We start from the raw sequence: 140,675 nt of genomic DNA on the forward strand, positions 1-140,675 counted from the left end.
ACAGTATTGGTATCAGTGGAAGAGTGGGACAAAAACCAAGCTGCAATGGGTTAAACAGTGACTAGAAGATGAAGAAATGGAGGCAGTGGCTGCAGACTTCCCATTAGAGAAACTGCAATAATAAGGGAAGAAGAAAGATGGTATCTAGCCTAGCAAGGGTCTTTTAAATTATCATTTATTACTGGTGTTCAGGGGAGGAGCTAGACATAAAAGCCACAAGACTAAGTAAGATTTCTTGGGAATTAATGTAGATAAAGATGTCTAAGGCCTGAGCCTTGGGGCACCCCAGTGTTTAGAGGTCAAAGAAATGGACACACAAAAAGCACAAATCATTTAGTAAAATATACATAAATATGACTGCGTTACTTCTGTATGGGAAAAGACAACAAAGGCTGCTAAAAGACAAGGGAAAACATGATTCTAACTCAAATAACCAAAAAAGGATTAGTAACTAGAGTTTATTAGCAACTCCTAAGAATCAGTAAGAAAAAGATGACCCAACCATTAAGAAGGACAGTGATATCAAGTGCAATTTATTGACTAGGAAATCCAAATAGCCAATAATAAATATATACATGTGTACATGTTTATGTATGTATGCATGTGTGTACATATGTATATACACATACATATTTTTTTAACCTCACTAGTAATCCCAGAAAGGTTTATCGAGGTAACAAGGTTAACATTTTACATTCATTTACAAAAGGAGAAAAATGTAATAGTTCATCAAAACTAAGTTTTGGCAAGGATGTGGAACAAATGGAACTCATAAGCTATTTGTGGATATGTAAAACAATATAATTTGGAGAGCAGTTAGGCAATATCTCACAAAGTGGAAGAAATAATGTATCTCATAACCCTGCAATTCCATTTCTGGGTACAAAGATAGTCATTGCAGCATTCTGTATTACAATTCAACTACATCTAAATGTCTAATGTCTACCAACACAACAATGGATGAATAGTGGTATTCATAAAATACAAAAAAAGCAGCTGAAAGTTAACAACCTATCCAGCCATGATTGATACCAGACTAGTCCTCCTACCATAAACCACCATAAAAATGGACAAAATTTATGAGGAAACTATCTTTGGACATTGGACAACTGGAAGCACAAGACTGACCCCTGAGAGGAAAATCGTAAGGTGAGTACCCCCAAATCATCTAGCTCCTCTACTTGGGGACAATTTCCCCAACTAGCGCACAGAGCTAGAGTCTAAGCAGAGTAGGGAGAGCCCACTGGGCTCAGGAGGTAGAGGCCAGACTCTGAGACAACCAAAATAGCTGGAAACCATTGGGAAGAGCAAGAAAAAGAAGGGTGCCATGCAGACGGAGTTCTAGAAGTCTGTGTGTGAGTACCCCACAAATCTGTGGCTGAAGGCTGGTGTGATGTTTAAAAATGTATACTAAAGATGTTTAAGACGTATACTATAAACTTTAAAGTAATCACTAAAATAACAAAGAAGTATAGCTAATAAGTCAACAAAGAAGACAATGGAATAACATAAAGTACTGGAGTACAAAAGAATGCAGAACAAGAGGGGAACAGAACAAATACAAAACAAATAGCAAGATGATAAAAGCAAACTTAAAATGTCAATCACAGTAAAAGTTAATGGTCTAAACACTGAAATTAAAAGGCAAGGACACAGTAAAAAGTATTTCAAAAGAATTTGACAAAATTCAATACACACTCATTATTAAATAAAAAAAATTATCAGTAAGCTAGGAAAAGAAAGGAACTTCCTTAGCCTAATAAAGGACATGTTAGAAAGCCTACAGCTAACATCACACTTAATGAGGACAAGGTAATGTGTTCACTCTAACCAGTTTTATTCAACAGTACCAGGGCAATGAAGTCAAGAAAAAGAATGAAATGACATATAGCTTGGAAAGGAAGAAGTAAAAATGTTCTCTATTTGCAGGCAACATGATTATGCTCACAGAAAATCCTAAACAATCTACAAAAAAACTGCTAGAACTAATGAGTGAGTTTAGCAAAATTACAGGAAACAAAACAGAGTCAGCATACAAAAATCAATTGTATTTCTATATGCTAGCAACAAACATCTGAAATTTTATATTTAAAATGCAATACTAATTATAATAGCACGAAACATGAAATGGAGATAAACTTAACAAAATATGTGCAAGACTTCACTAAAACATTAACTACATCTGAAAATAATTTTTACAGACATTAAAGAATATCTAAATAAGTGGAGAGATACATGTTCATGGATTATAATATTCAATATTGTTAAGATGGCCATTATCCTCATATTGAACTATGGATTCAGTGCAATCCCAGTGAAAATCCCAGTAGGGATTTTTTAAACTAAAAACTGACAAGCTAATTTAAAATTTATATGGATATGCAAAGAACTCAGAATAGCCAAGTCAATTTTGACAAAAGAAATAATAACACCAAAATTGGAAGGCTTACATTACCTGACTTTAAGATTACAGCAAAAGTTGTAATCAAGACAGTATGTTGGCATAAACACAGACATATAGCTCAATGGAACAGGAGAATCTAGAAAAAGACTAACATATATGTGGTCAATGGATGTTCTATATTGGCACCACTGTTATCAGTGGGGAAGATGCTGGAACACTAGATGTATTTATTTATTACTGCATAACAAATTACCCCAAACCTTAATGGCTTAAATCAACAAAGACTTCTCTTACTGAGTCGGATCTGGGAGTGTCCTGGGTGGGTGGTTCTAGCTCAGGATCTTTCATAAGGTGGCAGTCAAGACATCAGTGAGGGCTGTAGTAATATGTAGAATCTGCTTGCAAGACAGCTCACTCGCCTGGTTATTTGGAAGAGGCCCCTTGGCAGCTGTTGGCAGAAGGCCTCAGTTCCTCACTATATGGCCCTGTCCACAGGGCTGTTTGAGTGTCCTCACCACAGGGCAGCTGGCTTCCCACAGAGCAAGTAATCCAAGGGAGAGCAAGTAAGCGGGGAGCCACCGTGCCTTTTAGACCTTAATCCTGTGTCCACACCATCATTTCTACTACATTCTACTCATTAAAAATCGTTTCATTGGAAGCAAGACACACTCATTAGATTTTTATATTGTCTGTGGCTGCTTTTCCACCACAAGAGCAGAGCTGAGAGGTTGTGACAGAGGTCATATGGCCTCTACACTTGAAATATTTACTACCTGGCCCTGATCTGTATCAGCTACAGTGCTTGGCTTAATGTCTTATGCTCTCAAGAAATGTAGCTTGTACTCATGAACAGTACATGTTGGCTAGCTTGTCCAAGAACTATTAGTTGAGCTTCTACTAAATGCCATGTAATATCGTAAGTGCTGATTACATATAGTCAAGACAGAGCTGGTTCCCACATTAATTTTCTTTGTCCCAGAGGTCCAGGTTGCCTTGGGGTGTAACACAAATAGCAGGACTTTATTGTGCTACTTCCCACTAGAGGGCAGCCTGAAGCTTGTATTTAATGGTGCAGCAATAGTGTTAACTCCAAAATCTAACACTATCAGAGGAACTGTCAAACAGACAAAAATACCAAACTACCTAAGATTTGTATTTATTCTCTCAAGATTGTTGTTAACAAAATTTAAAAATGGGTCAGGCTTATCTTTGGAACTCCTAGCCTCCTATTCCTTCACACTTTCCACACTCTTCCATGCAGAGGTGGAGTGAACCATCACAGGCACCACTTGTAAGTTAAAAATGTGGCTGAAACAATCAAGTACATCTCTCACCAACAGATTAGTCAGGGTGGGGAGAAAGAGGAGGTTCCTGGGGAGGAGTGGATCAACCTGGTAAGCATAGAACTGCAGGCCAGAAGTAACTCAAAGCAGAAACACGTGTGTGCCTGTTTACACACAGACACCAACCTGGGTGTCCACCACACTAAAAGAAGAAACACATACCTTCTGTTCATTAATTCGCTATTTACTGCACACCCACTACCTACTACATACCACACAGGACACAGCTGTGAGGATTACTGACACCGTAATAGCCCTTAAGGAATGTACAGTTTAAAAGGGAAGTCAGATATTAAACAAATAGAAATGCACTGAAAGTACCAAAATAGTACCAAAAACTGTTTCAGTTACTAGTTACTAACAGCATAAGAAACTAATAAAGAATGTGGTGGCATAGAACAATCATTGTATTATCTTCAAGGATTCTGTGATTCTGGTGGACTTATTTCTGCTCCACAATGTCTGAGAACTCAGCTAGGAAGACCCAAAGGCTAGGGTTGATTGATTACTGTGCAGGTATTAACACATTACATCAGACAAAATTATAAATATCTGTATGCAAATGCAAGAGAAAAAATGGGAGAGTTAAGCAGGGACTAGATCATGAAGGACCTTGAAAACGAGGTTAGAGTCAGCCTCCTGCGCTCCCCTAAAAGTATAATTTCAATCCAACTGCAGACATATGACAGAGATTATGTGGATACTAAATAAACTACCTGCCACCCTGATATAAGCTTCTGAAATTTTGCTCATCCTGCTTCTGCATGAAATGCCTTTACTCACTTGGAGAAAAGCTACTTATCTTCTAAGATTCAGCCTAAGTGTTACCACCTCTGTGAACCCTTCATTCAACCCCAAACATTTAGCCACTCCCACCTTGGTGTCCTCGCTATCTTGTACAGACTATTTTCATTGCATTTATTTACTTAATTGTGCTCATTCATAAATATATTACTCCCCACTCTAGTCTTTGGGCTCTTTGAAGAAAAGGGTTGTGTTTATTTGTTCATATTTTGATACTGAACACGGTGAACACTCAATAAATGTTTGCACGAGTAAATTTTTTTGGAAGGGAGATAATTAGGTTTTTACTTATTTATTTAATGGAAGTACTGGGGATTGAACCCAGGACCTTGTGTATGCTAAGTAAGCTCTCTACCACTGAGCTATATCCTCCTCACTGCATGAGTGAATTTTATCTTCAAACTGAAGCTAACAAGAATCTGACTTCTCTGCTTTGGTAGGAGACCATAGACAGTTTGGATTTTTTATAGAAGCTGAGGCTATGCCAAAATTGAAGGGTATAACAACCACTACTATGATGTAAGGACTGCTTATGCTGTGCCAGCTACTGCTCTAAGTGCTTGACGTGTATTAGTCTATTTATTTCTCCCAACAGTCCTACTGCGAGTTCAGCAAATGTTGAAAAGGCTAAGGCTGGCCAACTGCAGAAGAGGGCCCAAATGGACAGATGAAATAGGGAAGAAGATGTGGAGAGGTCTCATGAGCTGGAGTACAAAGGCAGAGGGGCTGGAGAGTAGAGTTCTGTAGGAAGATGGTTTGGGGTTAGCTTTTTACTGGCTGCTGCAGTATGAGACCATGAGATATAAGAAACACACAAAATGGGTAGGATTTTTCATCACACAGGAACAAATGTATTGTTGCTAAAATGAAAAATTACACTCTAAAACTTAACAAGGAAACAATTTAAAATGCCTTGTGTTGTTTCCAGTTCCACAGAAGATGGAGTAAGCACATTCCATCATCTTTTTGTTAATTATAACCAACACTCCTGTTCAAAATACATGATACAATTATCAAAAAAAACCCTCTTGGAAGGTGGAGAAAAGAAGGCAAACTGGGGGTAGGGGGTATATAGCTCAGTAGTAGAGTGTATGCTTGGCATGCACAAGGTCCTGGGTTCCAGTATATCCATCAAAAAAAAAAAAAAAAAAAAAAGCAAATGGGTTGGGGACTCAAGATACCACTCAGTGGTGAGTTCCCTGGGTGGTGTATTTGTTTGTTTTGCCTCCTATATATTTTGGCTTGGGTGTTAGAGCAGTCTACAACTATAAAACGCCAAATGAACCCCTCCCAAAACAAAACCAAAAACCCCATAAAAACCAAGCCCCAAGAAAAGCCCATTCTCTCTAGCTAATGACCAGGAAGAAGGCAGCTCTGCAGGATGGCATCCTTTTGACTACAGTCACCCTACTCTAGGCAAACACCACAAAAGAACCCATACCTTTCCCCCTCCCCACTTTGTGCCACAGACGGTGGCACAAAGCCCTGTTGACCATCTCTTCCTTGTACCAACAAAGCAGAAGTGACCTTTCTCCTCTCCCACCGGGTACTGGAGACTGTGGGGAGGATCCCTGTTGACTATCCACAACCTGCACTAATAGACAGTGGGGAACTAGAAAAAGGGATTCTTTAAATATGTATAAGAAGTACTGGTCACGGCTTTCCAAGTGGCGCAGATATGTAACTAGCCAGTATCAACATAGCAAAAGCTTTGAGAACTGAACTACAATGTGGAATACTCTGAGATTTAAAACTGGCCTCTGGGTAGCACACAGGTGGGGCAGATCAGAACAGCTCTGCAAAGGCTGTGAAAATGAAATTGATCTTCAAACAAGAGCCCACAAAACTGGATCAGAATATGCATTCTGAATATAAACATATTGATACTGACTTCTTGCCGAAGTAGATTTACATAAAAAGAAGAGCCTCTTAACATAATACTCAAAATGTCCATGATAAAGTAAAAAATTTCTCCTCATACTAAGAACCGGGAAGAACAACTCAAATAGAAAAGATAATCAACAGACGCCAACTGCAAGGTGACAAAGATACTGGAATTACTGAACAAGGATTTTAGAGCAGCTGTCATAAAAATGTACAAAGAAATAACTATAAGTACTCTTGAAACATACTGAAAAATAGAACTTATCAAAGAAAAATATATAGAGACCCAAATGGAAATTTCAGAACTAAAAATTACAATAAGTAAAAAATTCACTGGATGGGCTCAACAGCAAAATGGAGATTTAATAGAGGAGAGATCAGTAAACCTAAAGATACATCAGTAGAAATGATCCAATCTGAACAAAAGAGACAAAGAAAAAAAATGAACAAGTACCAATGGGACAACAACAAAATATCTAACGCTCATGTTCCTGGAGTCTCAGAAGGAAAGAGTGCAGTACACAAAAAATATTTGCAGAAATAATGGCTGAAAACTTCCAAATTTGGCAAAAGACATAAACCTGCCAATTCAAAAATCTGAGCAAACCCTAAAATAATAAACTCAAATAAATCAACACCCAGATACATCATAATCAAATGTCTGAAAATTAAAAATAAAGAAAAAATCTTCAAAGCAGCTGGAGAGAAAAAAAGATTATCTACAGAGAAAGGACAATTCAATAAACTACATATTTCTCATCAGAAACTATGGAGGAGAGAAAGAAGTGGCAAAACATTTTTAAAGTGCTGAAAGAAAAGAATGACACCCCATAATTCTATATCCAGTGAAAATACATTTGAAGAGTGAAGGTGAAATAAAAATTTAAGAGAGGAAGGAAATGAAAGGATTTGCCAGTATCAGACCGGTTCTAAAAGAAGTGATAAAGGAAAAGTTCTTCAAATGAAAAGAAAATAACAGAAGCTTGAAACATCAGGAATGAAGAAAAAGCAATTTTTGGGTAAGTATTTGTGTGAATACAATTACTTGAATTTTTAAAGTTATGTTTGATGGATGAAAGCAAAATTAAAACATTGTTTCACGTGGTTCTCGATGTATGTAGAGGTAAAATTTAAGACAACAATGTCATAAAGTTAAGAAAAGAGACCAAAAGGTGGTCAAGTTTCTACATTCCACATGAACTGGTAAAAGGTTAACACTAGCAATCTATCATTAAGTATGTATAATATAATCTCAACAGCAACCACTGAAAACCTATACAAAGGGAGCTATATTTAAAAATCTTTAGCTATATTAAAACAATATACTAAAAAATGTTCAAGTATCCCATAAGGAAGCAAAAGAAGGGAAAAGGAGGTATAAAAAAAGTGGAACAAATAGAAAGTAAAATGGCAGACTTGAATCCTAACCAATCAAAAATTATATTAAAGGTAAATCATTTAAACAGATCAATTAGGAAAGCAGAGATTATCAATATATTTAAAAAAAAATGTATGACTCAGAGTGATGTCACACAAAATGGCAGAGTAGGAACTAGGGGTTTGTCCCTTCACCAAACCAACCATTGAACTACAAAGAGTGATTGGTATAAACTATTTTGGAACTTGGAACGTGACAAAACTTCTACCAACCAGAGAAGTCTTCGTAACAATGAAGGGAAAGGCTGCTGATCTTTCACAAGTGAGCAGCATGTGCAAACCTGTCAACATCCCTCATTCTTCAGACATGCTGCAACTGTACGGATAGTTCCTGAAGAAGCTGGCTGGTGCCAGAGTAGTGGAAACATTGTTCTCCACAAGTTTGAGGATACACAATTCGATCAGTCTGATGGATCCCTGAGTACTAGCATAGATGCTTGCCTTGAATTTGACTTTGTTGGCAGTTTTGGCTTTCCCCAAGGGCATCTATCAGATTAAAAGAGACAGAATCCCCCACCTCCCTATTTAGAGTCAAACATTTAAGGAAATCTATGTCAGGTCACTGACTGCAGAGAAAATGGAACAGAAACTTCAGTGACCACAAGAGAACAAGGAATACACATTTTGCAAAAATAGTTTGTAAAATTAATAGACAGCTCCAGACCTCAACAAGCAAAAACTAGCAATCACTGAAGACTCAGATAATCGCATTTTGACAGTTACCACGTTATAATGCTTAGGGTGTATAGTTCTCAACAAAAAAATTTTAAAACAAAGAAATAGAAGAGTATGGGCCATTCACAAGAAAAAAATAATTTGACAGAAATCATCCCTGAGGAAGCCCAGACATTGGACTCCAAACAAAAACTTTAAATCGACCATCTTAAATATGCTCAGTGAGCTCAGGAAACCACAAACAAAGAACTAAAGGAAATCAGGGAAACAATGGATGAACAAAAAAAGAGAGTATCAGTAAAAGGAATTATAGAAAGGAAGCAACCAGAAATTCTGGGCTGTAAAGTACATTAACTGAAATGAAAATTCACTAGAGGGGTTCAACAGCAGATTTGAGATGTAAAAGAAAAGATCGCGAACCTGAAGACCGGTCCTTTGAAATTATCTGGCCTGAGGAGCAGAAAGAAAAGTAAACGAAGATACCAGAGCCTCAGGGACCTGTGAGAGAGCAGTAAGAATGCAAAGAACAGAATGATGGAGACAGCTGTATAGGACCTGGCACCTCATACAATGATGAAGCTAACGGGGTGGTTGAGAGTCAAACCTGACAGTTTCACGCCTTAGTGACTGTGATAAATTTAGTTAGCAAACACACGGGGGGTGGGAGATTGGGAGAGAAAGCGAACATTATGACTTCAGATTTAAAGAGTGTGAGGTATGGAAAAAGGCACATAAAGCTGCCCTACAAACAGATAAAATGCAGCTCTACCGCTTAGAAGTCCTCTTACTTGAGAGTGTTTAAAGAACCATCTAAATAAACTATCCTGGTAATTGAGATGGTGTAGTAGACCAACATCTGTTAAAATAGGGCTAAGAACAGAAGAACCCTGAACAGAGACATGTCGCTGAATTAAGGAGCGTAAACCAAGGAACGAGCAGAAACCAGGTAAAGAGCAGCAGGCAGTGAAGGCTGAACGTCATCGAGGGACCCACGAAGGCGGCAGCACAGGAACCAGTGACAAAGACAGAGAATGAAATGCTAGGGCGGTCGCTAAGCAACACGGGCTGCGCACCTACTAGGAGCTGAACCGCCCTGTAATTATGACGTGTTTGACCAACCCAGACACACCGCTCTGCGTCCATCATCTCAGCGGAGCCGAAAGCCGCTGGTGACCAGCCCCGAGGGAAACATGGGAGACGCCTGGGGCCTCGGCCGAGGGCGTGGAAGGGGCTTACCCGACTGTGCACTTCGAGGCGGTGGCCGGGCCACGGCCGCCACAACCACCCAGCCCAGGCGGCTGCGGCCCGCCGCGAGGCCCCGACATGTGCCAGTCCAGGCCAAGGACCCATCCGGGGCCTCCCTGGCCTGCCCGCTCGGAGCTGGCAGAAACCGCGTGGTCCCGACGTGCACCGCGCGCGTCTCACGTCACTGCAGGCGACTCCCGCGAGAGAGGCAGGAAGAAGCCGGTTGCCAGGCAACGGGGCCAGACCGCTCCCTGCCCACCCTGGTGGAGGCGGGAAGAGCCTGCGGCGGGGCTCTCCGCCTCTGTCATTACCTCGAAGACCCGGGGAATCCAATTCAATGACTCTTTTCTACAGGAGGGAGCATCTACTCAGTCCCAATAACCCACGACCCCTAAGATAGTGAGTCCTCCAAGGCTGTGGCTCTTTGAAAGCCCTCACACACACCCCCCCCCCAACTCTGCCTCTTGCAGGTGCGGGGTTTTTCTGGGATTCCGCAGGGGCAGAGCACCCGCACAGAGCTGGAGATTCCCCCACGGTTGGTTGGTTGGACTTTTTTTGTTGTTGTTGTTCTTTGTGAGTTACTCGGATCGTTGTGAAGACTGCCTGGAAAACGGCTCACTTAGAACAGGCACTACTTAAAACACTGGCTAAGAGGTTTTCCCCCATCACAATCATTCTGCTATAAGGTCTGGCCCAAACTGAACAGCTAACACCTGTTCTGCTAGTCTGTGCGTTAAAGAAAAGTCCTTTCGGGGCTTTCAAGCTCTGAAATTCCTCTCTCCAACCACGAACTCTTGATTCTGTCACCTCTGTTTTGCCTTCATTCTACTGATAATAGTTTACATTCTTCCAGTTCTACTTCAGGTACACTTTTCATCCTTAATCCAGCCTGTAGGGCCCTTCTGCTCTAACCAGCAGCTCCCTGGGCTTCTCTTCTGTCCACAAGTAGCTTGGATGTTATGACCAATCATTTCAACTCTCACCTCAATGATTTTTCACTTTGCCCTTTTTGCCTGTCTCCATTCCTCGCTAAAACAGGCTGTGTGTTTTCTCCAGTCTGGCTGCAGAGATTCCAAGCATTGCTGGTGAAAAGCAAAGAACCGTGCTCTCACTCCTCCACGAATGCGTGCTTTCTACAGCTTTGTGCTCCTTCCTGTTGTAGACTGGAAGGTCTTTTATCCATAGATGTGACCTTGTGACCTTGCAGTCATATTAACTACAGTTCCCCTAAACTTCCTATAATCTGCCACAAACTTTCTCCTCAGTCCCACTCTACTTTTAGTAAAGGACCTCACCTACACCTACTTTGCATTTTTATATACATCTTTTTAAAGAAAAATGTGAAATTTATGAAAGTATTAAAAATAACATGTATAAAAAAAATAACATGTATAAAATAACCCACCACCCAGAATAAACAAGTATGATCATTTGGTCATATTATCTCTTTCAAACCTTTTTTCTCCCAAGTATTTTTGAATGAAAAAAAAATGCAGAGGAGGAAAAAAATATCTTTTTCCTCTACCCTTCTGAGTTCTCAGCTGGGGCCCCTGTAACAGCAACAAAAATAATAATAACAGATTAACAAGAGAAAAGCATACAAATTTATTTAAGTTTTATGTGACACGGGGGACTTCATAAGGAAATGAAGCCCCAAAGAAACAGTTATCCCTGAGTATTTTTGTGCTAGTTTTCTTGAAAAGTGGAGAGTCATGGAAAAATGCTGTAGGACAAAAAAGGGTGTGAGCAGAGTGTAGGGAACTGGGGAAATAGCAAGAAAGACCTGTTTGTTCAGATTCCTCTCAGTGTCCCTCCATCTTGGAGATAAAGATGTGTGTTTCCTCCGTGTGTAGGGAGGGTACTTCTCATGTGAGGCTTTTATGACCTGTTTCAGGGGAAGGTCAGAAAGGCCTTCTTGTACGTGTTGCTTCTCAAATTCCTCCAGCTTAAAATGTGCAGTATGCCAGAGTACCCTATTATGGGGTAGCGTGTTCTGATTTTGTCATCCTCCAAGAAGTTTCACAGTCTAGAAACTGTGTGGTAAATTGTCCCATAACTCACTGTGCCGGTCTCTCAGGCCTGGGAAGAGATCAGTCCTATGAAACACTTGTTTAACATCATTTCATGAGGCAGTGTTGCACGTGGGCTCCCACCAAAGTTAGGCTTCCATATGGTGTAAGCAAGCAGCCATTGAATAAGAAGCATTTCTATGGGAACAAACCAAAAAAGGGTGAATGGTTAGAACAAACTATAAATTCAGTCTTTGAGTCCACAGGGCAGTCAATTGAGATTTCTAGATGTTAGACCTGCAGCGTTACAGATGAAGTGAGGACAGGCAGTGGTCCTCTGACAGATTCTCCTGGTTTTCAGTTTGAAGGTCTCTGATGATGTCATCAGATGTTCTGGTGAACTTTGTTGTGGTGACCTCTTTGCAGTTTATAGCAAGTTGTATAGATTCAGTTTGAAGCACTTTGGGAAAAGGGCAGTTTTCCTTTTTTGTGATATTTGAAGAATTCGGGATCCAGTCCAGTTTACAGGTAGGTAACAAAACCTTAAAGACACTGATCAGGACTAGGATTTGATACCCACAGGGAAGTGCCACTGTTTTCCATTGATACATTATCCTTCTCCCTAGCCATCCCTATTTCTATCAAAGATAATCAACATAAGACTAATTTGCTTGCAAAATAAGTCCAGTCTCATTAATCTTGGCCTGACTATTTACACACACGCAGCAATAATAGTGACTGACCATATAGGTTCTCTTCATACAGAATTTCAGATTCAACTTTGATTCAACAAATCATCCTTTCTCCTGCTTTCCCTAGAAGCAACTATCATAAATTTTCTGTTATTGGGCACATCTAAATACATAGGTATCCATAAATAAGCAATGTTTTGAGTGTTTGGCTATTCCATAATTTCCTCACTAGTTTATAACACCATCTGTCAAACAGTATTGCATGGAGACGGAAAGCAGATGGGTGGTTGCCCGGGCCTGGGGAGAGGGGTGAATAGGGAATGACTGCTTACTAGGTACCAGGTTTTCTTTTGGGGTGATGAACATGTTTGGGAATGAGATAGACATGCTGGTTGTCTAACAATGTAAATGAAATAAATGAACTAAATGGTTAATTTTGTGCTCTGTGAATGTCACCTCAGTTTTTAAAAAAGCAATGGGAAGCCATTGAAAGGTTTTACAGGAAAGGAAGGAGGGTGACAAGGTCAGATGTTACTTTGGGGATGACGATTACCCCAGTGGCAGAATGAGAATGGCACGGCGGGCCGGAACTTGGGTGGTGGAAGATTTAGGAGGCTATGGAGGGTACCTGGATGAGGGGTGACAGCATGTGTCACATCACACCCTGTTTAAGCTCCCAGCATAAAGCCCCAACTCCTTCAAATGACATTGTACAGTTTGGCTCTTAATTTGGTCATTCTCAGCCGCCAAGGGCTTGTGTTCTTCCATGAGCCAAACGCTCTTTCACCGCTGTTAGCTTTGCCTGGAGTATTCTTCTGCTCCCTCTTCTTCTGCCAACATTTCCTGATTCTTCAGGTTTCAGCCGAACTGTCATTTCCTCACGGAAGCTCCCCCTGACCTCCTTGAATGCATTAGTTCCCTTGCAGTGTCCTCCTTTACGCAAAACCTTCGGGTCACACGTCGCGCTTGTTCAGTGTCAGGAAGGTGGCTGTGTCCCTGGCACTGTAGCCCTTGTGCCATCAACACGGTCCACATTGAATCAGAATTTGTGGGAGGAATCCGCACCTCAAGGAAGTTGCTTCAGCACCCTCTTATTTCTGCCATACTTACATTTCTCCCTCCTCTGACTTCTCTGTAGCCTTGAAGCATGCTTACCTCTTTCTTTTTAAAAACTTCTCCTGGATGCCATTATTTCCTAAAGTTACTGCCTTCTTTCTCTCTTTCCTTTGGACACTGCTAGATTTCTTGGAATGGTGTTTCAACTCTTTCACATGTACACTTCAGTTTCCAATGTATGTGTCCGTCTTCCTCCCATGTTTGGAAGAGCCTTAAAGAGGGCACCACCTCTTGTTTATTTTTCTCTCTCCTGCAGTCTCCTGTGTATAATAGGAACTCAGCAACGTTTGCTGAGTTGATATGATTCTAAAGGATGTACCTGTTATGATATTCATCCTTTTAAACAATATAGGAATTGAATTGTTTCATTTTCAAAATTGATGTTGAATGTTGGCCCTAAAGGAAAAAAAAATGTGTTCAATTAGAGGAGACATGGAGATTTCAGAGGAAATTTTGAAGGACATTCCAGGATGCTTCCAAGGACATCGGCATTTAACTTAGAAACGTACGCTTTCCCTAGAAACAGTGCTGCTGTGCTCTCAGCTTTGGTTCAGAGAGGGAACTCAGAGCACATGAATGAGGAGAAGGGTTGGGGAGTCTGTGTGCCCCCTGAGACGGCCTGATGCAGAAGCACTGAATTGTGAGAGGTGACAAAGTGAGAAGAGGAACTTATGAGGGAGTGTGGAAGGTCTCGTGGGGTGACAAGAAAGTGCTGTCCTGCAGAAAGTGTTTCCATTTGGCCAATTGGACTAGTGAACCCAGGACGTGAGGATGGGAAGTGGCGTGTCCTACCTAAGACCCATCAATGGCTTTGCTACTCTCTGTGGAATGAAAGGAAAACTTCTTAGCCTGGGAGTCAACATTTTCTTTAGCTTGGCCACAGCCTCCCTTTCCGTCTTTCTCTCCCGTTTCTCTGCTCACATAGTTTATGCTTTAACCCAACCAGAGTACTTTCCATAACCTGCTGTGTCATATTTATCTCGTGTAGCATTTGCCCCCACCTGGTTTACCCTCTTCCCTAATTTCCACCTGTTGAAATCAGACCCATCCTTCAGGGATCAGTTACAGTTTAAGTGCAGCCTTTCCTGACCTTTCTACTTGGGAATGATCTCAACAGCTTAGCACTCACCGGTAACACGCAGCCCTTGACACCGGCTCCTGGTGCGCTGGCTTCCCTTGGTTTTCAAATGCCGCAGCCACCTGATGTTCCTTCTGCCTCTCAACCTACTCTTTCTGAGGTCCTTGGCAAATTTAGCCTCCTGTGCTTGGCTGTTTTAAAGGCTGAAGTGCCTCAAGGTTCCATTCTGTATTATGCTTGAGTTCTTTTCTTGTTGGTTTTTGTCTCTCTTGTGTGCTTTTGATCTGTGGTTATCCTGTTTTTCACATGTTAATCCATTAGTATCTACTTGCTTTAGACTGGTAATCATATAGTCTGAAACACATTCTAAAAAGAAAGAAAAAAAATAAAATCTACATTTTCTTACTACCCTCCCCCCCACTTTATGATTTTGATGTCCTCTTTGACAGTGTTTATTCTTCTCCTGTTCATTGTAGTTACATTTCCAGTTGTGATTTTTCTTTTCTGTGGATTCTTGCTTCTTTTCTATTTAGGGAAGAACTTCCAATGTTTCTTTTAGGGTAGGTTTAGTATTGCTGTATTCTTTTAGTTTTTGCTTGCCTGAAAAATTCCTTATCTCTTCTATTTTAAATGATAATCTTGCTGGGTAGTTTATTCTAGCTTGCAGTTTTTCTCTTTCGGGACTTTGAATGTATCTTGCCCCTCCCTTCTGGCCTGCCACGTTTCTGTAGAAAAATTAGCAAAGTTTCATTCTGGACCCTCTTCTTTTCTCATGCTTTTTCCTTTGCCATCTCAGTTCTGGTTTCAGTTACTATCAAACTCCCATCACCTCTGACTTCTCTGAGCTCCAGCCCCCCCCCCCCCCCCCCCCCGACATCACCACCTGGATACTCAGAGGCAACTCGACTTAGAACACGATCTCCGTGCTGAGCCTGTTGCCTCTCTTGAGGGGGCGGTGCTACCAGTTCCACAAGCCAGCAACCTGGAAGCTCCTCTCCGGGACCCCTCCTTCTAAGCCAAGGCTGGGAGATTTCTGCCTTTTACATGCCTCTCTGGCCTGCTATTTCTCCCCATCTCTACTACCACTACTCTTGTCTCATCTTCCACCATCCATTGTCTGGGCTGCTACAGCCACTTCCTCACTGGATTTCCCCGTCAACTCTTGCCCTACTCTGTTCTCCACACTGCATGCAACTAGAATGGTCTTTTCAAAATGTAAATCTGATCTTGTCAACCCTTTGCCTAAAGCCCACCAACCACTTTCCACTGTCTGCATGATCTGCTCCTGCCTCTTTGTCCAGACTCATCTTGTACCACCCTGTCTGGGCGCCAGCTACACTGGTCTTTCAGTCTCTTTAGTGCCCATCACAGGTCCTTTGCACATGCAGCTCCTTCTATTGGGAGTGAGCAGTCCCTCCTTTGTTGCTTAGGTAACGCCTCCCCTCAGTCTGTATTTTAGTTCGGCTATCATTTTGTCAAGGAAGCTTTTCCGTAACCCCTCCTTACACACTCTCAGAGGGTTCTGTCCCGTTCCTTTATTGCTTTTACTCCATTTGTAGTTACACACCTGTTATTGCGATTATTTGATTATCCTGTTTGTCTCCCTCAACAGCCTGTAAGCTACAGAAGGGCGGGCCCACATCTATGTTTGCTCTCCGCTGTGTTCCCAGTGCTTAGTAGACACTTGATAACAAATAATGAATATGTGAATGCCACTTTTGAGGACAGGGAATGGGAAGCCTTCATCTTTGAAAATGTCAGTGCCTGTGCAATGAATGGATGCATAAAATGTGTGTATAACTCAGAACGTGGTGTAAAAAGAGTTCATTCATTCACTCCAAAATGTTGAAACATATGTGGAGGTAATGTATTAGAGGCTGAGGACAGCCATGGTGAGCAAGACTAAATGACGACAGTGTAGCATATAGTATGCTTCAGCTATACGCCTTTGGCTTCCATGTCGTCTAGGCTACCCTCCCACTTGCCCATTTCAGCCCTTTGTTCCTTTTTACTTTGGCAGGGCCACGCGTAGGGCCCAAATACATTTGGTTCTTCTTTGTATAAACTCTAACTCTCCCTCCCACCTTTTTTGATTTTTTTCTTTCCCCTTAATGGAGGCACTGGAATGAGCCCAGGACCTCGTGCACACCAAGCATGTGCTCTACCACTGAGCTATACACCTTTTCCTTTTTGATTGCATGTTAGCCATAAAACATTCTGGTGACCGGACCTCATCTCTTACACCATAAAAAAAAAATACTCTGCTGGTCAGAGTGACCAGCTACCAGGCTGCCCTCTTGAACTGGGGCCTGGCTACAGAACCCCGGGAAGACAACCATCTGGTTAAGTTCATGTACAGGGTGGGAGGAGAAGGCACTTCAAAGCATGGGACTCCTGTTTGTTCCAGGTAGTCCTCTGCTTGGCTTTCTGGACCCCTCAGCTTCACACTCAAGTTTCAGGAATGATCTGAAAGAGAGCTGTGACCAAAACCCATCCATTCTATCAGTGGTGCTTCAAATGGAGAAGGCTCACCTTTGCCTATTGCTTCTGGGAGCAGAAAAACCTGGCTGTAGGCAAGTGTTCCCCACTTTCTGTATTCATCCAGAACCCTCCTTCCCTCAGGGCACACTGGGCATTCTCTCCACTATTTGCCTTCTCTTTTCCTAATTCTTTGACCTCCTTAGTTACAGATTCTAGTGATTACCTGCTTCATTCTCTCCATACTCGATGAGTCATTCGGGCAATTCTGCTTACCAACTGTAGGTCTTCCCCATCTCCCTCCCTCCCTCATAGGTCCCCTTGGCTTAACACACCGGCAGCATTAGGTTACAGACGATCCTGCCAGGGAGAGTCGCCATGCAGCCAGCCCCATTCTGTCAGTTCCATCTGCAAATCCTCTGGTAGCTGGGACAGGCTTGCTCTGAATCCCCTGTGATTGGCAGCTTCTGGCCCTGAGTGGAATTCATCCCATGCCATTTTAAGGTGGCAGATTATTTTTAAACCTTTAGGGTGGAGAAGGGAGTAGCCCTTGCTCAGGAACCCAGATTTTATGCAGACACCTGGCCTTTCAGATTACAGAACTATATTGAACACTCAGACACTGCTTGACCATTCTCAAGGACAAGAGAGTATACAGAAGATAGAAAACACCTAAGGAGTGCGAACTAATATTTTTCTCTAAAGTAGCAGAGGGAATGTGGTAGCTGAATGCTTCAGAGAATGTCCCATTTTAAAGACACATTCCCAGAGGTGCAGAGCTTAAGTGGACTCAGTGAACCCCAGGATACAAATTTGGCTTTTCACTGGAACCCCAAGCCTCAAAGCCACTTTGGTTGGTCAGTTATCACCACTACTCTCTGTTGCCAGGTTGAAATATTTATTGAAAAATTGAAAACACAGATGCAACATATTATACAAAGAAAAGTCTTAATACCATAATAAAAGTACTGTTGGAAGAAAGCAAAGCCAGTGGCTACCTGCCCTGGGAAGGTAGGCACTCAGTGAAAAATGAAATTCATTTAGAGGAACTATTCTAATGGAAAATTGTAGTGGGGGAGGTTAAAAACGGAAGAAAAACAAACCCAACCCCATCCCTGCAAACCTCGATGTGAAAGAGTTTGTTAGAAGTTTGAGACAATTGCTTTATCACCCAGATTTATCTGAACCCCCTCGGTTTGTCCCTGTGAGTAGTAATCAGCTTAATTTCGGGCCTTCAAACCTGAGGTAGTTGAGGGTCACCTGAAAGACATGTCTGGAAATCACCTACTCTCAGAATCGGACCCAACGTTTGACCAATTGTTTCACGTTGCTTTGGCTCCTGGGGTGACAGGCTGAGTCACCACTGTGGGTGGCTGATCCTGGATTGGGTCCGGACCTGGGAGACTGAGCAGCAGACAGCTGGCCTGCTTTGCTGTGGTGACGGCTGGCAGGCCCGTGGTGGTGGTTTTCTATGCGACAGGCATTGCGGTCTCTGGAGGACCGAGGATGGTGGAGAGAGCAAAGCCGGTCTGGTTGGAAGGCCAGTGCCAGGACTGAAGGCTTTTATTGGCAGGAAGGATTTCCAGAGACTTCGAAAGGTGGGAGAAGATAGCACGAACTTCACCACTTATTAACGACCAGGGTAAGTGGAGCCCGGAGACCCCTCCAGACTAGTTTCTGACCAAGAAGCAAGCACTCCCCAGGGGCAAACTCACAGCCACCTCCTCAGTGAGGCTGAAGCAAAGCAACTGGACTGAACAACATGTGTGCGTGACCCCCTGGTACCTTGTGTAAACCCTGCGGTCTGACTTGGCAGCTCAGACACTTCCAAGAAAGGATGCTCTGGACAGAGCCTGGTTTTTCCAGCCACTGGGTTAGGGACTGAAATTCAAGTGGGATCCTAGGGGTCCTGCTTTGGGCAGCAGAATCAGCCAGCAACCTCAGTTAGAGTCTCATTTAAACACCTTGTTGAGAAATAAGTAACCCCACAAAGGTAGGTCTTTCCTTCCATTTTTTCCTTATTATGGTCACTCATATCCTCACTTTAGAGATATTAGAGCACCGTTATCACACAATTAAAGTAACAGATTCAGCTGTATTTCGACCTCTCAACCCCAAGCCATCATCTTGTTGGTGTCCTGCCTTGCTCTGACCCATTTATACTGGCCCGTGGGACTTCGCTCACTAATGATGCTCAGTAACTCATTTAAAAGGCTGTGAGGGTCATTTTAAGCCTTAGGATGTGATTCCTGTTTTAATCAAGGTATTTCACACCTAGGATAACATACTCATTTTTAGAACGGCCAAGGTAGGACATTTTGATTTTGGCTGGAGAATGTACTAGTTTCTAAGTCAACTATGGAAGTAATGATGCTAACTCTGACTTACAGTTCCTCGTGTGAGACCGAATCAGTGTGTGCTCCTGTTTAAGTGCTTTCCTGAGTGTTTCATTATTCCGGGTAAGCCCATGAAGGTTTTAAAAATTACCATGGCTTTTTAGCAGGAGTGTTATTCAGAGAATCCTAATCTGGTCCATTATACTAGATTTTTCCCCCACTGGTAATTTGGAACACAGGAATCTGAATGGCTGAGATTCTGAAAGTGGGGACCAGCCCCCTTTGGAAATGCTGACCCACGCTGGGAACATACCAGTTAGTTCAACTGGTACCACTGGGCCAGGGAGGCTACAAACCACTTCTGCACCTTGGGTGGAAAAACACTGAGCACAAAGAAGCATTAAGCAGAAGACCAGTCAATTTCTACTGCTGATCTCTCTTTAGCCCAGAATGGAGATCACACATCTGAGACTCGTCATCTGAGCTAATGGGACAGTTTCTTGAGTGCCCTACTTAGAAAATGCACAGAGAGGGGGTTGGGGGGATTTTGGAAGAAGGGGGAGCTGTTCACAGTGATCAAACAGGAGACTCACAACCTGTCCCGTAGCAACACTCAGCAGTGTTCCTTGGGGACAGGTTCTGGGAAGTGCATGTTGGCTACTACCTATGAGTTGCTACAGATAAGGAAGGAAGGAAGACTTGTTCAAGATCAGAAGGTCACTTAAACGCTGGGGTCCATCTGGAGGTGATGAAGTGCTGGCAGGCTGCCCATCTCTAGGACACTGTGGACACACCCGCTGTCCTCATCCTGTCCGCAAGGCAGCAAGGGCCTGGGATGTGTGGCTGGAAAGGGTCAAAGCCAGTGGTCCCCCTCTCTTGTTATCCCTGACCCAGATGCTCTGAGGAACTTTCCTGCTTTGAGATCCAAGCCGGTAACAGATCGGGACGGCATCCTGGCCTTGTTTCTGATTCTTGAAGACAGATGTACTTGGGCAGCAATGCGAGCCTTGCCATAGTCACACCTGATATCCTGATTGCTCAAGCATCTATTGCTGCTGCTGCTGCATGGAGGTTAGTAATAAATATTCAAGGTACCAAACCAAGCCCAGGGTTCTTCCCGGCTTGGAGCAAGTTTGCCTGATCTTCTCGGTCTGTCGATTAGGTGGAACATGGAACTCTCTTCTTCAGATTCAAGATTCAAGAGTTTGCCAGGGCAGACATTTGGAGAAAGGAATTGGAAACCCCTCACCTGCTCCGTCTTAGAGCCCTGCCTGGGTCTGAAGGGAGGTGCCAGCTGGAGGCGGCACAGAAAATTCCTTCTGGGGGAAGAAGTGTGGCTACTCCCACCAGCTTCGTTCCAGCCCGTGCTAAGGTATTTCAGCCTGGTCACAAGGAGTTCCCAGGAAAGGTGGTTTCCTGATGACCTGGGCCGTGTGCACCCTTCCTTGCCCTCTCCCTGTGGCCCCCTCACTCGTGAAGGTGGGCAGAGGCTTTTGGCTGGGTTCCAGCTTTGAGAAGGAAAGGCACTCGCTCACTCTGCTTCTGCCTTTGGAAGAGACCCATGGCCTGCCCGACCCTGGGGAGTGGCCTGGGCAGACCCACACTCGCTTGGCAGGACTCTCGGCATGGCTGGGAGCAGGGGGGCTGACGGGGAGCACCATGGCGAAGCCTGGGCAGCACCATCGCTGTGAACTCCTGTGGGTGGGGCCCCTGATTGCGCAGGGCTTCAGGGGTGAGCCCCTGGGAGGGTCACCTATATGAGTGAAACTTGGGGGGACAAAAAAAAACCACCAAAAAAACCCCAACCAATCACCATAAGAAGCAGTGGGAATCCATAGAATTGCCAAAAGATGGGGAACATTGCCTTGGCATCCTCAGCCAGGACACCCCTGCTGTCCTTCCGACTCTGCGCAGACTCAGGGTCGGGTCCTGGTTTGGAACCCACCAGCCCTCTGATGCTCACAAGGTTTGTGCAAATGATGAAACTGAAAAGACTGAGAAGAAAACAGAGAAGAAAACGCATGAGATCTTCCCTGGCCAGGTTCAACAGCAGCAGCAATCCCCACCAACAAGGGTACCAATCGTGTGGGGGTAAAACAGCAGGCAGTCTGGGAGGAAGGTCCCTTCTGTGCGGGTGGCCCCAGTCCCCCTCCTCTCGGCTGGGGGGCAGTGAATCATGGGTTCGAACACAGAGGGAATCCCCGTGGAGGGAGTCTTTGGAAGGCCAGGTAGGTCCTCAGCACCAGACTCCAGGGGTCTGGTCCCTGGTAGGGGAATCACACACACACAGATGAACAACAAGGATTTACACTCTGACGTGTGGGGCATCGGTGTGGCTCTATTCTTTCTCGATGACTGCTTCTTGCAGTGTAGGTGGTGATGCTTCTGTTCCTAAAAAACAATAATCACTTATGTTTCACAGCGCTTCATGCCTGCAGGGTTTCACTTACCAACAACAGCCGCCATACTGGGCTCTAATACACGCTGTAATCATACCCGTCTATTCCCTGAGTCAGGTGTCCAGGAATGACTAGGTGGTGCTCCCAGACTCAGCTGAGGCCAGTCAGAATCTAAATCCTGGTTGTGATCAAGTTGGCCACTTTGGATATGCAGAAAAGCAGCCCTCCCAGATTCCGGGTGACCATGAGTCCCCGGGCTGGTGGGTGACCTTGCTTCACTCCACACCATTTCTAGCTCCTGACCTTTCTTGCTCTCACCACAGATGCTCATCACTGCTCTAGGCAGCCGGGACCTTGTAATTCACTGCCCTGTCTGCTGCATCTTCACCACCCACTATTCCATCATTCACTACTCAACTGGCTAGAAACCAAACTCCCAGGGAGAACCAGGCTAACTGTGCCTGGAAGGCAATGGTGGTGAGTGAATGACCAGCCAGTCCACCAGTCAATGTTTAGGTCTTGAAAGGGGACTGCAAAAGCTTTCTATTCAGCAGTCTACCCCAGTGTGGGGCTTACAGGCTATTTACAACTGAAGACAAACATGCTGTGAGTAGGAAAGAGGAAGAGGAAGTTCCCCATCATCCTGTTCGATTCGAGGGGGAGGCCCACATCACTCAGCATCCCTTCCCTGCAGGCTGGAGCCGTACTCAGTCCCCGGTCCCCGCCCTGCTCACCTTCCTCCCAGCCCTCAGCGACACCAGCCAGCTCGTAGTGCTTTTTCCGAAGCTCTCCCAATTTTTGACGCTCCTTCTGCAGTTCATTTTCCAGCTCCAGCACCCTAACCTGCAGGGAAAGTGGCCTTTTCTTTGAGCAGGGATCTGAGAATGGTCTTGTTTCTACTGAATCCCTTTTTCCTCCGGGTTCCCGTTCTCTTCTTCCACATTATGCCCGTTGTTCCTGGAGTTCACCCAGTTCTCAATTTCAACCTTGTCTCTGCTCTAATTTCTCCATCCTCTCGGTCATCCATCTATTCCAGTGGCTCTTACGTTTTCTCACTGGGACCCCCTACTGGAAATGAATGATGCTTTGCGGTCCAAAGGCCTGGATGGGAGTAGGGCTTATCTTATGTCCCTCTGATAAATCACTAACTAAAAACATACTACTCAGCTATAAACAAGTGGAATCTTGCCATTTGCCACAACAGGGATGGCTCTAGGGGGTATCATGATAAGTGATATGTCAGACAGGGAAAGACAGATACCATATGGTCTCACTTCTATGTGGAATCTGAAAAAACAAAGCAAAATAAAACGAAAAGAGATTCACAGATGCAGAGATTAAACAGGCAGTTGCCAGTGGAGGGGAGGTGGAGGGGGGTGGGTGAAATAGGTGAAGGGGATTAAGAGGGGACTTATAACCTCCAGTTATAAATAAGTCGTGAGGATGTAATATACGGCATGCAGAATACGGTCAATAATACTGTCATAACTTTGTATGGGGATGGATACATGGTGATCATTTCATCATGTAAGCAAATATCAAATCGCTATGCAGTACACCTGTAACTAACATAGTATTATACATCCACTAGTTCAATAAATAAAAAGAGAAAAAATGGGGGAGAAAAGAACTACTCGATTGTTTAGCCTCTCTGTAGGATACAGTCTAATCCAGTCGTAACCCGTCTCCTTCCATCCCAGTTCCCTGCAAGTCCAGGCAGGAACCAAATGCAATGGTTCTGGCATCTCTGAGGAATTGATACAACCTAGGGTTATTATTGTACAGGAAAAGGTGCAGACCATCTCACTAAAGGAAGGGTTGGTTATTGGTTATTCCTGCTCATTAATTTTAGTTATTTACTATCGCAATAAATATTAGCTCAGTGTTCATCAGGTACCCCCGGCTGTTATAGTTGCTGGAGACAGAGCGGCACCCAGACAGACAAGGTCCCTGCTTACCTTGGAGGGGGGAAGAGACAAAGTAAGGAACAAGAAAAGATCAGATGGTGAAGAAAATGACACAGGGTGATGTGACTAAGACCAAGGGCAGTCAGCCAAGGCTACTCTTCGGAAGTAATTTTTGAGCTGAAATCCAAAGAGATCAGCTGTTCAGAAAAGTGGAGAAGAATATTCCAGGCAGAGGAAGCAGACTGTACAGCAGGAATGAGCTCGAGGTGCTGGGAGGACAAAAAGAAGTCCTGTGTGGTGGACGTGGGAGAGGGTCACGGGATGAGGTTGGAGAAGCAGGCAAGGATCATTCCACTTGTGGCCCACGGTCCGCGGGAGGACTGTGGGTATCACTCTAAGTGCAAAGGGAAGCCACTGGGAGATTTTTTTCCCCCATTGGAAGATTTTAAGCAGGGAAGTGACATGCTGTCGTGTACGTTTTAAAAATAAAGGCTGAAAGCACTGCACAGGGGCAGAGTGGCGGCAATAGACCCAGTAAGGGGATTCCTTTTTGTCTGTTTTTAAACTTTTTATTATGGAAAATGATAGAGAAGGATGGTACAGTGACCTCCATCCTCTGCCTTTCATATTCTTCCAGCTAGCAACATTCTTTTCTGTTCTCCCTGCCGTTACTCCAGCCCCACCATGGGACTATTTTGAATCATTTACTTGTACACATTATAGTTAAGTTGCTTTTGCAAGAGCTCAGGAGAGAGATAAGGGCAGCTTAGACAAGGTTAGAGAGACAGAAAAAAGTGGAAAGGTTAAGGGTACGTTTGATAGACTTAGAGTTGCTAAGACTTGCTGGTGGGTCTGATGTGCAGGTTGAGGGAAAGAGAGGAACCCAGGATGACTCCCAGGCTCGGGGCTCAGCACCCAGCTGGGTGGCGGTGGTGCCATTTACTGAGATGGAGAAAACCAGGGGAGGGAGATTTGGGTGACAGGGAAACCAAGAGACCTGTTTTGGACACAGTAAGTCTGGATGCCCACACTTACGGGGCAGCAAGTGGAGACATCTGGACAAGTACAGAGCTCAAGGAGGGGAACTCGCGGATCCAGTTGCGGAGAATTGGGTATTTATCACCATATCGATGGTATGTAAAGTTAAGAGGGACAGGATGAGACCAGTAGGCAGGAGCGTGTAGAGTGTAGGGAGAGGAGATGGGCTTGAGCCCAGTTCCTTCAGTGTTGACACAGAAATCTGGCCACCCGACTTCTCCTAGAAATGCTGAGGGACCCATCTATAGACTTTAACAGTCTCAATCTGGACTTTACTCTGGGACTGTGAGACCAGTTATTCTAGAACAAGGATGTCTGGTATTTTCCAGGATCTCACTGATTCTTATTTTGCATGGCATAATGTTACTAAAACTGAGGGAAATGGCATTGCCTTTGATGGGTTAACAGTAAATTGATCAAAAAAAAACCCAAACTAAAGTCATACACAAATAATTCATATTGGAGGTTTAAAAAACTTTCGCTAGCAGGACTATTAAATACCAGTTTATAATCTGCTAGGAGATGCCTGGTAACATTTAGAGGGACACCAGTCTGGGACTGGTGGGTAAGAGTTATGGTTCTGATCTTTACTGATCACCTCTCTCCACCTCCACTGCTTCCTCCAGCATCACTTACGTTCATTCTTGGGCTAATATGTCTGTGTTCACGTCCCTCTAAGTCTCTCTCTCACTGACTTCTCTCTATGGGAATAATATTGAGGGTCAATGTCACAAAAGCAATAGGGACTAACTAGACTTAGAGCTGGAGTTCCTACCTGGGAATCCATCTCCTGGCGTTTGATCTGGGTCAGTGTCATGCTTGAGAAGTCCATGTTGTCTGCAAGGATGGAAACAGGAGGGTCTTGTTGAGTAATAGCCCAGGCTGATTCTCCCCCGAGAGGTGGCTGGTGCCAACGTTCTACTCAAATGCTTGGTTTGTGATTTGTGAACTCATGCGTGAATGTAAGTGAGGGATGGAGAGGAAGGTAGACAGTGACAGAACAACCAGGGTCAGCGCCCCTGCCGCTCGGCGGACAATCAGGCCTGTAGAGTCATTTCTCTGAATTCAGAGAGGTAGCTAAGTGGAAAATCGAGCTCAGGCCTGTCCCTACAGTGACAGAAATGGCAGGATTATGCGGTGCCTCAACTTTAGAGAAAAGAAGTCTGAACGTACAAAGATGAAAAGTAAGAGAATTTGGAAATAGGACTGTGGGAAATTGGGATTGTGGAGAAGAATGTCAAGCACAGTCACACAGGATGGAGAAGAAGAGCATGGCTTCTGAAAGGCTACCTGTGTCCTCAATCTGTGATTTGCCAGAGATGGTCGAAGCCACAACCGCGGCGGTGGCCTGGTTCACGCCCCGAGAGGCCTGCTGCAGCTGGGCCAGGTTCGGGCTGTCCTTGTCAGCTTTCACCTGCCAGCACCAACAAGCAGATTTAGGGGCACACTACATAGAGCAGCAAGGACTGACACAAACAGTCACTCTGATGGTTCCTGACAAATGTGGGTGTTGCTGTGGTCAGCAATCAACTTCTCAAAGGCTTCTGCCCTCGGGGTCAACCCCTGACATCTCTCTCTGACACCAAAAATCATTCCTGGCTTATCTGCTTGGTGGCCCCGAACCTCGCTTTATGTTACTTTGCTAAAGTGTCCCAGTTGTGGAAACCAGTTTGGGACAAGAATGAGTAAGGAGGACAAGGGAGCATGCCCGCGGTACCTGACCACTCCTGGAAGGAGGATTCTGGTGGTGAGATCTGCATTAGGATTAGTTGGGGGGAATGGTTCAAATCTGGAGCCTCCTGAGGAGAGGCAGACATTGGTTGTGGAACTCAGAGCGAAGCCAGGTAACCAGCTTAGTAGATGGACATTTTCCTTCTTTGAGAACCCCTTGAATGTATGATTGCTAATCAGAGGACGGCATGCCTGGGGCCCTTAAAAACCCCTGCAGTACAAGTGAGGAGAAACACAAGGACTGGGCAGAGGGGCTCCCTGCTGAAAGGCTGTTAGAAGGTGGTAGTACGGGACCCCTTAGAGGTAGAATTTTAATTTGAGACTCAGCCTACCTGGATGCTGGATAAATCGTCTGTTCTTGGGGCCAGTACCATGGTCCAGGAATATTCTCTAACCTAGCCAGAGCTTAGAGGGCCCCGGGGAGTCCAACATGGGTCCTACCTTGGATGCGGCCACAAGCTGGGCTGTGCTAGCAGCAATTTCACGCGAACACACCATTAGCTCCTCAAATTTCCCTCTGCCTTGTACCACCAGGTCAGCTGCATCCCTGATGGTCAGGAAAGGACCAGATGGGTTCTGAAACTGACAGCTGCAACCCCTGCTGATCTCCCCTGTAGACAACACCCGTAACCCCGGCAGATGGGGAGCTCAGCCTGCCCGCCTCACCTCTGGGCTGCCCCAGGAGACCCAGGCTCCCTTTTAAACTTTCAGTCCTACTGACTTATCAACAGTTTGTTTCTAGAGGGCAGATTTCCCCCTCCAAGTTACTCTCTTTGGTGGGTCCATGGAAGAGGGGCGGAGGTGAGAAGTCTCGGGATGGACAGATCCTTACACCATGATGGTGGCTCCCCAGCCCACAGCTTTGGAGGCTGAAATGAGTCCTTCCGTCCATCGAGAATTCTTGGCATAAAATTCTTTAGGGGATGCCGTACCCTAGGGAAGTGAAAAATAATGATGGCTACCTTTAATTTTGTGTCTACTATGTGCCAGGTGCTTTTATATATATATTAGCCCATATGGTCTTCACAGTAACCCCGAGAGGTAAGCATTATCATTCCCATTTTACAGAAGAGAAAACTAAGATTCAGAGAGGCAAAAATATGTTTCCTGAGGTCATGCAGGAAACAAATGGAAGTAAATCCTAGGCTCTTCTGACTCCAAAGCCCATAGCATTTCTTTTATATCCCAATATCTCTACATTGTCTATAAAAGTATATGTTATTCATACATACATACAAATAAATTCTGATCTGATGGGAGTCTAGCCGCATTCCATGATTTGCCAAAAGAGGAGAGTGAGTATAATGAGTAACTAAACAATAATTTCTGAGGGGTGCAAGGAGGGGGAACTGGAGGAAGGTAGTCAAAAGGTACAAACTTCCAGTTATAAAACAAGTAAGTGCTAGGGATGTAATGTACCACATGATAAATATAATTAACCTGGCTGGATGTTACATATGAAAATTGTAGTTCTTACCACAAGGAAACCATCTTTTTTCTATTTTTTAAATTTTGTATCTATAAAAGTGATAGAGGTTCACTAAACTCACTGTCATAATCATTCCATATGTATAAGTCAATCATTATGCTGTATAATTCAAACTTATACAGCACTCGATGTCAATAAAACTGAAAGAAAAAAAATTTCTACTTGGAATTTAAAAATGCTTTTCTGCTTTGGAAGTGCCTTGACAGTCTGAGAATCTACAGACACTCCTTGCTCAGTCCCTCTTTCTATTTTGGGGGGCAGAAAACATCACCTCTCAGACTGATAAAAAGCACCACCAAAGCAGACACGGCTTCGTTCTTTACAGGACCGTTTCAAGGCTCCTAAGCCCCTCCCTGGACCTTGTCTCCTGAGCTGCAGCTGCACACAGGGGTGAGAAAGGAAAAGAGAGGATGATGACGCCAGCAAAGAAGTGAGAAAACTAAAGTGATGGTGTCAACAAGAGACAGCGGCAGAGACTGAATCACCGCGGGTCGACTGCTGTCAGAAAGAGATGGCAGAGCCCCTAGTGCAGACTCTGCACCGGGCTGGCACTTCTGATCTGCCTGGTTTCAAGAGTCCTGACTTCCTCCTCCAAGGGCCTGGACTTGCAATGCACACTGGGTTTCCACAGCGGGTTCTGATGACGTCGGCCTGCGGCTGGATTCTCTGGCTGACTATTCTCTGGGGACCTGGCAGTGCCCCAGCTTCTCTCTGAGGCATCTCTGATATCCATGGGAGCAGCAGCTGTGCCTTCAGGTGGACACACACGATTGGATGGCAGCACACTGAGATCTCACTAGGTGCGTACTAAACAGACTCAGCCTCTCCAGGAACTGGGAATCAGCAACTAACGTCTGCTCTGCCAGGGCCCTCACCCACGCTTACCCGGCCACTCTCCACTATCTCTCTCTGGAGTTCCTTCGAGGCCACGATCAGGACCTGAATAGCTTGCATCAGGCTGGTACAGGACCCAAGAATCCTGCAAAAAAACAAAAACAAAGTCAGGGACAAAGGACAGAGACCAAAACCAATGCGGAAGACTGTTTTCTCTTTCCCTCCTAAACGCAGGCAAACTTGGGATGGGAAAGAAGGCAGGGAATATTCTGGAGATGAAGCCCTGAAGGAAAGGTGGGTGAGCGAGGAGAACGGACTATGGACCTTCCTAAGGAATAGTTACATCGTGGTGATTCTTGGGGTTTCTTTCCCCAATAATCTGACAGCGATAATACGGTCATATTAACACTGCTCTTGACAATTCCATAGACTCATCCCTTCCCTGTGGCAGCTAATATTCTAACCAGAATCATCCAACGCAGCAAAGATGGATCCTGACCACCTAGGGGTCACCACATGCTGCTCAGACTGACCTTTCATTCACCTCCAATTTGACTCCAGTGTCTCCAGCTCGAGATTTGCTGAGCATCTCCTGTAAAAAGAAGCAGGGTTTCTCAAGACGCCATGGGAACTGAGAATGCACTGGCATCCTACCACACTTTGGGTCCAATATCCTGCAGTAGCTAAGAAACTTAGAAGTGCCCATCCGTGTCCTAGTGAATGTCAGGGAAAGAACTCAGACCTCCAATCTATTCAGTGGGGAGTAGCTGGTGCTACAGTTAATGAGCATCTCGACATTGTAGCACCTGGGATGACGTGCACAGGACTCTGAGGGCCATGGCATCACGCCAACAGGGGCAGCTGCTACCAGGTCCTCGAGGCAGGTACTTATACCAAGGCAGGCGGCCCAAGTCTACCAGCAAAGGAAAAGTGTATGACTTTTCCAAGGGTGCCTACTCAGCTTTTCCCTGAGGCTACAGTTACCGTTGATCTATTGAGTGCCTGGCACTGAGAGAAACACGCATTATTCCACTGAAAACTCTTACAACACCCCTCTGAGGGAGGTATGGTTATCATCACCTAGAAACGCCACCTGAATCTTAGCGAGGTTAACGTAACTTAACGGAAGTCCTACAACTAGCAAGTGGTCAGTCTGGAGCTTGAATGCAGGATGGGCTGTTGCCGAAGTATGGGATCCTTGAGGAAACTGCTCACCCTCCCATGGCAAGAACGTTCTATTTTCTATACCTCAGAGATGCCAGTGAATTCAGGTTTTGGTTTGTTTTATAGGGGGCTCTGCAGACTTGAAGAATGACTGAGATCTACCCAGCAGGCAATGGTGCCAAAGGGTAGCTGCAAAAGCATCACTTTAGGAGACCCTGCAGGGACTTCCACACCTCTATTCTGGCTGTTGCAGTTTCAATGGCAGCTGAAGTGGCAGCCATCTCCTTGTCCACCAGGTCTCCCAGTTCCTCCTGTTTGATGTCCAGGCCTCTGGGCAGGAGCTCCTGTGAATAGCATCACAAAGGCTGAAACGACCCTTTGACCTCCTTTCTACCCACCTGTGCAGACTGGTAATCCTCACTTGATGGCAGAAGGCAGGAGGGCCCCACCTCGTAACACACTTCTGCGTGCCATGGGGGCGTCCCTCACAGGCCGTGTCTGGAACTCTCCACAACACAAGCCTGGCAACTTCACGCTCCTCCCGCCTCTGCTCTCACCCAGAACCCACCTCCTTCCATCGCTGCCAAACCCCACAAGGCCATTCAGTTCCAGACGCTCTGACCCTGACCCCACACTTGTACAGGGTTCATTGTATTTGCTGCTTGGGGGGGATTTTAAAAACATCTTCAAACGTGAATGATGTCTTCCAATCAGAGAGTCTGCCCCTTATTTAACTTTGCCTCCAGGCAGACAGTTACTACTCCTGTCCCACGGATGGGAAGCCAAGGCACAGAGAGGACAAAAAATTTTTTTAAGTTAATTGCCTGATTTTAAAAAAAGTCATTTATTTATTTATTAATGGGGGAAGGTGGATTAGGTTTATTTCTTTCTTTCTTAATAAAGGTACTGGGGATTGAACTCAGGACCTCGTACATGCTAAGCACGTGCTCTACCACTGAGCTATACCCTCACCCTGATCAAATGTCCTGACCACAGTTATTGCTAATAAATAGAGAGAAAAGTGTGTGAACTCAGGTCAGATGGCAAAGCCGGTAATCTTTAGAAATATTATGTGTCACACATACAAGAGTTTATGTGAACAATGACCCATATTATCTACCACCCAGACTGAAGGAATAGCTGAAGAAACATCAATACCTTTGAAATCTCCTTTGTAGCCTGTTCTGACTCTATCTCCCATCCTCCCTACTCCCCACCTCAGGATAAACACAGAATTCAGAAGAATGCTTACCTCGTCTATGTTTATAAACTCTCTATGAATGCATCTTTAAAGAATATGTTAACTTTGTATATTTTGGTTTTTATTTAAAAGGAATCATACTGTACATATTTTTCTACGACTCATTTTTTTCAGTTAGCATTCTGTGTGAGATTCATCCTTTGCTTTATATCCTGGAGAAAGTCTTACATATGTGCATCCAGAGATATGTAAAGAATAATCAGAGCTGTACATTCATAACAGCCCCAAACTGGAAATAACCCAAATGTCCATCAACAAGAGAAGAGATACATAAACTTAACTACAGTCACACAATGTAATACTGTAGAGCAGTGAAAATGAATGTATCACGTGGATGAATCTCATACATAAAATGCTGGAAAAAGCAAGTTGTAGAAGTTTATGACACACAGAACTAACAACATGTTACTTAGGGTGGGGGAACATAGTTTTTCTATTATCTTTTTCTGAAACTCTGATTAAATAGTCTATATATCACCTCCATATTCCAACATATAAAATCTACACCACATTCTGTGTAATTCCTTCAGTTCTATCATCCAGTTCACTAATTCTTTCTTCAGCTTTGTTTTAACCTACTACTGAATCTTTATACTAAGTCATTACTTTCAAGGCTTATGTTTTTCATTTCTAGAAGTTCTGTGGTTCTTTTTCAAATATATCAGGTAACTTTTGAAAACATCTAATTCCTCGGCCACACTTTTAATACCTTTGAAGAAGTTCTTTAACATGTCAAACATATTTATTATGAACTTACATTCCTTTGGACTCCATCTATGAAACTTCTTTGAGATTTAGGTTCAAAGTATATTCCTTCAGAGACAATTTGGAGTGGCTTCTCCCAGGTACCTAGACCCCTAACAATCTGACTACTTTAAACTTAATTTTCCATTTGGGGTTTAGGCCACAGAAGTAGTATGAGATTTGGGCCCCAAACCCATGGAAAGATGGTTTAGGGTTAGGAATACTCTAGGCAGCTGTGTTTCCTTCTCTCAGAACCAAGATCTTCCCTTTTCCCCATTCACGCAAGGTGTGGCCCTTCAGAGTTCCTCTTTGGGATGAAGGCTCTCCATTCCACTCTTTTATCCTACTTGGGCTCAGGTTTTGTTTCTTTGTTCTCCTCTGTATGTGTGGTCCCTTCAGACCCAAGCTCTAGGTCACCAGGGATGGACAAACACTGGCTCCAGCATCCTTTGGTTTTTGACTCTGAGAATTTCCTTAGTTTTTAGCCAGTTCAGATACAATTAAAATTATTTTTTCAAATTGTATTTAGCATTTTCCATGTCCTGTGCTGGGAAGACTCTTCAAATAGCTGGTCAGCCCTATTTCCCACGTCACTGGGGAAGATGCTCCATCTCCAATGAAAGGCAAGCCGTAAGGCTGCCGGGGCCGCCACCACCAATAACATTAACAATATCATTAACATACCACCATGGCCATCTCATCCTATGGAAGGAAAGGTTAGCAGTTCCCCATTATCCACAGTCTTCCTTCATCCAGACATTCCAGGTTCTCCACCTCACTGCCCACTTCTCCCCAGTCTGAACCTTCCTTCCCCATCTGATCTATCTTTTTTATCTGTTTTGCTCTCTCCCATGTGCATATTCAATTAATTAAACATTTTCTGGGCGTTAACCACCTGCCAGTATTACGCCAGGGACCAGGGACACAGTATGAAGAAGGTGTGGGCTCCACATCTGAGGACTCATCGAGGGGAGACAGACAGGTGAGCAGGTCCATCACAGTGCTAACCACCAGCTCTGTAAGGTGGAGGGGGTCAGAAAGGGGAACAAAGGGCCAGATTGTGAAGGTCCAGGTATGTCATGTCACATACTTTGGTTTATGTTATTGAATCAGAAGAATCATAATCAGATATGTTTTTGAAAAAGAGCCCAGGAAAATGAGGCCAGAGGCAGGAAAATTTAATCTGTTTAAGAGTTCAGCTGAGGATCTGAACTCTGGCCCTGGTCTCTTCCTTCCCTGAACTTATTACCAGGCGTTTTAGGAATGAGAAGCTGCCTTATACTGTACTCCTTAAATAGATCTCTGTTACAGTTCCCCTCACACTGTCTAGAAATGGTTGATTTCCTTATTTTTCTTCCCCACAGAGACCACACCCTATTGGTCCCTACATAACCACACTGAGCATAATTCCCAATACCTAGGACATACTCACTACATCTGCATTGAGTGAATAAATATATTATCTTCATTTTAGGTGTTACCCGCTCAACCAGATAAAAATCCTTGAAAACAAGAACATCGTGCTCATCCTTCTTTGATGTCGCCTAGCACAGTGACAACCACACAGCAGATTCTCAATTTGTGGCCAATGCATTAAATAGAACTGGAAAGTCCCCCCGGGGGTCAGGTTTTACCATTCTCACCCTCATTTTCCAGAATCAAGGTTAAAGGGCAGGAAGAACTCACTGAGAACGTCATCGATTTCCGGGCAAATCCCCAGCACTCACACCCAGGAATAAGAACAACTTTCCCCAGGAATCATCCGGATAATACCTCGCCAATGGCTGTGATCCTGGTGAGGCAGCTCCTCATGGCCGTGCTGTCGGCATTCTCGAGGGTTCCTTCTTCCTCCAGGAAAGCCAGATAGAGGAGGGTCTCCCTGCCATACTGCTTACAGGCCTCGGTCAGTGCTGCAGAGGCAAGGCGACAGAGAATTTGAAAGACCCCCTGACTCCCTGTGCCTTCCCAGCGGCCCCTCTCCCTGGTACTCACAGTCAGCAGGCTCTGGCGGGGCTCTCAGGCAGGTGGTGCTGCCGTGAACAATGGTGTCACCGGTCAAGTGGGCCAGGAGGGTGACCGAGTGGAGGAGCCCACTGATATCTGCCAGGAGTTTAAAGGAAAGTTTCTCAGTCCTGCTGGAGGGGTGTCACTTTCATATTCCTCCCTACCCACTTTGCAAATTACACATACACACACACACACACACACTCTATTCTTGGTACACAGGGACCCACTGCCATTGCCATGCTCCAGCATTTCTGAACCCTGCCCAGCTGTCGCTAGTGACAGACCCTACCCTTTGCCTCTCTTACCTTCCGGGCAGGCCAGATACTGGCTCCAGCTTTTTTCCAGTTGCTCAATGCAGCTGGAAACGGACCTGACCTTGGAGAGTAGGTGATCTGTGAGAGGGAAGACAGGGCCAGGTCAGTTGTCACAACTCAATTCATCCCCATTAATTAAGCTGCTTGATGGATGACCTTTCCAGTGAGGGGCCCAGCCCTGCAGGAGCTGCCCTCGGAGGGAGGGAGAAGAGATCGTTGGCTTCGATGGTACATGATTCTCTTACTGTAGCTTCAAAAGCTCTGCTTCTGAGCTTATCTGGTCCTTTAGCAAAGAACCATGGCAACTGCATCAGTGCCTAGCTTCTGCCAAGAATATCCCATCACCGTCCACTGAATCAAACCCAGCCTTCCTGTCTTTCAAGGCCTTGGACTCTCATCACTCTTGAGCTCAGACCCCTGGCTCCATGTGGCTAATCTACAGGCATGCTCTGCCCACAACACAGTCATCCCCTCTGCCCTGCCTCTGTGCACAGGTCCACAGAGACTGCATTGCAAAGGATGGGCTCGCAGGTCCCACTGCACAGGTGCTGTAGATCCTGGCTCCATCACTGCTGGCTGTGTTCTCAGGCCATCTGTGCCTGCTTCCTCAGCCAAAAAAGGAGGAATAATAGTAGCACCTCCTGGCATCACAGTGAGGATTTGCTGGGCAAAGGCTCAGAAAGCGCTTAGACTAGCCCCCGGCACAAAGCAAGCACTCGGTAAACCTCAGCTGTTTTTTTCATTCTTATTCTCCACCTTTCTTCCTCTTCTTGGCTTCATGTCTCTCCTCTTCCTACAAATCACAGCTCACACCATCTCTTGCAGCATCCGCCCACAGCTGGCCCATGTCCTGGCATTCCCTCAGTAGACAAGGTACCCAGTGAGCTCCACCATTCGTAACTGTTGGGTTTCCTTAGAGATGGGTTCCCTGCTGAATAAAATACCATCGTCCTTCCTGAATACTTCACCAAACTGAGGCCTTTCTAGTTGATAATAAAAATCAGCTGGGGCTGTTTCCTCCCGTCCGCCTTGTCCTCCATAGGACCTCTAGGGACTTTGCCAACACATCCCTTCCTGCTTGAAAATGAGCTGTAATGGGATCTGTTCGTGGCTGTGCCCACGACTTCACAAGTCCCCCTGGCCTGGGTGCTCTCACATCTCCTGGGTGTCAAGGCCCCCCCCCCTCACCCAGAGGGCTCCTCTGACTCTACCACAAGCCCAGAGGAGTCTTGTCTGGAGAGTGGGCCCCTGCTTGTGCCCGTGACTCCGTGCGGGTTTTACTGCCTCTGCCCCACCAGGCTTAATGAAGATGCCTCTCTATTCAGGCTTGTAGCTCCTGGCAGCCATGTCTTGACTCAGACCACACTGTTCTTAGAGATACACAGGACTGTCTGTTCCTCCTCCCCCTGGCATTTAGAACTGTTATCAGGGCTCAGCTCCCAGCATGTGTTTCACCTGTGTGACCTAAGACTAAAGCAGTAATCACACCTGGTCAGGGCGGGGGGCACAGGGGCACTTAGAAAATCCCACAGCCCAGGCCCCGTGGCACAGAGCTGCCAACTGAACTGATCTCAGGGTGGGGCCTGGGCAGCCCCAGGAGACCCTGACATGCAGCTGGGTGCAGAACCCCTGAGCTCGGGGTCTCCCGGACTCAACGCCAGCTGGACAGCATCAGGCTGCAAGGATTCAGCGCCTGCAAGCCGGGCAAGGGGAAGGGCACCTGCAGATCCGGCGCAGCTGAAGAGAGAGGGCTCATCGAACTGCCGCAGGGCCTCTTGTACCACCTGCTCCGCAGCCCTCCTCGACTCCGTCAGGAGCATTTTTCGTTGGTCCTTGGCCAGCTGGCATATAGATTCCTAGAGATGGTCCAGGGAGGTGAGAGTCTGCCACAGACCCTGGAGCGAGCCTCCGGGCAGCACCCACCTGTGACGCAGTGGGATTCGTGGCACCTTAGCTCAGGCTATTGCTGATGAGGCCCAAGCCCCTTATCTCCGTCCCTAGGTGTGTCTCACCAAGCCCAAGAGGCCATGGGGAGGGACCACTGTATCATCATCCACCCTTGGGGGAGAGTGCCAGTGGCATCCCTTAGCATGTGGGAAAGAGAGGGTTCTGCCTTCCCTCATCTGCCCTGCGGGTGGGCAGGCCATGCTGGCGTTAGGAGCTGTGCCCGCAGAATATCTGCCTTCACAGTTCGGCCGAAGGCCCCCAACCCCTTTCCCAGCCCCCCTGCCTCCATGAATATACCTCCAAGGCCCGTGGGTGTGAGATGGGCTTGGTCAGCCCCCAGGGTGGGTGCGCTACATGCCTGTGTGCTGGACAGTTGGCGCTGCGTGTATTCCAGCTGCTCCCGGAGAGCAGACAGTTCCTCCTCTCGACGAGCCACAGCGTTCACCAGGCTGCCCCGCTCCTTCTCCAGTTCGGCTATCTGCGCTGTCCACTTCGCTTCTGACTGCGATGGTGACCAAGTGGGAAGAGGGAGTCACTGGGAGAATTAAACTGTCCCCTTCTCGGAAGTCCAAACCCCCCACCAGGCCACACAGGATCTGCCGCTTTCATTTCCGAGTACACTCTGGTCCCCAATGGGACCGGGTTGGCCACGTGCTGGTGGTGATGGATGACAGTTGGCAGCAATCTCTAAGCTAGAGGAGAAAAGAATAAGCAAGGGAAAGAAAGGGGATGCTCACCTGAGCAGAACTTTCCAGGCTGCCTTGGACAATCTGGAGTTCCTGTTTGCTGGTGGCAAGTTCTTGCTTCAGGCTCTCTAGTACTTCCGTCTGTTCCTGAGTCTGAAAGAGAAAAAAGACAGGAGCATTCTGATCTGGGTGGTGATTATATGGGATAAACAGGTGTAAAAAATCCCCAAGCTATAAATGCGAGATTTGTATGCTCTTTTATATAGAAGCTGGTTTTACCTTGACCAAAAAAGCAAAGGGAAGATGAGAATGTGGAATGTAGTAAAAATTTTTCTTCTAGCAACAGGAAATGTCAAGGGGGCAGTTTTAGGGCCATTTCCCAAATGTCATGCTTGAGATGGTAATACTAATGAGAGTAGAAATGGGTCTTTAATTCAGGTGTCCCAGCACCTGGTAGGTATATTGCTGAATCATCCCATCTCACTGTCTTCAAATGATTCCCTTTCTTTGGTTTCTAAGTCGTGTTTTTCAAAGAGTGGGTTGTGAACCATGAGTAAGAATTCACAGCTAACATTTTAAAAACTGCAATAAACAGAACAAAAAAATCTGCATGCAATCACATAATAAGGGTAAGTATTGTTCTGTGGAACTCTGATTTTCATCAGATGATAGATGGATTTGTTACTCTGGGTCACAGAAAAGCACGAGAACCACTGCCGGAAGTGTAAAGCATTCTGTTTAATCCACCTGACACCTCTTACTCCAACCGGACCTGCCCCAACTCAGGGGAGTTCTCCCCAGGGCAAGTCTCTGTAAATGCCGTTCCTCTCGCTCTGACATCCATGTGCTTCCACCTCAGTCTCGCTTCCAGACTCGCCCTTGGGAAGCCTTTGCTGATGAGCCCCACTCAACCCGGGTCCCTTCATCCCTTCATGCCTCTAACCCATCATGCATTGGTAACTATGTCCTGTCCCGTATCCCACAGACCTGTGCGTGGAGCAGAAGACAAGGTCTCACAATCTGTGCAGCGCTCAAGACCCACCTCCGTCGCAGACAGACCCCCTCCTTGTTTCCCACCTATGTCTCCTTCCACTCACCTTCCGCTGCGCCTGGTCGCTTATCCGCTGGAAAGAATCCTCTAACTCTTTTTTCTCTCGTTCCAAATCCGCCTGGGCTTGTCTGGCCACAGACACCTGTTTGGTCACCTCTGCGTTCTGCAAGAGAATAACTGGGTCTTGAACTGGCTTATCTTCAGCTTGAAGGCCACCTTCCTTCCAGAATAAATGATGGCATTCAGACCAGGAGTGCTGTCAGATACAGATGTCACCTTCCCCACCAGAGGGACGCCAGAATGAAGCTGTCACCATGCTCAACACTCAAGCATTTGCAAAGATGTTGAAGGTGGGGGATAACTCAAGTGGGGCTGGCCCCACAGGTTCGAGGGATTTGAGGGGCAAGGGAGCTGCGGTTTCCAAGAAATGGTAGGGGCCCTGGCCCTGGAGAAGCCAGGTGGCCCGCGTCTCCCCGGCGGAGAGGGGCCTGTGCAGGCCGGGGACGGGGTCGGGGAGGGCCCCACCTTCCGCAGCAGGTCGGCGTGGCTCTGCACCAGCTCGCTGTACTTCTCCTTGAGCTTGCTGTAGCGCTGTTCGTTGGCTTGGGCTTTCCCTGTGTCGTCAAGGACCAAGGTGAGGGGTCTACACGGGCTGGGCCCCTCTGTCCTCCCTCCAATAAGCCAGATCTTCCTTTCTTTTCACAAACATATACACCTCTTTCTGCCTCAAAAATCCTACTTAAACTCCTCTGGGACGTCTTCTTTCATGAGGAGTTCACCTGATTCACATACCTCCACCGATTCACGCCTCGCGAGCATTCACATGCTCAGCATTTATTCTACTGGTGTTTGCAGCTTTTATGCCACAATTTTTCTGAGGCTGTCTCCTGTGTCATCCTCGGTGTCCTCTGCACACTTGGCAGGGCCGCACATGGGGCTCTCTCCCTGACGACCTGCACTCCACCCTTCTGACGGGCGACCAGAGCTGGCATCCCTCCCGCACATCGTCAGCCTTCATCCTGGGTCCCCGCCGGCCCTGCACTCCCGGCCCCACCCTCATGCCCACCCCGACAGCCTCTCACGCTCTATCTCTGTCAGGCTCCGCTGCGCCTTCTCTGTGTCCTCTCGCTTCTTCTTGAGCTCGTCCAGCTCCGTCCGGAGGAACTCGCTCTCGTCGGCCGCCTGCTGCCGCAGGTGCTGCTGCTCCGCCAGCTCGGCCTCCAGCTCGCTGATGCGGCCCTTCAGCTGCAGCACCGCGCGCTGGCTCTGCGGGAGGGGCCCGGTGATGCGCGCTGGGCGGGAGGCCGGTCCTGCCGTCCACGTTACCAGCACCAAGCCAACACCTAGGTTTTCCTAATGAGCCCACGCCCAAGGCCTCGTGAGAGTGGAGCCTTCCGGTCACTATGAAAACAGGAGCAGGACCCTAGGGGCACTTCCCAGGACAGATTCCCCACCCCCACCATGTTCTCTGCCTGCCTCTTGTCTGTAGAAAAACTTTAGTCAAAGAGTAAGTTTAATCAGAGAAATAAGAAAACACACTAAGGGAAATAGTCAAGCAAAACAAAATAGTAAGTTTAGTCATTAAACAAAGCCAAGGACCCTTAGTTCCTCCTCAAGGGCTATAGGTAATATTCTGCGCCATGTCCTTTGAGATGTCTGGTGGATGCTGCAGCCCCCACCACGTGGAAGAAGTTAACTACTGTGATGCCCAGACTGTAGCCATGACATAGGCTGCCACCATTCCGAGAACTGGCCCCAAAGAAATGGGAACACACCGACCCTGAAACCCAAGATAAACTGTACTTAAAATAATCAAGGTGATGCTGATCTGACCACCAAATGACTAATTTCAAGATGACTGTCAGAGCTGACTGTGCTGTTCTGCATGTAGCCCCCCTCCTCCCCACCTATACACCCCTGAAACTCCTCTTTAAAAGCTCTTGCCCGCTGATAGGCGGAGAGGGTGTCGGGAGGATTGGCCTTTGGACAGGAGTCTGCCCCTCTCCCTGTCCGGATGCCTGCCACTGGAATAAAGCAAACTTTCCTTTCTACCAACAAGTGCCTCTCTTGGTTTTGGCTATCAAGCGGCCAGTAGCTAGACTGCGTTTCAGTAACAACTACAAGCTACCCAACCAACAACAACAGGGGATGACAGCAGGGGAACTCTGGTCCTGTTAGAGTGGCCTGGGAGCAGTGATGGAGTGCTGGAATGAGGAAGGAGAGGCTGTTTGCCCGACCCAGGATAAAGCCGCAGACCAGCTGCAGGTCGGCACCAGACACTGCAGACAGCCGTCATGGCTACCCATCAAACCTTCTCATTGCCAAGTGAGAACAGGTTTCTCCCCCAACAACTTCATGCCCAGCTGGTGACCACGGACCACGGTTATCTCCAAGTATGACAGGGACCTGGAGCTTGGCTTCAGTGCAACTGAGACCACGGGAAAACCTATTCCTTCCGGCTTTCGCATTTCTACTAATGAACCCCCCTTAGGATGTGGCCCAACCAGGATCAGCGTGAAGCAAATTTCATACTAAAAGCTGTCACGTTATGGTGAAGCCCAGAGGCAAATCAGAGCCCAGCCCATACCTCAGTCTTCATGTTTTCCAGCTGTGCTTTCAGCCCGTTGATCTCTCTGTACAGTTGATCAATTAAGTGATCCCTGGGAACAGAAGGGGAGCAAGTTTGCTGCTACCGTGTTCCTACCCTTTTCCTTTCAAATGCAAGCTGGGAGGCCGGGGTGGAGGTTAAAAGCTGGTGTTAATTTGGGAACAATTCTTTGAAATTGTTATACTCTAAGAATACCATCTGTGTTTCCAAGTGCTAATCTAACACCCACAGGTCCACAGGTCTTTCAGCCTCATTTGATTATCCTCTGGGATTTTGAAGGGGCCAGTATTTGAGGGTCAAGACATTTATCTAAGAAGCCTAAGTATCGTCAAGGATTCCTCTTTGGTCAGGTGCGGCAAGTGAGATCACGGCTTAGCTGCTGCACCATCTGCTCTCACTGTGCAGCCTGGACTCACTTCTCGTCCTTGTTCACGCCGTTCTGACTGTTGAAATTGAAGGGGTCGCTGCTGGAGGAGCTGCCAAAGATGTCATCAAACTTGCTGTCAAATGAATTCTGCAGCGACCAGAAAGGAGTGAGGACAAGGTTAGAGACCCAGAGAGGTCTGTGTGGGTCACACCAGCAACACATGGGAACAGATGCTTTCTTGGTCTGATTCAAATCCATTTATGGTCCCCACTAGGGACTGCGGGGCTAGGTCAGCGCTTGAGTTAGAAGGGAGCTGAATTTGGCCAGAGCCCTCCCCACCCTCCCCGCCGCTACATCGTGGGGCAATGGGAAGCGCTGAGCATCTTCCCAAGTGTCCTCACCTGCTGGGAGGCATCCATGTCCATGAGGTCATCCTTCTCCAAGACTGGCTCGCTGTCGGGGGACGAGGCCTCGGCTGGGATGACTACCACGGGGCTGATGTGCTCTGACAGGGCGGAGGCTCGTAGGAAATTGGGCGGGTTCTGGAGAGGGAAGACGCATCCTCAAAGCCTGCTGGCCTGCCAGCCTCTCAGACAGCCCCCTGGACTCGGCAGCTCCCTGGGTGTGGCCGGGCCCGCTTACCTCTGGCAGCTGAGGGATCTGGATCAGCCTCTTGAAATACTGAAGGTTACTGGAGCGGTAGAACAGATCTTTCAACCTAGGGATGGAGAAAGGCCTGAGGGGTGCTGAGGGCCTTCACCAGCCCCGGGGAGGTGACACCCCGCTTTCCTACTGCCTGCCCAGCCCTAGGGCACTGGCTGCCAAGGAGATGGTCTCCATGGTGCTAGGGAGCAATTATGATGCTGCAGGGTTAGAGTATTTCTAGCCAGTCCCCCCCTGAGCTGGTGGTGAGGAAAGAGTAACTCAAACTACAAAATCCTCTGGAAGAGTAGATGATCCAACAATTACTGTCTGCATCACTGTAGAATATATACTGTTGTTTAATAGATGTGGCTTCCTAAGAAGGTTTGGCTGAGAGTAACATTAAAATAAATTTCTCTGAGGATACGGGGGGAGGGGGGTATAGCTCAGTGGTAGAGCACATACTTAGCATGCATGAGGTCCTCGGCCCAATCCCTGGTACCACCATTAAAAATAAATACATCTAATTACCTCCCCCCACAAAAAAATTTTTAAAATATTTCCCTGAGGATAAACCAACTAACCATATGAAGAAGGAAGGGAAAATCATTACTAAGGTAGATCTCTTTTTAATGAATTCCCCTTGTTTTAGAGCTATTTGTTATTTCCCCAACTAGACTATAAGCTTCTAGAAGGCAGAAGCTGGGTTTACCACAGGACCAGGCACGGAAGTTACTTAGCAAGTCTTGGTTGGAGAAAAATGATTTATGTTGTGTCTTCAACTTGGATGCATATAGGATTGAAGAAACCCAATTTTTTTTTCTCACCCTCAAGTTTCCATTTTGAATCTAACTGGAAGGTCAAGAAAGCTGAGAGCATCAGACATATTTCCTGAGATGAGAAAGGGGCAGGGATCTCAGCACCCTCTCTCTGCAGCACAGAATTTTCTCCAGCTCAGCCCAATACACGAAAGCCCTGGGGTCTCATGACAGGCCTTCAGACTCCAGGGTTAGGACCATCCCTGTGACATCACTGCTGCTTTCCCTGAATTCAGGGACACTGAGGCCTCAGCTGCCATGTCTGTGGAAGAGAAAGTGAGGCGGCCACTCACAGGAGATGCTTTCCTAAGCTTGAAAAAAACCGAAGGGAAATGGAATCACCTGACCACACGTCCCCTGTTTTCTGGGCTGAAGCCAATGGTAATAGGCCCCACTGCTTTCCTAAGCTACTGGAATTTAACATTCCAGGAAATCAGCCCCAGGGCCTGTCTCCTAGGATTTAATAAGTCATTTATTATAGAATAAACATAAGAGGCTTTTCAAATGGAACAAGGAAACTGGGAGGTTAGCACAACCCTGAACTTGTGCTTGGGAACCAGCAAGAAAAGCCTCAGCTTGGGGTCTGGGAGCCATGCTTTTCCTGCAGTCAAGGATGAAGCAATTAACAGGAAAAACAACCACATCACGCTAGTGCCCTTCCCGGCTCCCTCGGGCCTTCTGCCTCTCCCTCTCTTCCGTCCCCTCTTCTTGGGCACACTTCACTGAAAGATGAGCTATATGTCTCAGTGAGTCACTGGTTTTCTTTCCCAAATAGATCAGAATGATTTACCCCGCCGTCAGACAAGCTCTTCCTATTCCGGACCAGAAAGCTGGCCGATTGGCTCATGAATGCATTCAAATACTGAATGAACACTATAGTCTCAACCAACGCTATCTATCAGGCACTGGGGATATAACAGGCAAGACAGTCAAAAAGAAATAAAGCCATGCTAAGAACTAGGAAGGAAATAAACAGGGTGCTGTGGTAGAGGATACAGACATGGATGGGGTGGAGGTGGAGGAACAGGAGACAGGGAAAACAAGAGCCCACTGAAATCAGGTCACCAGAGACTGTCTTTGTGTGGAGGTGACTGAAGATGACCTGGAGCTGGCCAGGCTGGGAGAGGAGCATCCAAAGGAGAAGGAACAGCAAGCGCTAAGCCTCTGAGCACTGGATATGTTCCAGGACCTGGAAGAGGACCCCATGTGGTTGAAACACTGGAGATGAGGTCAGAGATGGCAGGCAGGGGCCAGATCACGCAGAGGCCTTGGATACCATGGAGATGAGCTTGGATTTTATTCTCAGTGTAATCAAAGGCCATTGAAAGGTTTTGAGCAAGGGATTTATGTTTTCACAAGGTCATTCTAACTGCTGGGTGAGGATGGGATTCCAGGGGGCAGGAGTGGGAATCCAGAGCATCTCATCCCTATAGGAGGGTCCTGGTGACAGCAATGGAAGCTGAAGAGATGGGAGATATGACTGGAGCCAAGATATATTGTCAAGCATCACCTGAACCTGCTAACAAATTGGACATGGGGAATGAGGGAAGTGGCGAGTTCCAGATCTTTGTCCTAAGCGGATGGTGGGCAGTATTTATTGAGATAGAAAACACTGGGGAAATAAAATAATGCCATTTACAGCAACTTGGATGGACCTGGAGATCGCCATGCTAAGTGAAGTGAGCCAGAAAGAGAAAGAAAAATGCCATATGATATCGCTTATATGTGGAATCTAAATAAAAGGACACAAATGAACTTATCTACAAAACAGAAACAGACTCACAGACATAAAGAACAAACTTACAGATCCTGGGGGAAAGGGGGTGGGAAGGGATACATTGGAAGTTTGAAATTTGCACCTCCTGGGGGAGTGATGGAAATGCTGGCTATCTTGACTGTGCTGGTGATTTCTTAGGTGTACACATCTATCAGAATTCATCAAACTTTACTTCTGAAGTACATGTAGTTTACTGTATAGGAATCATACCACAATAAAGGTGTTTAGGGGGACAAAAAGGGAGAAAAAGGCTTTTGGAGGGAAACCTAGAGTTCAGTTTGAGATGTAAGTCTGCTGTAGAGATGCCCAGTAGACAACTGGGTATGTCGGCCTGGAGCTCAGAGGTAAGGCTTGTCAGGAGATACAGATTTGGGAGCCGTCAGTGTGTAGATGGTGTAAGACCTTGAGAACTCAGGGAGAAGAAAAAGAGAAGAGGCGGAAGCCCTGGGCATGAAGCAGGTGACCAGTGAGTGAATGAAATCGCCTTCTTCTGTGAGGTTCGCCAGCGTCCCAGCTGTGGGCACGTTAGCCACCATCCTGGTTTTTTTCCTTTGCTTGATTGCTTTAAAATGCAGATCCTCCCAGTGATGATTTTAAAGCAAGTGCTCTTGCATGGATTAATTGATTTCACAGCACTTTTAGATTCACCTTCTTATAACTCAAGCCACTTACTTTGTGAACTGCTCCATGAAGCGGTCCCGGTGGCCTTGCAGGGTGTCAGCTGGGAGACCTGGAAGAAATTTGAAAGGAGTGAGGGAAAAGGAGGACCAGCAGGCAGGCAAGCCACAGCAGGGGTCGGGGGGGGGGAGGGGACCACCCATCCTGGGGCTGGTGGCCAGCCCTGCGGGAAGGCATTCCTGGCCTAGAGCTGCCCTGGGGCTGGTAACCAAGAGGGCCCAGTGGGACCAGAAGGGAGTCTGGGGGTGCTTGTCAGCCAGAACTTTCCTTCTGTTTGTCCTGGAGCATGAGCCACTCTGGGCACAGCAGGCTGGAAGTCATGTCCCTGATCCCAGAAGCAGAAGCAGCAGGAGTGACCTGACCAAGCAGCAGGATGAACCATGGAAGGCCCGGGGGGTGGGGCGGGGGGCTCTCTCCCAGGGGTTGTGTGCATTGGGAGTGCTGGTTGAGGCCCAGCCCAGACATGAGTCTGGAAGAGCAGATGCCTGTCAGAAGGCAGAGACCGCAAGACTGAGACCCGGGGGATCTAGCCCAGCGCCTGCTTGGTCATTGCTGACTCTGTGACGCTGGGCAAGCAGCAGCCTCTAGGGCCAGCCTCCTCCCCTACAGTGTGGGGACCATTCACTTCCCGGATTGTGTGATTCTGTGTATTTCAGCTACAGATCACAGCTCAGCGATCCTTTAATTTTTAAATTTTAATTTCAGTAATTTTTGAATACATGATACAGTCATTTAGTATAAACAGGGAGTACACATATAAGGTACGATCATTCACAATAGTGAAAGTGTACAGCGATGACAATGGCACTTTCCCTCCGTGATCTTTCTCCCAAGAATCCTTAACCCCAGTCCTGGCGTCAGGAAAAAACTGGACAAACCCAAATGAGGGACATTCTACAAGATACCTTGACCAAGACTCCTTAACACTGTCAAGGTCACTTGTAATAACCTATAATGGAAAAGAATCTGAAAAAGAATATATACATATGTATATATAACTGAATCACTTTGCTGTACACATGAAACACTGTAAATCAACTAGCACTTCAATTAAAAAAAAAAAATCAAGGTCATCAAAAACAAGGCAAGTCCAAGAAACTCTCACAGCCAAGAGCCTAAAGCGACATGACAATTGACTGCAATGTGGAGACCTTGATGGGATCCCGGGACAGAAAAAGACCATTAGGTAAAAACTGGAAATCTGAATAAGAGTATGGACTTCAGGTAATAATACTGTATCACAATTGGCTCATTAATAATAATGTATCAATATTATGACATCATGTGACAAATGTGTTAACATAAGATGTAAACAATGGGGAAAGTGGGTTCAGGGGGATATGGGAACCGTCTGAACTATCTTTGCAACTTTTCTAGATCTCAAACTATTCTGAAAGAAAATGGGTTTATTTTTGGAAAAGTACATACTGTACGGAGTGTCCCTTTATCCCTGGCCACAGTTCCCCTGCCCAGAGGCAATCAGTGAGAGTCCTGTGCACTGCTCTGCCTTTAAAGAAGGCCTTTCAACTCGAATACTTTAATTACCTGTCTCTTATCACGACTCATCACTTTCTAGAAGGAAGTGGGGATGTTCTAGTGGGCAACTGGGTTCTGCAGCATCTTAGAAACAATAAGTTGATCAGCATTTGGAGCTTCTATGCAACTGCCTGCCTTCTTTTCTTGGGACTTGGTCCCCCTCTCTGCTTCCCTCAGGCATCTGCTATGAAGCCCTTCTAACCCTTGTACCCTTCCTCCCACAAAACCCTCCCAGATTAATGACACTTATGTTGCGTCCGTTGTTCTGTCTAAATAACCAGATCTACTCCTTGCTGTTGACCACTTCCGAAGTATCCCCTGTCCTAGACTTCTAAAATAAAACTTTGCTTCTATCCATCTGTGTCTTGATTTGTCTTGGTTTTCCATCAGCCACACACTCTGCACCTGTATATCCTTCATGGTGGCCACCTCGGAGTATGGCCCAGGGACCACGCCCACCAGATTCATCTGGGATATGGCTTCACTGTGCAGACCCCGTGGGAGCAGGACCCCACACATCACTTGAAACAAGAAGCACATAAATGGAGAAGAACTTCTGCAAGACGAGTAGTTTCCATAATATATTCCGTGAAAGCATCCCAGGCATCTGTGGCTAGGGAAGGGATGGCCCTCCATTTACTTGAGTGGCTGTTTTACATTTTATATTTCTCTGCAAAAATCTCATCTGTACAAAGAGTTCATGTTGATGAACTCTTTAGAAACCATTCTCTTTGCTTCTGAGGTCAGGTCTGTTCTCATTTGTGTGGTTTGTACAGTGAGACATGGATGGAGATGTCACAAAGTTAGAGGCGGAGGACGAGGACCATCCTGGGACATGGCTACGGCAAGCCAGGTGCTTCCCCGAGCACACCAGAGCGTGGCCCTGCTCCTCCAGTCTCAAGACGGCTGGGAGCTCTGGGGCCCTTTGGAACAGAAGCCGAAAGCCAAGGGCACTGGGAGGGGGAGCTGCATCTCTCCAGGGACAGCCCAGGCTGTGATCCTCCTTCTGGTCAGAAGTTCACAGAGATCAGGCCCGGTGTACTCACAGGAGTGGAGTTTGAAGAGAAGCTTGACAGTGTAATCATAGAGGTGGCTGCAGTCCAAGATGACCTGGATCAGCGGGGCGAGGCGGCACTGCCCAGCTGTCGTCACGGACACGGAGCGGGACATGTCCAGGGAGTTGAACACTAGGGAACAAAAGGCGGGGAGAGGCCACAGAGCGAGGAAATCAGAGGGGCAAAAGGCACGAGTCCAACACACCAAGGACTGCTTCTGGGCATACACCATCTATGTCATGCATTTAACCCTTACAACACTCCTCTGGGGTAGCTAAAAGTATCCCCACCGTATAGGTGAGGAAACTGAAGGTATGTAGCCTGAAGGTCATCACAAAGCCAAGTGGTTTTGCTGAAAAGTAGTGAGTTAAAAGCCAGAGCCTGCGTGGCTGGTAATGGCTAGACCAGGAACCCATGACCCTGACAGCTGAGATGCTCTGTGTGTCGTGAACAGGCGAACTCACTCTACTCTGTGCACAGCCCGGTGGGAGCCCAGGAAGGAAGAGATCTGCTCGAGCCTGGGGGAGCACCCAGAATGCCTTCTTCTGTCTGAGGAGCCTCAGGGTCCCTGACCCATGTCCGAGCAGAAAGAACACATCCTCTTTCAGGTTTCTGACTCAATGGGGGAAATGAGTTCTTGTTCAAGAGAAGCCCTCAGTTTTATGAGGAATCAGAATTTCAGGATCGAAAGGGGCTGCCGAAATAGCCAATCCAGCCCTTCCTCCCTCGCTTGAAGTTAGTCTAATAGTGATCTTGACCCTGAGAAGCACCCAACCTGCTGGTGCAATAGAAAACATCAGTCAGAGCAGGAAGAAGGGAATAATGCAGCCTTGGCTTCCGAATGGTTGTTACAGGGTTCTCAGGATACCAGAGTGGGGGATGTGCAGGAGCCTTGGGTGGACAATCAGAGAGCCTGTGAGGACCCAGGACAAGGAGCTGGGAGGAGGATGAACCATCAGGATCAAGGCTGATGGAAGTCCTTGGGGGAGTTGGTCAAAAGAAATACTGCCCTCTACTCTCCCTGGCTCCAGAGAGCAAGCCGCTCCCTGTGTCTTGTGCCAGAGACCACTCCACCTAACCCCGCCTGCCCCTTGTCCCTTGCTCCTAAACCAAGCAACTAGATGCCTGGCCATGGACACAGGCCAGGGCTGACTTCCTGCAGCGGCTGCCCACCACCTCCGGAGACTCCACACATGGCTGGCAGCGAAAGGCTTCCCCTGCAGTCCCTCAGTGAGCGGGACTGCCCCGGAGGAAAGCCCAGAGCCACTGTGTTCGGCCTTCCCTGATGGCACTAATCCCTGTTAACTGGCTTAGTCTGGCAGCTGGGAAAAAAAAAATCCCAAACGGTCCTAATTAAAAGGTAGCTTTTCTTTTTGACACAAATTAAAAACAGCTGTCACTGCAAGGCGTCCATCCCAAGTCTACTGGTTTCCTTAGGCTCCACTCTGCCAAGGAAACCCAGGCGGCTCCATCTCCCAGCCTGCCTGCTGCTTTCCAGGAATGCCCCTTGGCACCTGGTAACATCTAGAGAGGTGTGACCATGGGCAAGTTAATCAACCTCTCTGTGCCTCCCGATGCTTTTCTGTAAGATGCAGATGGTTTTAACAGCACATACCTCATAAGGGTCTCGTAAGGAGGACTCGTAAGGATTGACAAATGAGAATGTTGGGTAAAGTGCATGGCATCATGTAGCGCTTTTTAGCTTTGGCTTTGAATCACCTGTGGAAATTTAAAAACCACTCATGTCTGCCTACAACTACCCCCCTACCATTCTCTTTTAATTGGTCTGGGGTAGGGTTAGGGCATCAGTAGTTTTCAAAAGCCCCCTAGGTGATTCTAATATGCAGCCAGGTTGAAAACGTATTTTCTAACTCAGTGGATCTCAAACTGTTGCGTGCGTCAGAATCCCCTGGCAGAACTGCTCCAACAGAACTGCGGTGCTGGCAGTCTTACGTACGTGCAATGTGCTAGCCCACGTGTGGCTGCTGAGTGCCTGAAACATGGCTAGAGCCACTGAGGGCCTGACTTTTGAATGCTATTTAACTGAAATGGATTTAAATAGTCATATGAGGCTGCTGGCTACCATATTGGACAGTGTCGACTCGGGGAGTTGGTTGAAACAGATGACTGGGCCCCACCCCCAGAGATTCTAATTCAGAAGTTTTAGGGTGTGGAACCTAGCAAGCCGGCTGGGAGAATGTGCTGCACAGATGAATACGCCGAAGGAAGCTACAATTGAGGGGGAGAGAATTTCTGTCTTTCCTGAGAGAATCAAAGCCCCAAGAGTGGGCCATCCACGTCCCAGAGCCCAGAAGGTGGCCAAGCTTGCACACAAGTCCTTGCAGCTTGGACACACTCTTTCATGGGGTTGGATGCTTGTCGGTGAACGTCCTGAATCTTTGAAAACTGGCTCTCCCGTTCCCCAGGGAGGATGGGGAGCTGTGCTGGGATGGGTGGGGAAGAGAGGACACTAGAGAGGAGGGAACCGGCCGCTTCCCTCCCGAGTCCTGTGAAGGGAGTGCCAGGGGCTGACGGCCTGGACACACCAGAATTCTCAGGAGGAGGGCGCCCAGAAGTGTGGCCAACTCCCCTAAGTGGAGCAGGACTTCGTGGGCTCCTCTTGTGTGCCGGGGCCACAGTCCAGGGGTTGTCGGAGAGGCCGGCCCTGTCTTTGGGCTTAGCTGGGAGACCAGCAGGGTAGGGAGCGTGGTCTTTCTGCTCAGATGTGAAGTCACTTTAAAAATACCCGCGGGCTTCAGGCCCACCCTGCATGAGAGCCAAGAGAAAGGTGTGGCGTGCTCTATCTTCCCGGCCCTGTGCTGCCCACCTCATGCAGAGACGGGGGCCAGGCCAGGTGGTCCAAGCAGGGAACAAGGCTGGGAGTTCAGTGATTCCCAGGAGAGCCTGGGCCAGATGCGAGGGGGAGACTTACCAGTTTGGAAGAGGTTAAGTTCACACTCCAGGTAGTCAAACATCTCCACTGTCAGCTGAAAACTGGGCCCGAGGGGAGAGAGAGCTTATACTCCACAGCCTGAGGCTAGCACTTCACCTGTCCCCTCCCCAACGCCCTGCGCTGCTGCCTCCGCCCCCGACGTACAAGGGCACAGGTGCATGCATGTACACACACACAGACACACACACATCAGCTCCAATTCTTAGCCCCCACCTAAGTGGGTACTAAGGCCATTTGAAGATCAAGGAGGGCAAATTAGACAGTGACAGCCGCAAAGGGAGAGGGCAGGTCCCATGCTGGGGGAGCAGAGGGGCACAGAGAAGGGAGGCCTGGAGGGTTCTGGATGAGGCACCCGCAGTAAGTGGCCCCAAGGCCAATCACTCAAGGGCTTTGGTCCCCACCCCAGCCGCTATCCCGGCCATCGGGTCCTCTGTGACCCCAGCTAGAGGTGACAGCCCCTACACAAGCTCTCTTCCCCGTTGGACAGAGCGTCAGGACAGCCACTTACAAGTTGTTAACATCACTCTCTCCAGCCTCATCCAGCTGCCGGTCGCTCATCTGAAGGTTGCCTGGGAACCTGGGATTCTGGGAGGCAGAGGAGGACAGTGAGAACAGGGACCCTCCAGAGCTCCCTACACACACCAACGAAGCCGACATCAAGCAAGCCATCCCCATGGAGCTCGGGCAGCAGCAGGCTGGACTCTGCTCCTGCAGGCTCCGGCACACTCCTCGGGGAAGGGGCGCAGCACTCACGACGTCACACATGCACAGACCCCTTGACTGGCTCACAGTCACATCCCACCCACCATCACAGGGGAAGTTCCATACCATCCCTGGGACCCAGGGAAGGGCCGCTCCCTCACAACCCACGCCACGGACATCTCCGTGGTGCAGAGACACCCAGTGTGTGACAGCAGTCGGCCCTCAACCTGATGCCCACAACACACAGGCAGGGCAGCCTTCACTTAACCCCAGTACATCCTGAATCCTATCCATGCTTCCCGCTGTCCTTGGACCGTTTCTCGAAGCTGCTGTTGTGAGTTCAGGGCAGGCAAACCCATTCTCATATTAAGTGGTGCAAAATATCATTAGTAACATAAACTTGAAGGTTGGAAAATATCACCCCCAAAATCAGGGGAAATTATTTGGTATCATCAGTCATCATCAAGTATCTGTGTCTTTCTCTCCTCCTTGGCATGGTCTGTTCGAAGTGGATGGAACACAGGGCAGAGGGGCAGGAGGAGGGAAGCACAGACAGATGAACGGCCAGTCCATCCAGGGGCCTCCGTGTGAATTCTTCAGGCTCTGAAGACAGAAATCCTCCCCGCTGGCACCTCCCTCTCCAGCTATAACACTGCTGCCCTCTGCCCTCACGGCCCCTCCTGCCTTCAGGCCCCCTACTTCTGCTCCTCTGGCTTGGAGACTCAGGCCGGTTCCTGAATTGCCCCCTTCTGGCTGCCTTTCCCTCCTGCTCAGCTCAGTCTGGATGTGATGGTGACCTGATCCCTCACGCCCTCTCCCTTCTTGCTGCCTGTCCTTCTACCACACTGAGGTCAACCCAGTGAGCCTGGGTCTTTGTCACATGCTCTGTGCCTCAGGCCAGCTGCCAGTCTCCCTGGAGAAGGACTCACAGCCGGGGTCTCTGTGAAACTGCACCCTCTAGCTTCAGCACCCCACAACAGTCCTCGCTCCTGCCCTGCCCGTGCTCCCACTCTCAACCTGGGGCCATGCTCCTGGCACGTGCCTGCTCTTACATTGCTGGTAGCTCAGCACCCTGCTTCCCATTCCCTTCCCACACTTCCAAGGTACCCAGTGGTCCTTCCCTCCCTCCCTCCAGCTTCAAAAGAGGGCCGCCTCCTTCCCAACTCAGGATCAGCCCCTCCCCTTGTGTGTATTTGATCCAGTCTAGGTTCTGGCTCTTTCTCTCACTCACCCAACAAATCCTGACCGAGCACTTCTGGGCTAGATGCTGGGCCACACACAGGACCCAGGGACACATGCACACCTGTTCTCTGTGCTCTCGGAGCCCCCGGTGCAGAGCGCCCACAGCCTCACTCTGCCTCCCTAAGCTCCTGCCGGCTTCCTGTCGCCCAGCTCTTCCCCACGCCCCCCCCACCCCCAGTTACTGCCCCCTTCCCTCTCCTCCTTTTCCTGCCAATCTTCAGGCAGTCCCCAACCCTTGTCTGTCCCAGAGACAACTGTCCTAATTCTGGCTCTCACTCTCTTCCAGACCGACGGCCCAGCTCTCCCCAGGTCACCCTGCACCCTGACTGGGATGGCCTCACACTCCTGCCCAGTCGCCTGACGCTCTCCACCCCGCCAGCTCCTCGCACTGATGTGGAGCTCCTGATAGGTCCATATGGATACCAAACTGTTGCGAGCCTCCTGCCCTATGTCCCCAGCTGACCTTCCGCCTGGTATGCCCACCCTGTCCTTCCTCATCGGCCCGCGAAGTGGCAGACTGGGGTCTGCAGGGGAGAAAGTGAACCCCGCAGGAGGGAGGGAAGGAGGGATGTGAACTGTGGGGCCGGACGGCAGCTGAACATATTTTTCAACCATGGCTGCTGCAACGCATCCCATTCAACACGCTCTCTTTACGATGTGACCCTGACATTCTACTTCGAGGGGTATCCGTCCCCTCCCTGTGAATCTAGGGACCTCTGTGGCAGCCTCAGCCAATATACGATGGTTGAAGGGATGCCCTGTGACTCCTGAGGCTGCGTCAGCTAAATGCCATGCATCCTGCTTGCTCTCTTGGCAAACTCTCCAGGTTGCAAGGAAGCCCTGGAAGAGAGAGATGCCAGGCCAGCCCCACACAGTTTCAGCCCCAGCCAGCATCTGACTGTGACCCCAAGGGAGACCTTCAGCCAAGCCCTTCTGGAACTCTGGACCAACAGAGTGTAACAAAGAGAGATAACAAAGGACTGTTGTTTTCAGCTGCTAAGTACTGGGGTGATGTGTCATGCAGCACAGATGACTGTAACACTCTGAGGCTGAGCTCAGGGGTCACTGCCTCTAAGAAGCCCACCTGGTCGCCCAAGTCTGGGCAAGAAGCCCCATGACGTGCTCTGTGAGCCCCCTTGCTCCTCTCCCCGCTGGACGATGACTCCCGAAGACAGTGGCCAAGTCTATTGCCCCCTCTCTCTCCCAAACCTTGCCCAGCCCTGGCCCAGGGCAGGCACTCAACAGTACATGGGGGAGTGAGGGTGGCCACTGAGCACTGTGAGACCTTCAGTGTCACACGGGCCTGGGTTCAAATCCCACCACACCGCCGAGGGGCTTTGTGACTCAGACAAGGGACTGAACCACCATCCAAGTTTCACTTTCCTGAGGTGTCATCATACCTCCTTCATAGGGCTGTTGTGAGGATTAAATGATGTTCAGAAAAGGTCCTACTGACTCGGATGGTTTCAAGGAATCAAAGCTACCCGGAGGACATAAAAGATAAGGAAGACAAAAGACACTAATTTACGGTATTTCTTCTTAAGTCTCCTCCCTTGTCCGTTTCCACCACCAGCTCCCTAATTCAGGCCGTCTTTCCTCCCACCCGGCAGGTCACTCCACATCTCTGCCCGCATGCACACCTGCTTGGCACTATTACATGGCTACTGCAAGTGTGTAAGCCTTCTCTCCCAAACGGATGTCAATTCCTAGACAGCAGACCCTTTCCTTTTATTCTTCTCTGCCACTTGGTACGGAGCACACAGTTTTATACGCATTCGGTGCACAAGAAATACTGACTCAAGTCATATCTTGATCAGAAGAAGGTCCAGTGTGGAACTTGCTCCATAAATGGAAGGAATTGTTTTTATTAACAGTCAAGTCTTCTGAAATATTTTCGTAAGGCCACCTGGTAGATCAGGTTTCTCTTTCTATTTGCAAAATGGGGAGCAAAAGGTGCAGAAGACCTGGACCAAAATCCCAAGTTCCCCTGCACATCTCAGAGGCTGACCACAGTGGCCCTATAAGGGGTTTCCTCTCCTACGGCTGGAATGTGGGATCTGGGAAGCCAGCTTGTCTTCTTAACTGAGAGACCTGACCATCACGCTCACCCGGGTGTGAGGGGCCAGCAGGGCGGGGGGGGGGGGGAGAGGGGCGGGGCCGGCGACAGGACGGCCCCAGAGACTCACTTTGGTGTGGTACTCCATCTTCGTTCTCAGCAGTTTGAGGTAGATGCTGCAAAGCTGCCCGTACCCCTCACTCAGGTGGCCCTTCAGGAAGAGGACAGAGAGCAGGTGTCACCACTAAGAACATTGGGTTGAAAGACCTACAACTAGGACGTCTTTTTAAAAGAATATATTTTTCTATGGTTACTAAATGGGAAAGGAGTCGGGGGAGGGATAAATCAGGAGTTTGGAATTAACAGATACACACTACTATATACAAAACTGACAAACAACACAGACCTACTGTATAGCACAGAAAACCGTATTCAATTTCTTGTAATAAACTGTAATGGAAAGGAATCTGAAAATAGATGTACGTCTATGTATAACTGAATCGCTTTGCTGTACACCTGCAACTAAAATTGTAAATCAACCACATTTCAATAAAAAATAAAATTTGAAAAAAAAATTTTTCTGAGTATGAAAATAACATATGTCCACTATTGAAAATTTGGAAAATATAAAAAAGTACATATGCAAACCAATCACCTTTAACCTAACCATCAGATATAAACATGTCTGACATTTTGGGGTACTCAATGTTATTTTATTTTCTCAAGTGAAACACACTTTATTTTTTAGAGCCATTTTAGGTTCACAGCAAGTCCAGAGATTTCCCATATACCTCCTGCCCCACACACGCACAGCCTCCTTCGCTGTCAACATCCCACAGCAGAGTGGGATATTTATTACAGCTGAAACATCATTATTGTCCAAAGTAAAGTTTACATTAGGGTTCACTCTTAGTGTTGTACAACCTATGGTTTGGACAAATGTACAACGACATGTATTTACCATGACAGTATCCTACTGAAAATCCTCTGTGTTCCACCTTTACTTTAAAATATAAAATGGAATCAATTTGGCTTCTTTTCACTGAATACACTGCATTGTTTTCCATCTTCATAAATTTTCTTCTGTACATTATTTTTGCTGACTGCCCAGTACATTATAAGTTTCTACCATAATTTATCAAACCAACACCCTACTGTTGTATGTTTTAGTTGTAGGCAAGCTCTCCTACAAAAACTATGTTTCGAGGAACATTCTTACAGTATAATCTGGTGTACAAACGTCCTTTGGATAAATTCGGGACACGGCTTCTCATTTAAGAATTTTAAGTCTGCCCCCTCAGCAATCACAATCTGGCCATGGGCTATCTCCTTTCTTCTGTCTCTCTCTAAGCACAGGAGAGGAAACAACTTCTCCAGGTGGATTACACCTGGGATGGGGACTTGAAATGGGACCAAACCTAGCTGGTAAAGAAGTCTTCCCATGGAGTCTGCCCATGCAGTCATGTCCCAGGTGCCTGGGAAGAAGCGAGGCTTAGCTGAGTGATGCGGCAACTTCCCATTACATACCAAAGAAGAGGGAAATGGGGCACAAAGAACCTTAGACTGAATAGCTGTGGCTCCCACGGGACTCTTGACTTCTCCATTTTCTTCTATCTATATCCTCTAGAGTAGAGGACCCCCACTGAAAGATGCTTCAAGGGGCATGAAAGAGAGTTGAATAATCAAATGAGTTTAAAGATGTCAGTGCCAGAGATGGCAGTATTTCATAATGTTTTAATTTTCTATGAAAACTCATAATTATTAATTTTTACATTATACTTGTTCATTACAGAAAAATCAGAAAGCAGTTAGAAGTAGGAAAAGCAAAAATACGCTCATCATGAAACACAACTATGTTTCGCGTGAAGATGCACCAGGGTCAGAAACTCAAGGATGAGTGGACCAGCCTTAAATGCAAAATGCGAAACTATAAAACCCCTAGGAGATCACAAAGGAGAAAACCTAGACGACCTTGAGGATGGGGATCACGCTTTAGATATAACACCAAAGGTACAATCCGTGAAAGAAAGAAGTGATAAGCTGGGTTTCATTAAAATGAAAAACTTCTGTTCTGCAAAAGACACTGTCAAGAGAATGAGAAGATAAGCCACGCACTGGGAGGAAATATTTGCAAAAGGCACGTCTGATAAAGGACTGTTATCTAAAGTATATAAATATGATCTTAGAACTCAACAATAAGAAAACAAACAATCCAACTAAAAACTGGACCAAACACCCTAACAGACACCTTATCAAAGAAGATGTAGAGATGGCCAATAAGCGTATGAAAAGATGGTCCATATCCTATGTCAACAAGGAAATGCAAATTATAACAATGAAATACCACTACATACCTAAGAGAATGGCCAAAATCCAGAACACTGACAACAATAAATGCTGGTGAGGATGCAGAGGAGTAGGAACTCTCATTTGTTGCTGGTGGGAATGCAAAATGGTACAGTCATTTTGGAAAACAGTTTAGTAGTTTCTTATAAAACTAAACATACTGTTACCATATGATTCAGCTAATGGAGCTCCTTGGTTTTCACCCTAAGGAGCTGAAAACTAATGTTCATACAAAAACCTGCCCATGGATGTTTATAGCAGTTTTATTCATATTTGCCAAAACTTGGAAGCAACCAAGATGTCCTTCAGTAGGTGAATGGATAAACAAACTGTGGTCCATCCAGACAATGGAATATTATTGAAGACGAAAAAGAAATGAGCTAGCTAACCATGAAAAGGCATGGAGAGACCTTAAATGCATATTGCTAAGTGAAAGGAGCCAGTCTGAAAAGATTGCATACTATATGATTCCAACAGGATGACATCTGGAAAAGGTAAAAAGTAAAAAGGTCAGTGGTTGCTAAGGAGGTGGCGGGTGGCAGGTAGGGGTGGAGCAGGATGAACAGGCAGAGTACAGAGGATTTTGAAGTCAGTGGAAATATTCTGTATGATAGACAAATGTTATTATACATTCGTTCAAACCCACAGAATGTACAGCATCATGAGTGGACTGTAGTGTAAACTATGGACTTTGGTGATTATGATGGATGTGTCAGTAAGTTCATCAGTTGTAACAAATGCACCACTCTGCTGGGGGATGTTGATAATAGGAGAGGCTGTGCACGGCACGGTGAGTATATGGAAAAATCTTCGTACTTTCCACTCAATTTCACTGTGAACCTAAAAACTACTTTAAGAAAAAAAAGTCTTAATTAAAAAAAAAGTAAAACAGGTTTCTAACTTCAGAAACTCTTAGTCAAATGGAAGAGACAGACTATGTAGGGAGAGAGACCTAAAAGAATTCTATTTTGCATAACAAGGCAGGCTAGGTACCTGGGTTGACCCTCCCACTGAAAACTACTAACAATATTGAGTAAGAGATTAAAAATGCTTTGAATACATTAATGAACTAACAAGAGAACAAAGAATCCTCAGGCCAGGAACTGAGTAATTCAGATATTCAGAGAGCAGATGGTTTGATGGGGTCAGGAAATGGTGGAGAGGGGCACTTTACCACACCAGGTTAATCTGAGCTTTGGTTTCCTGGGCCTCAAGGGCCAGGTGGTGAACAGGAGGCAGGACTCTCACTTGTCCAAGTTGAACAGTCTAATGGAAGAGACAAAAGACTGCCTTCTTGGTGCAGGGGAATTAAGGGTAAATTGGAAATAACACACACGTATTCCTGTACTGATGGATCACCCCCTGAGGACTGCAAAGAAAATCTACTGCCTTAAACCACTGTTGTGATCAGAGGGAGGAAATAATTGCTGCTGAGAATTGGACCTATGAGCCAGTCCTCAAGGGGATCTGCCTAGGATTCACCAAACTTTTAAGCTGAGAATTTAATTTAGAGTGATCTCAGTGGAAGCAAATGCCAATTCACTCTGGAGGAATCTGCCTTTGTTAGACTTCAAAGAATTTCCACCCCAAAAAATCTCAAGGAAAATGAGCAGCTCATAGCAGAAAAATGACTAAGCACACATAGCATGCACAAAATTCACCAAAACAATAAATGGCAGAAAACAATCTTGAGAACTTTAGAGACTGGAGGTATAAAAAGTGATACATGAAATCACTATATTTAATAAGTCTAAATAAATTAGAGGCTGTTTCAAAATATATGCAGGGCACAATAAATTATAAAGAATGCCAAGCGGATTTGGAAAAAAAAAAAAACTCCAAGAAATGAGAACTATACTAAAATCAAAAACCTTATGGAGAAGTTTAGCAACAGATTAGACCCAGCTGAAGATGGAATAAGTGAACTGAAATCTAGATCTACTGAAATTATCCAGAATGCATATAGAGACAAACAGAAAAAAAATGAAAGTGGTTTAAAGACATGGGGAATAGAGTGAGAAAGTCTAAAATACAGCTAACCAAAGTCTCAGAGGAAAAGAAAAAATGGAGCAAAGGCAATATTTAAAGAGACAATGAGAGATTTTCATAGCTGATAAAAGATGTTAACCCACAGATTTAGGAAGTCCAAAGAACCTAAAATAAATTCATAACTAGATACATACTAAGACTTTAAAAAGTCAGAGAAAAAAGCACAGATTAGCTTCAAAGGACTGATGGTGAGTCCAACAACAGACTTCATAAAAATGATGAAAGCCAGAAGTCAGTGGAAGGATATCCTGACTAATATCTCCCATTTACTGAGAGAAAATAACTGCCATCCCAGAGGAAGTATCTTTCAAGATTGAGGGTGAGAGGAAGACATTCTCCATCAGGTAAAAATGGTTGTTTGCCACCAGCAAACTCTTTACTAAAGGAAATTCTAAAGGAAATAAGCAGAAAGAAAGGGATCCCAGATGGAAGGTCTGAGATCTAAGAAGAAATGAACAGCACAGAATGAAATAATTAAAATATCTTATAAGGTCTAAAAAGAAAAACATTACCAAAATTAAAATACATGACGACAACACACAAAGTAGTGAATGGAGTTAAAATAGTCTGAAGTCTTTGTGCTATATAGGAAACAAATAAAGATATGAATTTTAGGCACTGATAACCCAAGCATGCATTTTGTAATTATTAGATAACATTACCAAGAATTTTTAAAAAAAACTTCTGCTGTTATTTTTTTTTTTATCTCCCAACTAGTAATGAGGAGGAAATGGAATGAGAAAAAATACCTAATCAATCCAAAAGAAGGCAAATGATGAGAGAAATAGAAACAGAACAGAAGGGACAAACAGTATGATATAAAATGGGAGCTAGAAATCTAAACATATTAGGTATCATAATAACTGTAAATGGATTAAATGTTCAGTTAAAAGACAAGGACTTCCACCTTGAATTTTTTAAAAAATGCAACTAAATCCTATTGACAAGTGATATTTCTAAGACATAAGAATATAGGAAAGTCAATCACTATGATGTACATCTGAAACTAATATATTATAATTCAACTATCCTTCAATTAAAAAGAATGACCATAAACTAGCTCATATAGCAAGTCTCAAAAAACTTTGAAAAGTCAATATCATATTGATTCTCTGGCCACACTACAATAAATATGTATGCAAAAAATATTAGAAAGAACATAGAAAGGTCAAAAGTAAAAAGGTAAAAAAGATATACCAGGTAAATTCTAGCAAAAAGGAAAAAAACCTAAGCTTTCCATGTTACAGAAATATAACAGAAAGCTCTCTAGCAAGCATTTGGGAAATTTGGGGACAAACCTCAGCTTTGTTCAGACTAACTCGCCTTGTGACTTAGGAAAAGCTGCTTCCCTCTCTGGGCCTGTATTTCTCATCTGTAATGGGTAGACTGGATAACATAATTGCTAACATTTGTGAGTGCAGACAGACACAGGTAAGAATCTAAAAGAAAGGGCTAACATAGTAGTTCTTAAGCAGTGAGGCAGAAAGACACATGAGAATCAACCAAGGAGATTCTTCAGAAGGCAAGTTACTTCCCATCCAAACACATACTCCTTGGGTATCAGAATCTAGAGGGCTTCTGGTGTGTGTATAAGAACACTTCTTTCAGCTGATTCTATTATTGTCACCTACCTCCTCCCTCTTGCTAAGGCCCTGAGAATCCCTAGATAGGAAAGAAAAGGCTCTAGCATTAAAGATTGGGAATCCCAGTTCTCAACGTACAGTTCTCAACAATCCCAGTGGGACCAAGTGAAAAGAAAGAACTGTGGCAGTGTCACTGCTGAGGGAGCTCAATGCCTAGAGAGCATTGTGACATGAGGTTCCATCGGCAGCACCAGGCCCTAGAACTTCCCTGCAGCCTCCAGGGACCCCGATAAGACCGTGGCTATCATAGTTCCATCTGGAGGCATCCTTGACCCCTCTCTGATGCTCGTGATAGAAGTCCTAAACAACCTGAAAGAAATGAATTTGTTCCATTCCATATTCCTTGTTCTGTGGCCTCCAAGGAAGGACAAGAAACCATAGGTGGCCCCTGGACACATGTCCAAACTCACCCACATCCTGCTCATGTCACTCAATTCATTTTTGTATCTCAGAGAATCTTTCAGGACCTGGAGAAAGAAGAGAGGAGACAGAGGATGGTGAAAGATGGCTCAGGGTGGGGCAGAGAGGGTGATCGGAGGGAGATGAACCTGCCTCTCTAATTGATACCCAAAAGGCCAGGAGAAGGAGCAGTTGCCGCCCTCAGTGTGGGGGCGGACAGCGGCGCCTGTGACCTAGGCAACTGCACTTTCCCCACGTGGGCCCCTGGCTCCCCGCCCATCCCCTGCAGCCCCAGGAACTCACGTTTGGGTGTCCATCCCGGAGGAGTTTGTGGAACACGTGGCAGAACTTCCAGCAGAGAACAGCATTGCTGGAGAGGGGCAGCCGGTTGACAACAGACCAGAAGGTCTGTGCCCCCTTCTCATGGTGGGTGCCCAGTATGCACGGTGAGGGAGGGTCATGGAAAACAAAGGCACCAGCCCTGCGCCCGCAGCCAGCCCTGGGAGGGAGCCTGCAACAGCCCACTGTTGGGGGTTGTGCGTTGCGCATGGTGCCACAGCACTACCCAGCAGGGGGCGCCACTTATAACGATGACAATACAGATCTGCACATGTATCCTGGCAATTTTTTGGCAGATGGCAAAAAAGGGCCTCATCCTAATAAAATCCATTGTTAGACAATTTCCCCAGAGATGCAATGTCTTTTGGGAGGGGTGTATTTTCCTAATTTGCACTAGTGCACTCTGGGCCAGCCATGGCCCTGGTTTGCCTTTAGCGAGAAGATGCTTTGGTTGGAATTTGCTTTGCTTTGGGAAGACAGACTGCCCTTCCTCTAAGTTTGTTGAGTCTGTGATTGGGGCCTTTGCAGGGGGATAATTACAGTTAACATTTTAACCATACAGTACAGCTTCTCAAAATTCTGTGTTCTATAGTGATTAATAATGAAAAACAAGGGCATGCTTCAAGGGCCCTGGCCCCTACTGGGGACCCACACCCTGGCTAACCAACACCCTTGGCTCCTCTTCCAGGTGGCACCTGACTCCTCTCCTGTTAAGCATTCTGCTCTTGCCCTGAAAGCATCAATCTTTTGTTTAAAATGTCTTCTCCCTAAACTTAAAATAAACTCATAAACCCCACCTCTTCTATAAACCTTCCTGGCCTCATCCAGGGGTGCCGTCATCACCCAACCCCTTGAATTCCTTGTATGCAGAATTCTGGGGCCACTTACCCCTGAGTTCCAATTCCAAACCTACCTGCCACCCATGGACCGCCTGCCACAATTTGTGTGTAATAAATGTCCTTCTGGCCTATATGATTTTAATGGATCACCAGGCCTCTATAATTTGGGAGCCCTTTTCTGAGGAGAGGAGAGGATTTCCACATTTCTTTTGTAATTGTTGCTTACACCCAGTAGGTGGGCACCATCCATCCCAAGTACAGCAACTTCCTTGGAACTTCTGACTTCTTTATTTCCAGGCTCCGGTAAGAAGCACCATGCCATGTAGGAAAGACTTGCCTCAGGCTAAAAATGATGTGACTCATCCAAAGAGACATGGTGTTTTGCTTCTGAGCTGGATGGTATCATAAAGTTCCTTTCAGGAACTGAAATTTGCATTTTGAGAGGGGCCGCCTTGAACATGGAGTTTGGGGTATGGAAGCTGAAATTGGCATTTAGTCTTAGAGGGATTTCTCAAATAACTTATAGTATCAACTAAAGCACAGCCCCCTTGGTCTGGAAGAAAGCCGAGGTGAGACGGACAGCTCCTTGTACCCTCTTGCGATGATTTCTCATGGCAGATTGTGGCTCCTTTAACCTGACACCTAAACAGAAGTCAGGGCAGGGGTGGAGTGGGCTGGGTACCCTGGCTTTGAAAGAGGCAAGGAGACCTTTCTGTCTGTCTTGATTTCATAAGCATTGTAATGTATCCAATACCCGTCAGATGCTGTAAAAAGAGATAAAGAAAAATAAGACTCAGTCCTCCAGAAGTGGGTACTGTGGTCAGGATACCAACCTGCTGACCAGGCAGGCAGCCGGGATAAATGCTCTTCTGAACAGCATTTCTGAAGTCAGACTTCCCAAATGCTTATTCAGTTAGGAGTGAGGGTAGCTGACGCTCTTTAAAAGTATCGACAGAGAAGAAATGTTTCCTCATAAGCTTTAAACCCTACTGTATGGAGTTGATCTTTTCAACATTTATCCACTCCTTAGAAATTGTGAGGCAGAGAGACTCCTAGAATGTCAGAGCTAGAATGTTAGGACTTTGAAATCTTCTTTGGCCGACACTTGGCCAAGACAACAGAATTAAGGGTCACAGAGGCCCCACTGGGCCCACTCAAGGTCCCAGAACAAGCCAGAGCTCCAGAGATGGGATTCTGGAATCTCTCTCCAGTGTCCCTTCTGCCACCCCAGGTGGCCTCCTTGGCCAGATGTGACATGGCCTGGCCACTATAGGCATGGGCCTCTGTGTGCCCATATGCCATCCAGAGCAGCACACTGGCCCATGACAACGGTCCTCTCTTACTTCCTACCTCGCATCAGACTGATCAGTAGTCTTAGCAGGCAGGGGTCAGGACTGGGTAACTCCCTCCAAGATAATCAGTCAGTCCACTAATAATAAAGGCTTTTCTTGGTTTGGTTTTCTTGACTCACCAAAGAGTCAAAGGAATAAAGGGCAAGGTCTGGCTAGGCTCACTGTTGGGCTCCCAGGTTTCTGGGGTAACCGGGAGAGGTTCTATAGCTCCATCCCACAGCAAAGTCCTAATTCCAACCAGAGCATCTTCCCACTAAAGATGAACTGCTTTCCCTCTGGTGAAGCACAGTACACGCTATTAGCAACACTTCCCAAGGGCATGACGGGTTCTGGGAATCCTGCTGGCAAGGCTAGCCTGGAGGGTTTCCTGCAGGGGCTTCAAGACAAGCTATTCCAACCTGACTGGCTGTGGTGCAGCCACCAGGACCAGCCCCGGTAAGAAGGAGCTGCCCACCCCAGGCAGAAGCTCAGCCTCCACTGGCCCTGTGCTCCGCCCGGGCACACGCAGAGTTAAAGGCTGCATCACTGGCAGCCTCTCCTTTGGCCTTTGAGGATTAGCCTTCCAGCACCTGGCTCTACACCACAAGGCCAGATCACAAGGGATCCACCAGCCAGAGCACTGCCTGCACTCTTCTCCAAGGCCACAGACCCATGGTGGTGGTCGCTCAGGGCCTCTGCCAACTCGATGTGTGGGGCTTGGTGAAAACCTTCAAATCATCAGTTCCTTAAATCCACCCTGACCTTCTTGTCTTCTTCCTCGTGGCTTGGGGGTGGTGTGCAGGGAACGAGCCCACACAGGTGGCCTTGCTTACATGGCTGAGCCCCTGCGTCAGTTTAAGGTCAACCGCTGCTGCTCAGACCTCTGTTTTGCTTTCATGCTCAGAGAAGGGGATTTGATCATGTTCCCAAGGGGGTGGTCATGTGACCAAGTGCAGGGCCCAGAGCGCTTTGATGATACAGGTGAAAACCCTTCCTGTGCCCCGAGAAAGTATCTCAAAGGAAAGTGACTTCAAATGACTTGGCAGTTCTGAGAAGCTAAGTCCCAGGAGAGGAGCCGGACTGAGCTAGATGGCAGTTTTGGTCCCTTCCAGCCTGGCCGGCTGTGGGCTCTGAGGCCAGCAGCAGCCAACCCACGCTGTTCAGACCCGGTGGGGGCCTGGCTGGTGTGGGGGTTCCCCTTCCTGCAGCTGAGCAAGGACACCTCACCCTGACCTCAGTCCCCATGATTTGACCCCATTCAGGGTCGGTCTTCCAAGCAACATCCAAAAGGATATTTCTGGCGTGTTTTTCCTTTACGGCCACTTCCTGCGTATTAATGGCCTTATTGATGCTGACAGTCTGAAAAACAAGAAGGGGGAGGGGCAAGGAGGATGAGATGAATAAGCTTCTGAGAGTGGCTGAGACCCTCCCAGACGCCCCGCCCCTTCCCCTCCCTCCAATGACTCCTCTCTCCCCAAAGACCCCTCTGCCCCACTGTCCCCGTGCAGGGCCCCCAGCGGGGGGCAGAGGTCCCCGGCCAGCTGGCCCGGGCTGTCCTCAGGCAGCGGGCTTTGCTGCCTGGCATTGGCTGTGCCCAGCTGCTGCGCCCGCCTGCCACTCATCCACTTGGCACAACAACATGGCAATTAAAGCCTGCACAAAGGGATGCCTTTCATCCCCCAGGGAAACATTATTTCTCCGGGAGCAGGAGGAAGAGGCGCTGAGATCAGGGAGGGACTGTGACTCAAAGACCATCCAGCCGCCCCTCTCTCCAGCTAGAACCTTCCATGGAGCCTTCCCTAGGTGGCCAAGGTCGGCAGTGGTCACTCTCTGCTCTTCTATCCCCGCTCTTGGACACTTTCCACCTCCTAACCAAACTCCATTTTATTTTCTTACTCATATCATAAGGCCTGACAAATATTCTCTCCTTTCCAGTAGTTTTTAAAATCATACCTCTTTCGAAGTTAGCAAAGTAGGTTATACAGATAAATACAACCGACACAAACACATACACGGAATCGTATGACGTAGGCTGGTTTTTGAAGGACAGGTTTTTCCTTTTTCTGTTTTGCTTTGCTTTCTTTCCACAGACGTCATTCTACCCCAACATGTTAACAACCTGTTATGCATCATACACACACACACACCCCTCTACATTCCAAAGTGGTTAATTTTGTCACGGTTGTATAAAGCTGAGACCGTCATGCACAGACTTTTTTACATCTTGCTTGAAAATATCCGGTGAAAAATTCTCCAAGTGAACTGGTAACACACTAGTTCATCCTTTAAAAAGGCAACATAATACTCCATGGCATGGGTGAATGGGATTTATAACAGCCGGTATTGTGACTCAATTTATTTCCAGTAAATGGTTACTATATTCCATATATCCTTACTAATTGATGCTTTCATTTCTAAGGGATAGAGTACTAGGAGTGAGATTACTGGGTCAAAGTTGTTGTTTCTCTTTTAAACTTTTCATTGTGGGAAAAGTCCAAGCAGACACAAACAGGATGATTAGTCCAATAAACCCCAGGTCATCAGTTCCCCAGCACCAACCACTATGAATCTGCAGCCAAACATGCTTCCTTATGGATGAAGGCTCACAAACATTTTCTGTAAAGAGCCGGTTAGTAAATATTTTAGGCTTTGCAAGCCACACGGTCTCCACTGTATTCAATTCTGCTGCTGGAGCGAAAAAGCAGCCTCAGCGATACTAAATGAAATGAATACGTAACCCAATGACTGTGGCTGAATTCCAATAAAACTTTATTTACAAAACCGGGAGGTGGTCTGGACTTGGCCTGTGCCTCTAGCATGCTCACCCTTGCTTTGTACCATCAGTCACGGATTCCCTTGCTCTGAAGTAAATTCTAGGTGTTATGCCATTTTACTCAGTAAATATTTTAGTACAAACATCTAAGGGGAAAAAAAAAGACTTTTTAGAAATTAACCATAATACTATGATCACATCTAAAATTTTAAGGATAATTTCTTAATACCATCAAAGGGTTTGGGCTCACATTCCTCTCTTGTGTCACAACAAAAACCTTCCTCGTGGCTGTTCTCATCAGGATCTAAAGAAGGTTGCCAGGTTTCCTCAACAGGCTCTAACAATTCACACTTCCACTGACAACGTACAAAAGCATCCCCACCGACAACAGGGCTTATCGCTTCTTTTCATTTTTGCTGATCTTACAGGTGTAGTGACATCTCATCATTACTCTAATTCGTATGTCCATGACTACTAGTGAGTTTTGAGTATTTTCTTACATGTTCTCATGATCGTTGATTGCCTTACATAGTTATGTATGTTCATCTTCCCTTTTAAAAAAAATTAGTTGATTTACAATGTTGTGTTAATTTTTTTCTGGTGTACAGCATAGTGATTCAGTTACATACATATATATTCTTTTTCATTATAATTACTACAAGATATCGAATATAGTTCTGTGCACTATACAGTAGGAACTTGTTGTTTATCTGTTTTATATACGTTCATGTTATCTTTTATAGCTTCTACATTTTTCTCCTGCTCCTGTTGTTTATACTGGTAGATGCTTACATTTTCTTCTAAGTGTTTTACTGTTGGTATTTTACACTTGAGTCTTTACCTGGAAAAAATACACACTTACATGTATGTATGTCATATATGTGCGTGTGTGTGTGTACAGATGGGATAGAATAGGTTATTTCTAGGCTTTACCAAGATGTGTTCTTTTACATCTGGTTTACATAACTTTCGGGTGTGTCCTTTAAGTTCACTTTTGCACATATTTTTTTTCTTCCCTACCAGACTCAACTCTTTTAACACCATAAGCTTTGTTGTGAGTTGAATTGTGTCTCCCCGCAAAAAGATATACGCAACTCCAAATCCCCGAGCACCTGTGAATGTGATCTCATTTGGAAATAGGCTCTTGGCAGATGCAATTACTTAAGATGAGGTCATACTGGATTAGGGTGGGTCCTAAATCCAGTATGACTGGGGTTCTTATGAGAAGGTCTTGGAAAAACACAGAGGCCCAGACACGCAGGAGGAAGACAGCCATGTGAAGATGGAGGCAGACGTTAGAGTAATGTGCCTACAAGTCAAGGGATGCCCAGGGTGGCCAGCAACCACTAGAAGCTAGGAAGAGGCAAGGGTGGATTCTTCCCTAGACTCTCAAAAGGGACATGGCCCTGCCAACACCTTCCAGCCACCAGAACTGTGGGAGAATGAATTTCTGTTGTTTTAAGCCACCCAGTGTGCAGTAACCCCATCAGAATCAGCCCTCCCGGAGGACAAGGCGAGGGCAGATACTGCCTTCCCTGTACCCTCTAGCACAGGCAGCGCGCTCCCCCGAGCACCATTATTGGCCGTCAGTGCAAGAGTAAGACCAGTCAAGAAGGAATCTCATACAAGAGATGCTGCGAGAAAGAAGTAAAAAGTTTATTCCCCCACATCTCCCAGTGAGGCAGTACTCATGTCCCATGGAGGCCCTCCTGGGACCTCATTTCTCAGCATCTCTTCCAGACTCATCCCAGGCCATCCTCTTTCCTTCAGATTTCCTCTGATGAGTGACAGTAGTTCCGTCTATGTTTCTCCCAGCTCCAGATGGGATCCTGGCTGCAGAGAGATCTCTGGGCAAAGTGACCACATTTGCCAAGCCTTTCAAGGTTGCCTGCATTCATAAGAAATTATAAGAGACCTAAAAAATGTAAGATGACAGCCAGAGACCCAAGTCCAATAAGGTGGGAACTGCAGGTGGTCAGGCTCCAGGGGGTTGGTGGACACAGTCAGTAGCATGAGCCATGATGGATGAAGGAAAATCCACACTGGCCGGCAATGCTAGAAACTGCATCAGAGCCTCAAGGGAGGACCATGATGGGCGGGGCTTGGGTTTATTCCAAAAATATCTGTTTATACTGACTGACCAATTCCCAAGCTTGTGGTCATTGTGAGCCTTGCTCGAAAAAAAAAAAATCCTTAAAATTCCCTTAAGCCACACAAAATAATACACCATGGGTATATAACCACAGACTGCGTGTGTGTGTCTGTGAACTGAAAACGTTCTGTGCTCTACATGTTGAAAGGCAGGAGAAATCCCTTGAAACTGCTCCAGGAAGATCTGTCAAAGGAAGAAAGGGGTTATCTATCTGTCCAGGTGCCTCTCCCACCATCTACCTACTTCTCTCATTTACGCCGCCCACCAACTCGAGAGGCAGCTGCCGTGGCTGCACAGAAAGGCTAAGCCCCTTGGCCAAGGTCATAATACTATTCAGGTGGCCAGATCCTCGAGTCCAGCTCTGGAAAGGCCTGGAGCACGCCGGCGGGGTGGGCTGCAGGGCTGCTTGTAGGCAAGGGCAGGGGTGGTGGTGGGAGTAGGGGTGAGGGATGAGGCCAGAAGGGGAGGGGGCGCTGGGTGCAGGTGGCCAGTGGGCTTTGGCGTGGGCAGGAGGGGATGGAAGCAGCTGGAGGAAGAGGGTTGAAGAGGCAGCTATTAGTAGCAGAGAGGTAAAGGAATAAAGGCCTCAACCCAAACGATGGAAGTGAAAATGGAACAAACCTGATGTAAGGTGGGCTCTAAACAATTTCAGTAGGACAGGCCAGCAGGATCTCCCAGTCCCCGGGGACAAAGCAGAGGGACGTATCAGAGATGCCACAGCGGTTTTGAAGCCAACAGAGGGCAGGACAGAGGCCGGCATCTCGGGCTGAGGGGACACTAAGCAAAGGACAGTGAGGCTGATGAGGGGAGGCCCTTGGGGTGAGAAACAGCCATTTTTAAAAGAATGAGGAGGTGAACTAGCAGTAGCAGTGGTTATAATCATCAAGATAATGGCAGCTAATGAGTGATTACCAGGCCTGGTGCTAATAAACATTTTAAATGAATTATCTCATTCAAGTCTTATAACTACATCTGATGAGTAGGTGAGCATTAGTATTACTCATCTTCATTTTACAGATAAGGAAACCAAGGCTTAGCAAGGCTAAGTAAATTGCCCAAGGTCGCTCCACCAGCCAGCGCAGAGCAGAACTCAGACTCAGATGTGTGGGTCCACAGCTCAGGCTCCATCACACCCCCACACCAGACACGGTCCTCCCCACCACAAAGACTCAGAATCAGAACCCAAACCATTTCCGCAGACTGCAAAACTGGGTTAAACGTCACAAGATGCAATCCAGCAGGCATAAAGGAAGTTTATTGTACTGAAGTCTCAACTTGCTGGCATAGCAGAGGATATGACTCAAAGCAACACTTGAGAAAACGATTTAGGTGTTTTATTTGGCTGTGAACTTAATATAAGCAACATTGTGATGTGGGTGATCAAAATGTAGGTCTCAGCTCTGGATGTATTAAAAGGAGCATAGTGTTCAGAATGAGGGAGGGGATGGTTCTAATTCTCTATGAAGATAAATTCACAGGTAAAATGCTATTCAGTTTTAGACTTTGTACATTATGAAGGAGACCAACAAACTAGACTACTTCTAAAAAGGAGTGGCCTGGACTTGGATGCACTGGAGACCTGAAGAAAACTTAGAGGAATATCAATATTCTGAAAGGTGGTCATGAGGAAGGAGGAATAACTCCAGGGATCAAAACTAGACCAATGGGTAGAAGTACAGCAAGGCCATTTCTGGATAAACTTAAAGCTGTTTCATGAAGGAGAGAATTCCCCATTATTAGAAGTACACAGGCCGAGGTGTGGCAACCTCTCCTCGGGGTTACTGTGAGAAAGACTTACAGGCTTAGGCTGGATTAGATGATTTTTAAGTTCCTTCTCGCTGTTAGACTCTGTTAAGGCCCTTTAGGTGATTGGGGACGGGGAGGGAAGCTTTGGATATCAGGGCAAGAAATTGTGACCTGATAGAAGACACTGAGAGCCACAGAAGGCTCTTGAGCAGGGGAGGGACCTGATACAAATGCCCTTCCATCCTCCTGAGTTTGATGAGTTACCTTTTCAGCTTCCTGATGAAGGAAAGTGTGGACCAACTTCTGTGTGGACGTTCAGAATTCCAGCCCCAGGACGAGCCCAGGACCCTGACACAGGACCCAGCCTAGCAACAGGCTATGGAACGAAGTTTCTTCCCAAACCAACAGCTCCAAGACACCCGCAAGCTGCACCTGCCCAGGTCTGGATGGCCCCAGGCCCTTCTTCTGCAGCTCTGGCAGGCTCTCGGAGTGCCCACCTACTGCGGCCAATATGCCCAAAGCTCTCCAAGCAACACTTCCCCACCTATAAGTGCCTGAGGGGCAGGGTCCAGCCCGCGGCTGCAGGCGCACGACCTGGTTCCTATGGCAAGACTTTTGGCACTCAGAGGCGGGGCTGAGCCTGTGGGCCAGTAAATGGAGGCTGTGGGTCCTCCAATCTCAGACACCAGGACGCTTCCAGGGCAGATGTTCCTTGCTACTAGTGTACTGTACTTTTGTGATGCTTTGGGCCTGGGATGCCATTCTGTGCCCCACGCTTGCCCCTCTGCCTTCGGCATCCCACATCCTGCCCCGTCTTCAGAGCACAGACCAAATTTTACCTTCCTTTAGACTTGCCAGGCCCCTCTTAGATGGGGATTAGAACCTAGAATTAGAAATGTGTTCCTTCTTTCTTTTTCAGCTCCTATGTCTCATCACGTGTTTGACAGCCAGTCTATCGTCTTCCGTCCCCGCCAGGATGAAAATCCTGCCTTCTTCCCTGGCGGCCCCACAGCTGCCGAGGCAGGGCAGAGTCTTCATAAATCAGTAAATCATTAAGGACGTAAGGACTGCTTCCCAGCGCATCCCCATCTGCAAAGTACCGGCTATGTGAGTCCTGATCTCTTGAGAAAACCTGCTCTCTTCCCCCCACCCCCCCCGCCCCAGACTCTCTCTGAAGGAGCTGGGCCATGCCTGGGGGGACCCTCCCAGGGCAGATGGTGGGAAGTTTGGGGCTCAGTGTCTCACCTCTGGCCTGGCTTGGAGAATGTCCTCTGAGAACAGGCTGTTCTCCAGATTCCCCCGAGTCACACAGGACCTAAGACCAGGCAGGGTCCCCCTGAAAGAGCAGCATTGTGCCACTTCCTGACCCCGCTGGCCCTTGTGTCCCAAGCTGGTTCCGGAGAGCCAATTATCAGCAGGCACCGCAGGAAGGGCGGCTTTCCCCCAGCCTCTGTCCCCTCCGCCCCACCCTCGACTCCCACAGGACAGCCTCAGCCAGGCTGCAGCCAACGGGAAACCTTCAGGCCTTGCTTCTGCGGGGAGCAGGGGCTAGGCCCGGGCTGTGGGGGCTAGCCGGCCTCTGTCCATCACGCACACAGCTCCTGGCAGAGGCCTGGCATTTGGGCTGCCAAGGCTGGGCTGGCTTGCTAAGGTTCCATGGCAGGGATAGGCATGGAGGATGTGCCTGGTGCGGGTGGCAGGTCCTGAAGCCAAGGACTGGAAGGCCCACTATCCAGGCCAAGTGCAGGAAAACCTGAGACCAGGATGGGTGGGAGGAGAAAGGAGGAAATACGATAGAAGGGAGACAGAGAAACAGAATGGAAAGGGCAGGCAGTGGGATGGGAGGCATTTGTTGAGCACAGCCAGAGGTGGCCACCACCAACAGCCTCGGCGATGCTGCCCACCTTGGGGGCTGAGGCCTGCGTCCCTCACGGAGTCAGGTGTGGAAGCTTGGAGTAAACAGATGAGGCAGGTGGTCCTGCTAACGCCTGCAACTTGGTGTAGTCTCTCATCCTTCCCCCATCCCAGCCTGCACTCCTGCAAAGGCCTGTAGCATCCAGGAGCCAAGCTCAGCCCACACAAGACTGAAAAGATCTTCCTTCCAAGGGCCTGATCCTGAGACACAGGACAGAAAGGGATCCTCTGGGTCACCATCTCCACCCAGGCACGAACGAGGCTGGTGAGGGGGTAGGGTGGGCAGCGATGCCGGCAAGAGGCAGACTCAGAAGACTGCTGAGGTGTACCATGGTAAAGGTGGGGACAGCCAGAGTAAGGACGACAGATTCAGAACCAAGTTGAGGTCACATGAGCCTCGGGGAAGAGACAAGCAGGGCACAGAAGACCAAAGGCAGCCCTCAGTACTGAGTGAGACCGCTCTGGTCCTGCCTGTGATACTTGGAAGTTGATGTCAGCCATCAAGTCTTTTTAATTCTTCTCTTGATCAGAAATTATAATAGGATAGTCACTGTCATTGTCCCCCAGTTAGTGGTAGCAGCAGGGCCTCTACCAGGTGCTGCACTTGGGGATTTGCTTCTGATGCTCCCTCCCCTGGAGGGCAGGGAATCCGACCCCCGATTTCCAGAGTCAAGTTGCCCAAAGTAACACAGGCAGCAGCAGGTAGAGCCCGAATTCAAACCCAGGTCCTTCTGCCCACACTGCGCTGCCTTCAGCAACACTCAGCAGCCTCAACGTCGCCCACCTGCCTGCCTCACTTTCCAGCCCATGACAACTGCGCCCCAGATCTCTATTGACTCCTATTAGCTCCTGGGTGATCTCAACCAGGCCCAAGGCTCTGAACTGTTTCTGCCAGCATGGCCAACCGCCCAACTATTCCTCTCCCAGCCTCCCTAGAAGTCATCCTGCACTGTCGCCTTTGCCTCAGTGCGCCCATCCTACCCATCAGTAAAGCTTTCTTGTCCACTTCCCAAATCCCTCTGTTTCTTTCTTCATATTATGTGTAAAACAACTTTTTTAAAAGTGGAAAACACAGGAATTATGATTTTGACTGAATGTCTACTATATGCAGGTCAGGGCTGCCATCTGGGCTGTAAGACTGGGCTACACACACTCCAGGTGAGCCTTTCCCACAGGTTATAAAGGACAATCCGTGTAACTGGACCTGCTACCGGGGTGCGGGACCCGCTACCTGGTGCTGCTGGAGAGCACGGGTGAAGCCCAAGAGTTAACCCTTTACAGGGAGAGAAGGACCGTCCTCCTCCCATTTCCTTCCTTCTCCTCTGCGTGATCTCAGTACTTTGCGAAAAAAGCAAGCAGCACAGGTGCACACGTTACCTACGCCGGGCGTACGAGCAGATCAGAAAGCTGCAGCCAGAATGAGATGAGGCTTCCAGAATACGTGTGGGCCACCCCAAAAGGGCTGGACACCTTATTTCACAAAAAGCAAACAGATCAAGAAGGGGGAGGTATGTTGCTTTCAGCCGTGGTGGGAGGTTGACGCTAAACTCCTATGTGGCTTGTTTTTTTTTTTCTGTCCAGAGTGATTTTTGAACTGAAAAAGGCAGAAAGCGCGTTGAAAGAGAAAAACCCTCCTTCAACAATTTAGGAGTTAGGGGAGTTAGGAAGACTCCCCGGTGCCGAGTGAGTGCAGGCATCTGACTTGGATGAGGACATGAAAGGGATGAAGACAGCAAGTCTAGGTGGTGCACACACACTCTGGGCATCGTGGCGGGCTGGTGGGGAAACAGTGGGGCCCAAAGGCCAGACATGGGTGAAGATAACCGTGATTTACTGGCAGCGAAGAAGGTAAAATGTCACGTGTGACTCACAAGAGGTTCCTGAGAGAAAGGGCGGCATTGCTCACCAGGCGCCAACACGCATTCGCGGAAGCAAGTCACGTGAGACTGACCGCGTTTCCCTCCTTAGACTCTAGGCCAGCGTTTCAGGAAAACCAAGTAGACATGGTGTGTGTCTGAATTTCCACCTTCTAGGCACTTAATATAGTCTCTTAAAACATCTCGTAGACAAGGATGAGTGATAATGGGGCTAACAGGAGTGGAAACTACTGACTGCAGCCAAACCTGGCTCACAGCCTGTCTGTGCATGACCTATGAGCTGAGATTGGTTTTTATATCATTACTTCTTTTAAAATTTGTTTTTTGCTTTTTCTGGGGGGAGGGGAGTGGGGAGGTAATTAGGTTTATTTATTTATTTTTAGAGGAGGTACTAGGGATTGAACCCAGGACCTTGTGCATGCTAAGCAGGCACTCTACCACTTGAGCTAAACCTTCCCCACTGGTTTTTATATTTTTAAAGGGAAGAGGACTTGGATGAGCAGGAGGGGAAGGAAGAAGGGGAGAAGGAGGAGGGAGAAGCAACAGCAGCAGCAGCAGCTGGCCACAAAGCCAAAAATATTCACCATCTGGACTTTTGCAGAAAAAATTTGGTGTCCCCTGGGCTAGACAGGGAGGTCCCTGAGGGTAGAGGTCCACTCTTACAGGTCTGGTTATTGGCTGTCATCATCTAGGGGGTGAGGCGCGCTGGTGCCCGAGGCCTGGTTCTGCTCCCTGTGTCTACCAGTGAGGGGATAAAGACGCACAGTGACCGATCTAATTCATGCTGAGAGTAACAGCCAGTGCATCCGGATGATATGGGTAGAGTACGACCGTGGGGAAAAACCAACAGGACGGAAGATTCCTGGCCCAGAATCCAAGTGCCTGTGGCCGAACTGCAGACTAACTGAAAAGGGCTGAGCTTACGCCCAGTGGTTCCCCATAAGTTCATGGACAGTATGATGTGGCCACCATAATAAAATAAAGTTTAAGAAGCTAATTTCATTTTAAGCCACATCAACAGAATGATAAGATCTAGAACAACAGCCAATCCTTGGTTTTACAGCTGTCAACCACACTTGGAGTACCGATTCATCCTACCACGTGCCAGAGAGTCTGCTGGGCACCAAATAACAACGCGTTCGGCTCTGGGCACCCCATTCTACGACGAATGTGGATCAAGCGGGTGTGTGCAAAGGAAACCAGCTAGGACGGTGAGCCCCAGGAGGTGAGATGAGAGAACAGAAATCAGGGAAAGTGGCAGTGGGGAGGCACGATGGGGAAGAGAGGGCGCAGGTGTCTTCAAATGTGTTAGTTCCCAACGCCTGTGAAATAGATGGTCGCTGGGTCCAACAGGGACCCTGAGTGAGGATGAAGAGCAGCCAGGTTCTGTCTTCATCACCTCCCCAAACTGGACACAACCCCAATGTCCTTCCACCTGGGGACAGGTCCACAAACGGCAGCACAGTCACACCACAGAAAGCGACTCAATCAAAGGAATAAACTTCTGGTTCACGACAACAGTAGGTGAATCCTGAAAGTATTACGTCAATTGAAAGAAGCCAGACTCAAAGGGCCACACACTCCATGAATCCATTTATAGGACATCCTGGAGAAGTTGGAACTACAGGAATAGAAAACAAGATCAGTCATTGCCAAGGGCTGGGGGTGTAGAAGGGGCAACTACAAAGGGGCACGAAGGAATTTTGGGGGGTGATAGAACTGTTTCAAATCTTGACTGCGAAGAGGTTACCCGACTGCATGTGACTGTCAAAACTCAGGGAACGGTGCCCTAACAACGGTGAACTTTACTGTATAGAAATTATAGCTCAATATACCTGGCTTTAGATATAAAGAAGTCAGGTTTCATGAGAAGTGGACAAGGGGACTTGGGAAAGCGGGCACTAATACGTTCAGTCACCGGAGAAGTGTTTACACTGGAGGAGTGTCGCACAGCCCTTCTACTCGTTTTCTCTGCCACTCTGCCAGGAGAGACCCCCATCTCTGTATCCCCCAAGGTCCCCAGAAATTTCTTACAGGCTCTGAATCAGACCATCCAGCACAAGGGCGACCGATGGCAGAAAGAGGGACCCCCGTCATGTCCTCCTGACCCGGAGAAGAAGCCAGTGAGCTCCATCTTCCCGCCTTCATTTATCGTGATGACTGAAGAGTCCTCATCAGCCAGGTCATCCTGCACATCCTCAGGCAAAGATCGCCATGGCTTTCAGAAGGCCCCAAAATGTAGGGCACAAGGGTTAGATACTGACACACCACGTCTCAGGGAAAAGGAGATGCTGGCCCATTTCCCTCTCCCCCGCCTGCCAGCAGCTGTGGCTTCAGAAAGGCATCCCCTGCCTCCCTACCCCCACCCAGTTCTGTTTCTCTTGTCACAGAGGAAGCCTTGGTTCTGCTTTCCAAGTGCCCTGAATTGCAACGCCACATTCACAGGGGCTGCCCCGAGAACTCAGGAGAGTCCCCCTTTGGGCAAGGACTCTGCCTAAAGAATGATGCCCTGGGCAGGCTTGTCAGACACATCCCTGTCACTCAGGAAGCTCCGAGCCAGGCTTCAGCGGCCTTTCGCAACACTTGCCTTCCAGATGGACAGCTGGTCTGCAAGAGTCGAAACCCTGAGCTGTGTCTCTCCCCAAACCACCGGTGTTGCTCAACTTCCTCTGCCCCCATCACTCTCCACCTCACAGATTTCTAACAGGGAGGTTAGTTTTGTCTCTTCTCTTTCAGCAACATAAAGCAACTTTGCCCTGATTCTCTTAAGACACAAGGGGGAGGAGGTGCCTGAGCACAGGATGCCCCCTCCCCGCCTCCGTGCCTCTCCCAGATCTCTGCTCCTAACAGTGTCTCCATCTGCCGAATGAATGAGCCAGGAGGAACTTGCCACACGGAGACAATGCCAGGGCCTGCTGCTTCCCCTACTCCCCAAATCTCTGGTTTTTGTTCTATTTCTACAGCACACACCCCCATCTCACCCCCATATTACTATCTAAGTGGCCCTTGACCTCTACCCTCCACCACAACGCACCCAAGTAAAGCAGCAAGAGTAACTTTCCTCGTGGGTTCTCCCAGCTGAGAAAGCCAGAGGGGTCCCTGATCTCATGAAATCCGAACCCTCCCATGTGATTTCAGCGACACCCCCTCATGCCTCCTTCTTCAGCTTCTTCTTCTTCTTCAGATAGTGGGGGGTCGCCACACAGCTGTGACCTGATTTTCCCAAAAGGCAATTGATTAAGAAATCGAATCCCATTTTACACAAGGGGACAACCATGTGAAAATATCTTACTTGACTCCTGTAATGAATTAGGTCACATTCAACCGTCCCAATTCACCTGTTTGGCTCCTTCAAATGTGTGAAGACCAGGTGCGCTTGGATACTAGTGACAATAGCATTTCTCCATTATTGTCCAGCCCTTCACAAAGCTTTCATCTGCAGTCCTACTGATGCCAAGAAACCCTGGCAAGGGAGGCTGGGCACACTTTGTAGATAAACAAGTGGGCTCGGAGAGGTCAAGTCACACCAGTCAGGCACACCAGTCGGGCACATGGTCTACATTCTACAACGTAGATGGTTACACCTGAACTCTTAGCCAAAGCCAACTTCTTTACTAAACCCCTGCTCTGAGTTCAACACAATTGTTAAGATCTTTGGTCTGTTGAGAATCAGAGAGAGTTTTCAAAAAACTTAGAGTAGGTACCTGAAGGAAGACCTTCCGTAAGGTCTAAACAAGTCAACTTGTACTACTGTCACGGAAGTGGGTTCTGGTCTTAGTTGCTTGCACACCTCCCACCAAACCCCCGTAACACACAGTTGTATCTTCTCTTGGGAGGAACCCACTCTAGTCTTGAAGGTAAAGATTGGGTGCTGGGCCAGTGAAGTCCAAGGTAACTGCAGGCAGACACCGTTCAGAGCACCAGGACTGAACTCCATCAGGCAGCTGTCACAGGTGTGCACTCTCATCTGAGATACTGGCAGGTGGGTGACAGACTGAGAGGGGTTATTCCCGAGCCCTGACCTCCAGCCCCCAGACAAATCAGCCAGTCCTGTGACAGTCTACGGCCAAATTCACACCAGGCACCTTGTGCAAAGCCCCAGAAGATGCCCCTCCAGCCTCATCAGCTCTGCAGAGTATAAGCTTAGATGTGCGAGGGGCAAACGGCAGATGGTGTTTTTTGGTCAGTGCTTCACCAACTTGGCTGTACCTGGACATCACCTAAGAACTGACCCCTGGACCCCCAGGACGCATTCATGCGTCCTTAACAGATTCCTTTCCTCCACCCAGACTGGATTCATCTGGTCTGAGATGGAGCTGCTGTTCATTGCACTCTACATCCGGTCATGTTACAGAACATTCCATGTCAGGGTCTAAGAGAGGGAAAAAAAATTCAGCTAACGGAAAAGCAGGAATGAGGAAAGGGAAAAAGGAGGGCAAAGAAAAAGGGAATAATAAAGACAGAGGAAAAATGGAAAATGAGATTTCCTCAGCTCAAACAGGCATACTTTATTTAAGTAAATATAATCTGGAGGGGGAGAAAATATGAATTGACGGTGAGGACAAATTAGGAGAGTAATCATTTTACAAAAGAATTTGACATCAGATTCCTTTAAATAGCAATCTCTGCTAGTGCATTTAAAATAGGATTCCTTTTACAGAAGTGTGATTTATACAAAACTACATCTGTTACATAAAGCTCAGAAAAATAGCTCTCCTCCCACAAAGTCTGGCTAACTATAGAACTGGCCCAGGATAGATGGTCACCTACTTTCCTCCAAGTGGTACCCAGCCCCCAACATCACTAATTGTTAGAGAAATGTAAATCAAAAAACCACAATGAGATATCACCTCACACCAGTCAGAATGGCCATAATTAAAAAGTCTACAAACGATAAATGCTAGAGAGGGTGTGGAGAAAAAGGAACCCTCCTACACTGCTGGTAGGAAAGTAAATTCATGCAGCCACGATGGAGGACAGTATAGAGGTTCCTTAGAAAACTAAAAATAGACTTACCATATGATCCAGCAATCCCACTCCTGGGCATATATCCAGAGAAAAATATAACTCAAAAAGACACATGCACCCTAATGTTCACAGCAGCACTATTTACAATAGCCAAGACATGGAAACAACCCAAGTGTCCATCGACAGATGACTGGATAAAGATGTGGTATATATATATATATATATACAATGGAATACTACTCAGCTATAAAAAAAAGAATAAAACAATGCCATTTGCAGCAACATGGATGGACCTGGAGATTGTCATTCTAAGTGAAGTAAGCCAGAAACAGAAAGAAAAATGCCGTGTGATATCACTTATATGTGGAATCTAAAAAAAGGGCCATAAATGAACTTATCTACAAAACAGAAACAGACTCACAGACATAGAGAACAAACTTATGGTTACCAGTGGGTAAAGGGAGTGGGAAGGGATAAATTGGGAATTCAAAAATTGCACCTCTTGGGGAGGGATGGGAATGTTTGCTATCTTGATTGTGGTGGTGGTTTCATGGGTGTATACATCTATCAAAACTCATCAACTTGTACATCTGAAATATGTGTAGTTTATTGTCAGGAACCATACCACAAAAAAGATGTTAAAAAAATTTTTTTAAAGATACCCAGCCCTGCTCTCTGTCACCTATTGCTCTATCTCACCTGAACTGACTCTCAAGGTTCACTGGAATATCTTCTGGTCTTTACTAAACTCAGGGAACAACTACTCTGAATTCTCTTCATAGTCGCTCATTTATTCAACACATGTTTTCTGGGCACTACTCTAGGGATACAGCCGTGAACCAAAATCGATGTCTCTGGTCCTGTGGATCTTATATTAGAGTGGGAGATAGAGAGTAAGTAAGTAAAATATAGGGTATGTGAGACGGTGATATATGGAAAACAAGGGTGACAACGGGGCTGGTGTTGTAACCTTACGCAGGGTCACCAGGGAAGGCTGTACTAGAAGGTGACAGAGGGGCGCGTTTGAAAGTGATGAGGAAGCAAACCTGGCAGACACCTGGGGGGACAGTTTCCCGCAGAGCCCACCTGGCAGGTCAAGGAACAGCTAGCGGTTAAGAGTAGCTGGTGCTGAGAGGTCAGAGGTGGGAGAGGCCACACAAGGGGCCACTGCAAGGACCCGCCTTTGTTCTGAGACACAGGAGGCACTAGGAGGTTTTGAGCAAAAGAGTGACATGATCTGACTTCCTTTTTTGGAGGATCCCACTGGCTGCCGTGCTGAGAAGAGGCTGCAGGGACAGGTGTGGAGGCAGGGAGGACCATTAAGGCGCTGCTACATTAATTCAGGCCTGAGATGACAGTGGCTGAGACCTGGCTGGTAGCTGTGGAGGCACTGAGATGCAGTGGAATTCAGATACATTTTGAAGGTAGAGCCGACAGGATTTGCTGATGTTTGGATGTGGGGTCTGAGGAAGGAAGGAGTCAAGGAGGGCACCATGATGATTTGCCAGAGTAACAAGAGGGAGACACTCATGGGAGGACAGGTTTGGGGTGGGCAGATCGGAGCTTGTTTTTGGACACATTAAATAAGAGATGCCCATCGGATATCCTGGTGGAGCTGTAAATGAGCCCAAGCCTGGAATTCAGAAGAGGCTCAAGCTAGATGTACCAGTTTGATAGACATCAGCACGTACATTGATGGGATTTAAAAATGGAGAAGGCCACCAAGGAGTGAGTGTGGATGAGAAGTCTGAGGGCAGCCTGAGTATACCCCATGTTCAAAAAAGAGACACAAGAGGGAATGGGCAACGGAAACAGAACAGAAACAGCCTGTGAGGTAGGAGGAAAACCAGGAGAGGATGTGGCATCCTCACAAAGAAATGTACTTGAACTTCAGTGGTGTTGGCCGCTCCTGAGAGATCAAACAGGATGAGAGCTGAAAACTGACCACTGGATCGAACATCATGGTGACTTTTATGAGGGCTTTTTGGTAGCATGAAGATGGGAGAGCCCGATGGGGGATTTAGGAGGAAAGGGTGGACAGGTGCTGACAAGGGGGCAGAGAAGAAGAAGATGGGGTCTAGGCCACCTTGTTTGTTACAACGTGTTCATGTACACATCAGGAGAGAGAAGGGACAGAATCAAGGGCTGGGGAAGGGGTCCAGAGCACAACAGGAGGTGGCCACCCTCCTAGAGTAACAGGCCAGGCCAGGGCAGGGGCGTAGGCAGATGTGCTGGAGAGCTTGTGTGTGCTTCCTCAGGACTGTGTCTCCTTCCATGGTGAATGAGGAAGCAGGGTCACGGAATCTGCGTGAAGGCGGGGGAGGAAAGGCAGGAAGGACCATCGAGGAAAGTGGAGGGGGACGCACAGGCCTGTGGGCCACCTGTGGAGGAGAGAAATTCAGCCGGCCCTCTGCTTCCCCTTCTCCAGGCCAATTCTCCCCTATTGCTTCCCTGTTCCTCCTTCTCACCACCATTCCAGCTTTAGAATAGTTCGGACCTCGGTGGAATCAATGCTCGGACATATTTGGTCACTTTGGAGTCCTTCTTCTTTTGCAGTGAGGCCTTTCAGGAAAGAGTGCCTGCTTTGGGAAGATGGGCACCAGGGACTTGGCAGTCAGCACTTTTGTGCTGGGGGGATGGGGTGGGGACAGGAGTCTGAGGGAAGCAGAGGAAATACAAGGGCAAAACATCCAGGCTCCCTCCTCTCTTCTCTCCCCTTCCTTCCTTCTCTCTCACCACCCCTCCCTCCCTGGGGAGCTAAAGCACAGACCAAGGAGTCACTTACCTTGCTGTGGCCCAGGCTCTCACTCTCTCTTTCAATTAACCTCCCCTGGCCTGTAACAGAGCCCAGATTCATCTGCACGCCTTACTGCGTGGACTCCTCAAAGTAACACTTGTTCTGCTAACTCCACGGACTAGATGGGGGAACAGAGACTTAAGAATGGTTAAGTGACTTGTCCAGCAAGTTGGGATGCTTGACTAGCTAGACGACCTGGCTGCTAAGTAGCAGAACCAGGATCTGAACCAAGATCTCACTCCAAGTTCAGGCCCATGCATCCCAGCTCCATAGTCCCAGGCTTGGGAAGGATCATTCAGACTCATTTCCACCGAGAGAACACGCAGGTCAATGTCAAGCCCAAGGTTCTAGGAAATGACGTCTTTATTAGCGTACAACTGAAGCACGGGCCTCACTGATCTCAGGTCAGAGCCAAACAGAGGAGAGTGGAGTGGGCAGGGCAGGACTGAGTTACCCTTGTCCCAGCTGGCAGGCAGGAGCCCTGATGGATATTTCTAGCCCCAGGCCCAAGGAGTCATAACAAGCTGGGGTGGATTTGCTAAGCAGCTTTCTAAAGTGGAGAAAGGGGTGGTTGCTAATTTTGGAGGTGGATTTCATCATTGCCTGCAGAGCTGTGATGTGACTTCCTCAGAGAGCAGAGCAGCCAGGAACTCTCACTTCTGTTTCTCGAGGGGTGAAGGAGAGCCCTTCCTTGGGGGGAGAGCCACAAAGTTCAGGAGAAGGGGAAGGGTGTGGAGGAAGACCCAAAGGGCCCCAGGCAGGGTGAATCCCCACCAGGCACCCAGGCCTGAAATCCTGCTGATTTCTGGGCTGCCAGCATCGGGTGGTCATAACAACACCACATCTCTCTTTCTGAAGCAGAGCTCCAACCATGTCAGGTCCAGGGGCTCACTGCTGCACCCCAAACCTTGGCTTCAAGCCACCCCTACAACCTAGGTTAACCTAACCTCCCCAAACCATCTCTGTTTATTTAAGTCCTGCCATTAATTAGTCAGCCATGAGTTTATTCATTCAGTAAACTCCCCCACCAAATATTGAACCCTATGTGTATACTGTATACTAAGTTAACTCAGATGAGTAAAGACATAAGTCCTGGCTTCAAAGAGAGTGACCTCAGTGGGGAGGAAGATGGCGGCATTGTGTACACAGCCAGTGAGAAGAGAGGCTGGCGAGTGCAGGGCGGCCTGGGGGTGAGCACCCAACCAGGCTGAACGATCAGGTATGGTGGCCCTTCCCTGGACCCGATGAGCCGGCCTGGAGAAGGGGTCTGCAGGGTCATTCAGTTGAGAGGCCAGCACCAGGCACAGAATTGGGGCCCAGTGCCCAATGGCAGTGTGACTGGAGTGGGAGAAAGCAAAAAGGAGGCCAGGACCAGAGAGCCCGGTTCATAGTTACAGGGCAGCGGAAAAGAGTACCATCTAAGAAACCTTTCCCATAGGCACCACTCAGCTCAAAACACAACAAAGAAAAGTTCTCAAAAGCCCAAATCTTAAAGCCCAAGTTATTCAAGTGTAAAGCAGTCACTAGATAGACACTCTTTCTTAGACGTGTGTGCAAGGATCTCACCTCAGCGGTGAAAATGGACCCCGCCAAATGTCTCTTAGCCGGGGAGTGATCATGATGAAACCATACGTTGATACACCGGCTCTACTCACCTGGAAATATGAATTGCTAACAGCTGCTAAATGCTTGTCATGTGCCAGACATTGGACTGAGCCTTTTACATGCATGCTAACACCTCAGCCCTCACCACACCCTCACATGGAGGGCCCTGTGATGATCCCCACTACACAAGGGGGGAAACCCTGGCTCAGGGAGCCTCGGTAACCTGTCCAGGTGAGTCAGTGCTGGATACAGAACTTGAATCCCAGGACCCCGTGCCCGTGACTACTCCGATATACTGCTTCTAGATCCAAGGTGTAGTGAAAGCTAAAATACCAGTTTAGAAAACTGTATTATGGCTCCACTTTGTTTAAATATGTGTATATTTGTCTATGTGCCTATGCCTACATTTGGTTGCATCAATGAAAATTTGGCCATTTTTGACTTACAAAAATGGCACTCTCATGTGGTTCAACCTAGCACACGTGTGTGCGTGTGTGCATGCGTACGTTCAGGCACGTGTGAATAAAAACACCTGTAAGGATCTACACCAAATTGTCAACAGCAGTTCTGGATGATGGAAGTATGCCTGATCTTTGTTTTTTTTTTCACACTTTTTCATATTTTCCAAAAAACAGCGTAAGTTAAATGTATTCCTGTGGATTACCTGTTTCCCCACCACAGGTGCCGATGGCTAAAGCTATGAGATATTAAAATATACTGATCTGTATAGCACAGGGAATTATATTCAATGTCTTGTAGTAACCTATATTGAAAAAGAATATGAAAACAGATATATGTATGTACATGTATGATTGAGGCGTTATGCTATACACCAGAAATTGACACAACATTGTAAACTGACTATACCTCAAATAAAATAAAATAATAAAATAAACCGAAAGGGCAGGAGCCCCCACTCTCCTAAACTACACCGTCCAAGGCCAGTGCACTCTTGGCGTCTCCCCTCAGGAGCTGTGAAGTCAAAGCCTGGGAAAAGAGCTGTCACAGGAAGAACCCAGCGTTTGCTGACTCAGGGGACAATGCTGACATATGCACAGGACAAAAAGGACGACAGCCAGGGCACTGGTTGACACTCCCCCGGGGAAAATAGCTGTCCGGCACCAAAACTGCTGACGCGGGTCTTTGAGCTAGCAGGGCTAAGGAGGCAGTGATTTGGTAAGGCTGCTTTCCAAAGAATCCAACCTGGGAGAAATCCAGCAAAAGAAAGCGATTTTAGGTCCCTGAAAATGAGACTGAACTCGTGCTCCAAAGAGAGGTCATGATAGAAACTGAACGAAATGCTCATTTCAAAAGAACTCCCCCTACCCATGGTTTGCAGCTCCCCGACGCTGTGCTTATCCCAGCACCAGTGAGGACCATCTCCGGGCACTGGGACCAGAAGGTGTAAGGCTGTTGGCCAGAATAGCACATTCAAGTCTGGCTGTTAAGTGGAGAGCTCCTCACTTACTGGACGCTTCTTGATTATTTCTAACTTGGGCCCTCACACCCTGCACCCACTCACCTCGCCTCTCCATCCTCTGGCCCTGGTCCTGACAAAACCACCTGACATCCTTTCGCCCACACACAGCGCCATTTCCCCAACTGAAATGTCCTCTCTTCTTATCGCTCCATCACCTGTTCCATCGGCACCACCTGGGCGTCCTATGCTTCCACCAGTGAAATTCCCGCTCCCCGAACTCAACACACAGCTTAAACACCACCTTTTCCAGAAAGCACTGAGGTATGAAGATTTGGACCCCATGTCCTGGGAACTCTGCTAGTCCCACGGACATAGGGACTGCACCTAATCTTCTGGTATAGAGCACAGGTAGCTCCCAAACACATCACGCATTCCGCGGTCTTGTGACCTCGTGCTTTTGCTTGGGTGAATTTCTTTGCCTGGAATGCCTTATTTTCCTTACCCTCTGGGCAAATGCCTTCTTCTCCTTCTCCAGTTTGCTCAGTGAGCCCCTCCCTCCAACGCCAGGCAGTTAATCCCACCCTCTCCCACACTAGCACATCCCTCAAATGTACACTGTGTGTTTTATCACATGTACTCATTACTTATAACATGTCTGATCACTCTCCTAGACTGAGCTCACCCGGCAGAAGGGTCATCCTGGAAAGAAGGATTGTTCTACTCCTTCACCTAAGGTTTCAAGATTTTATTTGTTGCCTTAAGGAAGGATCAAAACTACTAATAATTATAGTCATGGCTTATGAAGCCCTTCCCATGTGCAAAGAACTGTAAACAGGCCATCTCAAACCCTCACAAGTCCGCAGGCACCAATCCATCTGAGACAGTCAGCTGATGTACAGTGAGGTCAACTAATGTGTCCATGGTCCTAGAGTGGTAAGTGGTGGCATCTGGATGTAGCCTCTGGCCAAGGTGACTCCAAAGCCCTCAGTCAGTGTTTAAGGCAGTCTTTTGAACCCTGGACCTTGCGCATGCTAAAGACGCACTCTACCAGTGAGCTATACCCTCCTGCCTAGGGCATTCTCAGGACACAGAAGTCACTCCCTGATGCTCCGAGTGCAGGGGATGGTGCTAGGGACTCCAGCTGGTTCCCACCCTGTAATCCCCGTCCTGTTTGCCCACAGCAATCCCCTCCAGATCAAAGACTCTCTAGGATTCAGGGAATCTAGAGGAGACACGGAGATTTTTTTCCTTAAAATGGCTTAATTTCTTTGGGGGCCTGGGGAACACAAATTCTGTCTGGCTGCAAAAATCCTCCAGTTCAGGGGCAGCTGCCAGACCACGTGCCTGTCCGGTTTTGGACTGGGACCTCTCGGGCGAGAAAGGAGACAAAGGTGGAGCGGAAACAGCCCCCGGATGTGCTCTTCAAGAAAATCACCCAGCTGTGTGTGCGTGCTGGGGTGGGGGGAGAGTCGGGGGAGTGGAGTCTGGGGGGGCGGGGGAGACGGCAGGGAGGGTGGGTCATCTGGGGGCTGGGCTGTCTTAAACCCTCCATTTGCAGCTGAATTTAGCCCATGACTGGCAGGGTGACGCAGAGGGGCTACTGAGGACACTAAATCCTGCTTATTTCTCGAGGCTATTTTGAGGGAGAAAATAATCCAGGTGAGAGTGTTCTGTCAACTACACATGTCTCTGTATCCTCCCACTCAAAGCATTTCAAGAAATCTGTCTCCCTCTCTTGACTCGGAGCCTTTCAACAGACAGCTCGGCCATCCTCAGCTCTGGATCCAACATCTTGACATCCACCCCCAGGGGCCGGCACACAAAGTGAGGATTCAACATGTGTCTGAATTGAACGGAACCTCATCCTGGTAGGATAAAGTCCTAGTGTTCAGGGACAATAAGAGCGAGGAGTCAGATGGTAAATCAAAAACTCTTTTTTTCCCTAAGCATTTTTAAAAAGAGGCAAATAACAGATTTCCTTCCCCGCTGGCACTTGGCTGAGGCCAATGTCATCTATGATCCCTGACCTTATTCCACGGGCTGTTTGGAGAAGGTAGCTGATCTCTGATGCTCTGCTCAGTTTTAGAAACCGTGCTTGGTGATGCAGAAAGTTCACTTCTCTGGAACTGCTCCCCATTGAAAAGGATCTGCCTTTGACATGGCGCCAGCCACACCAGACCTTAGCCGTGGAATCACAGGTCTCCCAGGAATGTTCCCAAAACCTGAGCGCTGAGCCAGTCTCCCAGCTGGCCAGGCCTCGGAGGCCATGCTCCTCCACGGCCCCTGGGCAGCTCCAACGGCCAGGGAGGCGCTCTCCCTCTTCAGGGAGCTGATTCTGCTATGGGGTGGCTCTGCTATGGGGTGGTCTGGGCCAGCCAAAACCCCATCTCCCAGAGTCTCGATGGGTCCATAAACCACCTCTTCCTCCTGACAGCCCTCAGCAAGTCAGCCCCTCTGCAGTCTTCACTTCTACGGGCTGAACTACTTATTTCATGAGGCTGACATCATCCTCACTCCCTCTGGACAGTCTCTAGGTCAGAGGTTTCAAATCTTTTCTGACTCTGACCACAGCACGTCTTTCAAGGCCAGTCTGTACTTGCGTGTGTGTGTATACAACCTAACCAGATTCATGAACCTCCCTAAGTAGAATACACTTGGATGTTTTCTAGTCTGTTTCACTCTTTTGAATGCTGGCTGCAATCCACTAAACCAATATTTGGTGACCCAGAACTGAAAACACTGCTCTAGTTTCACCGAGCCGGTCATCCATGTCCAGCTTTGCCTGAGTATTTAGCTCAGACACTAAGCTTTCCTTTCCATTGCAGTTATTAGCTGATGCAGGCAGTGAGTAGAATCCTGGGCACCATTCTACACCGGGATCTCCCTGGCTCGGCATTTCCCTCCACCACACCTCTCCCCGCACAGCAAATACACACGCACATCAGCAGAGACAACAGGTTGACCAGAAGTTGCTTCCTGCCCCACCATCAATATCATTTGCTCAGAACACCCAAAATGCTTTTCTCCTGATCTCCTCCCATCTTCCTGCTGAGAAAGCTGGAGGATCCCAGGGGTCAGGGGTCTCACATTTGAGGCAGGCAGCTGAGATTCATGAAGAAACCTCGAGTTTTAAAAACAGCTGTAGATGACTGACAAGGTGTGTAGTCCACATAGACAGGGGCTAATTCCCTCTCCCTGGATCTTCTCCCCTGGGGACCAGATGCCAAAGGCCACCTCCAGCTCATCACTTTAGATGAGCTTCTGTCCATTCTAGAATCTGGTCACTAGATCTTTTTCCTTACCCTTTATTGACTTTGTCACGATGGTGATGAGAAGAACTGGGGGTACCAGATCTGGTTCCACCACCTGTACTGGACCTAGGACTTCATTTTTCTGAACTCCAGTTTTCTTATCTGTAAAATGTGGCTGATCCTTTCAGCTCTGCCTTCCTCACCAGGTTGTGGTGAACAGGAACAGGTGTGAAAATGCTTTGTAAACTGTGAAGCACTATGCAACTATAAATTGTTAAAGAAACTACACATGATTTTGCTAAGAGTTGACAGCGTTGACTCTGCCCCCCAATTTACAGCATTGCTCCTTCATTCTCTGTATTCAGTAAAGGCACAGACACCATCATGAACCCCTAAAAGGCATCTGCACTTTACCACCAAGAGCCAGGTTAAAACAGCTCTCCCTTGGGCAGGTATTTGACGTCATCAAAAATTCACTGGTCACAGCAGCTGGTGAATCCATGGTCCCCTGTCATTTGTACCTTCATTCAGAAAGATAACTAAACCTGGGAAAACTGGTCCCAAGGGCGGTCAAGTGAAATACAACCGACGCCCAGCTGTTTGAACCAATTAAGAAAATAAAGGACGGGGGAGGGAGGGGGGAGATCAGAGTCATCTTAGATGAGACTTTAGAGACCATCATTATCATAATAGCCACCATGGACGGAGAATTTACTAAGCTAGGTCCTGTGCCTTAAAGAATTATTTCCAACCTTAATGAGAATGCTCAAGGCAGGTATTATTGTTCTCATTTTACAGATAAGGCTGAAAGGTTAAGAAACATGCTCAAAAATATGCATGGGGAACTGATAATCTGCTTTTTCTCCTTCAGCGATAAGCAAGTGAAACCTCAAGGCCAGTGTTGCGCTCTGCCAAGGATGTGGCTGAAATGCTGCGTTTGAGGTCGACCCTGGAGCCAAGGGCCCCCAGAATGGGGACTTTATACCAGAGGTGGGGCTTTCATGGTCAGAACAGAAAGTAACTTGGGCTTTTTGTGGGAATGGGAAGCAGAGGCCAATTCCCTGGGTTGGCGAAGGTTCTTCTTGCTACACAGTCCAGGGTCTGTACTCTTTACAAAGAGCTGAGAACAATTGTTTCTGGGCTGGGAGCTTGGCTGCTCAATGATTAATGAGAATCTAATATCACTTTTGTTTGGACCCCAAGCTAAAAGAGGAAAGAGGCAATACCTGTGCCTCTCCTGTGCCCCAAATTCTCCAGAGGTTACCTACTGCCTACAGGCCAAGGTCGGAATGCCTTGGCTGGTGTTCAAGGCATTTCTGGTCAGGTCCCAAGCAATGATTTCAACATTTTCTGATATCAAACCTCTGTCCTAGCCAGGCATTCTCAGCCTCACCCAATGGGCAGTGCGCATTTCTCTTCCAGCAACTCTCCCAACAGGCAATGCCCCTCACTGGTCTCAGCAGAGCTAACCCCACCCAGCCTTGAGGACCCGGCCTGGGGCCTCATTCTTCTTCTGCGCCCTGCAGCCCATTTCTTCGCAGACCCCTGCAGCCCTTGGAGTTGTGGCCTTCTGAATGGAGCCTGCATTGATAGCTGTTAGGTGGCCTGTATGTCTCTGGACCCCTCACCTACATGCTAAGGGCCCGAGGAGCAGGGAGACCACATGTTACGTTTCTGTGTCCTTTACACATACTTGCTACAGAAATGACAGGAATTAAATAAATGCTGTTGAATTAAAGAGGGGATGGATGGAAGGAGGTGGCAGTGTCAGAAGTGGACCAGGTCTCTAGAGACAGAGGTCCCTAGACCCCAGAAGCTGGTCCTCATAGACCAGGCTTTGGAAAGAATCTCAGATCAGGGACAGAAGGAAGCCCAGAGGTGATCTGGTTGGGCAGCCATTGGACTAGAACCTCAGGTTCCCTGTCCCTCCCACCCCACCCCCCACCGCCACAGCCTGGACAGGTGACTCTGGTTTTGCTAAGACACCTCGAGGAAAGGGCCTGGCTGCTGCTCAGTTTTCCCCCTCCCCACCCCCACAGATGCACGGGGGACTTTTTGGAAGGGCTATTTTGAAAAGCTGCCCAGAGAAAATAAGCACTCCCAGGATCCACATAGGAAATGGTGGTTCAGCCTCAGCACTGCACACCCAGGGGCAGGTGTGTGTCCTCAGATGAAGGTGGGAGCCAGTGAGGCCCTTCTCCCCAGGCCCCAGCCACAGGAACAGCACTCAGTTTGAGACCAGTCTCCTGCCATGGGAAGGAATGACTCTCACCTACCGTCTGCCCCCATCCCACCGTCCCAACAGAATGCCAAACGCCTGGCAGGGCCAGGAGCCTACCTGCCTTCTCCAAAGAGATGGTTACTTCAGAACAGAACTCTGGGGAAGATTCACCCAATTCTGTACCAGATGAACTGAAATTCCAGTACCTTCTCTGCTCTAACATACAGGCAGACCTAGACTCCCCTTTCCCCTGACACACAGACACACCCCAACCCAGCTCTTTTCCTCTGAAGCTCAGGGGGGCCCCCACGAAGCACAGGCCATCTCCAGCCTCACACACCGGTCCTCAAAGGTGGTAAGGCTGCGGTGTGGGTCTAAAGCCAGGGTTAGGGTGGTAGTAATCTCAAGGGCACCCTTAAATCTTCATTCAGAGTGGGAGCCAATCGGGACCCTTAGGCAGACCTGCCCCAGGTTTCTCACTGCTCCCAGAGAACCCCTCTCCCCTTCAGAGCACCCCCAAATCACAACCCACTACCCCCACCCTACCCCCAAGGCTGCTCCTAAATCAATTAATGAACAACAATGTATTCCTTTCCTACTGTGCCCCTGGAGAAGTGGAGGGCTGCTGTAGGGGAGGAATCACCCCCTCCAGGGAATCAGATGCTTAAGAGGCAATGCTGTCTGCAGTTCCCCAGGCCAAGTCAGTTGAGGTCTACAAGTGGTAAATCTAGAACACCCCTCCAAGGATTCTATGCCAAGGATTCCATGCCTACCTTTTCCCCACCGCCTTTCTAGGACAGTTAAAGCCCTGGCTTCTCCTCACTGCCCTTCCAGGCCACCCACCTGTGCCCCCTGCCCGCTGGCTCAGTCCAAAAGCCATTCCATAAATCTCAAATATGTGTATGAGCAGGGGGCTCTGGAGGAGATAGGACGAGCCCCCCTCCCGCAGCCCTGCCCTCCCTCCACCCGGCGGGTTTCCCAGCGTGGGAGGCGACCTCAACAGCCCTCTCTCCCTGGAGTCTAACGAGCTCTCCGGGGCAGCCCTGGCGGCAGCGCGGCGGGAAACCGGGAGCCCCATCCTTGTCCGCCAGCCGCCTCCAGAATCCTGGCCCCGTTCCCTCCTCCAGCACGCCTGGAGTTGGGGCCAACAGGCAGGATCAACAATCCAGAAACTTTCAATGGATCAAGCCGACTGGGAGGGAGAGAGGGACGGGGGTAAGGGGGAGGGACGGGGACGCGGACGGGGGAGGCTCCAGGGCTGAGCCCTTGCTCTTCACTTACCATCTTGCTCACATCCATGACCGAGGCTGCAGGGCACCCCCCACCCCTGGAGATCCCGCGTCCCCCAAATGCTGCTCCCGGCTAATTCAGCCCCGATGGTGCCATGCTGCGGGGAGGGCGGCCGGCAGGGCCCCCGCGGACCGGGGAAGGCGGCGGCGGCGGCGGCAGGACCGAGGCTGGTCCGGAGAAAGGAAAGGGAGGGGGAGGGGAAGCGGGGAGGGGGAGGGGGCCGAGCGCCGAGCCGCAGCGCGCACCGCGGGCGGGGGAGGCGCGGCCCCGCGGACCGACCGGCGCGGCGGAGCCCCCCAGGGCCGGGGAATCCCGAAATCAGCTGGAGGTGCCCGGGCCGCCGCGGCCGTGGCGGTGGCGGTGGTGGCGGTGCGGGGGCGCCGGGCGGGGTGGGATCAATGGACGGATTCCCGGGGCTGGAGCCTGCGGCCCGGGCGCGCGGCGAGGGTGTGATTTGAATAACAAAAGGTCGCTTCTCCCCGAGGCCCGGCGGCCGGGATCGCTGAGCCCGCAGCGAGGCCGCCGGGCCGCCAGGAAGTGTGAGTGTGAGTGAATGTGTGCCAGTGTGTGCGCGCGTGTGCGCGTTTTGGTGGTGGGATCCGTGGGGCTCAGGAAGTGAGCGGGGGAGGCGGCTGAAAAGGAGGGGAGAGCTGGGGGGCGCACCGAGCCGACATTCCAGTGGGGGCAGGGGGTCCGCTCGGCCCCTCCCCACTTGGCTCCACTGGACAAAGGCGGAATTCAGACCCGGTTGTTAGCCTCCTGAGGCTAATCCGGAGGGGACGCCTAGATGAGTCTGGGGTCTGCAAACAGGCGAATAGGAGGAAGTGGTACAGGTATCCCTGTAAGGCTCCGAGGCCCCCCGCAAGTGACCCAGAGCCAGCCCCGCCTGCAGGGAGAGAAACTGGCCTCTAAATGATGTCTGCCCTGAGCTCAGAGCTCCTTTCTCTCAAGCCAGAATCCCTTTCTTGTCTGCCTAAGAGAAACGGGAAACTGCCTCCTCGCTGCAGGAGATGGGGCTGGCCGTGGCAAAGGGCTCCTGGCAAATGCTCTTTTAGGGCACAGTCTTCAGAAAAAGGCTAGAAGCCCAAGCCTGTAGTTTCTACACAGGCTGCCTCACATCCTCCGATGAGCAGAGAGATCTCCTGCAGGGCGGAGTCAGCAGGGACTTAAGCCCATTTACACCAACCCTGAAGGGGGGTGATTTGCCCCAGGGCACACACCAGGCAGGGAATGGAGGCAGAAGAAACCTCACTAAGGACAGTGCAGCCCAAGACCAAAAGAGCTTCCCATACCACCCAGAGCATCCAGAAATCCTTTCTAATGAACAAGTGAGGGGACCCCTCCACAACCGTGGCCCCCTGACCCACACCGAGCAGCCGGACTAGGCGACACTGGTAAGCTCCCCGTCCTGGCCCCGGGGCCTGCTGGGCTGACTGGGAGGGCCCCCTCCCCTCCAAATCTGACTTCTCAATCTATGAAACAGGGGCTGTTTCAATGCCTGCTTTCTAGGGAGATGTGAAAACACCATGATATAAAAAATGGTATCAGTAAGGTGTAAAAGCAGAAGTACAGGAGGGGAAGGGGTCATGGTGGTTATTTTTATTTCCCAGCTCTAGAGCCCAGTCCAAGGTCCCTCAGCTTCAGGAAAGGGCTCTCTAGGCCCATGTCTCTGTCTAACCCTGAGTCTGGACTGCACACTGACCCTCCCGCCCCATCCCAGGGCTGCCCACCTCTTCCGGCGCTGTGCCCCAGCCAGGAAGTCAGGAGGGCTGCTCTGGTGGGTTCTGGCATTCTGGGCTCCCACAGATCCTTCTACTGACTCATGTCCACGAGAGTGAACCCAAACTCGAGGCAAAGCAGGAGGGAAGCACGCCACGGCTTCCTCATTCTCCAGCACAGAAACCCAAGGGAAATCAGGGCCAGGTGCACCAGCCGGAGTCACCCAATGCAGAAACGAGTTTTGGAGTATCTGCTGCTTGATTAAATGGATAACCATCTTTAAGAAAAAAAAAAAAGATTTTATGTTTAAAAAATATGATGAACCCTTAGATCTGGGGTTGATTAGGTTCTCCCAGAAGATCTTGACATCTTAGCTGATCAAGCCCGTTTTCTCATTGCTAAAGGGTCAGTGGATAAGGGTCAAATTAAAGAACTTTCCCAAACCTTATCTGTAGTAGGCTGAATGAGCACCCCCCCACCCCTGCCCAGATATCAGGTCCTAGTCTCTGGAACCTGTAAATATTACCACATGGCAAAGACTTTGAAAATCTGATTAAGCCAAGGATTCTGAGATGGGAAGAGAATCCTGGACTATCTGGATGAAACTTTGCTGCAGTCCCGCGCATCCTTATAAGGAGATTCGACACACAGAAGAGGCAGGGATTACAGGGATGCAGCCACAAGCTCAGAAATGCTGTCAGCCACTAGAAGCTCCAACATGTGGGCAAGGAGCCAATTTTCTCCCAGAGCCTGTGGAAGGAGTGTGGCCCTGTCAACACCGTTTTTTCAGCCCAGCGATACTGATTTCAGACTTCCGGCCTCCAGAATTGTTGAGAGAATAAATTTCTCTTGTTTGCACTACTGAGGTTATGATAATTTGTTACAGCAGACGCCGGGAAACTAACATAGTGCACAAAAGTCAGTGAGGGCCGGTGTCACAGCTCCAGACAGGTGCCTGCATCAGGGCTGCCCTCTCCATTTGGACTTCCTTGCCAGGGAGCTGCTTGAGTGATGGGGGAAGGAGAGGCCAACAGGAGCCAGGAGTAGGTTTGTCCCTTTCCTGCTCCATTTAAGGGGGACGCCCTGGGAAGTGAGCAAGTACCTACAGGTAAGCATGTGTACGCATGGACACACATGTGCACACAACACAAAAACACAGGGAAGGAGTAAACAGCTTCTTGAAATTGCTTGGGCATCTCTGCTTTGGCTAAGCCATCACCTGCTAGGCCTACCCAGCACATCAGTATCTTTGGGTCCCTGCCTTTCCTGCCATTCCTCTTGGGGAGACAGGATCAGACTTCAAGAAGAGGCAAAAAGAAGAGGCCTTCACATTCCCTCTTTTACTATAGTTGTGCCATGAGGCATCTCGTGGTCCCAGGTCATTAATGAAAGACATTTCTAGCCGCCTGCTGCAGAGAGAAGCATTTGGAAACACACATGATTGCTGTGTGGCTGGGAGCCACCAGCTCGGGCTGGGGGAGTCTCTTCTGAATAAATTGAACAGAATGAGAAAAAGTGGGTCCAGAAATAAGATGCTCTTGCCCCCAGGCTGCTACTCTGTCCTTTCTTCACCAGCTCCAGGCCATTACATTCAACTGTCTACTGGATGTCACCACCTGGGGGGCTTCAGTCTCACAAGCATCTCATACTTAAGGAGTCCAAAGATGAAATTTTCTTTTCCCTCTGCTTTCACAATCGGCTTCTCCTGTTTTCTGTCTCAACTCATGGTTCTACATCCACTTAGTTCATCAGGCTGGAAATGTCAAAGTCAGCCTTCATTCTTCCATTGACAATCCCCAATCTCACCTTATCTAATCAATCAGTTCCTGTGCCTATGAAATTCTTTTTTGCAAACAGATTCCAACCTGTGTCTTCCCTCCCACTACCAATTGCTCCTGTACTGGGTGAAGACATTCAACCACAGCCTCCTAACTGGCCTCTCTGCCTCCAGTCTCTACCTGTCCAGTTCATCTTCCACACTTCTAGTTGTGATTCACTATTGGCTGATCCCAAATGGAAAAAAAAAAAAAAGCAAAAACAAAAACAAAAACAAAGCAAAACAAAAAACCCTTCCATAGTTCACCTGGCATTTAAGGTCCTCACAAATCTGGCCTTATCTCCCACCATTCTAGCCACCTTGTCCCATCCTCTCCTGTCCACCCCATCAATGAGGTCCTGGCTCATCTCAGGATGCTCCTGGAATGCCCTTCCTACCTCCTCAACTTGGAAGATTCTTTCCCACCTTTCAGGATCCATCTCAATTGTCACTTTCTCTGTGAAGTCATCCTTGACCCATCCAGACAGAGAGAGCCACTCAAAGTCCCTTCCTGCAGGGGACAGCCTCTGGGTATAGCTGGCATCAACCTAGGATGGGATGGTCCTTGCCCTGGGCTCTCCCTTCTCACAGGTGAGTTCCCTCGGGCAGAGGCTGGGCCTTACTGGCTTTGCATTCTGTGTGCCCTGCCCCATACTTTCTTACCTGCCCCAGAGTTCTCTTCAACTCAAATCGCACACCTACATCACTGCTCCACATTTAACTTCAACTAAGAAACTAAGGAAGGGACCCAGAAGGCCTGTACAGAAGGTGAAGAGGATGTGTCCTGGTGGAGGGTGACACCTACTGGAGAACCATGGTTCTGCAGCCTAGCCCTACAAATACCACACTGAATATCCAGGCTGACAAGCAGCAGATTCCATTAATTAACCAGTAATGAGGTTTAAAGTAAACAACACTCCCCAAGAAAGGGCCTTATGTATGCGTTACTATGATACCTGCTGCCACTAACAATAGGCATATGCAGAAGGCTGTAAAGTTATTTTTAAACATTTAATGGGGGGGGAGTAATTAGCTTTATTTATTTTTATTTTTAATAGAGGTACTGAGGATTGAACCCAGGATCTCGTGCATACTAACCAACATCACCACTGAGCTATATCCTCCCGGACTCTGTTTATAAAATGCCTTTTTGTCCATATCTCATTCAACTCTGGTAAGGCAGATAGAATGGGTATTATTACAACGCCTATTTTGCTGGTAAGATGTCATAGAAGAAAGAAGCCTGGAAAAGGCACTGAGATGGGGAGGGGAGGTCTAAAGTTTTTTAGCTTTGCCTAAAGTGTTTTAATATTTCCTAAGAAGAACGTCATGACATGTTTTTACTTGCATAATAATGGTGGCCATGAAAGAAGAAAGAAAGTGTAGGTTCCGGAGTGAGACAGAGCTCACGTTGAAACCTGGCTCCATTACTTTCTAGATCTGGGGAAATTCCTTAACCTCTCTGAATTTGTTTTCTTATCTGAAAAGGAGGGTTAATAAATATATACCTCCCAGGGTTGAGGTGAGAGTTAAACAAACCAACGCATGTAAATCACACAGCACAGAGGAAGACTGGCCCCAGGCTTGGCTTAACACCCCCATCTTTCCATTAACTTGATGGCTAGTTCCTGAAAAGTTCTAGGTAATTTTTTCTTAAAAAGCTTAATTCATAAGAAAAAAGGATAAACAGCCAATGAAAATGACAGTCATTCTGATTTAAATGACAATAAATAAATAGGTTTTTAGGGAGGAAAAATACTGAACTACAGCCACTGACCATAACCAGCTGAGCAGCAGAAGACACAAACCAACAGCCACCAGCTGAGTAGTTCCTAATCTTCCTGTGGGGATGCGTCTGCAAACAGAGCCTTAGCCAAGGTGACCAAGATCCCGGCACAGCCTGTGCTCCTGGTGGCTCCATCCTGGAGTATTTCTACCCAGCTTTCTTTGGACAGAAAGTGGCGTTTTTTTAAGGACTCACTTCGACTCCAGTGGGAAAAGCCTTCCACTGCCGCTCTCTGCAGGGGGCATGATGACACTTAAAAGTTGAAAAAGGAAAAACCCTCAAGGAACACAAGAGTTCCAAGACCTAGAGTGGACCTCAGAATACCCAGAGGGCACAGTATCGCGAGGCAAGTGGGAAGGTGGGTGCTGCTGGTGGGGGAGGGGACACTGTGTTATGCTGTGAATAATAACAGCCACTGATAATGTTTTTTTGAGGTCTTTCCATGTGCCAGGCACTATGACAAGCACTTTACAAGCATTATTTCTTTTCTTTTTTTTTAAATTGATGTATAGTCAGTTTACACTGTTGTGTCAATTTCTGGTGTATGGCATGTTTCAGTCATACATATACATACACAAATTCCTTTTCATATTCTTTTTTACCATAAGTTACTACAAGATATTGAATATAGTTCCCTGTGCCATACAGGAGAAACTTGTTTATTTTATATATAATAGTTAGTATCTGCCAATCTTGAACTCCCAATTTATCCCTTCCCACCCTCTTTCCCCCACTCTGGTAACCATAAGTTTGTTTTCTATGTCTGTGAGTCGGTTTCTGTTTTGTAAACAAGTTCATTTGTGTCTTTTTATTTTTAGATTCCACATATGAGTGATGTCATATGGTATTTTTCTTTCTCTTTCTGGCTTACTTCACTTAGAATGATCTCCAGGTCCATCCATATTGCTGCAAATGGCATTATTTTATTCTTTTTTATGGCTGAGTAGTATTCCATTGTATAAATATACTACAACTTTTTTATCCAGTGATCTGTTGAGGGACATTTAGGTTGTTTCCATGTCTTGGCTACTGTAAATAGTGCTGCTGTGAACACTGGGGTGCACGTATCTTTTCAAATTAGCATTCCTTCTGGATATGTGCCCAGGAGTGGGATTGCTGGATCATATGGTAAGTCTATTTTTAGTTTTTGGAGGAATCTCCATACTGTTTCCCATAGCGGCTGCATCAAACTGCATTCCCACCAGCAGTGTAGGAGAGTTCCCTTTTCTCCACAGCCTCTCCAGCATTTATCATTTGTGGATTTTTGAATGATGGCCATTCTGACTGGTATGAAGTGATACCTCGTTGTAGTTCTAATTTGCATTTCTCTGATAATTGGCCATATTGAGCATTTTCTTTTGTGCCTATTGGCCATCTGTATGTCTTCACTGGAGAATTGCTTGTTTAAGTCTTCTGCCCACTTTTGGATTAGGTTGGAGGTTTTTTTTTTTTTGTTATTTGTTGTATGAGTACAAGTATTATTTCTTTTAGTTCCCCCAACAACCCTGTATACTAAGTGTTACTATTATTATCCTTATTTTACAGATAAGGAAGGAGGCCCAGAGAGGCTAAGTGCCTTTCCAGGGCCCCACTGCATTCGGCTGCCTTCCTCTCCTTCTGCTGAGTGATTTGTATAAATCCCCAGTGCTGGGTACCAAGCACCTGTGATTCAAATGCAGGGCCTGTTAGCTGCTCTTGGACTTCAATCCTCATTCCCTCTCCCTGTGTACTGCTGTATTATAGGCTTATCTGCTGTGGATATGCAAGGATGGGGCCTAAGAAATGACCCCTTAAGTAGTTGAAACATTTCTCCTGAATACAGTTTTCATCATTAACACACTCAACAGGCCTATATCTTTGAGGTACCTGGCATTGTCCCAAATTCTGAAACTGATGTTAAAATAAATATTGACTATAACACACCAGATAGAGAGAAAATGATTGTAGCTTAGGTGGGAAGCTGTAATAAATGAATGAGATGTGCGAGCATAACCGAGAAAATCCCTCAGCCACTGGGGAATGACAGGAAGTAAAAGATAAGCAGAGAGTGCAGAAGGGAGACCCCAGAGTTAAGAAAGTGCTAGAAAAGAGACTGAACTGCTAAGTAGGGACCAAAATTCCCAGCCCTCCTCACCTAGACCAGCCGCAGGTGTCTTGATATTCACAAGAGGCCCAAACAGGAGCCTGGGTGGTAATCTCCATAAATCTCCCTTTTGGGCACCAAGCAGGCAATGCCACCAAATCTGCACAAAGGCTTTGGTCTGGCCTCTGAACACCCGCTTGATAAAGACTTAGCTACTGAAGGGCCACATTGTCGAGCCTGCATTAAAGCTAACAGACATCTGTGAGTGGTCTGCCTGTTACAGGGTCCATAGGAGCAAGGAACTCACCTGCAAAGTGCCAGGCACCAGACCAGATGCTCTGCTTACGTTGTCCTGTCTAATCCCCCCAGCTCACAGCTCTACAGACATGGATGCTGAGCTATGGAGAGGCTCTTGCCTTCCCAAGGTCCCACAGATGTGACTACGACTGGCTGTCCGCCTGCAAATTCCCTGCTTTCCACACCCCACCTTCCCAGGGTAACTAGGGCACAGCCGGGTCTCAGATCACTGTCCATTGCCAGTCTGTCAGCCTTCCAGGAGTGAGGCCATGGGAGCCCCTCCATCAGCTGGGATGTGTCTGCCCCTGCTGGGACAGCTGGAGATGTCAGAGCCGCCTCTGGGGGCCCGCAGGAGCTGCAGCATAAATGAGTAATGAGAAGCCTGAAGTGCCACTTAGAGTCAGGAAAGGTCAAGGGCTCTGCTATCATCAGGCCCCTCTGGGACCAAGGGCATTCCAGGGTCATAGGAGCCCAGGAGTGCAGCCCTTGGCAACGCACCCTCCCAGTCAGGGAAAGGACTTCGGAGGAGGAAGGGCTAGCAGTCTGGGGTGCCCCTCTCACTCTGGCACTAAGTGTGCACGAGCCTGTGTACCTGAGCCCTGGTTTTATCATCCGCAGACCTCCAGATCTATAATTCTGTTTCCAGCCCTGCCTACCAGTGGCTCCCTTTGGGGCTTCAGTTGCTAAAGCATCCTGGAAATGTGCTTCCCTTCACAGGAAGGGAGACACGTAAAGGGGATGAGCGGGCAGACAACTGTTTCAAATCGACAAAACCAGAAGTTCTCAGGCAATTCACACTTGTATCAAGTGTGGCGAGTGGAACAGGCCAAGTGCATCTGCGCCAGAAGCGGAGTCACCTCACCAAGCAGGTACATGGGGAGAGAGAGGGGGTTCTGTTGTCTACAGGCTCACGTGTAGGCAACAGAAAGCCAGACAGCCCACTGTGGGGGAACAGCAAAACACAGACTCACGAGGTAAGGTGGGGCTGAGTGCCTCTTGGCTTTCAGACCTTGGGCCAAGGCCGGCTGGAGTACCTGGTGAGGGTCGTGGGGAGTCAAGCCAGGGAGAGCGGGCCGAGTGATGGCTCCCATGGCCCCTCCAGCCGGTAGATTCTCTTATGCCCCTACTGTGAGTTTGAGGCCAGCAGCCCGGGAGTCTCCAGGGAGGAGCCAGTTTGGAAGCAGTGGGTGGTCAGGGGCTGCAGTGGGGAGCCAGGAGCCTGAACTGGGGCCTGGGTTCAAGAAGGAAGCAATGAGAGACAGGCTGCAGGGATGAAGGCGGGGCAGAGGAAGAGCTGACCCAGGGGACTGGGAGCACGTGGTGCTGTTAAGAGGAATCAGGAGGAATTAGGACAAGCGCCCTGCTTTCCTGGGCTTCGCGGGGAGGAGCGTGGACCTCACGCCGTTAAGTCCGCCCTGCTGGTTGGCCATGTTCTGAGGGTGGGCCACTGCAGCTTGGGCAGGTGGGGCACCGAGATACAGATTTAGGGGTCCCCTGGGAGTCAAGGGAGCCAGGAGGGCCATCTGGGAGGCTTGCTTGGTCCTCGGGATGAGAACCCAACTCAGGCCAGGTGAAGGCGGTAAAGCTCTCAGAGGTTGGGCCATTTGCTGGCTACGGGCTAAGGGGAACTTTCTGTTTTTAACCCCTGTGGGACGGTAAGTACAACTTTCAAACTGATCCTTTCCCTTCAACATTTATAAGGGACTCTTTTTTTTAAAAATTGAAGTAGAGTTGATTTACAGTGCTGTGTTAGTTTCTGGTGTACAGCATAGTAATTCAGTTATATATTCTTTTTCATCATAGGTTATTACAAGATGTTGAATGCAGTCCCTTGTGCAAAACAGTAGGGCCTTGTTGTTTATCTGTTTTATTTATAGTAGTTTGTATCTGCTAATCCCAAATTCCTAATTTGTCTGCCTCCCCTTACTGCTTTGGTAACCATAGTTTGTTTTCTATGTCTGTGAGTCTCTGTTTTGTAAATAAGTTCATTTGTATCATTTTTTAAGATTCCACACACAAGTGATATCATATGATATTTGTCTTTCTCTGTCTAACTTACTTCACTGAGCATGATAAACTCTATGATCCAGCAATCCCACTCCTGGGTATATATATCTGAAGAAAACTCTAATTCGAAAAGATATATGCACCCTGATGTCCATGGCAGCTCTATTTACAATAGCCAAGACATAGAAGCAACCTAAATGTCCATCAACAGATGGTTGGATAAAGAAGATATGGTGTATACATACAATGGAATACTACTCAGCCATAAAGAAGAATAAAATACTGCCATTTGCAACAATGTGGATGAATGTAGAGATTATAATGCATTCTTTTTAATAAGGTCATCGAAAAGCACTTTTCAAATGCTTCTAGTCCTCGGAGTATGACCTACGTCGTCATCATCATCATCATCATCATCATCATCATCATCATCATCATCATCACCATCACCACCAACAAGCAGCACAGTAGCCAACGTTACTGACCAAGCCCCTGTTATGTAAGATACGACACCTGGTGTGGCAATGCCCACCTCTGAATCTGAGAAATCAGAAGTTGAGAAGCAAGGCAGAGGGTGGAGGAAAACAGAGGCTGTTATTGCCAGCGTGGCTCTGCACCCCAGCTGCACAATGCACAATTAAATCACCTGGGAAGCTGGGGCTCCCCCCAGGGATGCTGATATAACTGGCCTGGGGATAGAGCCTGGGCAGCAGCGTTTTAAAGCTCCCACAGGATGTGCTGATGTGCTGCCACGACTGGGCACAACTGAACCAACCAATCACCATAGCTGGGGCTCAGGAAGCCCCAGCCCTGTCCTGGCTGAAGCCGAGGGGTGTGGGAGACTAGGAGGTGGGGCATTTCCCTTAGCACTTCCTCTACACTGGGAATTTCCCAGCTTCCACCTGGAATTTTCCACCCCTTTGCCAAGGCTCAGTGTAAGCCAGGACCTCTGAATCCTTTGCCCTTGGTAGATTTCTTTTCCCTCTTTACATTGCCATTCCGTCCCCCCACCCCTGCCATATTCAACATGGGCGTCCCTTTCCACATATTTGAAATCACAGGGGAAAGGCACCCCAAGCATGGCTGAGTGATATGAAAATGCCCAGCACACCCCCAGAACCCGTATCTATTCTGCAAGAAAGACCCCGCCGAGGAAGAAGAGTGGCCTGCTCTCAGGAGGCCGCTTTTAGCTGGCGGGTTCTGGGCAGCAAAGATCTGCTGGATTTCTAAATCCTCTCTGGATGGCTGTGGGTGGCTGGCAGGGGTAAGGGGCCTGTGAGAGGCACAGAGACAGATGGGAGCCCCTCAGCCAAGTCCCTGAGTCAGCAGACGGCCTGGAAACCTCGTTGCTCTGCTCCTGCCTGCCTGGCTCCTCCCTGGAGGCAGGAATTTGGGGCTCCCTCAAATGGCCCAGCCCAGAAGCTGGCAGCCTCTCACCTAGAGGGGTTTTTCCACTGCCCCTCCCTGGGAGGACCAGTCCAGGAATCTGTCTCTGCCCAGTTATCTAATAAGCAAAGACCTGTCCCGGAAGCATGGACCACGGCAGGAGGTATCAGCTCAGAGACGTATGTAGTGACCAAGTGCTGGCATTTCCACGCTGGAGAAGGCAGCCGCCGGGCTAATTCCATGTTATTACAGCCTTACAGGAAGCCAGCCTGGCCCAGCTGTCAGCCAGCAGCAGTTTACGGGCCTTGGGGGCATGGGGAGGGAGAGGAGAGGAGAGAAAGGAAAACACAGCCCTCTTCCCCCAAAAAAATTGATCCGGAGCTATTTTTAGGTGCTTATTCATCCCACACATTCCTTTTTAAAAGCCAGGACATGGGCTCTGTACAAAAGCTATTTAGCAGAAGGCGGCTGGCACAGGCGAGGGGGTGGGGACACCTGTGAGCTCAGGGCCTGTGTGACAAGAAGGGGCGGTAAGAGGGTCTTCAAGGACCCCCTACACAGTTAAAATGCCCCAGGATTCTTAAGGCAGAGTAGGGAGGCTGGATGAAGAGAAGCTTTTAAATCTGAATTCCCAGGTTCAAGTCTGACCTCCAGCTTTCTCTTGTCACATGGTCTTAGGCAAGTCACTCAACCTCTCTGTGCCTCAATTTCCCCAACTACGAAACGAGGCTAGTTAATGTAGGTAAAACACAGAAAACTGCCTGGTATGCCTAGTGTTATGTAGGAGTTAGCCATCATTTCTATTATAGCACCATACATCTGTTCATTATTGCTGTCAGTAATAATAATCATTAAAATAGTACATTGGAGTGGGATGGAGTATGTAGCCACAGAAGGACTAAAGTGAAAAAGGTAAAGTTACAGAAAGTTGTAGTCACGACCCAACGCCTGCCAAGGATGGGTGTGGAAGAGGCTTTGCCTCCATTAAGGCGTCATTGGCAATACTGAGTTTCTCCTCCTGTAGGTAGGGTGATACCAACTCTTGAGGGGCTGGAGGGGTTCATGCAAATGGATACCCACAGCACAGCTCCCAGGGGGTGCTCGGTAATGCTAGTTGACTCCAATATCACCTATCCTGCTGTGATAGCTAATTCTTTGTATCAACTTGACCCTGTGTGTCACAGGGTGCCCAGGTATCTGGCTAACTACTATTTCTGGGTGTGCTGGTGAAGGTGCTTCTGGAAGAGATTAACATTTGAATCAGTGGACTGAGTACAGCAGGTGGCCCTCCCCCATGTGGGTGGGCACCATCCAAGGCTGAGGGCTTGAATGGAACAAAAAGGCAGAGGAAGGGAGATTTCTGTTCCTTTTCTGCCTGATTAGCTGGGCCATCGGCCTGGTACTTATACCACTGGCTCCCCTGGTTCTCAGACCTTTGGACTTGAACTGGATTACACCGGTGGCTTTCCTGGGGTCTTTAGCTTGCAGGTGGCAGTGTGAGCCAATACCCTAATCAATCAATCAATCAATCTGTGTATGTGTGTATGTATGTGTGTCTGTTCTGTTTCTCTGGCTGCCCACTCAATCAGACCCCCATCTGGCCTCTCTCTGACAGCCGTCACTCTTATTTGCACCAGCCACCCTTCACCCACCCCGTCCCCAACACCCGCCTGCCTCCCTGGCTGTTCCTGCTGCCCTTGACACCCCCTACACATTAACCCTGCCCTTACTGATGTCTCCCTTCTAGTTCTGTCCAGTAAACCTCTATTGAGTGTCTACTGTCTGCAAAGCACTGGGCTTTAATGCCTTGACTACTGAGACAAAGCCAGGGTCTCAGCCTGCAGATGGTTTCAAGCCAATGTGGGGGTTACCTGCATAAGAAGAAGGGCAGGTGCCCAGGGAGCACCAAGCAGGGGCTGGAGGCTGGTGGGGGAAGGAGCAGGAGGCCAGGGACATCTCCCTGCAGGAAGTGACAGACAAAGGTGTTCCAAGCAGGAGTGTGCATGCGCAGGGGTGGGAGATTCAGCAGGGACCCTGCAGGGGAGGCGCCAGGAGAGGAGCCGAATTCCTGCCACCCTCGCTTTGGCCCCTGGTCACAGTGTCCTGCGGCTCACTCTTTCCATGCCTGTTCACCTCCCTCAGGGCTGCTCTGTCCTCCCTGGAGTCCTCCTAGGCCAACGGGGGAGTGGTCTCCTCACCTCCGGATTCCCCAGCTACCACCTCAGGGATCATTCAGAAACAGGCAGGTCACCCCCTCCTTAAAAATCCCAAGAGCTCCCCACCCTTGGCTTTCAAGAGGGAATCCCAAAGGCCTTCCTCTGGCTCACCATCCCCACCAACCTCATTCCACTCACTCCTGCCACGGGGCCTTTGCATGAGCCAGCCCCCTCCCTACAAGGCCACCTCCGTTCCTGTCTTTGTTTCACCTATTCTGTGAAGTCTTCCCAGGCAGGGATAGTCACCACACAGCACTTTTTGTCCATCTCTAGCTCTGTGGGATTACTTGGGCTGGCTGGCCCTTTGAGGACAGGAACCCAGCCTCATTCCAAGTCTAGCTCAGGGCAAGTGGCTCTTCCAAACTTCAGGCGAGACCTTGAAGCATATGTGCAGGAAGGATTCTGCCATTACTAAATATACTGACATCACTGGGGGTGACAGTCTCTTTTATAAATGATGATAATATGAAGACAAAGCTTGATTCATGTTCTAGAGAAAATACTGGTAAATAACATGTGTGTGTGTATGTGTATATATATATATATATATATATATATATATATACGTATATGTATATATGTGTGTGTATATATATATATATATGTCAATTGCATTCACTGGAATACATGAGTAATAAAGATCTGGGAAGAAACAAAATGTGACCTCATTAGGCTGAGGACCTCCTGCTCCTCCTATGGGTTGGGGTCACCTCTGCTCTGAGAATCCCACGGGCAACCAAACACTCGATAAGGCTGTTGCCCACAACTGTCAGACCCCCTACACACACACACATCAAGCCTTCCAAACACGCTAGCAGTGCAATCTAAGGCGCATACTCTCTGTAAGCCACAGTTTCTCTGTCTACAAAATGGGTATAAAAATCATTGCTCTTAAAAGAGGTTGCTATGAGGATCAAGTGAAAAATAACACATGTGAAAGTACTTGGGAAACTATGCATGCCCATAAAATTTTCCGAGCTCCAAAAAAGTCCCTTTCTTGCTAAGTTTATGAATAAATCATAAAATCTGTCCTTGTGGGGATAACAGGTTTTATTACCTAGAGTCTCTTGCCAGTTCTCGCCCCATCAACCTCGCTGCTCCTCCCTTTGCCTGACTCCTAGGATCTGACTCAACTAGTGTGCTGGTAAGAGCGAGGATTCTGACTCTATCATGCAGAATTGCATGACCTTGACCGGGGCCCTTACTTCCTCTGAGCCTGTTTTCCAGAGATGAGATGGGGTGGGAGAGGTCATTTGATGAGATGATTGATATCCAGTGCATGGGATGTGTGCTCAGTGTTCATGAGCCCCTGGGCCACTTCTGAGGGTTCCTGACAGCCAGGGCTCAGGGACCAAACCAGACAAGCAGACCTCTGTCTCCCAGTGGGGCCAAAATGGGACCAAGGTGACACTGGCACCATTCCCAGTCAGATCTGGTGTTACAGACAGTCTCCGCACCCCACCCCCAAACTCCTGCAGGAAGAGGTGTGCAGGCCACCACTCTCTCATTTTTCCCAGGAGAGGCGGTGGAGGGGAGTATCTAGAACCTTTTCTCTCTTCTCCCTTCACACATGAAACCCCAGAAGTTTCCCCTCATGGTGCTTCAAGCTGCTTGACTTACTATGTACCAGGTCAATTCTTTGTTCTACGTTTTCAAATCCATTTTTATCCTTAAAGCTGGAGACACCTCCTTAAAAGACAAGCTCTCCACTGGTATTTCTTGCGGTGTTTTTAAAAAGCCTAGAGTTGGTACCAAAAGCGTGGGAAGGGAGGTAGGACTCTTGGGACTTGTTCTTGGAACACTGAGCAGATTGATGAGGCCAGGCCCTTTCTCTCTCTCTCGTTCACAGTTGAATCCCAGCCTCCAGAATGGTACTTGACACAGAGCGGGCTCTCAGTAAATACTAGTTGGATGGAGGCATGAAGGCACGCAAGAAATCAGTTAACCGATGTGCCAGGCTCTGTTCTGCGTGCCGGGCACACACGGGACTCTGCGGTCCCTCCCACCGATCAGTGCCTTTGACTTTAGCAAAGGACTTCATACCCAGATCTCATGTCTCAATACCCTGGGAAGCAGCAGTGCAGCTGCCTTTTACAGATGAGCTAAACAAGACACAGAGAAACTAAGGACTCGTCTAAGAATCAGAACTCATGTGTCTTGTTGGATTCATGCACCAACATCATGGCTGCAGATTCTTTCCATTGCTTCTTGCCGTCCTGTTGTAGTCAAGGAAAATCTTGATCTTCCAATGGTCTGGAGTTCATCTGTCCATTCACCCACCCAACTGGGCCAGCCTTCACTTGGTACCGTCAGGTACCAGGTCTGTGCTTGGCTCCAGGGGCAGGTCAATGTAAAAATGGAGCAAGATCGGGACTCAGGGACTGTTCTTTCTAACAATGAAGGAAATAAGACATCTCCACGGCCACCATCGAAAAGTTTGGTGGCTCCTCAAAGAGTTAAACACAGACTCGCCATAGGACCCAGCAGTTCCACTCCTGGGTATATACCCAACAGGATTAAAAACAGAGACTCAGATAGGTGTACACCAATACTCACAACAAAATCATGCACAATAGCCAAAAGATGGAAACAACCCAAGTGCCCATCAACAGATGAATGGATAAATAAAATTTAGTATATCCATACAAGGGAATATTCTTCAGCTGTAAGAGGAAGTGAAGTTCTGATTTATGTTACAACGTGGATGAATCTTACAAACTTAGGCTACGTAAAATAAGCCAGACAAAAAAGGACCAATATTTTAGGATTCCACTTATATGAAATATCTGGATTATGCAAATTCACAGAGACAGAAAATAGAGTAGCTGTTACAGAGTCAGTGGGGAAAAGGGAGCTACTGAGTAATGGGTAGACCTTCTATTTGGACTGATGAAAAATTTTGGACGTTGTGATGATCACTGCACACTGTGATGAATATGACTAATGCCACTGAACTGAATGCTTAAAATGGTTCAAATGGAAAATTTTATGTTATATATAGCACTACAATTTTTTTCTAAAAAAGGGGAAAACACACCAAAAAAACATGATTGCAGTAGTATAGGAGTAAACATATGGGTCAGTGAAAAAGAACAGCAAGTGTTAAGACTAAGCAGACTATTCAGGTGGTACCAATACAAGGGGAAAAGTTCCCCACCACGGAGGAGGGAGGCAAATGTAAAGAGCAAAACTACAAACTTAGAATAAAATACAGAAAAATGTGTGTATACCTTTAGCAAAGAGAAGACCTTCTTATGTAAGACCCGAAATGATGGCCTCATACAAGAAAATATTTTTCCTGTGGAACTGGGAAATCTGGTGGGATCTAATAAAATTTCAAATACACATAGCTTCTAACTCCTTGGCATCTGTCCTAGAGAAACGCTCCCAGGAGCCGTGTTCCAGGGCATTCCCTGAAGTATCGTTCCTAAGGAAATAGGGAAAATGGAAATGTTCCCACGATAGCAGAAAGTAGAAAAAAACTAGGGCACTTTAATTCTAAGGAATACTACGCAGTAGCTAAAAAGAATGAGGTTGATCTAAAAATGCTAAAAGGAAAAAAAATCTCAGGGAGAAAAAAAAGATACCCTGATCACTCCAAATGGAATCTGCTTCCTAGCTTACCAGCTTCTTCCTCATTTTCAAAGGATTTTGCAGGTGGACTACAGCTCCACAATGACACTATGTGATGCTCTTTAAAGAGACACCAGACTTGTGGTTAGACTTTGGAAGGTCCTACTCCAGCAGCTGAACTCCGAGGGTAGGAAAGTCAGAAAGGGGGCAGCTGGCTTGGGTACTGGTATTCATGCATGCAATGGGGGCCAAGGGAGGGAGGAAGGCAGGGAAAAAACTATAAAAACAGCAGGAAGCAAACTAAGGCAGGCAGGGGTGAAGGCCAAAGGGGCCATACCAAGTGAGGCAAAATTCCAACCACTAGCCTGTCATTTACGGGTGGAGACACATCAAGTGATATCAGCGTGTCCTTACAGGCTGCTTGAGGTCATCTTGTCTCCTCCTACTCTGGCCAGTCCCAGGGTTGAAACCATAGATCATTTATAGAGCATCCTGTGTTCTGGCAAACGAGGGCAGTCTTGAAAATGGTTTTCACCCCAAATTCTGAAGCCTATAAAAATGCTTGGCTTTGGTCTCCCTGGGTATCCTGGTGTTCCCAGTGCTGGTGCCCACCCCACTCCACTTTTTCCAGCTCCTTCCATCTCAGGAATTTTCTGAGCATCCTTTACCATATTTCATCTGCACCATGACTGTGATTAGCAAGGAGAGCAATGCACCCAAGGTCACGCAACTGATGAGGATCAAGGCGAGGATGCGCATCAGAATCTGGGTCTGTTTCCATCTGAAACTCATGCTCTTCCCGTCAGCTGATGCTGCCGAGGAACACTGAGTAACCCTTACATGCAAGCATCTCTGTTACATGCTCCAGGGGATGCAGAATAAGTCAAGTCCTGATCTCAAGGCAGCCTAAGAACACTGGTGAAGAGTATAAGCCACAAGACGTGGTAAAACAACAACAATGCCATGTTTGACCAGTAAGCAAAGCATCACCAGAATGTTACAGAGGTCAAGGACAGGGAAAGAACACAACAGGTCGAGAAAGACCGTGAAGGCAAAGAATGTTTGGGCGCGTCCAGAAAATAGCAAAACCAACATGTGGTTCGCTGGTCTCCTTCCAACCCTTTCTGCTATCCTTCATGCCATGACCGAAAAGAAAAAAAAAAAAAAAACCCAACCATACCACCAAACCACTACAAAGAACTCCCTGTGTTGTCAAAGCTTTCTCAGCACCTCTCTCCATCTCCTTGTTTATTATTATAGCTAATGGGGAAAGTGTCAAGAAGAGAAAAGACCAAGGACACAGCATCGGGGAACATCTCCATCTAGGATGGGACGAGCGGCCACTCCAGGAGCCCAAGAAAGTGTAGACAGTGTGGTTGGAGAAGATGAGGACCGGGGGTTGCCCTAGAAGGAGGATCTCCTGCAGGGAGATCCCTGAGGATAGGAACCAGCCGGGGGGGGGGGGGGGGGAGGTAAGGCACTAAAGGTGCTCACGAGGTCTCTGATGCCATTCAAGCAGCAGCCACAGTGGAGTTACTCAGGCTTAAGTCAGACCGTGAGACAGTGAACAACTGGTGAGTGAGGGAGACAGGGAGGCAGGGAAATGACCTCCTCTTTGGGAAAAGCTAGTGGTGATGCGTGGAGACTCATGGGAAGTTCCTAAGGGGATGGAAGGTTCCGGAGAAGGCAGGAGGGTGTTTAAGGATGGGGAAGAGTTCCACATTCTCACAGGTAGAAGGGAAGGAATGGGTAGGAACGGCAGAAGAGAGAGATGGATGACTGAGCGAGGTCTCTGAGGAGCAGACGGGCTCAGGGGAATAAGGGAGTTGGCGAACAATGGTCAGTGGAGAGTGGGGGAGGGCGGGGTGTATCCAACGACATCACGGTGGATAAAATCAGAAATGGGAAACAGGGTTGCATTGGAGGGTCTCCATCTTTCCCATAAGGTTAAGTTATCTCCTGGGAGGCAGGAAGGAAGAACCTAGAGAAAGTCGTGTCCTGGAAGTGAAGCTGGGAAAAGGGTTTCCAGATAGTGGAAGCAGGTGGTGGGGCGGCCATGAGGAGGGGGAGGCTGTGAGTATGGACTATTCTTTCAACAGTGTGAACGGAAAGGGCAGAGCTGGACATCCCGAGGAAGAGGCAGGGTGGGAGAGGGTTTTAAAGGTTGAGGGACACACAGGCATGTTGACAGGCTAAGAAGACAGAGGGGAGGGAAAATTACTGAAGACACAAGACAGCATGGGGACAAAAACAGAGCAACATCTCAGGGACACCATTGGGCAGGTCAGCATCCCAGCAGCGTCCTGTGGCCTCACCACACGGGCAACCCATGTTGAGGCTGCTGCCCCCACGAAACCCCTACCTCCTATCACATGGTCACCCACCTGAAATTTGCACACCTGTTACTTTGGGATATAACTACAGGAATTTCCACTTATCCTAATGACATTTCATAAATTGTCTTTATGACCATCTGTTCCGGTACAAGGACCAAGAAAACACTAAACCCCATCTAGAGTTTGCCAAGTCCCTTTTCGGTTCAGTTGTGTGCTGGGTACGTGCCAGGTACGCGCCAGGGCATGTGAAAAACAAGACACTATCTTTGCACTCAAGATGCTTATAGGGTAGTGCGGGGGCAAACACTGACACAGACCATTTTAATACAGTTTCACTATCGTGGCAGATGCTCTAAAGGAAGTGGACATTTCCCATTGCCCCAGAATTAGCAGCTGGGACCCAAAGCTGAGGCTCAACTGGTGACATGACTCCATATTCTAGAGTCAGCTCCCAACCAGCCTCCAAAGAGGCAGCCAGACCACCAGACTGCTCAACAAACCACTCAGGAATGTGCAGGATGCCCAGAGGAGGGGGTGCCACTTAGCCAGCCCGGGGCTCAGGGGTGATGATGGCTGAGCTGACTTTTGGAAGATGAGCAGTAACTACCCCAGTGAAGTAGGGTAGTAAACGTGTTCTTGGAAGGAGGGGGGTAGGTGTGTGGCGGGTTGGTCTCAATAAGACATAAAGTCCAAGACAAGGAACGCTGGCAGGGGAACTGGCCAATCAGAGGTCATGGAGGAGAGGGCTTTGCAATGACCAGACTCGCAAGATCTGGGACTCGAATGGGATGGGAAGGTGTTCCAAACTATAGGCGCTCCCTCACCAATGAGGGGGTTCCTTACACACCACTCTTACCCCCAAGCTACAGCAGATGAAGCTGACCAATGGTAGGGGGCAGGCGCAGGTCCGAGTTTTAGATGCTCCACTGGCACATGTGTGGAGGACAGCATTGAGGATGGCCAGGTTGAATAAGATCAGTGAGGAGGCTGCTGCAGTGGTACAGGTGTGAAATGATGAGGCCTGCCCACAAGCAATGAAAGAAGTAAAGAGGGGGAGAGCAGGGACAGGATGCACCTAGGAGGTAAAACCCAGCAAGTCGTGGTAACAGGACAGGGTGGGAGCAGCAAGAGCAGGTTGACTTGGGCAATTAACAGAGTCCTACTAGGGCAAGATGGGATGGAATCCCAGCACAGAGGCAGCGTTAGCTTCAGACAGGAGGGGAGACACCTTCCATTTTAACAGGCAGGAGGTAGAATGAATGGGTTTGAGTTCCAATACATTTGGAAGTCCAGGGGCGGAAACAGAACATTTGCACCTGCTGACTTTGGTTTTCTGTGTAAAGTACAAGCCCAGCAAGCAAGAGAGTCACTGAGCAGTGCTGGAGGCCCAGTGGAGGCTGTTTTGTCTTTTGATTTTGTTTAGGCTATCTTTTCTTGTACTAAAACTTTTAATTTTTACGTAGCCAAATCAATCGACTTTTCCTTTATAGCTTCTACGTTGCATGGCATGCTTTAAAAAGCTTCCCCTCTATATGACAGTTTAAAACAAACAAAACAAAATAAACAAAACAAAAACAAGGCAGGGCCATATGGGCTGATATAAACAACACCCAAGATGTATATTGTTAAGTGAAATAGCACAGCACCTCCACGTTGGCGATATGCCTGCAGACGCACGGTCTTAGGACACTGGGAAGCTGATTGGTTGGAGTGGATGCTAGGAAGTTCCCGGGGCAATGGATGGGAGGGTATGAGCAGGATGAGCTGATGGCAAGGACCCCACTGGCCACGGGGAGAGAGATACAGAGCAGGTCCTGACCCCAGGAACAGAGATCACCTGGGATCAGAGGAGGGTACACGGATACACTATATTTTGTACTAAGGTTTGTAATAAACTTACATCATTCTAAGGTACAAGGCATTGACAAGGGTACTCTGCTAACAGGACCCTGGCTTTCTGCTTTCAGGGTCTAATTAACCTTCACCATAAGGCTACGCAGCATCTCACAACATCATACTAAGTGGAAAAGCGAGACATAAAATTGTTTATACTGTGAGCACAATTTTAAAAAATTATTAATATATATGTATGTGTCTATATATGTGTATATATATTTGTAGGCAGAGTATTTATTTATAGGTAGAAACTGGAAAGAAATACACTAAAATGTATTTTTAGTAGTTATCTGTGTGGGATTTTAAAACTGTTTTTCTAGATTTTCTACAATTGGCATTAACATTATTAACAGAAAAAATGTCATTGAAAATAATCACTGGAATGAGCACGCATCAAAGGCATTTTACAAAAATAGACTTTCTGGAAAAAGATACCTTGGCAACATACCCTGAGAATTTGAATTAAAAAAAAATATTCTGCTTGATTCATGGGGTAATTGTGGAAAGAACATGAGATTTACAGGACCCGGATTCAGGCTACTTAGAAAAGTGTTAACTCCCTCAGTTTCCTTATATAAAATAAGTGTGAAAATAATAAAACTTGCTTCATGTGGTTGTTGTAGAGACCAAGTGAGACACCGCAGATGAGAAAAAAGTTCTGTCAATCAATTAAACCCTGTTCCTTTAATGCTACTAGTCATGCTACCTTTTACTCTTCTACTAATGCATCGACGTCTATACCCAATTCAAAGTGAAACTGCGATTGTAAAAACCCAAGGCCAATTCTTGACTAATCAGCCACTTTGATTTCATAAAACAGGTATTAAAGTCAGGCTTTGGCTTTATTATTGAGCCTGTATCATAACAGGATGACCGTCTCCAGTTTCCCCATATTCTAACTCAAAAAGCATTGGTAGGGCCAAGAGGACTGCTTCCCTGACAAGCAGTCCCGGACACCCAGCCTCAGGGTTCCACGATCTTCCTGGAAGCCAAGGCCATGTTCTCTGCTTGCCCACAGTTATTTGAAGCTTCCAGGCATTCTCCACCCACAATGGCGTGTAACCTTTTCTGTACCAAACCCAAAGACATTCCGTTTTTTAGAATGCCTACCCCTGTGTCTACATCCCTCCTTCCCTCTTACTGCAGGGTTGGGAAGCGTCCCTCTTCCCGTTGAGGCCAGACTCTCCAAAGGATTCCTGGCCTGAGCTTTCCTGTCTTTTAAAGCCATCATCTACCTGGGACATAGAGCACCATCAGATCCCCACTAGACCAGACTAAAACAAACTCCCAGTTCCCACTCTCGGTCACCTATAGTCTATCCCTATATTCAGCCAGAAAAATCTTTTTTTTTTTTTTTAAGTTGAGATATAATTCAGATACGACGGAATTCACCATTTTACACTCCCATCAGCAAAGTACGAGGGTTCCAATTTCCTTGATGGAAATGCTAGGCCCAAGAGGATGATGGCTTTGAAACATCTACGTTTCCTTCTAAGAGTCTTACCGGTTTAGATTTGACATTTAGGTCTTTGATCCATTTAGAGTTCATTTTTGTATAAAGCGTGAGGTAAGGGTCCAAATTCATCTTTTGCAAATTGATACTCAGTTGTCCCAGCACCATATATTGAAAAGACTATTCATTCCCCCATTGAATGGTCTTGGTACCCTTGTCAAAAATGAACCGATCATAGCCATACGGGTTTCTTTCTGGACACTCAATTCTACTCCACTGATCTACGTTTCTGTTCTTATGCCAGTACCACACTATCTTGATTACTGTAGCTTTGTAGTAAGTTCTGAAATTGGCAAGTATAAGTCCATCAACTTTGTTTTTCTTCTTCAAGATTGTTTTGGCTATTTGGGGTCCTTTGAATTTCCATATGAATTTTAGTATCAGCTTATCTATTTCTGCAAAAAGGCAGCTGAAATTTTGATAAGGATTGCACTGAAACTGTAGATCAATTAAGAGAGTATTGCCAGGTTAACAACATAAAGTCTTCTGACCCATGAATACAGGATGTCTTTCCTTTCTTTAGATCTTCTTTCATTTCTTTCAATAATGTTTTATAGTTTCCAGTGTACAAATCTTGCACATACTTGGTTAAATGTATTCCTAACTATTTTATTCTTTTTGATGCTATTATAAATGGAATCATATCCTTAATTTCATTTTTGGATTTTTCATAACTTGTGTATAGAAATATAACTGATTTTTAAAATATTGATCTTGTTATCCTGAAACCCTGCTTATTTATTAGTCTAATAGTTTTTTTTTTTAATTTTTTCTTTTTGGTTGTCATTGTTGGACTCTTTAGAGTTTTCTATATATATAAGATTACATTATCAACCAAAAGATAGTTTCACTTCTTCTTTGCCAACCTGGATGCCTTTTATTTCTTTTTCTTGCCTAACTGCTTTCATTCTAACCTCCAGTACAATCCTGAATAGAAGTGGTAAGAATAGACATCTTTGTTTTATTCCTGGTCTTAGGGGGGAAACCTTCAGTCTTTCACGATTAAGGATGATGTGAGTTGTGGGGTTTTTGTAGATGCTCTTTACCAGGCAGAAGAATATCTTAATTTCCCCTTCATTTTTGAAGGACAGTTTTACCAAATACAGAATTTTTGATCGGCAGTCCTTTTTCTCCTTTCGTCACTTTCACTGTGGCTTCCCACTGCCTTCTGGCCTCCGTGTTTTTGTTTTGTTTTGTTTTTATGAGGAATCAGCTGTGAATCTTACTGAGGGTCCCTGTACCTAATGAGTCACTCTTCTTTTGCTGTTTTCTCTTTGTCTTGGGCTTCTAATGGTGTGATTGTGATGTGTGTAGGTGGGGTCTCTTTAACTTTATCCTACTTGGAGTTCGCTGAGTGTTTTGGATGTGTAGATGAATGTTTTATCATCAAATCTGGCATGTTTTCAGCTATTATTTATTTTCAAATATTCTTTCTGCAACCTCCTCCTTCTCCTTATGGGACTTCCATTATGCGTATGTCAGGTTACTTGATGGTGAACCACAGGCTTCTGTCCCAAAAGTTCGTTTATCTTCATTCTTTTTCTTTCTGCTCCTCAGACTGGATAATCTCAACTGACCTATCTTCATGTTCGCAGATTCTTTCTTCTGCCTCCTCAAATCTGCTGTTGAGCCCCTCCAATGAATACATTTGTTTGAACTGTTACACTTCTCAATTCCATAATTTTCTTTCGGGTTCCTTTCAGTAATTTCTGTCTATTGATTGTTTGTATGTGAAACTCCATTTTCAGACTTTCCTTTCATTCTTTAGATATGGTTTTCTTTAGTTCTTTGGACAAATTTAAAGTATTTGTCCAGCAATTCCAGCTCCTAGGCTTCCTCAGGATTCGTTTCTATTAATTGCTTTTTTCCCCGCGTATGGATTATATTTCCTTATTGTCTCTTTGCATGCTTCATCATTTTTGTTGAAAACAGGACATTTCAAATAAGATAATGTGGCAACTCTGGAAGTCAGATTCTGCCCCTTTCATAGGGTTTGTTGTTGCTGCTTATTTTAGTTGTTTGTTAAGTGACTTTCCTTAAGTAATTCTGCAGTCTCCATTCTGTGTTATGTGTGCCCATTGAAGTCTTTGTTCAGTGAACTTTAGTGGTCCGCTAATGATTAGACAGATATTTCCTTAACCCCCTGGAAACAACAGATCTCCTACTCTTTGCTGAGGGGCTCTGTATGCATGTTAGGGCATATCTTTAACACTCAGCCAGGCAGTTTATAACTATGCCTCAACTTTAATGCTTGCACAGAGCTTCAGTGTCAATCAGAGGTGAGAGATTATTGCCTTCTCAAGCACACAGCCATCACATGGACATGGATTCCATGCACATGTCAGAAATTTTTGTTTTGTTTTGTTTTTGTTCATGGAGATACTAGGGATTGAACCCAGGACCTTGTGCATGCTAAGCATGTACTCTACCACTAAGCTATACCCCAACCCTCCTGTCAGAGCTTTTTAAAGCCCTCTATGGACACCTCATTCCTCAACCTCTCCTTTTTAGTTTTAGGTTGGCCTATTGTTTACTCCAACTGTTATCCCTTGCCTCAGGCAGCTGTGATGTCAAAGTATTCGACAAATGTTCCCAGAGAAGGCTTTTAGCATTGGGACAGTTCAAGTAAGGTCAAAAAAGGACAAGCCTTCCAAGTGAGGCCTTTACGGGATGCACTAGACTGGTCAAATAATGACTATTCTGCACGATCTGGCTGCTGCCAGAAAACTTTCAACTTCATCTCCTATCCTTCTCTGCCTCACTCACTCTGTGTCAAATACTCAGGCATTCTTGTAGTTTCTTGAACAAGCTTGTTCCTGTCTCAGGGCCTTTGCCCATACTGTTCACTCTGCTTGTAAAACTCCTCCCAGTGATCTCTGCTTGGCTGGTTCCATCATTTCATTTTGGTCTATGGTTAAATGGTATTTCATCAAGGAGGTTTTCTAACTACCCTCTCTAATATAACCTCCTTCTCACCTAGTTCCCATTTCTAATACTCACTAATCTCTTTCTCCTTTTTTTCCAATAGTACTTTTCACACCCAGGCATCATATCATATATGCACTTGCTATTGTCTGATTTCCCTGTTGGAACCTAAATTCTATGGGGATGAACTCTGTCTAACTACACTGTATCCCCAGATCCTGGATCACTGCCCAGATCCACTAACAAATACTTGCCTAAAAATAAAGTCGCTTCCTATGATGGATTTGTATTCTATCAGATTAATAAAACTGGACTGTACTTCCCAGAATTCCCTTCCTTCTGTAGTTCCAAATTAGCATGAGATACTTTCCCAAGATTTGGGAGGCAGTCATGAAGGAGCGGCCAGGTTCTTTTATGCTCAGAAGTTGTTGCAGGGTAACCATGCCTGGTTGCAGTCACTTGTCTGCTGGGTCACCTGGCTGCCCTGGAGCAGCAGCCGGGCCTGCAGCTCCTCCAGTTCTAGCTTCTCTAACTCCCAGGCCAGATGCATATTTAGCTCTGTGACAAAGAACACCAGTCCCCAACATGACACCCTCAGTATCCAAGTTGGAGGAATGGAGTCAGTGAGAAATTGACATGGATTCAAGTCTATCCTTGTGGGTTCCAGCTCAGCCTACAAGGTTCCAGCTTTTTCTGGCCTCCCACACTTCACATCCCCCTTCCTTTCCCAATGGGCCTATGGCCTTCAAGGTCCCACACCAGACACAGAGACAACAACTTCACATAGACAGGGTAATGGGCTCCCACAAATGCACGAGGTCAAATCTTTATCACCATCTCGTTTCATGTATCTCCAGTGGTTCTGCTTCTCTCATTGAACCTAACTAATACAGCCCCTCTGTCCTATAACTCCAAGCATTCTCTATTAGTTTATCCCTATCTGCTTTTTGAAAAAGTTCCCCAATTTAAACAATAAATCCCCTCCTCAGCCTCACACACTTTCAACTACAGCCCCCTCCTCCATTTCCCAGTCAAATTTCTTGAAAGACCTATATTCATTTACTGTGTTCATTTCACCAACTCCTCTTGCTTTTGCTGGGTCAACAATAATCTCCATTTGTAAAATCCAAAGAACATTTTTTTTAAGTTCCATCTAACTAGAGCTTGCAGCTCTAACCTCCATGAAACTCTCTTCCCTTGGCCCCAACAGCACCAAGCTTCCTGGTTTCCCTCCTTTCTCTCTTCATTTTTGTTTCCTTGGCTGGCTTCTTCTTGATCTGTGACCTCAGGGCAGACACAGACCCCCTTAGCCTCCTGCACTCTCTACTTTAGGGACCTCCTCCACCCCCATGCTTCCAATTACCAGCCATATGCCAACATAACTTTCATCTCGCTGATCTCCAGATCTTCTTAGCAATATCCACAGTGACCTCAGACTGAACATGTCACAAATCCTCCCCGATGTCCCTGCAACCTAATGATACCATTGTGCTTTCGGCTGTGGCCAAAACCAGAATCCTGAGGATCATCCTTGACAATGGTCCTTGTCACATCTCACCAATGACTAAGTCCCCGTAACTCAGTCTTGTAATGTCCCCCCATCCCATCCATTTCTGTCTCCATGGTCACCACCCTCATCCTCTGACCCCTTGCCCCCACGTCCCATTCTTCACAATGAGGCCTCCCTTACAGCCTGTCCTACCACCTCATTCAAAAATTTATGGGGTCACAACCATATGCCAAAAGGACCTTTAAAAAGTGCAGGGGCAGTCATGGCATTCTTCTGCCTTTGAAGGTTTTCCACAGTCCTTAGGATAAAATATAACACTCTCAACACGGCTTCAAGGTACATCTGTCCTGTCTCTTCATCCCCACCCTGAGCCCCTGAACCCCCTTGTCCACCCTGAAGGCACGCCACGCCACGCCATTCCTGGAATGGCAGCATCTTCTCCACCCTCCTTTGCACCCAGGAGTGTTCTTGACCTTCTCTTCCTGCTAATTCTTGCTCTTCCTTCAGCTCTCGGCCTGAACCTCCCTTCCTGCCATCCCCAGACCAGGCCAGTTTTCCTATTATTCCGCTACCGGCCCCCAACCCACCCCCAGCACCTATTCTTTGTTATGGCCGAATCATGTCTGAACCATGTTTGTCATTGCATGTTGGGCATCTGTCTACCCACCAGACCCGTGAAGGCGGCACTTGGTCCTGGCTTGTCCACCCACCATTTATGCCAGCAGGGCTGGCCCAATGCCTACTCATGGCAAGCAATCAATAACTGCCTGTTAGATAAATAAATTTAGAAGGTTTGAAAGCTACTTATCTAGGTCAATATCCCCATTTTACACACACAAAAAAATCCAATACAAACAAACAAAAAAATTCTGTAGCCCAGAGGGAATTAATATTCTTATTTTCCAGGAAACAAGGGTGTTAGTTGTTTCTGCAGGTCTTTGACCTTGGAATGCTTGAAGAGGCATTGACATAGACAGGGAACTATATTCAATATCTTGTAGTAACTTATGGTTAAAAAGAATATATGTATGTTCCTATATGACTGAAGTATTGTGCTGTGCACCAGAAATTGACACAACATTGTAAACTGACTATATTTCAATAAAAATATATTAAAAAAACATGAGGATACAACTTTATACCAATAAATTTGACAATTCAGATAAAAAAAAAAGAGGCATTGACAGATAGATACATACACACACGCGAACATTCCAAATACACCTGCTACAAAACTCATGAACAGAAGCAAATTATTCTGACCATGCACCCAAATCCTCTTTGCTAATGTGTCCCCAGACTGCTGCCCTGGAGGGATCTGCTGCTAATCCAACCCCGCTCTGCTGGTCAGGCGAGGCCAAGGTACACGGGATGGGGCATGCTATTCAAGGACTTTGGGAGTGAGGCTGGAGGATTTCAATGAACTCCAAGCGACAAACACTAGTACATGAGTGCAGGGCAGAGTTAAGGGTGGAAGACCATGGGCTACACGTCTCCAGGGGCCACCAGGCTGGAGCCCGAAGACAAGCCCCAAGCTGGCTTCCTAATCCTGGCTGTGCTCTCCCTCCCAACAGGGCTGCTGCTTAGGGGTCCCCTGATCTCTCCCCACACAGGGAGATGGCAGAACTTACCCTCCAGCCCCCACAGCGTGGACAGAACAGAATGCCCAGACAAGGGCTCTGAACTGGGCTTGGAAGGCAACCTGCGCTTTCTGGTCTGCATCATGGGAGTTGCAGCCTCCAGCCTCCCTGGGCCCCGCCCCTCCCCGGGCTGCAGCTGTGCTCCCCTTTCTTCAAGCCTGGTTTCTGTGAGAAGTTGCCATCACCATTGGCTCTGAACCCTCTGCATCTGCTTGTAGCCTTCTCTGCCTGCTCAAGTTGCTTTCTTGGTCGTCATAACTCACTGTCAAGTTCAAAGACCTCCCCTCAGGGTTAGACACTCCTCCCCGAAGCGCTGTCCTTCCACACCGTCTGTCTCAATTTCCTTCTGTGCCCCCAGCCTCCTCACGAGCCCCTCCTCGGCTCTGTGGGCACTCCCCGGATACCCACCCTTGGTCCTGCCTGCCAGTCACCCCCCAATTCCTCATTCCCACCATCACCTCCCCTCTCTCCTCCAAGCCTACTTTTCTCTCTCTTTTCCTTTAATTTCAATACAGAAAAGCAGAGAAAAGGGGCTGTCTTTTTATTTATAATGCCATCTTTTGTGGACAAAGTTGACAAATGTTTAAAATATTTTCCTTTATGTTGGCACTTTGGGTGTCATATTTAAGAATTTTTTCCCTGCTCTAAGATCATAACGATGCTTTCTCCTATTTTCCTCTAAAAGTTTCCAAGTCTTGGTTTTCACAGTTAGGTCTTTAATACACTTGGAATTTATTTTTAGTGAAGGTATAAAGTAAGAATCTAATTTTATTTTTCTCTATGGAAAACCAGCTACTTCAGCATCGTTTATTGACAAATCTGTCTTAGTGTCAGTTCCCACAGAAGCAGACTCGAAAGAGTCAAGGATTCTAGAGCAAATAGCTGACTGGGGAGGAGCCCCAGGCCACCCTGGGGAAGGGGTCAGGAAGGTGAGAGGAGAAATTTCTCTTACTATCTGATGAGCCTTTCTGTGCATCTGTGAGGATATTTGTTCTCTTTATCTCTGGTTTCTGTGTTTGTGGCAACAGGGTGTTCAGGTTGTCTGGTCCACGATGAGGTGGCAATTCAGTCTCTAGCCCACGACCTCTCCCCCAGGAGCCCAGCTGGTGCCTCTCACCTGCTCCCCCTCACACTGCGCCCTGCAGATCTAGGGTGACCAACACACACAATCTGGGCCCAACCTTCCTTCCCAGCTTCATTTCCTCTGGGCCTGACTCCCTTTCCAACCGTATCCCCAAACTCTTTCTGTTCCCAGAACCTTGATCTCTTTCCTACCTCCAGGCCTTTCCATACAATGTGTTTGTTTTTCCTTGAATTTTTTCTTTGGTGCCCTCCGCTGTAAGGCTTCTTCAAGGAACGGCTCACACTGACCTGCCCTGTAAGCTTATCCTCCCCACCTATCAAGAGTCCTTCCTGCCTCCCTAGCCCCCCTGCAGCAGACCCCAGCCCATCCGCAGGTGCGCTCGTCTAGTTGTTGAGGGGTCTCTCTCCTCCGTGAAGCTAGGGGCAAAGCTGGGGTCTTTCTTGCATCCTGGACCCAACAGAGAGCCAGCCCAGGCTGCTGGTCCCTCCCCTGACCCCCGCACCATGTGCCACAGTCCTGGAGGTGCTGTCTGCGAGTGGAAAGTGAGACCCTCCGCCACCACATAGACAGAAGGCCCTCGGCCCCAAAGTAAGTGGCCAAGGCCGAGTGGCCCCGGGCAATGTGGAGCCCAGGCTCCAGAGGGGAGCCCACCTTGCTTGTGTCTGCAGGAGTGGGTGGGGCAGGGCTCCTGGCAGAGACCCCCAAGGAGTGAATGACTGGAGGGTGGCCAAATGCAGCCCGAATAAGAGGGAGCAGGGTTAAGGGGAGATCTGCTTGGCCGCCCCTCCAGATGAGGGCACCCCAGGCACAAAGCTCCACCTGTCAGGCTCCACGCAAACCCTCTGCCCCCCCAACCCACCCCCAACCCCGTCCTCCCAGGCCTGGCCCTGTGCCTCCACTAGCAGCTGCCGCCTCCCCCAACCCCCTCCCGAGGCCTTTGGTCCTCTTTCCGGGGACAGCTGCACCACGCCAGTGGTAGGAGGGGCTCCTAACAGCAACCTTCAAATCTCTGGAGCTTCACCAGTAGCCAGAGGCAAAGTGCCCCATGGCACCTGAGTGTCCTCGACTTGAGTGACAAGCAAAGGACCAGTGCTTCCAGCTCACCAGTGGACCAGAAGCTCTCTTCAAGGCCCCCCTCATCCTCTCTGAGGTCCTCTGGCTCAGCTCCACACTGCAGCTCTGCCCAGGACCCTTGCCCTCCCTCCGCAGAGCCTTCTGGACAGCTGCAGCAGACCCAGACAGCAAGACAACAAAGCAAACAAACAGAATGAAATCCTAAAGAGAAATGCAAAGAAGACTATTTTCTAATTTTTTATAAAGGCAACACCCAACTTCTTGTAGAAAATTATTTAGACATGTATATATAAATTTATATATAATGCAAATTTATATACGCATGCATGTATAAATTTATGTGTGCATATATATAAATACAAATGTTGGCTGTGCCCTGGCAGAGCCAGGGGGACTGGGGTACAGTCAGTGACTGTGTCTGCGTTTCCATGAGGGTAGAACGTGGACTGTGTTCACGCCACAAACCATGAGAATAAATGGAGGGTGAGGACTGTCAACAAAATGAACACTCAGGTATCCTAGAAATGGCTACAGGTAGAGAGATGTCACCTGAACGGGTTGTGACAGGTGTGTGCACAAAAGATGGTCTGGAGCCCTGATGGATTTGACTTGATCATGAATGTGAACTCCCTGGCATGAGAGGCTTCTTGAATTTTGTGGCCTTGGTCCCTGGTGCAAAACGCGTGAGAATAAATTTCATACATTTTGCATTTCCTAGCATGCTCAGAGTCAGATGTCCCAGCCCTAATGAAGACAGAAACCTTTAATTAAATAATCACATAGGGAAAGCGAGGGCCCAGCCCAAGCTGTAGCCTCCACTTTCTGATCATTCTTCCGACCCAGGTGATGAAATCCTGGGAAAACTGTCCTAGCTGAGACAGGTATGACTGTGCAGCAGCTAAGGAGATGTATTTTTTTTTAATTTTTTTTTATTGAAGTATAGTTGATTTACAGTGTTGGTTTCAAGTGCAGAGCAGTGATTCAATTATACATACATATATGTTTTCTCTTTTCAGATTCTTTTCCATTATATGTTATTACAAGAAACCTTGTGCTATATCTATTATAAATATAGTAATGTGTGTCTGTTAAAGGAGATGTATATTTTTGATTATTTAATATTCCACCACCCAAAGATAAAATTTTTATTTATTTCCTTCTTTTCCTTATGCTTTCTTATCTTTCTTTGTTACCAATAAATAAAATCTTTTTAAAGAAGATGGCTAGACCATATTCCAGATAAGCTTTTTAATGTCATTTTTTCCCTTGAAGTTTAAGAACTTCAGATTATTAAAATAATATAATTTCACAAGATTGCATAATACTTCATCCTATGGGTGCACTGGTTCATTCAACAACTACTTATTTTTATGCCTACTATGTGCTAGGCATTTTTTAAGCACTGGGTTTATCAGAAATTACTCATCTATCATCTGCTGAATGCTTAGCTTTTTACAGTTTTTTACTATTAAACTAACACTGTGAGAAACATCTTTGTATGTAAGAGAATTTTTACATTTTAAGATATTTGCTTAGGGTAGACCCTTAGAAGTTGAATTTCTGGGTCAAAAATAACAATATTTTTAAGATTCTTGACACATTGTGCCAAATTGTTTTCCAAAAAGGCATACCAGTTTGTACTTTCTTTATCAGAAGAGTATCTATTTTGTCTATCCAGACATTGTTCAATTTTGTCACTAGAAAAAAATGTGTAAATATCTTATTAGATTAATTTGTTTCTTTTACTAATTTTCCTTGTGTTTTTGAATTTTTTCTTCCTTTGTGAGTCATCTATTCATGTCCAGTTATCTACTGGAGTCTGTGTCTTTCTTATAGGTTCGTATAAGTTTTTTACATACCAAGATATTTATTCTATCACTTTTAAAAATATAATACCTTTTAAAAAATAATATCTATGGTTTTATTCTTTTACTAATTTCAATCTTTTAATAAAGATCATCAAAATCATACATGAATATAGTTTTAAAATCAAGTAGTAACACTACCAAGAAAGTAAAAAGAATGGGAGAAAGGATGGGAGAAAATATCTGCAAATCATATATCTGATCAGAATCTAGTATCCAGAATATATAAAGAACACTTAAAACTCAGCCATAAGAAGAAAAACAATCCAGTTAAAAAAATAGGCAAAGGACCTGAATAAACATTTATCTAAAGAAAGCATACAAGTGGCTAAAAAGCACCTGAGAAGATACTCAACATCATTGGTCGTTAGGGAAATGCAAATCCGAATCCCAGTAAGATACCACTTCACACCCACTAGGATGGCTATAATTAAGAAGAAAAAAACCCCAGAAAATAACAGGTGTTGGCAGGGATGTAGAGAAATTGGAACCCTCAGACATTGCTGGTGGGAATGTAAAACGGTGGAAAACAGTCTATGAATTCCTCAACAAGTTAAATATAGAAATTACCACATGACCCAGCAATTCCACTCCTGGGTATTTATCCCAAAGAGCTGAAAACAGGTATTCAAACACATACTTGGACAATGAATGTTCACAGCACCACTTTTCACAAGAGGTCCAAAGTGGAAATAACCCAAATGTCCTTCAGTTATTGAACAATCGATTAAACAAAGCTGGTATTATTCACACAACAGAATATTATTCAGCCATAAAAAGGAATGAGATACTGGGACACGTTACAACAGGCATGAACCTCAAAAACATCATGCTAAGTGAAAGAAACTGACACAAAAGGTTACATATTGTGTGATTCCACTGGAATAAAACTTCCAGAAAAGGTAAATCAGTAGAGACAGAAGGCAGATTAGTGGTTGCCAGGACCTGGGGGTGGGGAGTGGAGGGAAGGAGACAGAGGAATGGGGAGTGGCTGCTTGATGGGCATGTGGTTTCCTTTGCAGGAGGCATGAAAATGTCTTGGAACAAGATAGAGGTCGTGGTTGCACAACACCGTGAATGTACTAAATGCCACTGAACTGCGCGCTTTGAAATGGCTAATGGTTAATTGTATGTTACGTGTATTTTACAACAACAACAAAATGAAGTGGTAAGGACAGCTTCTAAAAATGAACTGGCAGTCATTTTTTTCCACCCTCCCAATTCCACTTCCCAAAGGCAGTCTTGCTTTGGGTCTCTTATCCCTTCTGATGATGAATTCAGTATTTCCAACTCATATATGAATCCTGTTATTTCTTCATTTACTAATGTTAAATGCTACCTAATGACTTCCTATCATGACAGAGAAGATATAATCCCCTTTGCTCTCCCACCACCTCCCCCCCTCATCTTCTCAACATAGTTATACACATATTTTAGTTAAATAATTGGTGTTTGCATTATAACTATATAAACGTCATTCAGCACAGATCCAAGTGGAAAAAGACAACTGCATTTCCATCCTTGCTCAGTTTTTAATTTTTCTTGGATTTATTTTAGTTGCATCATTTTCTAGACACACGTTCTGAACCTTTCCCCACTACTCTATTGTGTCAGATATTCTGTGAGGTGTGTCCAGGAGGCACCCCTCAGCATCGTTTGCCACTTGCCTGTCCTGGATCCATTCTTCCTGAATCCAGGGCTCCCCCCTTCCTCTTGTCTTGCTGAAGTGCATCCTCCAACAGAAGGATTCTCAGAGATACATTTTTTTTTGCATCCTAGATTATCTGGGAATATCTCTGTTCTGCTTTCACACTACTATTAGCACTTGGCTGGATACAAAATAATAGATTGAAAATCCTTTCCCCCCAGAACGCTGGAGGCACGTGACACCTAGCATCCAGCATTGCTCTTGAAACGTTCAGTACCATCCAATTCTCATTCCTTTGCCGGATGCCTCTTTTTCTCTTCTAGAAGTTCTTAGAAGCCCTGTGTTAATCCTGGTGGTCTAACATTGCACAACAGTGTGCCTTGCTGTGTCTTTTGTCATTTATTATGGTCTGCAGAAGTCTTCCTAGTACTTCTTTGATTTCCTCACCTCTGTTGCCTCTGTTTCTCTTTCTGGAACTTTAAATAGGTTTATATGAAGCCTTCTGGGTTGATTCTCCATGCTTTTTATCTGTTCTCTACACTTTTCAACTCCTTGTCTGTTTTTGCTACTTTGTGAGAGGTTTCCTTGGCTTTATCTCCTCTACCTTCCAATGACATTTTGAGCTCACTGCCCTCTTGAACTCTATGAAGATACTACTTGGAAGTTTCTAAAGTTTTCTTCTGAATTTGCATTCTCTTTGTTTTTTATAGACTGCTTTCTCCTGGTGGTTTATTTAAGTTCTTATGCTTCTGCAGGGCTTGCCTTTCTTTATACGTGGGCTAATCCTTGACTGACTGTTTATATTAGCGGTGAGGCTCTAAAAAGTTAACTGAAAGTTCCATGTGGAAGTGCCAATGGTGAAATGCATCAACTGGCAAATTTCGTTTTAGGGAGGGTGGCCAGGGAGCCAGCCCTCTCACTGGGGCTTCCCAGAGATCAGGTTGTGGGGGAGTTTGCTCTGAGGACTTGGATTTCTCCAGAGAAGCATATTCTGGGAGCTGGGTGTATTTGACTCATCTGGATGGAGTGAAAGTTCTGGGCTAATCCCTTGTTGTCAGCATCTTTGGTACCCCACCATCTGCCACATGGAGTTTCTAAGTGAGGCTCTCCTCCAGGTCAGTTTCTCCAGCATGGTCCACAGCAGCAGGATAAATACCTGCCTGCTGGGATGCACCAGGGGAGGGGGACGGGATGGGTTACAGACTGACATCCTCTCCACCTGACTTCAGTCCTGCCTCCTCGCCCACCCCTGACCCTCACCCCAATACCCACCAGGAGCATCCAAGCTCACTTGAGCCTGAATCCAGCAGAACACATCTGCACTCCTCCTGGTATCATCTCTTCAATTCTTTCCAACATGTGTTGAAATATCTCATTTGATAATGATTCTTCTCTCATTCTTTGTCTTGGTGGGTCTTTATCATTTTTATTTTCACGATTATAATAGCAAATCTTGGGAGGTGAAGGTGTGCCACCAATCTGCTACTTTAGCTGAAGTCCTTTGTGGTGCTTTGACATAGAAATCCAGTGTTGAGTTAAATTACATCCCCCCAAAAAGATATGTTGAAGTCCTAAACTCTAGTGCCTCAGAATGTGACCTGGTTTGTAAATAGGGTTGTTGCAAATGTAATTAGTTAAGCTGAGGTTGCACTGGGGTAGGGTGGGCCCTTAACCCAATAGGACTGGCATCCTTATAAGAAAAGAGGGACACACAGACCCATGGGGAGACCCCGCATGACAATGGAGACAGAGGTGGGAGTGATGCGCCCATAAGCCACAGAATCCCAAGGACTCCCAGAACCACCAGAAACTAGGAGGCAAGGAAGGGCTCTTTCCTGTGGGTGTCAGACGGAGCATGGCCCTGCTGACAATTTGATTTTGGACTTCCAGCCTCCAGAACAGTGAGACAATAAATTCCTGTTGTTTTAAGCCACTAGTGTAGGGCAGTTTATGACAACCCTAGAAAACGCATACAGAACCCTTAATATTTTGTGATCACTTAAATCAACATTGTTTTCACTGTGATATTTCTAATTTCTTTAAAACCCAAAGGTCCTCCTCTACCCCAAACTTCCTCCTGCCTTCTTCCAGGGGTTTTTGGTTTTTGGTTTTTGGTGTTTTTTTTTTTTTTTTTTTTGAGTTATGTTTTATTTGGTGGATATTTCTGAGGACTCGAACCCCTTTGAGCCCAGGATGACAGTCTCCCGGATCACTCTGAGTGACTGCTCCCCAGGGTTTTTCCTAATGGTTTGATTTTTTTTCCCTCAAATTTAACTTTGTTGTCTGTTTGGAATTTACACAGGCATGCAGCTTGAGGGGAGACCCTAAAACATTCTCTTCTTCTTGCAAAATGTTAACCAAATGAGCCCCACCTAACTTATCAAATAATCTTTCCATTCCTATTGACTTGTGAGGTCACCTTTGGCATAAAAGTAATTTCCATGTGTATAAGGTATGTTTCTGGGCTATTTATTCCATACTACCCATCTGTTTATTCTTAAACCATTCATTAAAACATCATTTTAATCATTACAATGTGTTTTGATATTTAGTAGGGAAAGTTTCTCCTCACTGAAATCTTTTTCAAAGTTTTCACATTTTTCTCATTTATTCTTCCTGATAAACTTTAGAAAAACGTAAGCTCCAAATGAATTTTACTAGGGTTTTGGTTACCAAAAGGACAAGTATAAATTACACCAGAAAGAGCTGGCATCTCTACAAATTCCACTGGTTCTATTCAGAAACAAAGTACATCTCTCCAATAATCCATTGGCTTTATATTTCTCAGTAGTCTTTTTTTTTTAAATAACTTTTACTTTTTTTTTTAAACTTTATTACATTTTGTGGTGGGGAGGTAATTAGGTTTATTTACATACTTTTTAATGCAGGTACTGGGGATTGAACCCAGGACCTCGTACATACTAAGCATGCACTCTACCACTGAGCTATACCCTCCGCCCTCTCAGTAAAGTCTTATAATTTTCCTCAAGACCCCTGTATCTCAAATACCCTCCACCCGAGTCACTCCCTCTTCCTTTACCCTCCTCTGCATGCATAGTATTCAGCATTATAAGAAGAATAAGAAAAGCAGCTAATATTTAGGGGGCTCACTAGACACCAGGCATTGTTCTAAGCCCTTTTATAAGCAACCTCTCACTAAATTCTTGCACCAATATGAGCTGGTACCTGTCCTTTCCACCCACGCATGAAAAAACTGAGGAATAGAGAGATCATTCGTTCAAAGTCATAGAGAGAGAACCAGGTTCAAGTCCATGCAATTTTACTCTGGAGCCTGTGGTTTTATCTAAAATCAGTATTCTTGCTATTCGGCTGTAAAAAAGAATGAGGAAACTTTTTATATGCTGATTATTAAAGATTGCCAAGAAGGTTGGTTAAGTGAAAAAGCAAGATTCTGAACTGTCATTTGTATAAAAAGTGGGGAAGAGGGTAACAGTATTCTGGTGTATGTATATTTGCTTATATATGAAAGTGAAATATTTGGATGGACACAAAAAGAAACCGAACTGGGCAGTAGGGGGACAGGAGTGGGAGGGAGACTTCTTGCTGTTTGTTTTTTTTTTAACCAAGTAAGTGTATTAACTTTTCAAAAACTAAATACATTTAAAAATTTTTAATTGAAAATAAAATACACAGCGGACATTCAGTAAATATATGCTAAGTGAAGGACTGACGATTTCGCAGATTCTTACAAAGGTATTTTATGGCCTTGCTGCTTTGCTGAATAGGATCTGTTTTATATTATATCTTGAAGCTGGTTGCTGATGTACAGGAAAATATATTATTGATTTTTATAATCTCACTGCCAATACTTTTATTCTTTATACTGAACTTGCTTATAATTCTAAGACTCTCTTCCTCTGATTCTTCTGAGTTTTCAGTGAACACGGCAGGGGTCTAGGCTGGTTCCATAAATGCGTTCAGACAGGTCAGGGATGAAAATGAGGAACAGTAAGGATGGTGGAAAAGGAGAGTGTTCTTCATATAAAGACACTGAGTTCTAATTAAAAAAAAAACAAAACAGCACACCCTGTGGGCCAAACAAAACAAGCCCACAAAAGAACCCAGCCCTTGGGACGCCAATCTGCAGCCTCTGCTTGCAGTTCTCTTTCACTCGGGCTTTCCCCGCCCCTCTCCCCTCAGCCACGCCCCTAGGTCCTCCAAAGCCTTCCTCCAGGCCCACGTGCTCCCCGCCACCCCAGGCCTCCCGGCCTCGTCCAGTCCTCCAGAGCTGCGCTGCTCTTCTCCAAGGTGGTGGGATTTAGAGCCATGTTGAGAACCACGGCCAGGCTCAGAGTGGCTCCCAGTTCTTCAATAAGCAACTTGAGACAGTTAATCCTGCCTTGCTGGGCTCCTCCCACCCTTCCTGGCATCCTCTGCTTCCGTGGTTAGCGGATAGCAGTGACCGTTCAGCCCACCCATTCCTCCTCGGGTCTAGGAGCAACTTGAACTCAGTAATCAAGTCTGATTCATTCCCGATTCCCGGCGCCTGGCTCTGCCGCTGCTTGGGAAACCTTATCTGCTGAATGAAGAAGGCTGTCGGGCAGGTCTTCTTCCTCTGGGCAGGCATTCCAACTAACCCACGAATCCAAAACCCTGAGGGAACTTAGGAGGACAGCGGGACCCCTGCCCTCCAGGGACCAGGTAGAGCCTCCCACAGGGCAGGACCTGGTTTTTACACCTGTCAAGTCAAGCCCTCAAAAATGTATTTATTGGTTGACCAACATGATGCTCACCATCCACCCCCCACCATACACCTAAAATACAGCTACAGCAGAGACAAAAAACGACATATGAGGGACAGCAACAAGAAGGGGGTAAGAAAAGTCTCGTGGGGCTTCGTGACTCTGGAGAACCCATGGAGCTCCTGCGACAGAATGCTTTTGCCCCTAAGTGAGAATGACTGCCATCTACCCTCCCAAGGCTGTGAGAAGGTTCACATTTCATTTTCACAGAAACTCTACCTCCTATGGCTGTCCTCATTGTAAAGATGAGGAAATGGAGGCTGGGAGAAGGGAAGTAACTTGCCCAGGATGATGCAGGGAGTGTGCCTAACAGCCAGAACTGGGGCGCTGGTCTCTGACTTCACCTCCAGCGTTCCTTCCTGGGAGATTCCAGGTAGGAATTCTGAAGAGAGGTGGCAGGGGTTTGAATGATCTGACCTACAAAGGAGAAGCCAAGGGTTAACTGCTGTCCCACTGGACTGTGGTGGAAGCCAAGGATGGAACCGTGAGTAACACAGGTCCCTCGGTCACTCACGGAGCCCCTGTTCTGGCACTGGGTTGGGGAGGGAGACAAGTGATGAAACCTGAAAACAAATATACCAGATGAGCCCAGCCAGGGAAACGTGTCGTGAAGGAAATACAATGAGCTGATGAGACAGAGAGTGGGGTACAGATTTTCTGGGGAGTCAGAAGGCCCTTTAAAGAGGTAGCTATTTGGATGGGAAGCAGAGAGTGGATGCAAAATTTCTAAGATGGGAGCAAGAGGCTGACACAGGGTAAGCAAGCTGCCACCAGTGAGGGTGTCAGGGGCAGCTAAAGAGGACCTGGTGTTTCACTTAATGAAGGTGGGTTTTATTCTAAGCAATTAGGAAGCTGCTGGCAGGTTTTAGGCAGGACAGTGAAATAAGGTGATTTCTGTTTTGTTTTGTTTTGCTTAAACTCCCTGACTATGCTGCAGAAGATGAATAGTAGGGGACTAAGACCCAGGTAAAGAGAGCAGACTGAGCTGTCATACATAAGACCTCTCCCACACAATATGTGGACATGCTAGAAAAAAAACACATTGAAAAAATATCATTCACATGCAGCTGAACTTGAAAGCATCTCCAGGTACCAGGAAGCTACTACAGCAAATGAGGTCTGAAGCCACGTGCTATGGGACAAACTAACCAGATGTGCATTATAAGGGACCAAAGCTGAGGCCACTGACTGTGTGTGCATCAGGGATCTGGAACTGAACTCTGAGCCAAAGCCACAACTCCAAACCATTGGTGGAGAGACTAAAGAGAAGCCAGAGTGTCTGGCCTGGGCTGCATGGGTGTGCCAAGGTCCCTTACTACTTGTGCAACGTGGAAGCCCTGTCCTGGAAAACCAAGTAAAGCTTGACCTAGAACCAACAAGGGCCCAGCAGAGACAACCATAATGCTGTCCCAAAGGATAACCTCCATAATACAAAGCATGTGCTGGGCCCACAGAATATAATCACCAGCAAAGACGATGTCACAGATGAAAATAACAGAAGACACAGAGAAAATCAAATGCTATGTAAAGAGCAGATTCAACAGTGTGAAATACTCTAGGAACTATAAATAATAGTCCCCTGAAAAAGGACTTGAAAATAAGAATGTTTAAAATCTTCAACAAGATAAAGAAAGGAACAGAAGCCACAAAGCAAAAATAAGACACTGTAGAAAGGGAGCAAGTGAGTTTCAGAAAGAATCAAATAAAAATTCTAGAAATCAGAGTATGTTTAGACACAACTGAAGAGATAATTAGTGAATGGGAGGACAAATCTGAGGAAATCACCTGGAATGAAAACACAGAAAGAAAAATAAACAGGAAATATAAAAGAGAAGTGAAATACAATGGAGAGCAGAAAGAGAAGCTCCATGATGCACTTAGTGCACTTAGTAAGAGTTGCAAAAGAGAGAATAAAGAAACAAATCAGAGGCAAAAGTCAAAGAGAATGGCTAAGACTTCTCCGTAATTAGAGTAAAAGCTAAAACGAGTCCCAAGTGCACATAGTATAAAACACCAGTGCACACAGTGTACCACATTCAAGGAAAAGAAAGAATCTTGAAAACTGTCAAAGAGAAAAGGTAGATTATCCATGAGGGATTGACAATTAGACTAACTCTGCCTGAAGACAACAGAATAGCAGCTTCAAAGTGCTGAAGAAAAATAACCCAGTGAGAAGGCAGCGAGATCCTAATCCTGTTCCAGCTGCTCTTCCACCTCTATCTTGTATCCCTGCAGCTCAGGTAGCAGCAGGGGGAGTGTCCGGGCTGCTGGCTTTGGAGGGTTCTCACCATGGTACCCACACCCCTGGCACTACACCCATGCTCCACTGTGTCCACAGGTACTGCTGCAGTCAAGATGACAAGAGGGAAAATCAGTTCTGCTGAATGGGCACTAAGGAGAACCTCCTAAAAGATCAGCAAATAGTCGTCTAATCTGGCCTTGACAGAGAAAAAAAAAAAAAAAAAAAAGGAATCTCAGTCAAAAAAGGTAATAGGAAAGGGTAAATCTTCGGACCGAAAAAGTTTTAACAAAAGGAGGAAAGGAAGCAGAAGAAAATGGGCAGAGGAGGATCATCAAACAGAGACTACAGAAGACTTAACAGCAGAACCAGAGTCTAAAAATGAGGCTATTTCAGGCCCCACCGCAGTGGGAAACAAAGCAGTCTGAGCCCAGTCTTAGTGGTGGTTCTCAGAAGCATTTCTCCTACAACTCCAGGAAGCAATTTCATCGTTTGTGAGATGCGAATTTTCTGGAGTTCCAGAGACATGCTTTCAAGAAGTGTGGAATCCCACCTTATCCCATGTTTTAATACATCTTTAAATATAAAAGTACAGGGGGTCGGGGTATAGCTCAGTGGTACAGCTAGCTGCATGCTCAGCATGCACAAAGTCCTGGGTTCAATCCCCAGTCCCTCCATCAGAAAAAAAAGTAAATAAAATAAAACTGAAAAACGAAAACACGTTTGAGAAAAGCCTTTGATAGAAGAGCCTTACTAAGTGTACAAATAAATAAAATGCAAAAGTACAAAAGCCTTTTTAAAAAGAGGTAAAATCATGTGCTGGTTAATTTCAGCAAGACCAGAAACTAGTGGAATGTTGGGAGGTTTTCTTAGATGCAAACTTAACATTCCATTGACTGTGAAGGGCATTATTTAAAAAATCCTCTGAAATACACACAGCAGAGTCATTTAAGTGGTACATCTTTCATACTTGTGTTTTTTCCCTCCTATTATCACCTCTGTGTCTTCTACATGGTCTTTTATCTCCTCATCAGAATTGCACGTTCTCTGTGGCAATATCCAGCAAGGGAAGGTCAGGAATTTCTTCAAACCTGTTCATGTGTCGTGGATATCATGTGTAAGACATCACATCCTGCGTTATCAGGACATTCCTCACAAAAGGCTTAAGAGTTAGCAATATTTGAATACTCTGAGCTCTGATGTCCTCTACTTGTGGATAAATTGTTTCTAAATTTTAAGCTGGAGCAGCAGCTGAGTAATTCTGGCAAAGTTTTGTCTCTACATCACGTAGGCTTTTTAATACTAGCACTAATTCGTGTTTGTGTACTGATCCCCAAACAGGTACTTACCTATAAAATCTTGGTTATAACAAGGGGGAAAAGATGGTGAAATGCAGACATCTTCACACATCTAAAGACTATGGGAGTTCATGGTGGGGGAGGGTATAGTTCAGTGGTAGAGTGCAGGTTTAGCATGCACAAGGTGCTGGGTTCAATTTCCAGTACTTTCATTAAAACAAATAAAAATAAAAATAATTTTTAAAAAATTCAAGGACCGCCCCACACCCCACACACAAAATAAAGACTATGGGAGTTTACTGCACAGAGCTTCTTACAGAAAGAGCTACTAAGTTTCCCCTCCAAAGAGATGTAAGTTCAGCCCCAAAGAAAGTTCAGAAAAACTTCCCAGAATAGACCTGTTTATATTCTAGAAGGAACATGTGAGACACAGAAAAACCCAGCATCATCCCTAATCTTTTAGACTCTCTCAACATTCTCCTGAGCACCCAATGAGCCCAAGGTGGAAGCCAGAAGAGAGAGTAGGTAGGATGCTGTCAGCCCCTACGGAAGCCCCACCCCACCCCATGCCACTGGGACCAGACCAGCGTGAGTGGTATTTCAGTCCAGACTCTGAGGCATGAACTGTTTCCTGGACTCTGCTTTTCACCAGTTTAGGTCCCAGAGCCCCATCCCATTTCTTCCACCTCTGTCATCTGCTGCTCATCAATCAGCACTTGGGAGAGAATGACAAAGGGTCCCCTGACGGTCCTGGGGGTGAGCAGAGCAGCTCTGACTGACACCTCCCTGAGCATCCCCCCCTCCCCCAGGCTTAGCAGGGAGGGCACACTCACCGAAGTAACTCCCAGGGCAGGAGGTGTTTTTAAATAGAGAGAAGGAATTATCAAGAAATGACTGCCTGGCGGCAGAAATCTAAACCCCCAGCCCTAAGCTGGTGAAGACCATCTGGTGATTCCATAATTAAGACATTGACATCACACCATCGCTCTGCTCCCTGCGGACCCACAGAAAATCTGGTATAATTTCACTCTTCTTTCCAGAAAAAAAAGTTATTTTCTTCCCCTCTTCTTCTCTGTTCAGACATAACATCATCAACACAGCTCTTTAAATATCTGTGCCAGGAGGCTATATTTAGTGACTGTTTGGCCCTTAAAATGAGTCCAATTTCCTGTGGCAAAACGTTCTCAGCAACAAGGAGAGAGGCTCGGAGAATCCCGAAGCACTAACAAACAGTTTTAAAGCTTGCGACGTTTAAATAGTGGACAAAGAGGAGCTGATTGCTTTTTTTTTTTTTTGGAGAGGAGAATGGCACCCAAGGTAGAGGGAGAAAAAAATCGTCATAAAAGGGTGTGTTTGGTCTGAACACTTCCAAAGTCATCCCAGAGAACAGCCTGACACCGGGCAACTGTTTGGGCCGATAACTGTGTGTGGTACATAGTTCTCTTTCAGGGAAGCAGGAGGGAGATCTGTTAACTTATTCATTCACTCACTCACTCACTTATTTACTCCTTCCTTCCTTCCTTCACTCACTCACTCACCATACTTGCACATTTTCCTACGTGCAAAGCCCTGTGGTCTACAAAAGCTCTAAGTCATGGGGCAAACAAGACACACAAATCATGGGGCTTAAAAGGCTGCCCCTAGAAAGGGACCTTGGAGGGACACAAAGTGAGTGCTGGGGGGACCTGAGAGCGGTGGGCATTTCCGTGGGGCCATCTGGGGAAGGCTTCATGGGGAGAAAAGATGGCCCCCAGCACTGGCTACTGCTCTGGACCCTCTCATTCAGCCCACTCCCTGAGCCTTGACAGCACTACCTCAGCCTCTATTACAGATGAGTAGCTTTCCCAAGTCCCCCACAAGATAAGTAACCAAAGTGGAGCTGGAACTAAGCTTGTCTGACCACTAAGTGCTTAACTACCAGTGCCAGGCCCATCGCAACAAAGGCCAGCGGAAGTGCGTCTGCCAGACTGCAAAGGTCCCACCCCATCTCTCCCTCGGAGACCCGGGGCACTCAGAGCAGCTCCCCTTCGGAGAAGGCACCAGACCTGCTCCCTCCTCTGATGCAGCCTGGACGAGCCACACTTTCCCTCCTCAGACGCCAGTGCCTGTGGGGGTCTCCGGTGACCCCACGATGACCCGAGGGAGCAATGGAACGCACATTTACTGACTCACGTCTGCCAAGCAACATGCCATTCCTGTTCTTTTATATTTTAGTTTGAGATAATTTTAGACTTTCAGAAGAATTGCAAAAATAGAACAGAGTTCCCGTACACTTTTTTGCCGGGCTCCTCTTGTATTAACTAATATCTTAGCTAATCTTAGGAAAACTCATCAAAACGAAGAAATTAACTTTGGTACAATACTATTAACTCTATGACACAATTAATTTGGATTTCTCCAGTTTTTCCATTACTGTCCTTTTTCTGTTCCAACATTCAATCCAGGATCCCACCTTGACTTAATTGTGACATCTCCTGAGTCTTTCCTGGTCTTTCCTGACCTTGACATTTTTGAAGAGTTACTGGTCAGTTATTTTGTAGAACATCCCTCAGTTTGGGTTTGTGGGAGGTTTTCTCGTGATTAGATTGAGGTGAGGCACTTACTGGCAAGAAAACCACATAGGTGATGCACCCAGTTCAGTCTAATACGTCATTCATTTCAATACTCAGCCTTCTTGAGCTTCTCTGGATTCTCAGGGCAAACCTGTGAGACAGGTATGGTCATCCCCCCTGTACAGATGGGAAAACTGAGGCAAAGAAGTTAAGGCAGTTGCCCAAGGTCACAGAGGTGGTAAGCAGCAGAGAGAGGATGTGAACCCAGTTCTGTCTTTGGAACTTTCCATTACCCACCAAGCTGCGACTTCAATTCTTTAGAGTTTAAGATAATTCGTCATGACCTTCCTTGACTGAACATAGGAAGTTGGACTTGGATGGTTAATCTAATTATTCCTAGTTCTACAAGTGTGATTCTCAAATCAATGAGTAATAAGGATAACAGCTAACATGTATTTATTGAGCACCTACTATCCACCTGGCACAGCGCTTCAGCTTTTAAACCTAAGGTACCTCATTCACAACCTTCCAATAACACAATGGAGTGGGTACTCTGGAGCACAGTCCCTTATCCCAGACTCTCGGGGTCAGGTGTTTGGGAAGTTAGAATCTGGGGGTCTGGGTAATGCCCTCTAATCAAACACAGTAATATCGCTGCAGCGTATCGTATGACCATCTGTTCTAAGATGCACATATCACACAGACTATAAATAAGCCCAGACACGTGCAGGACGGGTACCAAATTCTGAAAAGAATTCTAGGTTTCCAGAGCTTCCGGGATTTCAGAGTTGCGTATCAGGGACTGTGGGCCTTTATTGTTATGTGAAGAAATTTGAAAGAGAGGAAACAGAGGCTTCGAGGGTCTCACAGCCGGTCATTACCCAGGCCCGACCCTCACTCTGAGCCTCATCCCCCAATATTTCAGGTTCTTTCCTGTCACTTGGTTTTTATTGCCCATTTTCCATCACAAAAGACATTCTAAATATATTCAATTGGCGCGCAGAATAAATGAAAATAAAATTTCAAAATTCTTGAGCTCAGCTGTTCCTGGAGCTGGGGTCTGTGAGAGACTCAGGTTGTTCCCTATGACACGCGGACACCCTTAACTGCTCAGACTTCCCTTCACGGTCACAGCCAAATCATCTATGAGCTGATCCAAACTCCTCACGGCTCTAGAAACACGGTTAGCTAATTTCACCTCTTGGGTTGGGCACGCCTCACTTTCAAGTGGGATGTGCCCAGGGAGACGTCCTTTCATTTGTTCTCTAATTACTTTCCAGTTTGGAGGTCTGGGAAGAAAGTTCCGGACAGCAGCCATCATCATCAGTTCACGGCATCTTCACAACTCCTGACTCCTTACCACTGCATCCTCACTTGACCCTAGGATGACGGAACTGATAATACCTACTGTATTAAGTAGGTGGTGATTTGTGCACTGGAGGGAGAGTCCAAGATAAATCGGTGAGAAGTAGACAGAAACCCAAGCAAACAAAGATAATCCATTACTCCAGGAATAACAAAACTGTATTCAGGAAAGGAAAAGATACCAAAGTCCAGGAGGGGCTCAGGTGCCTCTCGAGTGTACAGGGTCATGATAAAGTTGACACTGAACACAGAGTTAAAACTCTCGGGGGACAGAGAAGGGAAAGTGTTTGTCACGGGGATGGGAGGCATCCGTGTAAATGAAAGCTAGATCTTTCTCTTCCAGAATGGCAGGTCCATAATAATGGCTATAATGAAAGCAGTTTGAAGAACTGAAACTGGTTGCTTCTGGGAGGCAGGAAATAGCTGGGCAGGGAGATGCTGGGTTTTGGTAACAAGCCTGTAACTATCTGACTCTTAACTCACGTCCACGTATAACTTTAATGCAAATAAAACCACCTGACTAGCCATGGCAGAGCCGCAACCCAAACCCCAGTGCTCTGACCCAGGGCGCGTTCTTCTCTCCCGTCTGCATCCTTGCTTCAGCTTTTGTCCTTCCAGCCTGGACAGTTCTCACCGTGTGCCCTGTGTCATCCTAGCTATCATCTCTGAGCCAGCCCTGTGTCTTGATGTCTTTCTTGAGGCCTCAGAACCAGAAATGCAGATTCCTCTGAGCGCAGTTCACCCGAGGCCCTGTGCCAAGGCAGGCCAGGATGTTCCAGTCACGGTGCAAGAGAGCACTACCTGAGCTGTGCGGGTAATTCCTCCTGTGGCTCTGCACATCACCCTCGGAAACAGCACCCCTGAAAACCCAGGGACCTCCCTAGGCGAGTCCTCCTTTACATGATCCTCAACCCAGGCTTCATCAGGGAGCAGACAAACCAGGAGACCAAGACCCATTCATTTACTTATCCGACAGCCGTGCACAGCCTGCCCGCAAACTTAGATGTTACTGAGTCCGAGTAAGAGGAAAACTGAGAGCTGATATTTCTCGGTGCTCTTGCCGGGGAAGGCAATGCGCTGAGCATTTTTCATACATTATGTTGTTTGACCTTTTCAACAACCCTACAAGGTAGGTTTTTTTATTACTGTAGAAGCTCTTTCAACAAATCTCTACCTCGTTGATCTGGATTAAACTATACCCACCAGCATCTCTGTAGGGCAGTCTGCCCGGGCCCTGCGGCAGGTGGAATGGTCTGGCTCTAATGCCCGTGCTCATCACCTCCACAGAGTCTTGGGGGCGTGACCTGGACCCAGACACAAGGCTGGGTCTGCCTCAGATTTGGGCACTGATTTGCAGTGAGGACCCTGGGCTATTTTTCTTTTTTAATCCTCCTTTTCCTTTAGGAAACTGAATTGACTCAGAGGCCACACCTGGATAATAACAGGCACCAGGGAGGTAAGGTCAAAGTATGAAGCAGGCTGGTGGAAGACAACAGGGAGTGGTGGAGACTGTGGAAAACCAAACTGTTTATGCCCTGGCTACGGGTTTCAGGTTTATTTTTAAAAATTAAAGAAACACATCTGTGGCCACCAGCTTGAATCTCTCATGTCCCTACCAGCTTTACCATTCTCTAAGTCGAACAGATTTGGTAGGTTGGACCACAAGTTCACCGCAATGGCATCATGACGGACACTCCGTGTTGACTCTGATTTAGTATCAAAGAGTCCTTCTGGAGAAAAAAAAATTTTTTTCTGCTATAAAATTAGGCCTGATGGACTACCACTGAGAAGGCCAGGATCCAAAGACACTCCCAAAATTGTGCAGTGCTTGGCCTGTGCAGCTGTACCTGGCAGTGCTAAGCAGAAGACAGAAGATGGTGCCTGGGCAGAAGTGACCAATTGATTGCAAAGGGCTTCTCACTGGGTGTTTTCTGAGTGAGTGACTTTGGGAGGCCAGTTCTTTTGGGGCACATGGGTCCATCTGACCAGCGCAGAAGAAGTTACTCATAGAAGCTAAGTGCAGTCAGGGTCATCCAGGAGGAAAGATCTCACAGAGAGAGGAAAGCCGAACAGAATTCAGTGTCCAAAGCTAAGGACCAGGACAGCAAAGCTGGGGTAACCAGGGCTGGTGCTGTTAAAAGGCAGTCAACTCTGACGGGGCTGCTACTCCAGGAGCCACACTTGTAAGGAATCACCAACCCTCTGAGCCTTTGGGACAATCTCACCCAACTCCCATCATTTCATTGACTCACAGACAGTAGGGAACGTGGCAGAATAGACAGAACAACAGCCAGGAGAGGCTAGGCTTCCCAATTCTTAATCCAGTGCTCTGAGAGCTCCTGGTTGCTTTGCATCTAATCCCAGGAATACTGGGACCCTCCAGACCACCAGTGAGGCTGAGGAAGCTTCAGGACACAGCAGGCCCACCCCGAGGAAAACCCTTCATTTACTCCTTCCTCTGCTTCCTGCCTTGAAGCTAGTTCTCTGTAGCAGAGATGCCACCACAATCCTATAGGAACACTGGGATTTCCCACCCACCTTTTTAAACAGACAGCACAGCACTTGATCAGAAAAAAAAGAAAAAAATTATTTTAAGGTTAAGTAAATTACATCTGTG

General features: G+C 47.0%; 1 protein-coding gene and 1 long non-coding RNA gene across 4 annotated transcripts; both read right to left on the minus strand.

Moving 5' to 3' along the window:
• Positions 1–18,046: 18,046 nt before the first annotated feature.
• HIP1 (huntingtin interacting protein 1) lies at positions 18,047–91,643 on the minus strand. Of its 3 annotated transcripts, XM_031432713.2 has the most exons (32): positions 91,459–91,642; positions 64,749–64,812; positions 61,248–61,390; positions 60,956–61,012; positions 54,638–54,718; positions 51,016–51,092; positions 50,487–50,548; positions 47,546–47,686; positions 44,958–45,015; positions 41,691–41,766; positions 41,450–41,590; positions 41,098–41,195; positions 40,661–40,733; positions 39,156–39,339; positions 38,599–38,687; positions 38,120–38,236; positions 37,074–37,175; positions 36,695–36,838; positions 36,110–36,245; positions 34,381–34,467; positions 34,061–34,168; positions 33,842–33,978; positions 30,297–30,407; positions 29,433–29,491; positions 28,951–29,044; positions 27,409–27,509; positions 27,018–27,123; positions 26,136–26,259; positions 25,621–25,682; positions 22,635–22,743; positions 21,811–21,892; positions 18,047–21,495 (listed from the first exon to the last, which is right to left on the minus strand). In XM_031432713.2, exons 1-31 carry the CDS (start codon positions 91,474–91,476, stop codon positions 21,840–21,842), a joined length of 3,012 nt encoding a protein of 1,003 aa, XP_031288573.1. In that variant the 5' UTR covers positions 91,477–91,642; the 3' UTR covers positions 18,047–21,495; positions 21,811–21,839. The 3 variants fall into 3 exon arrangements, 2 of the variants coding, with proteins under 2 accessions (XP_031288573.1, XP_064334690.1); XM_064478620.1 differs by lacking the exons at positions 18,047–21,495; positions 21,811–21,892; positions 22,635–22,743 and adding an exon at positions 25,310–25,546 and having other exon boundaries at positions 91,459–91,643; XR_010377706.1 differs by lacking the exons at positions 18,047–21,495; positions 21,811–21,892; positions 22,635–22,743; positions 25,621–25,682 and having other exon boundaries at positions 26,909–27,123; positions 91,459–91,643.
• LOC135319236 (uncharacterized) lies at positions 67,861–81,641 on the minus strand. Its single transcript, XR_010377707.1, has 2 exons — positions 71,370–81,641; positions 67,861–68,114 (listed from the first exon to the last, which is right to left on the minus strand). It is a non-coding gene; the product is annotated as an uncharacterized LOC135319236 (long non-coding RNA).
• Positions 91,644–140,675: the final 49,032 nt, after the last annotated feature.

Source organism: Camelus dromedarius, chromosome 24 (genome assembly GCF_036321535.1).
Source record: "Camelus dromedarius isolate mCamDro1 chromosome 24, mCamDro1.pat, whole genome shotgun sequence".
Lineage (NCBI taxonomy): Eukaryota > Metazoa > Chordata > Mammalia > Artiodactyla > Camelidae > Camelus > Camelus dromedarius.

Bases quoted from the DNA above. Each gene is read 5' to 3' on its own strand.
- HIP1 (XM_031432713.2), bottom strand. The intron at 51,093-54,637 runs GTGAGTCTCTGG...TCTGCCTCCCAG, and splicing joins AGATGGAGTACCACACCAAA to AATCCCAGGTTCCCAGGCAA. The intron at 25,683-26,135 runs GTAGCCTTTCAG...CCATCCTTGCAG, and splicing joins ATCACAGATTGAGGACACAG to ACAACATGGACTTCTCAAGC.